Here is a 138,477-nt window from a genome sequence, read left to right as displayed (position 1 = left end):
GCAACAAATGAACAAGACAGACAAACAGACTCACGGACACAGACGACAATTTAGTGAATACCAGGGGGAAAGTGGGAAGGGGGTCAAATATAAGGTGACGGAAGGAAACTTAACTTTGGGTGGTGAACACACAATGCAATATACATGTAACATTTTTGAACTATGTACTTGAAACCTATAGAATTTTATTAACCAAAGTTACCACAATAAATTTAATTTAAAAAATAAAAGAAAAAATACTAATAAACATTTTTATAGCACTTACTATGTGTCACACACTTTCTAAGCATTTTACATATACAGGCATATTTCCTTTTATTGCACTTCACTTTATTGCCCTTCACAGATGTTGCATATTTTATATATTGAAGACAGAACCCTCCACCAGCAAAAGGATTATGGTTCACTTTATTGCGGTGGTCTGGAATTGAACCCTCAATATCTCCAAGGTATGCTTGTATTAACTTATTTACTCCTCATAACAACCTTATGAGGTGATGCTGTTATCTTTATTATATAGATCCAAGGTTAGCAACCTGTCAATCTTTTTTTGTATGACCCTTGAGCTAATAATAATTTTACATTTTTAAACGGTTATTTAAAAATAAAAAAAAGCAATAGATACTGTATTTGGCCCACAAGTCTGAAGTTATTTACTATGTGGTGTTTTACATAAAATCGTTGCCCACCCTTATTGTAGATGATGAAAGTGAGAAAAGGAAGGTTAAATAACTTCCATATGGTCATACTGCAAGTAAACAAAGGAGTCCAGGTAATCTGGCTCCAGAATCTTTTCTTAATCTCTAAATGCTTCTCAAAAACTTAAGACTACTCTAAAATGGAATAGAACAAATTGAAATCACTTCTTTCTTAAATACTTACATGAAAGATGAAACAATACATACAAATGGCTGAAATGTCGTGCTCTTTGAAATCTTTTTTTTTCCCCCAGTAAAAGTACTGTCTTGGCCTTCTGAAGTCTTTTTCCTACCTTTTCTTTAAATGAATGGCAACAGATGGGACAGATTCTGAAACATCAGACATGTTAATTTAAAATAAATCACCCACAGATTATCCCCAAGCATCTGGCTTGGGCTTCAGATTTAATGATTTTTATCAGTATTTTGAGGTAAATGATAACCATAGTGTTGATAGTCTTGAAATGTATGTGGTAAAATGTGGAAGCATCATTCAATTTGTGCATGTTCATTTTAACTTAAGTAACCACAATTAGCTAAAAATACCTTCTTAATTACAAACATTTTATGGTTATATCTTAATGTTCTAAATTTCTGCCATTTGACTGGAGGAATAGCATATATTCATAAAGGATTAGGCCCAGGAATCAATCAATCAATCACTCTTAGAAAAGTTTATAAGTTCAAATATTTCATAAAATATCAATGTTATAGTAAAATATTACTAAAGTAGATTTATTCTTCCTTCAGTTAACTGTAATCACTAGGGTTTGAGTTAAAACCCATTTCATATTCGAGCTCTGTCTTCTTAGGTGCAGTGCAGTGTGTGTATGTGATGGTGTCAGGATGCACCATCCTAAGGTCCTAAGAAGCTCACACTTCACTCACTTTAGTGATGACTAACTTTTCTCCCAGGGCTTTTATGGGCAGATTTATAGATATATCTTGCAAGTATGTTATTCTTAACTATATTTTAGGTTTTATTTTGTTCTTTGATTTGTAACTCTTAAATATGATACAGCAGTTCTTCATCAGCTTTTGCCCTTTCTGGGAACTTTATTCTCTATAGTTTTTAATGCATTTTTTTAGACCCTGTATTCTTAGTGTCTTAAGTACTGTCTGCTAACTAGTGAGTTTATTTTATAGTTTCACAAAATATTATCCCTTTTCACATTTTAAAACCACAATACTGTTAATGATTTCATTTTATTTATACATTGCAGGACAAGATTTTTAAAGAACAAATGAAAAGATTTCCAAGACCTTATAGCAGTACATATCTTATTAATGTTAAAATTTGTCCTTTCTAATATGACACATAAAAAGACACAGCAGTATTTTTTAAACATTAATTATGTTTGTTGATTAAAAGGGAATGTTGGTCTTTATATAGGCAAGAGGCAGTATTTTTCTGCTTATTATATCCCCAGACATAATGAGTATTCAGTACTTATCATAGAGCTCATCTATGTGGGAAATGGGAAGAAACTTGAGAAATAGACTACCGTTCTTTCTGGAAAGAGATCAGGAGGAGCCTGAGGTGTCCACTCCATACAAAATGGGTAGCACTTAGTCTTTTTATGGATAGACCTTGCCGTACAGTAGGATAGCATTCAAGCAGAAACTATGTTTGGAAGTCTACAATTATATTTCCTTTTAATATAACCTCAGAATTACTAGTACCACAGAGAAGATCTTATTTAGCTATAAAGCTTATACAGTACTCTGTATTTAACTTAATTAAATCCTCACTTTTCTGAGTTTTATTTATCTAATGCATTCTACCTCCCAGAAGCAAACTGTGAAAGGGTATCTACATCCTAGGTAACTTCATAGCAAAATGAACACCATAATACTGAGAGTGCTTATTCTAAGAAAACCTTGAAATTATTAACTCATTTTAAATTTTTTTAATCTTTTTTTCTTTAGCCCTACTTCAAAATGTTCTTCAAAGGGCCTAAATTAATATCAATATATATGCATGTATTAAGATAGTCCTCTAATCAACTACAATCAGAAAACAAGTTAATAGTGTAGCTACAATATAAACTCTAATTGTAAAGAAAGAACCTAAATCTTTGTCTTCTCTTCCTTCTTACAGAGAATAATCTGGAATGGGAGGGGGCAGGGCAGTGCTGCCCTAAATAAAACTCTAATATGAGCTAACTTTCAGAAAAATTATGACTTCAGATTGTTTCCAAGTCAGTGTAGCTATCGGTGAATAGATGGCTCTCTAATAGTACATTTGCTTATTCCAGTAAGCCTGGGGCACAGCTTAGAAGCCAAAAATGAACACATTAGAGAGCGACATAGTTTTGCATAATAATGTAATGTTCCCAGACTATATTATATATATAAAATGGTTTTGTTATCCTCAAAATTATTCTAGACTTTGACTCAGTATTTATTTTAGAGAGATGTACATGACCTTGGTTTGCAAAGGCAACAATTGTGTTCTGACTGTTTGAGTCCTTATTATAATTATTGAGGAAGCTGATTCATTTCATCTTCCTTTTTTGCCTAGTGATCCTAGTTACTCTTGCCTTGAATATCCATTCATCTAAGATATTGTTTTCTGCTATTTTCTATCTTAAGTGTTTTCTAAACAGGTATATTAGTTCCTAGGGTTCTTTATGGAAAGTCATAACATAATCTATTAAATTGAACCATATGACATTGCCATTTTGTAGCCCCAAAGTAGCTGAATGATAAATTATACTTTTACATGGTTCAGTTGAGATCACCTGAAAACTTCTGAATGGCTTAATTCTCAAGTAAGAGTCAAATTGATTGTGAATACCTAGTCAGCCAGAACCTAGCCGGCCCCTTCCTGGCCCCCCAAAAAACCTGTGGTGAAAAATACAGCCACAATACTTTGTAGCTCCATGCCTCAAATTTAGCCAGAAATCTGAAAACTTCTTAAATTTTTAAAATACTGGTTTAGACACATTTTATGAGGCATTTCAAATTCTCTCTAGCTCATCATCTCTTGTTTCTGTTGCCACTCCTTGTAGGCTTCAGCCAACTCTATGCAGGTACAACTCGATTGTTCCCCGCATCTCTCATTTCCTGTTCTAGAGCTTCCCTACTTTTGCTCTGTTACCCCCACCAATACCATTCTTACATAACCCAGCAGGGGAACCATTGATCAGTAAGAGACAGGAGCCAGTGAATAAGTGCTCTCATTTCTATTTTTTCCATCAATTGTGGACGGTCTTGAAACTCATTGTATGTATAGCTTCTGGGATGACACCTCTGAATCTAACAATTAGTCACACTTAGCAGTGGCCAGCTCAGTAACACATGCTCATATTTCCTCTCTCCTAACCTGCTTCATTCTCCTTTTCCATAATGTTACTCCTTAATAGATAGCGCAAAACCCATCTGCCTCAGCAATGCTTTCTGAGGAACCCAGGTTATATCCAATACTAGTTCTCAAATTTCCATCAGAATCGCTTGTAAATACATGCCCTAAAGTTTGGGAAGCATTCCCCTAGGACTTTTTCTTTTTTTTTCACTTTTAAAATAGACTTTACATTTAGAGAAGTTTTAAGTTCACAACAAAACCAAGCAGAAGATTCAGAGATTTCCCACAAACTTCTACCCCCACATACACACAGCCTTTCTCATTATCCACATCCTGATGGCCTAGGATTGAGAAGCACATAAACATCACCCTCAAGTAAGCATAGTGATAATCATTTGATCAAAAGCTACCTTAGAAGTTCTGGTTCTAGGTAATTTGGAAAAAGCACACTTCGCTCTATCTCCTCCACTGAATACAACTATATAACCTACACTGACCAGCTATATGAATGCATGGATCAGCTACTTGAGGATATTGAGAAGTAGAAGGCAGATTGAAGACCAGGAATTTAACATGCCATCAGACCAGCAGTGAGTTTGCCCATTTTTTTCCCCTTTGTTATCCCCTTCACCTGGGCTTAAGGCTGCTTAAAAGTCAGAACTGGACATCCATGCAGACAGAGCATCAGGAAAAGTTCTGTTATTCTGGCTCAAGAGTGGTCAAGCAGTCTCCTAATGATCAGTGAAAAATAAGCAAATAATGTTTTTCTTTTCTACATTTTCTTGTGCACCAGCTCCCAAGCAATCTTAGGGCAGCAGCAGTAGTCAGGAACCCACAGACAGCTAAAATTCTGAGGCAGGAGAACCTTCCTCTGTAATAAGAGGAGCTGTGGTCCCAAGAGGATGTAGTAAATCCTCATTGCTTTAGTTTTCTCTGTCTTCTCACTTGGTCCAGATGGGAATGCATACACTAGAAATGTATGGCAGAGTGGGGTACAAAAAGCCCCAGATTTCTAGATGTAGGATCAAAAAGAGGAGCGTAGAGAACTAGAAAGTAGAGAGAAATATTGGAGGAGGAGGAAATTGGCAAAGCAAGCCCATAGATCTATTTATGGATTCTTAGCCTTACCCTCAATGTGAGTCTAAGTCTAAATAGTGTAAACTTTGAAAACTCAACTATGAGGTAGACTATGACCCAAATCCAAAACTGGCACACACATGGGCCATATCTGAATAAAACTGAAAAGCTTTTTGAAAACAGAAGTGATATTGAAACTACAGCTCTGACAAGGTTGGTTGGAACTTTTGGCCTTAATCCAACCGGACTGAATGCCCGCTAAAACAAAATTATCAACATTCCACGGAATTTAAATCAGACCCAGACTTTCATAACATAATACTCAAATGCCCAAGATACAATCCAGAATTTCTACATATACAAAAAAAGAAAAAATAAAAAGAAAGAAAAAGAAAAACAAAGTAAAAAAGAAAAACTGGCATGGAAAAAGGAAAAGCAGTGGATGCCAATGCCAATGTAACATGTTAGAGTTGGCTAACAAAGACTTTAGACTAGCTATAACAAAAATGCTCAAAGCAAAGGTGACCACTCTTGAAACAAATGATGAGATACGTTTCAACAGAACTAGAAAATATAACAAATGAATGAAAAATTTAAAACTAAAAAGTACAATGACCAGAATAAAAATTCGATGGGTTCAATTACAGAATGAAAATAGCAAAGGAAAGACTCAGAACTTGAAGGTATGTTAGTAGAAATTATCCAGTCTGAATAATAGAAAAAAGTATTGAATAAAAAAATGAAGAGAACCTCAAGGGCCTGTGGGACAATATCAAAAAATCTATGTTCATGCAATCAATGTCACAGAAAGAGAGGAGAGAGTACAGCGTATAAAAAGTATTGGAAGTAATAATAGCTGAAAACTTCCCAAATTTGGTGCAGGGCATAGCCTATAGATGTCAGAAGCTCAGCCAGAGAAAATGACATATGACTTATTGGGAAACAATGATTCAAATGACTCCTGCTTTCTCATTAGAAATCATTACGGCTAGAAGGAAGTGGCACACGATTTTTAAAATGCTTTAAAAAAAGAACTGTCAACCCAGAATAATATATCCAGCACAAATATCATTCAAGAATGAAGGTGAAATAAAGACACTGTCAGAAAAGACAAACGAGCATTTATTGCACTAAACATGCTCTAAAAGAATTGCTAAAAGAAGTTCTTCAAACAAGGGGAATGATACCAGAAGGAAACTTAAAGAACATCTTGCATTCTTTAAGATGTGTTTGACAGTTGAAAATATTGTGTTATTTGGGTTTTAATATATGTAAACATAATATGTAAGACAACTATTAAATAAAGGGGGAGAACAAAGGGTCAAATATGGTGCTTTCTAATAAAACTCTTGAAATGGAAAATAGTTTTTAAGTAGACTATGAAAGTGTGTTTATTGTAATATCTAAAGAAGCCGCACACACAAAGAAAATTGGACAAAGCAATTAGAAACATAATAAGTTAAAATAGAATACTGAAATATGTTCAAATGACTCAAAAGAAGGCACAAAAGGAAAGTAGAGTAACAAAAAATTAAGGAAACAAACAAAATAGTAAAATGGTAGACCTAAATTTAAACTTATCAATAATTCATTCAATGTAAATGGCCTAAACATACCAATTAAATAAATTGAATGGATAAAAATATTATCAAACTATATACTCTCTACAAATAATGCACTTCAAATATAGTGATATAGGTAAGTTAAAGGTGGAAAAAGATTTACCGTGCAAACACTAATCAAAAACAAGCTGGAGTGGCTATATGAATATTAGATCGAGTAAATCAAAAATCAAAGAAATTTACCAGGAATAATGATGGCCATTATATAATAATAAAAGAGTCAGTTCATCAAGAAGACAACAATTTTAAATGTATGTTTACCTAAGAACATGAAAAATGGACAGAACTGAAATAAATAGATCTATGATTATAATCAGGTACTTCAATACTACTCTTTCAAAATTGGTAGAACCAGTAGACAGATGATTAGCAAGGATATAAAAGACCTGAAAGTATTACAAATCTGATAGATCTAAATGATATTATAGAACACTCAATCCAACAATAGAATAGTGCTTTTTGTCAAGTGTTTATGGAATATCATCACCAAGAGAGACCATGTCACAGATCATAAAACAAACCTTAATGGATTTAAGAGTTGAAGTCATACAAAGTATGTCCTCTAACCATGAAGGAATTAGACTAGAAATCAATAACACATCTAAAAATCTCCACTTAGAATTAAACAACACAGTTGTAGATAGTTTGTGAGTCAAAGAGGATGATTCAAGGAAAATTAGAAAATATTTTTAACTAATCAAAAATGAAAATACACCATACCAAAATTTATGAGGTACAGCAAATGGCACTCAAAGAGAAATATATAGCATTAAGTTAAAAAAAAAAAGATTTCAATAATATAGTCTATGTTAACAAAATAGAAAAAGCAGCAAATTAAACCTAAAGCAAGCGGATGGAAAGATGTAAAAATTAGAGCAGAAACCAATGAATGAAAACACAATTGAGAAAATTAATGAAACCAAAAGCTAGCTCTTTGAAAAAAAAATTACCATAACTTTGAAAGTTTTAGGACCTTGCTTCGATTCACCTATTCTCTTTTCTGATCCTGATTTCATTATTAGGTTAATTGTCACTGCAAGAAATAGAAGACACTCTATTTTTAAACCATGGGTATTTGAGGCAACTATTTGGGAGTTTAAGGGATATTTTTCTAGGGTCTTGACCAGCCATGGTAAAATGAACTGTTCAGAAATTAGATCTAAGAACTGGAGACTGATAATAAGCAGTGGCATTAAATTATTCTCCTACTGTTTTTGACAAGTTTGTAGAGTTACTAATGTAAATACATATGTATTTATATGTATCAAGACGGATTTAGAACTCTGAAAAAATAGGTGATATTTTAAAAAATTAATTTAAAATAATACTAGTATTTGTTTCTACTTAGAAAGTATGATTTATTAATAAAGTGATACCCTAAAGTTTTATCGGACATTCATTCTCTGAAAATACCAAAATAATATGATTTAAACTGTTAATGTTTCCAAAAATTTTTAAACTTTGTGCTTTCACATATGCACATTTGGGAAATCTTGGAGGACTATATTTTTACAGTGCTGATAATTTCATTTCCTGCTGTTAAATAAAGGTCAAGTGGCATTATGTTGTAACTCATCCTAGAATTTACAGTAGGTTATGTAAAGAAAAGTGGGAGAATTGAGTAATCACAGTGTTCACAGTTATACAAGCATGCCAAGACAAAAAAAAAAAAAAAAAAAAACATCCATTATAATCATTATATTCACTTTGCAAATAAATGTAAGAAGATTCTATCTTTTAATGTACCAACTTGCATTAGCTCATTTAGCCAATCAAAACAGGATCAGTGATTAAAAACAGGTTTACTGATAGTAAAGTAAAATAATGAAAATGACACTGAATGCAAGTTATAAAATATGAAGAAGACATATAATTTTTTACTCATGGCTTTCTTGCAATATATCAGCAAATCCTGCTTTTAAAAAATCCAGAATCTGGCCTAACACCCCTCCACTAGTATTTCTCTGGTCCAAACCACCATGGACTCCAGTCTGGACCTCTAACCTCACTTCCTAGTTTTAGTCTTTCTTCTTCCTTTCTACCTCAACAAGAATGTTCTCCCTACAAAGCAACCAGTATCATTAAAAAACAACAACAACATTTCACTCTTCTATTTTTAATCTTCCAGTAGTTTCCCTTAACATGTGGAATAAAATCCAATGGTCCCTATCTAACATGTTCTGCCTACATCTTAGGCTCCTTCCCTATAACTGCTATCCTCACTATACTCCAGTTTACTATTCCTCAAATGAGCTAATTGCTTTCTCATCTCAAGACCATTGCATTTGATCTTTCCTCTACCTAGAATGTCTTTCCCTGAATCCTTGCATGTCTCACTCCCTCATTTCACTCAAGGCACTTTCTCAGATAATTTCAGATAGTTGTCATCTCTGACTATCATATTCAAATCAGCAAATCCACCCTCTCCCCTATTCTCTCCTGCTATATTTTCCTTTCAGCATTTTATCACAACTTGATATTATTATATATATTTATGTATTTATAGTTGGTATTTCACTTTAGAATATAAACTTTATAAGTGTAGAGAAAGAATTCACACACTGAGTTCCAAGTGCCTGGGATACTTCATGGCACATAATATGCCCAAATATGTTGATAATTGCAGCCAGTATGGGAAATGTGAATATATTCTTATTATTTGAGTTACAGAATACTTGAACTTTGTAGATATAATATTATAAAATACAATACTGCTGCCAATTTTTAGAAAGAAAAAAAAAAACCTTAAACACTAATCATATAGATGGACCTGGTGACTTTCTGGATTTCACAGTACTAGTGATATCAACCTGACAACTTTTAGAGTGAATGCAAAGTAATAGCTGTGAGAAAGGCAATTTGTATAAGAATGCCAAACAGCTGTCAAACTGTTTGATTCTTGTATGTATTTGATTTTGGTCCTAAATTAGATATTTGTTTAATAGTAAGACTGCTTCAACCTGATTTACTGGTCCAACATGTCTCAGTCAATAATTAGCTGCTGTAAACTCAGATTATGGAGATTGCTTTAGGGTCAGCAGCAGTTTCTCTACCTGCATATTTCTCATATGTTATTATTATTATTATTCACTTCTTACTTATGCAATTATTTTAAAGAATGCAGCAGAGTTCACTTAAAGAAGTTTCATATTAACATACCAAAGCCCTTGAATATCCTTATATTACATATAGTATTTGATGATTCATAATGTAATAATACCCATTTACTGTAATATTTCCTTACCAGATCAAACAGAAAAGAAGTGTTAATTATATATCTACTGTTTGTCCAGTATTGTGTGTTCTCTTATTGGGCCTTGATACTGCTTTTTGACTAGTGTAATATTCCTAATATAAATCTGTTTCAATAGGTGTTTTAACTGGTTGTGGTTGTGGAACTTTCTGATCCATACTTCTAGATTTGTGATTTGTGAAATTTATCACTGACCCCACAATATATATTCTAATCACCAAATACAGGGCCTGGTATTATTCAATAAATGTATATCAAATGGATGAAAGGCTATAAAATAACCTTGTTGATGAAATATTGGTTTTTTGTTTGTTTGTTTGTTTGTTAGGTGTATATTTCTTCCACCGACTTTCCTAATCAAATTTGGAGCATCTAAAACTAGAGGAATAAATACTAGGTCAATGATATTTAAATTCTAGATCCTTATTTCAGAATTTTCCATTTTCTTTTTTTTTCCTGAAATGTAGATTAATAGACTTTTTAATTCTCTTCATGACCTACTAAGGAAGAATTTTGCCAATAGCTACTTGTTAAATTTTATTTGAAGGTAATGTTCTTTTCCTAAACTAGATTGTGTTTTATTTACGCCATAGAAACCAAATATACCTACAGAATGGTCTTAAGTGGTAGGAAGAACTAAAATGAAATGGCAAAATTTAAAATAAATAAGTTGATTTTTGTTTCCCTCAGACTGCAGTTGATAGTTTTATAAAGATAAATTCCGTCCTGTGGTATAGTCAGCTATTTCATTTGACGAGGTACATGACCGATCATTTGAAGTGGAGATCCTGTCAAACAAGATGGAAGTTGAATCATTTTTTTTTCAGTTCCTTAAAATTAATACCAACTGTGAGGTTCATAAAAACAATTGTCTTTAGACTTGAAAATTCAAAGTAGTAAGTCAATACGTTTACCTGTATGAGAAGTAAATGAAATGACATAATGGAAACTGACTACTTAGAAGAGCTTATTTGTGGAACTGAAAGAAAAATAGAAGGTAGAATAATAGAAATGAATGAAATTTAAAATGATTTTTAACATGAAATCAATTATGAGAATTATCTTTTAACTTCCATATTTAAGTCAAAATATTCCTATTGAATTTTTTATCTCCCGTTTTACCTCTTTTCGTAACTTTTTTTTCGTTGCCAATGAAAGTTGACCAGAAGAGATGAAGAAGGAATTCAGTTACTAGGATAGATTGATGGAAATATTTGATGAAGTGTACTTTTGTTCATTGTGTGCAAAACCAGTTAAATGATAGTTTGATGAATTTTTTAAAATCTTTCAAAACGAACATGGGGTCATTGAGAAATATACTTGCTGTATTTCTAAAAAATAAAAATTATGTCCTTTATAGTAACACTTAGTTTTATAAGGTCCATGTGGATTTTTTTGTTACTACATTTAGCAATATTTTAAAATGAATTTTTCTGAAAGTTTGTTAATGGCATAATTCCATGATGGAGTATATACAATTTCTATAGATAGGTATGTCAAGATTATATTCATCACCATATTTATTACTTCATCACCCCAGATTATAAGCAAAGTGAATAGACTTCTATTCCATTCTATACAAAGAAAACTCATGTAAGATAAACAATGCTAATCTCAATTTTAGATTAGGTAAAGTCCCCATGTGAAAACTGTGGTTCATCTTATATGACAGATTGTACCATTTCCAGCTGCTTTCTTTTCTCTCTCTAATCAAAACATTTGCTCCACAATAACAGCTGCCTCTATGCCTTGTTTCTAAGCCATTTGCAACAAATCAAACTGGGAACAACATGTCCATACTAAGAGAACTCAGGATTCTGGGACATGTATGTTCTAAAACGTCGAAACCAAAAAAAAGAAAGCGAATTCACAAGCCAATTATCTTTTTATTCTAAAGCCTTAATAAAATTTACAATCAACACTAATATAGTACATTCCAGAAATTTATAAATAATTGTTCTTTACAAAATAGATCCATTTAAAATCGTATATCAGATATGCACAATTCAGTATATAGCTTATGTACTCAGATGAAATATTTTGGGAAAACATAATAAAGGAACTGAACTCATTTAATAGTACATTATTATTCTATGCCATTATTTGTGTCATGCTTATGAAGCTGCATTAATAAAAGTTAATATCCTACAAGACTATAGACTATATTTTAGATAGCATTTGATTCAAACAAAAGATCACATTGAATTGGTGTAAATAACTATTTTGTAATACATCTTAATAATCTATATTTGCCAAAGAAATCCTCTTATTTATACCTTTTAGAATACGGTGGTTTGGTATTAGCAAATTTTTCACTGTTTGAGAAGTAAATATTTCATTGTTAATGTTATATTTTTGTAAAGAACTCAGTTCTCTTTGTATCATCATATAAAGGGAAGAAAGGAGTAATTTAGGTTGTACTAACACATCTTAATTAAAGCATTAAAAGTTCCGTGTTTGAAAGATCTCTATTTCCACATGTTCTGGAATAAAAACCAGACAAGCAACATAATAAAACTTCATGTGACCCGTAGAAGTCTGAATAACCAATTACTTAAAAATTTCACCATCTGCTCTCATTGAAGCAGCAAGACTGAGGCATTTTCCCGCATTACAAACCATAATAATCAGAATGTAACAGAATGGAAGCATCCTTTCCCCCACTTTCTTATTTGCTGTGGTGGTTCTTAATGAAAACTTGAGCTATACAAACAAAGGAAAGGGGAGGATACTCCTTGGCCCCATCTTCTAATTGAGCACTTGTATCCAGTAATAGCTTTTGCTGCCCTGGGCAGCATGACATTGCCTCATTTGGCCACACACAGCTATTATTCTAGGAGGCAGCTAGTGAAGTGTCCCAATCCATCTGCTTGCTTTTCATGGACTGGTGCTTTTCCTTGATGTTGGCAGCTGTCTTAATATTCCTGGGCCACCTGCCACATAGTAAATACTGTGCTCTAAGATATACACAAAACTTCGTCCCTCTGGTGGACTTCTCAGAACAAAAAGCTTAGCATTTCTAAACTACACTTGCATCTTTGTTTAAATGATTCAGGGATCAGCACTTTCTGTCTGTTCTCATACTTCTGAGGTGTATGGTGCTTATATGCTCTGGGAGTTACAGTGTGATAAACCAGATTTTTTCACATATCAAATAAACTATTGAATTGCAGAAGTCACGGTGGTCACAGAAGGTAGAGAGGAAGCGAGCATACTGACTGTTATTTCCTCTAGTAAGCCTTCCTGGGATCTTCTAGACTAAGTTGGGGGTCCGTCCTATATAACCGCTTAGAAAGCTATCTCCTGTCATACCCCCTTTGCTCAGGTTTCCTCCATAGATCTTGCTCCTCGAGGGAAAGCATTTGGCTTTTCTCATTGTATCTCTAAGAATGAGCATGTACCTGGAACATAGTTGACACTCAGGGACAGATCCAGGCTTTGTGGTATCTGAAGATTTTTAAAATTTGCAGGGGGTCCTCTTTAAAGAAAAATGATTTAAAATTAAAAATAAAACATACAAAAGTGAATGAAAAAATAAATCATGCAAATTACCAATTTAAAATGGTCGACTAATATTACAAATATCATAAAGTCTAGAAAAACAATATTTTTTCCATTAACTGCCTGATATACCTCTTTAACACTTTTTCATTTTTGGTAGCATACTTTTTGATAGACTTTCGTATGACAATGATTTTTGGTTATCATTTTCTATACATAGATTGGAAAGTATTCAGTCTTTCCTCAAGTATGGTTGAGTGTATTTATTGATAGAAGGTCTGTGAAAACATGTAACACATACACATTCACTGTTTGTGGTACTGCTACAGGAGTGCCTTCAAACAAGAATACTGATAAATTCTATTTTACTTGATTTTCATAAAAAAAGTTTGGTGTACTTACAATTATAAAAATTGTACACACTGCATTATTCAACACATGAGAGAAATCACGTCAATTAAAAGTCATTCTTCCTCTTTCGGTTTTGTCTTTTGATGCCTGGAATAATTTTCCATATGTCATCTTTTGCTACTGTACATTTCAAATCTTGTTTCACCTCTACTACCCCATATTTTTAGTGTTAGGGGACATCTGGTCCTACATCTTGGGTGGAATGTTCAGTGAGTTGCACAGTGGACAAATTGGTATGTATGCAACAACTTTGGAGAAGTTGACAGCCACCTAAACATATCCCACCAAATCCAAACTAAATGTATTCCCAACTCAAATTCCCCATCAGACCCCAAAATGCCCCCAATAACTCCAGTGCCAGCTGACTCTAGGAATAGTGTGATGGAAAATCCAGATAGAAAGAGATTGTGGCCTTAGTCAACTGTCGTTAAAACATTTACTTTTGTAAATTTCACAAAAACACAAGGACATGTGATCACATTCCTGAGTTCACACTGGAAGCTTTACTTTCAGCAGTTTCACAGTAAATATGTTTCTACTATTAACACTTACTAAATGTCTTCTCAACAACTGAGTGAATGAAGACACCATGCTAAATTAGCATATCTAAGATCCTCACAATTCTAAAATTCAGCAATTTTACAGACTTCCCAATGTGATCTTAGAACTTAGTATTCAGAAATGTGTTATTATGAGTTCATAGTGTGAGGATGTAAGACATCTAGGAACTGATAGATATTATAAAAGTAAATAAAAATTCAGGGGTCATTATTTTATGGCTTTAAGCTAATTTTTCATAGACAAAGTTTGCCTTAGTGGAGGCAGGGCACCATGTGTCATTACAATTCATTCAAGTGCTTTGTTCTACCACAGAGTGGAGATTAGAGTATCATTAGATATTCATTGTTTCCTTCATGAAGTAGTGGCTTTTGAGCAAAAAATAATATCATTAGTCTATATCGGCCCAACTATTTAGGGGCCTCTAATAACAGTTACATTATCTTATACCATTATCTACTGTCCATTAATAGAAGAGATTCTAGCTGGATGAACAATTATCATTATTTCTACTATTTGTGCTATCACCACCAACACTAGACAATTTCTCTATGAAAGACTTTACACGTCATGATTTTGATGCCTTCTGACTTAGCAAGGACACTGGCTATTGAAGAACTATGACTACGGCATTTTCCTTGAGAGCAACTTTTTAGAGAAGTTCTTATTCTTAGAGAAATGTTATTGTTAGTTAAAACAATAATTCAGTAGTAAGTCTTACTGGCTCCCACCCACTTTTATCCCCAGAAAGACTTCCTGAATAATCCACCCTCTGGGTAGGCGTTAAGGGTAGAGCCTGCTTTGGTCACAGTACAAGTGGGAGACACATCTGGTAGTTATTTAACATTCTTTTGGGGAGATACATTATTCTCTGAGCCTTCCTCTCTTTGCTTCTTTATTTTCTGGGTCTTCTGGTAAATGGGCTTTTAATGGAGATTCTCCCCTAAAATAATAAGGTTAGCACTGGGAACTTTACCTAATTCTAGTATATTATTCTAGCTTTTTCCTATTTTCTCAGACTCACAGAAAAGGAGGGGAGAGATTTGCAAAAGAGAAAACTGGTTAATCTTGAAGGATAGTCTGGGATGAACCCAGCTGAAGGAAACTGGGCTGATTTAACCCTGGTGGGTTAAATTGAACCACGATCAATTAGGATGAGTGCCTTGGGCTCTGCTGCGGCTAGAAAGAGCTGAAATACTCCTTGGAGGCAGCTGTGGTGTGGGCAAGGAGGCTCAATAGCCAGCAGCTGGTGCTGAAATGACCTGAGGCTTACAGACAACCAATCAACTCATAAACAAGCTCCTCCAGGATTCCAAAGTCAGAGGTAGGATGACCCCACGGTACATTGCTTTCCCTTGCCAAGTCAAGACTACCTTGGACATTTCATTTTGATCTCATTTATTTGCATACAATTTTTAGTGAACAAGCATGCCATATCACTTCTGTAGTTTCTACACCCTCTCAAGGAGAGCCAAAACAAAACACCTAGGGCGAATGGGCCTGTTTTCTGCACAAGCCACAAAAGGGCGCGCGCGTGCGCGTGCGCGCGTGCGTGTGTGTGTGTGTGTGTGTGTGTGTGTGTGTGTAAATCCATACTACCACATTAGTGAAATAATTCAGACAGAATAAATACGACTTGATGCCATTTATAAGGTGAACCTAAAATAGTCAAATTCATAGAAGCAGAGTGTAATGGTGGTTGCCAGGTGCTGGGGGAGAGGGAGAAGGAATTTTAGTCAAAGGGTATAACATTTCAGTTATGTGGGATGAGTAAGTCCTAGAGTTCTGTAGCACAGTCCCTAGTTAATAATACTGTATTGTTTGAAAATATGCTAAAAGGGCAAAGTTGTGTAAAGCATTCTTATCACAAAATTATGAGAGGAAGGAAACTTTTTGAGGTGACGGATAATTTTATGGCGTAGATTGTGATGGTTTCGCAGGTGTACATTTATTTCCAAACTCAAATTGTATACATTAGGTACAGCTTTTTGTATACATAAAAAATTTTTTTAATAAAAACTAAAAAAAAGTACTGTTTTAGCACTTACAAGTTTGAATCATACTTGTTTTTGATTACGTCGTTTTTGTAAGAGGGTTCGCAGAGTAGTTGTAACATGAAGTATGAGAAATTTAAAGGCTATCTGGGTTAGGAAATGTTACTCCACACGTCGGCCGGCCAAACAAGAAACGAGTTGTTGATAGACCTAGACAGGCACCTCCTCCACTTCTGAGGCTCGGCCCTTGGGTAACTTCATCTTTTGCAGCCCTGGTGGAGACTGTCTTCAAGCAGCTGCTTGTTTAGCTGCAGGGCCGCCCCGCCACCCTTCTAATGCAGTTTACCAGGTACTTTCACAAACTTTAGTTCGTAAACCTCTTCCAAAAGTCTGAAAGCTTTCCGTGCACTGACTGGAGGACAGAAAACAAATCACCCATATAAAGTCGGAATTGAGCGCAAAGCCAGATAGGATGCAGCCTGAACTGGCCTGGGGCGCGAAACCCTGAGCCAGCGTTGTGGGTGGCGAGTTCCTGGCTCCGGGTCCCAGGTCGGCACTTTCAGCGGCGACCCGGCCAGCCTGGGAGGACCGCGGCGAGGCCAGGACGGGCCGGGGCGGAGCCGTGGCCTCTGGCTCCTCCCCGGGGCGTCCAGCGGGGGCGGGAGGAGGAGCCGCGGCGCCGAGCAAGGGCAGCGAGTCCGGGAGCGCGTCGCGCCCGCCTCTCCGGCTGGGGATGGACTGAGCCACGCCGGCGTCCGGCGTCCAGTCGGTTCCCCCTGGGCTGGGCTCCGGACGCAGGACGCCGCCTCGCCAGCTCCCAGCAGACGGCCCTGGACGGGCAGCCGCGCCCGGGAGATGTCCGGCGGCCGGAGGAGGGGCGGCGGCCCCTGGCACAGCTTCTCCCGGTTCTTCGCTCCCCGAAGCCCTTCCCGGGACAAGGAAGAGGAAGACGAGGAGAGACCGGGGACGAGCCAGCCACCCGCTCCGGGCCTGGGCGCCGCCAGGTGGGAGCCGCGGGGGCCGTCGGGGGGGCGGTGCGGGATCCTGCGCGGACTCCGGGGACTGGGGCTCCTGGCCGGCTCGCCCGCTGCCAGGCGCTGTCGTGCCAGGTTCGCTCGGCTCGCCACTTTCTGTTCTCCTTCCTCCATTGCTAAAGTTTCCTCCTTCCCGCCCTGTGCCCGGGCCGCATCGCTCCCCACTCCCGGGTCGGTTAAATGTGAGTTGGTGGCTCGCCGCCGGGCGCGCCCCGGGCCCCGCGCAGCCCGCGCCCGTTCTCCCCGTGCGGGCCGCGGCGCAGGTTCCGCGCCCGCGTCTGCTCGCTGTCAAGCTCTGGGGCGGGAGCGAGTCCTGCGGCGTCCCGTCGGCGGCGGTGGGAAAAGGGCGAGCCGGCCGAGCCATCCGTCGGGCGGCGAGGGTGCGAGCCGGGCACCACCGGTGCGGGAAAGGTGAAGCTTTGGCGCGCCACCCCCCTCCCCCTCCGCTGGTATTTTGTCGTCTTATTTGAATTTTCGCAAAAAAAAATGATTGAAAAAAAATTGTGATCCTGAGTACCCAAGACTTCATCAAAATATAAAAGCCTCGGTAGTTTTATTTATCATTGTCCGAACGTTTAAGTGATGCCGCCCTCACCGCCCGCACCCCCCGCCCCCGTCTCTCTTTTTCGGAAAACATTTTCCTCAGGTTTCTACTGATTCCAGAAACCAAGGACTCCAGCTGTCTTGGTTTCAGTAATGAAAACGTGGGTCTTCTCTATAGTCTTTTCTCTTTCCTCCACCTGCTGTAAAATTGATGTTTGTTTTTTTAAAGGTGTTTCTCAATTAAAAAGCTTGTCTTTTCGGTTCGTCCTGAAGCAGGAAGAAGGATTTAAGTAAAAACAACTACCCGTTTTCAACTTTTGGTGAGGAAAGAGGATTAAACCCCTCCTCCCTCAGATTCCACTAGAAGAGTGTGTAACCTATGGGATTAGAAGGATGGGCTCCAGAAAGTTATGTTACTGCAGGTTTTAAAGACTTCCTGGAGGGCTTCAAAGAAAACTGGATAGGAGACAATTGTGACTGTGACTGAGCTAGTTCCATTAGTATTAAGGGTTTATGATTTGATTATAGCCGGTTATGTTCCTCAGTTTCCCTACTTGTGAAACATTTGCAATTATGACTATCTGTTAATAAAATCCCTCATCTTTCCAAGAAGGCTCCTTCTAAATAGGTAAATTTCTCCTGCGAAGTTTCAGCTCTTACTGCCCCGACTGTTCATGTAGATTTTAACATTCAGTTACCCAGTAGTTAAAAATAGTTTAGAAGTCTGACAGTGCTCAAGCAGAACGTCAGATCTGCTGGTGTGGGCAGACAGCCTGTGGTAATAACTGTAATAACATTAACAGTCTTGGATAATGTGGAAGTGGTGTTTAAAAGAAATCCCAAGTAGACTTAGCTAAAGTTGGAAACTCGAGTCTGTGTTAGAAAGGGATAGGTAGGCCAATTTCAGGTTCATAGCAGAATTATCCTGAAACCTTGCCTGCTTTCCTGTCTTTCCTATTTTGGCATTTACCAGTCTTTTGTCTAGTTACCACCTTATTCTCATTATTCCAAATAGGCACAGACTGTGGCGTTTTGACAATGAGAATTTGAATTCTGCTGACATGAACAGTAATTTTTTCATCTTTTTTAGAACATGCCAGATGTTAAGGGAATAGCAGATAATCCTTTGTGTGGGTGTTTTACCTTTTAAATGAGCTTAAATCTTTTTCAAGGATATAAACAAAGCCTTTATTGAAAGTTTAATGAAACAAATGGAAACACTTAGTAGTACCAAATGTCCTAGTAACACAACACCCTGGTGTTAAGATTGGAAACAGTTGAGATTTGTCACTGTGATCTTTCAAAACAGAAAGGGTATTTTGGCTGTTTCTCTTAGAGGCAGTTGAAAACTTAGTTTTAATGGAGCCAGGTTTACCTTCTGCACTGGTGATTTCATATGCATATGACTCGGTTCAGCAGACATGCAGTGGTTGGTGTGCTAGGAATGTAAAGCTTTTATGGTGTGCTAAAAGTTATTTGGGCTTCATTTGGTGTGAACACATGATTTGTGTGAGTTTGCTGCTGTTTTCATTAACTTTAAGCAATTAAAGAAGCTTGTTAATAGCATCAACGCTGTTGCATATGCAAATTTAGGTGTGGGTATTCAAGTTGCTTGCTAGCACTCATATTTTAGGTTGTTGACGATATCCAGGAAGTGCTTATATTAATTTATTTTAGATTATATAGAAATTAAAATTGAAATTGAAGTTCACAAAAAAACCTTGAGAACTCCAGTTCTGTGGCTCCCAGTTTAGAACCACTGTTAACAATGTTTAGCCCGGCTTTTGGCACACATTACTGACTCATTAGGGGTGATAGGAGAGAGCAGGGAGAGCTTCATGGTGGAGATGGTTTTAACTGGGCCTTCAAAGCATGAGCGGTGTTTCTGTAGGCAGAGCACTCACCCAGGAAGATAGAAATTGGAAACAAGTCTTCCAGGCTGAGCAAAGACCTGCGGGAGGTTATGATCTGTTAGGAGCCATGTAAATTAGTGGGACAGAATGAAAGAGACAGTAAGAAATGTTGAAGCTGGGTCATAAAGGTCTCTAGATGGAGTACTTGGCTCTCAATTTAAAGTTTAGAGAATTTTTGCAAACGTCTGCTAAACGGGCACTACTAAAATGTGATATTAATTTTCCCACTTTGAGAAAATGATTGCTCAACTTTGTTTCTTTGCTGTACCACACATGATGGGCCTGTTTCAAATGAGCTCTGTACATTTGTCACTTGGGAGGGGGATAGGAATGTAATAACAGCATTTATCAAGGCTGGCTGTGTACTTACTCTTGAGCTGGTATTTTTACTTGCAGCATCTCAAACCTCTACACTCAGCCTGAGAGGTTGGTACACTTACCATTGTCTTGACAATTGAGGAAACTAAGGGCAGGCGAGTTCTTATTGGTGGACACTGTTGGTGTCAGGTGCAGCAGTCTTTGTTGAACTGGGCTCTTCTGTCCTTGGCAGGACATTTGGCATTTGTGACACCGCCCACTAATTGCCAGTAGCATCCTCTAGTCATTAGGATAATCAAGAACACCTCCACCCAGGTGGGCTGGAGGGAGAGTGATACCTCTCCCAGTGGAGAATGATTTACTCCATATTATGAGGGGAAGAAGGTTCAAGGGGCGAGATTTGAACTTAGATTTCTCTGACTCCCAAAGTTCTGGTACTTTTTCTTATATCGTCTTGCCCACCACCCTTCTGAGCTGTGCTGCTTCAAACACATCTGACAATGTGAATCAATTGGACCTTTCATTTTTACCGGAATGGGTAGCTAAAGCAGAACGCTGGGGAGGTGTGATAGTAAGTGTGCCAGCAGGTGAGTGGAGGCTCTTTCCCTTCATCCCTCCTGCTCTTCTTTGACTCCGCAGGCTCAGCAGTTCCTGGATAGAGGCAGAAAAGGGCATCCTTTCAGGAATTAAGATTCCAAATGAGTGGAGATCCTTTTCACAAAATAGCTTGATGTTGATAGAGAAACAGATTGAAGTTTTGCAACCAGAAATAACTCATTTTTAACGTTTAGTTGGCAGTGCTACATGGTCAAGTAATGTTTAACCCCTGGGTGTATTTAATTGGAAGTATCCCAAAGCAATGAAACAGCTGTTTGCTTAGTTAGTGATTTTTTTTTTTTTTGCCTGACAGAGTAACTGATGACAAAGCTAAAGCACCCTTTATTGAAGCTTCTGTGCTTGGGCTTTGCTCCATTTTACAGATATGATTTAAGCATTGGACATGTCCAATAACTAATCAAAGGCCTCACAGCTTCTGTAGTAGAGTCAAAAGTCAGATTCTCCTTCCTGAATTCAGAGCTTACAGCATTATGTGACAGCTTCCTCTGTGTTAATGTGGGAAGACCCATAAAAGAAGCTGGCTTTAGAAAATGGTTTTGAATGGAAATAAAAGACAATGGCATGCAGCTGGATGTCTGCCCAGCTGACCTGGGTCAGTGCTCTGCACAATAAAGAATTTATAGTCCTAGCAATTGAGAGAGAGGAAAATAAAATGCACACATTTGTATAATTTATGTTTTTATATTTACATTAAAAGGGTCAATCTTCAAAAAAATACAAATTGAAACTATAGCAAAATACCATATCCTACCTATTTTGATAAGCAAAATGAGTTCGATGTGGGGAAACTGAGATTCTCATACACTGCTGAAGGGGATATAAATTGATATACCACTTGGGAGGGAAATTTGACAAGGTCTATCAATGTTATACATTCATGTACTCTGACTCAGCAGTTCCTCTCTAGGAATTCCATCAGACATTGACGATTTGCAAATAGGCCCAAAGTTGCCTGTACAAGTTCAGTCATTGCAATGTTGTTTTAATAAACAAAAGATAGAAATGTCAGGTCCCATCAATAGTGGACTAATTAATAAATCTTGGTACATCCATGCAATGGAATATTACACAGCTGTCAAAAAGAATGAGAAAGCTTTTTATCTACTGGTAAGGCAATATCTCCAAGATACAGTAAGTTAAAAAAAAGCAAAATGTAAACAATTGTGTATAATATGCTCCCATTTGTATAAAAAAAGTGACAGAGTATGAAATAAGTCTGTCAGTACTGTTGCGTTAACCATTTAGGGAGGATGGAAGACTGGGTTAAGGAATGAGCAGGAGGGAGACTTAATTTTATACCTTATACTTTTAAAAAATTATGTGAATTACCTAGTTCAGGGGAAAAAAAGACCAATTTAAGATCTAGTGAATATCTGTATATAAAAGAGGAAAAAAAGAGACTTTATGATCCAAAGTTGACAGAAATTCTCCAAAGAAAGAATAAGTTCCATTAATTTATTCAAGTGAGAAGTTATAATTAAGGCTATCGGTACATGGAGATTATATTTATAATGCAGAATAATTTGACATTGCCACTTTCTGTAAGTATGAGTTAGGCTTATATATATATTCCTTAGTGTGAAACTAGGTGGTGTTGCCAAAGCCTCAAAAATATCAACTCATTTTTTGTGAGACCACCTATCATCCACTTTGAGTAGCAGTGTGACTCTGGGCCAGTCATTAGCCCTCACAGTCTTTGGTTATAAAGTGAGGGAGGTGGTCCTCATCTCTAAGGTCTCTTCTAGTTCTGGCATATAAGCTAAAACTTCATAGCATACAAAATAAAGAAGTATGCCTTACAGATCAGGAAGGCGTTAGTTTTACTGGGAAAGTCACATATGAACATGGATTCGTTAATTCCTCTATGTGAGCCTATCATTTTGATCATTTGATTTGAAAACCTCACCAGTGTTTACCAAGAATTTATTTAGTACCACTTGTGCCAGGCATTGTGCTAGGCTCTCGGCACCCAGCTGTGAACACGATGCAGCATGATTTTTGGCTCGAAGCATACATGCAGTTTTGTGGGGAAAGCAGACATCACACAAATCAATCTACCCCTCTTAAAATAAGTACCAAGGTGACATGCAGGGGCTTGTGGAACATTTAACAGGTGAGGCCCCATTTTTGAGACTCTCTCCTAAGAGGAAACTTTTAATCTCATTTAAGCTGTTTCTTATATTTCTGTACATGTGTCTAAATAACAATTTACTATTCTTTCTTGATTTCTAAACTTCAGACAATTTACACTGACCTCTGGTGATGGTAGACAAGGACTGAGCTATTTTATACCTATTCCCACTTCCCTTTACTCATCCAGCCAAAATAATTGTTACAGTTTGGGGATTAAATAAAAAACCTTTAGATTTATGTAAAATACGGTTTTGGTTTTATTAGTGCAACATGCTTTTAAGGAACATGTCTTTATATGTTCCTTATGACCAGTAGCAAAAATAGCAGTGCCAGAAATGACATGAAAATGGTATTTGAGTGCCCTCACAAATACTAGTTTTATGTAATCGCTAGCTAACCAATATGTTAGAAATTTCTGCTTTACGCTTTATATTAAAATATATGCAAAACATGAATGCTACCTTATGGCAGATCATGTTTTTTTCTATAACTGCCATGTTTTTATGACAAGGAATGAAATATTTAAAATTTTACATTCTGATAACTGGTAGCAGGTCAGGTGAGATGTGAACCCTCAGCCTTTTATTGTCCTGGCTGGAGGGGCGCATTGTGTGATATTAGTCAAAACTGAAAATGTGTACTGTAATGCTTTTGATTTTCATGGTTCTGCATAGGCAGATTGAGATCTTGCTTAGCAATGCTATATATAGTATGATAACAAAGAAATTACTGTTATCTGTTTGTAGTCTTAGTATTTTGTTGTTTGCCAAGTCTAAATTTGTTGCTTGCATTTTTTTCACAAACTTGTTCATACTCTCTTTTTGAAATACTTTGTATTTTTTTGTCTTTTTAATAGTAATGTCTGCTTTTGTAAAACACGTATGAAATTATAAGAAAATAAAAAAAAAAAACAACCCACAATTTATAACCCTGCCTATGCAGAGACAAGTACCATTTTTCTAGACCATTTCCTGTGGGTATGTCTGTGTGTATATGTATTTTCACAAGAAGTTAAAGGTCTCTTTAGGATTTTTAACTTTGAATTTTTCACTTAACAATGGTGCTTTAACATTTTCTACAATAGTGCATATATTTATATAAATTATAGAAGTAATATTTAAACCATTTGAAAAATCTTAGCTATGTCATCACTTTTCACAATCTAGTTTGAATAGCTAAATGTGCCTATCCTTACATAGAATTTGTATTCTAGTAGGAGAAGACAGACAATAAGTTATAAAAATTAATGTATGATGTGCTTTGAAGTAAAATAAAGCAGGGTGAGAGAATGGGATGTGACGGAAGTAGTCTGGAGTAAGACGTGTAGATAAGATGGTCATGGAGGGCCTCCCTATCGGGTAACATCTGAGCAAAGACCTGGATGATATTTGGGAATAGAATATGGACAGATCTGAGGAAAGAACTTTCCCAGGCAGAGGCAACAGCTAGTTCCAAAGTCCTGAGGCAGGCTCATGTTGGCACAGATGCCAAAATGGGCATAGACAACAGAGCGGAAGGGAGAGTGGGTGTCCATGATGTGGGGAAGGCAGCCAGTGGTCAGATGAAGTAAGGAATAGAAATGATATTTACTTTTTGAAAGTATCATTTGGGCATGGCTGTGTGTGTGTGTGTGTGCGCGTGTGTATGTTTGTATATTTTCACATAGATTGTTGCTTTATCAGTGTCCGGAAGAATTTACAGAGGAGAAAGGATTTGAACTGGAGGATGGAGGTGAGGTCAGCCTTGGTCCCGCTCTTGGAGCTCTGAGAAGGCACAGTCTCAACTGCCATTGGATCTTCAGTGCCCTCTGTCAGGACAGTTTGCTGAGTGGGTCATGAATGAGTGACCCATTTTGGAAGGCACTTGGAATGCTGTTTGAGTTCACATCATGACAAGAGATTCAGACCATCACCTCTTATGAGGTGGGTCACAGATGTTCAGAATCTGAAGGGTATGAGGTTGAGGACTTGGGAGAATTTGAACAGTTACTATTGCTATGTATAGGTGGACAACTCAGGTACACATCACACATACCAAGATAGTCAATTTGTAGCCTGTGATCAAACTATAATTATGGGTCTTGATTTGGTGGTATGAGATGTGGGACTGGAAGTAAATTAGCTTCAAGGAGGACACCTAAATTATAGGAGAGCAGCCAACATTATGGAGAAAGGGCTGTCAGATGAGTTTTAAGATTGCAAAACAACAGAGCTTCATAATCATGGCTATTACCTTTCCTCCCTTCTGATTTTTCTCCAGAGTTTTGAAATTCCAATGCCAGATGTTGGAGCTAAAATATGTGCTATTCGATTGCACCTTTTAGTTACCTTTTAATTCGAAGCCCCAAAATAGTGCATAACCACCTGTTTTATATTCTGTTAATGGTTATTTTAAAAATAACTACTCTACTGTTGGCCGTCACTATTTATGAATGGACAGTTTTCCAGATAATTATAAAGATAACTGTAAATTGACAGTGTGGAACTCTATTTTTATCCTCATAGAAACAGGGTTGGAGATGCCGGATGGGGCTCCAGGTTAGTGCAGAAAAGCCAGTTTAGTCCATAATATACCCAGTATAGCATTGGACAAAGAGAACGCTAGGCTTATCATTTGAAGTTATGTTTATCAGAAAAATCCCCAAAGTAGTGTAGATGGTCACCAAGTCATGAGCAGACCCTTCTGGAAAGTGTGGGGATAAAATTCATACTGTATTTAAGCACCGAATTGGGAACTGAGAGGGTAGAGTCTAAGGGAATAGAGAACCGGACCAGAGGTTGCCTCAGTAATTTTAAAACAAACGACAGTAGAAGTTTCTGTCTCTTTGTTATAATGTCCTGGGATTAGCTTTGATTCTGAGTTGGTTTCTCTTCTTTCTTTATCACAAAAACCTCAAGCTTAGTCTTCCTATTTCTTAAACCACTCACCCTGCTGTTGGAGGATCATACGGGATTTTAGATCTGGCAGAGATTTTTTTTTCAATTTACATATTTGAAAAATCAGATCCAGAAAGGTACATTTGGTCTCTGAGATGTTGTGCCTAAAACAGACATGTGTCTATTTTGAATTTTTGCAAAGCATCTTGCTAGCGACAATGGGAAAGGGAGTAGGTAGGTAAAAGACCCCTTCTTATTCCATATTTTTAAAATTTAGTCCTTCAAGGTAAAGTTTCACTTGGAGGATTTTACGTCAGTATGATCTGATCGCATTTCAAGGGAAAGCCAGATTTTGGCTGCTTACAGAAGTTGTGTCTGGTGGGCTCAAGCTGAGAAGCAACATGCCAGGAAGGGAAGCCTAATGAAGTTGCTGTAGAGAGAGATGCTCCTTAGTGGCCCAGGCCTCTGGAAATAGCAGAGTTCTCTGTTAGTGGGGGAGAACATGATGGGGAGATTTGCCCTGATCCCCTTTCCTGTCTTCAACAATATTGCCAGTCCTTCTACTGCAGACCACACTTGTACAGTGGAAGGGAAAGTCTAGAGTAGGAAGATAATTTCAGGTAGCCTCAGGCTGAGTGCAATGGAGAGGAAGGAGAGAACTCCTCCAGAGAAGACCCTAGGAATGGTGGAAAGACCCTCTGGACAGTGGTCTGGGGGAGACCGTTTAGATGCCAGGATATTCCCAAAACAGGGACAGCCTTCTGTTAAGAGATGCCCAGATTACTGCCAGTGATGTTATCAGCATAAAAGATTGCTTCCTTTCTGGAAATGGCAAGAAATCAGACTCCGGTGTCCATAGAGAAGTGGGCAAGCATCCGGAAGGCAGTTACAGAATCTGTATCTTTAACATGTTCAGATTTTTCTGATGCAGCCACAGTAATGATGTGAGAGAGAAAAGGCAGGATAGGGGGCAGTGCCCAGAAGCTGTGTTCCAGGAGGGGGAGTAGTGAGGAGCTTTAGTTTTCCTCCCTGTGTTTCTAGCCCTGTCCTGTGAACACAGTATATGCACTGTTCCTACTTGTCTCTCATTGACCATGTAGGAACTGACTGTGGGAGCCCAGCAGCATTCCTATGCTTCAGTTTGTGGTAGGCACTGAAAGAAGGGGAGTTTTTCTTGTCGGTCCCACTCTGTATTTATAATGCTCAGTGTGCTCATTGGGGCAACAGTTCTTTGTCGGGGCCAGGAGCTCTGTCTGGCATGAGTGTTGGAAAATTGGTCATGTTCCACAGGAGTGAGTTTTCTAAATAATTGATATTTACAGAACTGTTTTTTTTTTTTTTTAATGCCTGCAGCACCTGGTCTTCTTAAGTGGTCTCCCATCCAAGCACTAATCAGGCTCAACCCTGCTTAGCTTCCAAGATCAAATGGGATCGGATGTGTTCAGGGTGGCATGGCTGTAGACTCTACAGAGCCTTTGAGTAGCAACACTTAATACATTGAAATATTAAGTGGAGAGCCTTCTGATCAGATCCTCCTTTTCTCTGTACAACTCTCAGTTGTCAGTTTCAGCTGAATATAGAGTCTCTTGGGCCAGATTATGAAGATTGTGATTTGCAGGCCACCTGCATCAGAGCAGTGTAGGGGAGGGAGAGTTAGTTGTGGAAAATGTAGATTCCTGGGCCTCACGCCAATTCCAGTCCTTGACCATTAGGCCCCAGAATCTGTTTCAGAAACACAATTGCCCAGGTGATTGTAGTGCATCTAGATAGGGGTTCTGAAGGTATAAGGGTGAGGAGCTTGTGTGGTATGTTCACTGCTCCTCCCCAGCACCAGGTATGCAGTGCATACCTGTTGAGTGACTGTGTACGTACTGGTGCTTTTTTTCTGCGGCTTATCTGCTTGAGTTGCGGAATCCTGTTAGAATTTAATAAAAACTAAGAGTATGTCTTAAGCAACAGGATAGGAACTCTCTTCTGTGTAAATTATTTGAACTCTAGAATGTTAATGTACTCTTTTTTTTTTTTTTTTAATGGCCCAGAGGTTTGTTTTGTGTCTGGCATAAAGTAAGTACATACTTTATGGCTATATGTTGGATTCGTGGTTTTCAGCTACAGTCTAAATATGGTTGCTTGAAAACTGAGGAGCTTTTGTATTACATTGACCTTGATATTTAGCTGGTCTATTTTGAAAGATTAATTTTCAAAGTTCTGTTAGCTAAATAGATGAGGGTATTTAGAAATGCAAAGTAGTCTTATTTGTGCTTAGCCCTTACTCCCTGCCATGAGCAAAATGTGTAACTTCTAAAAATACTGCTATTGAACTATTCCCAGGTCCCAAAGGGTGTTAAATTGTGAGAATTGGAACAGCTTGTCATCTTTCTTATGGTTTGAGATTGTCTGAATTTGAACGTGTTTCTCTTTCTCTTGTATTTTTCAGAGTAACACTCCAAACCTTTCGAGTCTCTTCTGATATATAAGAATTCATTGTATTTTGAGTATCTTTACTCCATTTTAATTTTTTGGTGTTTTTTTTTAAAAAATAAAATGACCTTATCCCTGTTGAGTACTTTTCTTCCCCCAGCCCCACTTCATCCTTAAAACTTTAGAGAAATAAGATGCAGAATGAAAATGAATGGTATATTCTTTCAAGAGACGTGTGTGTGTACGTGTGTGTACGACTTTGTTAAGAAAAAAAGAGTATTGTGTACCATTACGCTGTTCCCAATGAAATAGTGTTTTCTGTTTAAGGTAAGCAGGCACAAATGGAGAAACAGTTTAATACCAATTATATATTTATTCATTTAACAAATGACATTTGAGTACCTTCACAGTGCCAAGCACAGTGATGGGCTCTGGGATACAGACATGAATGATGTAGTTTCTGAATTTAATGGGTTCGAATTCTAGTTGGATAAATGGATAGTCAGCCATTGTGTTAAATGTATGAGACATACTGCTGGGTGCAGTGGGAGCACAAAATAATACAGGTTAAGGGTAGAACTAAATTGTTTAGGATTAAAAGTTGGACAGAATGGGGAAGGGTATTGCAGGCAGGAGAAGAAAGTGGTTTGCTGGCATGTGAACATGGCATATTCTGAGAATTGGAACTGGTTCTATGAGACAGGTATATGTAGGGCCAGGTCATGAATACCTTTTAATGTCTATACTAAAGAATCTTCATTTTATTCATCAACTGATAAGAGAATTCTGAAAGATTTCTTTCTAATAGGAGAATATCATGATCAGATTAATGGTAACTGACCAGGAAGACTAGGTTGAAGCAGAGCAATCCCGAAGATGCCAGAGACCAATTTAGAAGCGACTCTAGTAATCTAGAAAAGAAGTGGGGCAAGTTTTCATTAAAACAGTGATGTTTGTAGCTAAATCAAAATTTTCAAATGTGTCGTTTGCTTTAAAACTCAACACATTTTGAAATTTTTGTTTAGCATAAGATTCATGAAATTTAAACATAGCATATATGTTTCAGAAAGTTTTATGAAGTGTCAGGTATTATTTCTTGTGGTTTCAGCTTTAAATGTTTCAGTTTGCTCAATACAAAGTACTTATGTGCTGACTTACACAACAGTGTTTTTCTGGCATTTGATGTGTGTGTGTAGCGTGGAAGTAATTATAGCTACTTGAAAATACAGAGTTCTGCCTTAATGCAGAGCTACATTTTTTGCAGAGCTTTTATATTGGAAAAGAAACTTTTATCATTTTCATTAACAGTCTCACTAAGGCAGTAAGTTTATAGGAAGCTCTATAAATACTCTAAAACATAAAATTTTAGGAATCTTAAAGCAATAACTAGAAGACTAAAATGATTGTAGATAAATTTTAGGTAGGTCATTCAAATAGATTGTAGTTAGAGAATACACATAAAATCATCAAGGTTAGAATTCTTGATTATACCCCAAATCTTTATTACAGGCTTTTTTTGCATGTATTTTGCCTGGTCTCTTTTCTATGATTCAGATTAAGGAGACCACTGTCAGTTGACATTTAGTTAAACAAACTGAATTATAAACAACCTTGTAGCAAAAGATAAGGCTAGTAAAATAAGAAAAAGAGATAAGAATCCATTCACTTCAGAAATAACAACCATTTGAGACATTCTTCTTTTATAGCTATGCATATGTATATAGGTTACAATTCTGTATTGTACGATATTATTTTCAATTTTTGTCACTCATTTCTCCTTGTAGGATTTCCACGTGTTAAACACACTTAATATATTTATTCTGTTTGCATGCTTGCTTTTCTTACTAACATTTTAAAAGGCTTAAGAGCAAGGCTATATCTTGATGGTCTACCTATTTCTGTATAGAGTCTGAGACTTAATGAAATTTTAATCCACTTTATTTTCCAGATATTCATGATCTTTCTATCTTTGTCTTTTGATCATTGTCATTGGTTTCTTGGATTCTCTGCAGAATTGAACTGGATTTGATGAATGGAAAATCTAGCATAAATCACATCCATCCCATTTGCTTTGGGTGGCCTTTATCTGATCTGAGCTATTAACCATCTTCTTTCAATTCCCTCTGCCACCAACTTTCATGATTCCAGATGTTTTTCCCCCGCTTTGTCATCCTCCTACTTTATGCTTGTCCCTTGCCTAAATACTAGTAGGACAAAGATCAAATTCTATAACAGGCCAGACAGGTTCTTCATAGTCTGGCATCCACTAACCTCTGGTCTCATTCTCATCTTTAGCAGGATTACCTCTGCCTGTCACAAGTTTCTGAGCTCCAGTCTTATATTAAAAACAAAACATGATTTAATGAGGATGCCATATTCTGTATTACCCCCTGCCTTTGTACCTCCTCTGTGGGCACCTTGCTGAGCAGGCAGCATTGCCGTTCCTTGATTCCTCTGTGCTCCATAGCACTTTGTTCATTCAGCAGTTAAAACTTGTACTAAACTGAAGTATTTGTTTATATATCAGTCTTACCTACTAGGTTGAGTTTTACAAAGCCCCCGACCTACTAGTTCATAGATCCTCAAGGCCAGGCACAATCCCCATCATATCAAGACAGTCATGATACTTTTTAGAGTAGAGCTACTCAATTTAGGATTATGAAAGTATGAAAATAAGGTAACATGAATATAGAAATAAAATTTTTAGAGCTGAAATGTCTAATAGGCAAAGTAATTTATTATGCCATCTCATAGGGAGTCTGTGAAGGGAATCCAGACAAAATTAGAATTGACTCTCTGGGAAATTAGATTCTTAGGGTGCCATCTGGAACACACCTGGGGCTAGATAAGCCTGCATCTATTTTGAGTATTCCCCAAACTTGCTAGATGACCCTATATGCTTATAAAAATTTTTCCGAGTAGAAGTTACTCCAAATAATACTCAGCATAGGCATTAGAAAGATCAGGGTATGTAGAACCTCAATATAAAGAAAAGCTAGTACGTTCCCAGATTATAATAGTTGTACATCAGTGTGCCTTTGTTCAAGTACATCATTACTGTGATGCTGATTATCAACACAAAATATAACAGTGGACTCAACAAAAATTTCTGAAGCCTGGATGAGCATTTAAAAAAAATTTTCAGTTACAGTTGACGTACAAAATTATATTAGTTTCAGATGTACAACGTAGTGTTTAGACATTTACATAACTAACGAAGTCATCCCCCTGATAAGTCTAGTGTCCATCTGACACAGAATTATTGCAAAGTTATTGATTACATTTCCTATGCTGTACTTTACATGTTTGTGGCTTTTTTTTTATAACTGGCAATTTGTACATCTTAATCTCGTCTCCTTTTCTGGATGAACATTTTTTAATGTGTTTTTCAAGTCAGCATATTCTAACATTTTGTTTATTCATCTCTTAAGCATTGCAGATAAAGGACCTGCCAATTTTTGCTTTAAACACAAAAACTATGATTTTAATAATTCTATTTTCATTTCAAAAGAAACTGGTTTTTATTTTTCAGTGTTGAAAATGAGCCCTTGAGCACAAGTCAGAAAAAGGAAAATGTACTTTCATCAGAAGCAGTAAAGGTACAGTTTTAAATATTATTTTATATTAAGGAAATATTTTTCTTAATTTCTGCTCATTCTTTTAGAGTCTGTCATCTATTTTACATTCCAGAAAAAGCACCATACTATTACTTTATGTGGAAATCCAGATCAGCAATATCAGACATTTGCATCTTGAGTTTGGGGGGCGAGTGTGTGGAGGTGGGATGAGAAAGGCACTGAGGGAGGTGAGAGGGTGTGGTATTCTTATCCCAGCTTTGCCACTCACCAGCAGCTTGTCCTTTGTGTGGCCTTCAGTCGAGGCATTTAACTCCTTTGTGCCTTGGTTTTCTAATCTGTGAATTGGATTACCTGACCTCCACAGTCTCTTTTCCCCGGGAAGTTCTTTGATTTATGTAGACTTTTTCAAATGCTGCTGACAACTAATAGTGCCTGTAGGGGTAGAAGTTAATAACAGGTTCTTGCATGTCATTAGTATCCAATGACATGTTTGGTCAGCTCACATATGAATTGGCTTTCTTTGTATCTGCAGGACAAGCTACACACCTACCTAGTTACTAAGTGTGGTTAAAAACCCTTGAGAATCACTAAACCTTCTAACATTTCTTTTTACTCGTAAATGATTTCCTGTAAGTTAGATGTTTGTGTTGTTTGATGATATGAGGCCAGATATGTGTTCAAGTTTTGGTAGCTGTCCCACATTCATAAAGTTTGGTCTGAGTTCCTTTCTTTTAACATGATTTGTTACAAAGAGAGAGCTTATACCTTCCAGGAATTTCAGGATAAGTTAGCTTGGTCAGTGGAAGGATCAGAAAGTCATCTGAATTTGTCATTACTGATATGGGGCACTTTTAAATATTATATAAGGTTCAGAAGCATTAAATATGGTCAAGATAAAGCTGTTTTTATTTTTTAGTCCTGCCTCTCCTATCAGTGTAAATGATATAAATATTAGAAAATCAGGTCCTGAATTTTTAAAAAAAACTTTATCGAAAGAAAAAAAATCAGCATCTCCTTTTATCTTTCTTTATTCCTTTGTGAGTTTAGCTACAAAATCCTGCTCCCAGGTTTTATAACATCTTGAACCTACTCTTTTGCAGCCAGTTGTTAGCCAGCCTGCTGGTGTATCACTGCATGAGCTCTGTAGCTTGCTTCTTCTCCTTCAGTTTCTACATGTCTCCAGTTGCCTTACTTCAAGATTTTCACGTGTAATGCTATGCATACAGCCTTGCCCTTGAATTGCTTCACAGAAAGTATGTTACTTGTGAGATCTCAAACTTCGAAGTTTCTTTAGCTACCAGCTCCTGTCATTCCATTTCTTAATCTCTCATTGCCTATGTATCCACCCGTCACCTTTACTAAACCTTCTTTGTTCCTTTCTTCTCTTTTGGCCTACACTTGTTTCTCTACTTGGCTTGTAGCTGATAGTGTACTTCAGCCATAATCTCACTGTAAAAAACCTTCTAGTTTTCATATTTGTCCTTGAGACTTTAATTTCGGTAGTGTTACTTTCTACGTGCAGAGATTTCATCTAGAAAGTCTCATCTTTGTGGATTCAGTAAATATAAATGATGGACAAATATCATTTATATGTGGCTGGCTTGTCATGATTATCTTTTTCCATCCATTCTTAATATCTTGTTTCGAGTGTCCAGGATAATTTCAATTTGGGATCTAGGTCCCTAAAGTAATATGGCTCACAGTCATGAGACTATTTTTCTTATGATTTGAGGCCTATAGGATTAATTACATATGGGCAGTCCAGTTAGCTCGTAGAAAGGGCACCACGGCAGTCTAACTGGGGTAGCCTGAGCATTTTGGCCCATGTAACATTTTTTTTTTTTTATCTTTTGCAAACTACCAGTAGGATTTCTTCAGGGACCTTTTGCTGTCAGGCATCAAAAATAAATATTTAGAAAATACCAATAGTCAGCCCTGTATCTTGGGGATAGGGAGAAGGGGTTAGCAACAATATTTATGAGTTTATGTTTTAAATAGTCTCGATTTAAGTTTTTTACATTTAGCAGGTGTCATAAAACGTGCATTTGTTTTCTTTCTAATGAAGTTTTCTGAAACATAGCACTCTACTGTAATGTGTTATTTTTGCCATGCTTCCATCTTAATAACCCAAATTTGATAATAATGCTGTCTGTGATAAGAAAAATGTACAGTTTTTCTCTTCGTCTGAAAAGTAACAGACATATATAACAAATATTCTTATACATTTCTTTTTGCATTTGCCTTTGAGATACCAAATCAGGATGTTGAAGATTGGTTATGAGTTTAAGCTGCAAAAATTAATTATTTTTCAAACAACTAGAGAGTGTAGAAGCTTATAATATCTTTGACCGTCATTAGATACTTAGCTCTTAAAATATCTCTCTCTCTCTCTCTCTCTCTCTCACACACACACACACACACACACACACACACGTGCCACTTAACAGAGGATACATTCTGAGAAATGTGTCATTAGGTGATTTTTGTCATTTTCGAACATCAAACGTTGATGATATAGCCCTCTGCACACCTAGGCTGTATGGTGTGGCTTATTTCTTCTAGGCTGCAAGCCTGTATAGTATCTTACTGTACAAAACAATGTGAGATTAAATCAAACACAAAAGATGATGCAATCAGGAGACACAGTAAACGCCAGATGTATGAGGTTGCTGCTGGTATAATAACACGGTATACTGTTTTCAGCAACCTTTTTTTTTTTTTTTTATAAGTAGAAAGAGTACACTCTAACAATAAAAATGTAGTAAATACAAAAACTGATGATAGAGTCATTTACTATTAAGTATTACGTATTGTACATAATTATATGTGTTATGTGATTATATGACTGGCAACACAGTAGGTTTGTTTATACCAGCATCACCACAAACAGCTGAGCAGTGCCTTGCACCACAGCATTATGAGGGCTATGCCTCTAGGCGATAGGGACTTTTCAGCTCCATTATAATCTTACGGGACCACTGTCATACACATGGTCCATTGTTGACAAAAATGTTATGCAGCACATGACTACAAATTTTGTTGTTTTGCTAACATTGGTAGCTATTTCTAACACTTGCATCTACCATTTTACTCTAATGTATATATGTGTATATATACATATATATATATTTTTTTTTTTACATGCCTACAGCACCTGGTCTTCCTAGGTGGTCTCTCATCCAAGTACTAACCAGGCCCGACCCTGCTTACTTTCCAAAATCAGATGGGATCAGGCGTGTTCAGGGTGGCATGGCTGTAGACTCTGTAATATGTTTTTGTATTAATCTGTTTTTTATATCTAGCTGGCAAAACTTCCAGTCACTTAGTCCACATTTTACCTTTATTTTTCTGTGCAGTCTTCTGTTGTAGCCCTAGACTCTTGCTTCATTCATATCTATTGTTATTTAAAAGAGAGGAAGGCATGTTATAATGCCTTGCTCCCTTCTACCTACTTCAGAAGAATATTCACTCCTTCCTCTCTTTCAAGACTAAACTCCCTAAAGTCCCTGGCAAATGATATTTGTCTCTTACTACCTGCTTTTTCTTGGACCTTGCCTTGACTATGTTCATCCCTCCATTTCACTGGCTTGTTCTGTTTCTTTCTAAATACGTAAAGTTAAAACATAATTTGGTTTTTCTTTTGGTGGGTATTCCTTTCAGTCTGTCATTTCACTTCACTCCTACCTTTTACCCCAGAATTACTTAAGAAAGTCTGAATCACTGTTTAATTCTTAATGCTTTCTCATCTGACTCCTGTCTCTCTCCTAGTTCCCTCAGGCATGGGAAGCCTAATATTGTGCATGGAACGCATGTCAGAGAGACTCAGAATAGTTGTTAAATGAGTGAAGGTTGTTCCATGGAATGGGTGACTTTTTGCTAACCACGTTCAATGACTTTTTCTTAGTTCACTTGATTTTTTACGTCTTGTCTCCTTTCCAGAAATTTTCTTTTTTATCTTTGCTTCCTTGATATTGTACTTTCTTGTTTCAATTTTTGCCTCTGGCCATTTCTTCCTGTTTCCTTCTCTGATTCTCTTCTGGTTAAATTACTTTTCTTATAGATATTTCTCAAAGCCTTTAGCCCTTCTCAGCATCAGTCCTCCGAAGTAATGCTTTCGATCTTATTGCTTCATCTTTTGGCTCTTAGATCCTTACCTGTCATCCCTCTTGAGCTCTAGACTTGATTTTCAATGTTTAAGACATTTCCACATGGATGATTGTCTTTGTGACCTCACATTCAGTCTGTCCAAAATATCAATACCTTCGAGATGTTCTCTCCATATTTGGTTGGGAGGTGGAAGTGGTAGAAAGTTGGGAAGATCATTTAACTGCCTGGGATGGGGCTCAAGTACTCCATTTGGAGGGTTTTAACCATATTTGTCACTTTTAATCCCTTGTCTTACACTGCTAAGTGGTACCTAGGGTTCTCAGATCATGAGCTTTTTCAGGTTGTCCACGGGGTGGATCATTTGCCTTATGATCAGAGTTTCCCATTGCAGACACGTGAGTAGCAGCTTTCTCTGGTCAAATACTGTGCCTCCATCTGCCTTTGCCTTCTAAACCCTTCTGAAAATTCTTATCCTCTAATATGTACCCTCTTCCTCGCTTTGTATTTATAACTTAAGGGAAAAAAAAATCTCTTTAGTGTCATTTTAGAGCGTTTTATACAAGAGATGAAATCAATGTGTGTAGTTTATCTACAGTATGAATCAGAATTTTAGTCTCTTTTTATAGTTGAAGAAAGTGAATCTCAGAGATTGTCTCACTTGACAAAATTCACACTGTTAGTGAGAAGAGGCAAGAGAATTCATAACCAGTTCTATACCATAATGCTTCCCGTTTGTGAACTTAATTTGTAAAATGTATTCAGAAACTAAATTTACCAAAAAGAAATCCTATTAAATTAAAGGCACTATGGTAGTAAGTCTGTTTTCAGAATTGAGTCATGAGTTAAATAAAATGAATTAAATCTAGATCATAGGTTATAGAGTCTCCAACCCAGGTCTAAATAACGTAATGGTTATCAGGCTTGTTCTCAGTAGGTCAGCATCTGCTTTATCTAAAGTTTAACTCTTGTTCCATTTTAGAATTGTTCCCTATAACTAATGGTACAACTTTGATGAATGTTCTGGCATCTTATAAAAATTTAATTGTTCTTGGAACTTTGTGTATAAACAGAGTGAAGCAAAGCTGTCCTGTTGATGGCTGGAATGAATTGACTGGAGCCTCACAGTCAGCCACTGTTCTCTGTCTACCATGGCACCTTTTTGGAACAGTTGTAAAATTATATGTGCAATGATGGAAAGAACACTGTCTTTGGAATTAGACATATCCGGGCTTAAATCTCAGATCTCCATGTGGTAGCTTTGTAACCTTGGAAAATTTACTCAACCTTTCAGAACTTTGGTTTGTTGATTTGTAGTGGGACATGTCCAATCCTTATTGCACAGAAGTGTTTTTTGAATTAACTGAGGTAACATGTACAGCACTGCACTATGCCTGCACAGAGTAGGTAGGTAGGAAAAGTTGCCTTTTTGCCATATAAAGTCTAGCCGAAACTTAGAAATCTCTGCTTGAGAATGGGGCTGATTTTTTCTGGGTGAATAGTATAGAAATCAGATATTAGAAACATTGATTCTCTATAACATCTGAAAAGAAGACATACATGAAGGTATACATATTGAACTTTAACTAGAAGCCAAGAATTCCCACCCTTTGATCGCTTTCATAAACACTGAGAGCTATCATAGTGCCTGAAGTGGAGATTGCACTGTGTGTCACTATGCAGTCTAGATGATGAAGGAGACAGTCACGGATTAAGCCTATCAATCAGTGTGGCTAGTGCCAGTCTGGGGCCTTGATGTCTCAAGAGATCTTAGGTGTTGAATGTGTTCTATCTGGTTTGATTTTCAGCAACAGCAACCTATCACGGACCTAGAATGGTCTTACTTTGCGGTCAGTTGGAGTATTTTATCGAAACGGAAACTGAGTATAAAGGGTCATGTACATGCTCTCGATTTTTATGAGTAAATATTGCCTCCATGAGTGCAGTACTAATTTGAGAACATTAGAGGGAGCTCAGAAAGCTATCATAGAATTAAAAACATTTATTATTCTGGCCCAGCATTTTCATTAGAGAAGTCTTCATACCGTAACAGAAAGGAATGGCTTTTTATCTTAACTTCCCTTTTTTTTTTTCTCTGTGTTCCCTGTCCTGCTAAAATGCACCACAGGTTACTCAATCTTGACCTCTGGAAATGATTCTACCATTTCGTTTCCCTCTCCATTGTGCCACGGCCCATCAGCAGCCCTGTGCACACCCATTGCTACTATATAGCTCAGATTTTTCTTATTTAGATTAGCAATTTTTAACCATTTTTTTTCTCTGACACATGATAGATCACTGTCTTGAGTCACCTATGTGGTTAAAGGCACTTATTTAGTACACTATGTGTAACTACATCCCTTTTTCAGAAATTACATGAGAATGAAAAACAGTAACACCACAGACATATAACCTTGATTACATTCTTAGAGCACTTTCAAACAGTGAGATTTCAGCTTTTAACTAATTTTAGTAACAAGTTATCTAAGACATCTCAGAAACGATCACAGCACTGGTGTGTCATGAAATAAAAGTTGCAGGTAATTTTTTGTTATGTTAAAAAATGACTAGCTTAGGGTTGATGATCAACCTGCTTGCCTGCTCTAATTTTTTAATGGAAAAATAATTCCATGATAAAAATACAATGTTATCTTTCAAGCAGAATTACTTTAACAATAAGATAAATGGCCCATCTTTGCTCCTTAACATTAGTGGTAAAATTCATTTATTGAAAAATATTGTTGATGCTAATATATGTCATTAGTCTATATGGAGTTAGACAACCTACCACAAACTAAATCCATTATGGTAAAGGTAGATAGTGATTTTTATTTAAAATTTTAGCACCACTTATAGTTAACTCAAGATATCAGTGATAAACTAATAAGTGTTTTCCTCAAAATTGAGGCAATTTCAACTATTGGTAATGAAATTTCAAATACTGCCAAATTTGCCAAGTAATGTGTTGTGGCCTATTAAGATGACCTATTAAGCAGCTGGCTTTGTATATAAATGCTTGATTTTAGTAACTTAATAATTTTAGGTAATAGTCCTCATGATGAAAGCATATGAATTTGTTTGCCTTCACCTTGTAATGACAGGGAAAACAAAAGATGTTAGGGCTGTCCTTTGAAGAACATATATAGGCAGTTTCCATTCTGGAAAAAAGCTAGAGTTTTAGTTAAGAACTTCCCAGGCAATGAGGGCAAGAGACAGTGGTCTCAGCAGTGAGAATAACACCATGCAAAAGCATACTGTAGTCAGAGGAGTGAGGAGAGAAGGAAAGAATGAAAGAGAGTGCATATGATGACATTAGACATTGCAAGTACAGTGAGTGGCAGGAGGTGAAATTAGAGAAGGACACAGGAGCTAGATCCAGCAAGACCTTGACTCCCATGCTGAAGAGTTGGGATTTTATCCAGATGGCAGCTCATGGCCACTGGAGACCTTTAAGGATGATCAAATTTGAATGCTCAAAGCTTGCCTGGGCTTGGTCTGGAGAATAGATTTGGGGACAGTAGGGGTAGAATTAAGAAAATGGGTTAAGTCAGTGCTGACAGTACTCTGGGGAGAGGCCATGGTGTCCTAATGTTTTGTATGATTTTTTAAAATAATTGAGAATGTTATAGTTTACAGAAAGTGGAAGAATAGAGACATAACATGGTCAAGTTCCATTTGGGATGTACTAAGTTTGAGGTTCCAGGAAGCATCCAGATGGACATGGATGTCTGGTTGATAACTGGATGTACAATCTGAACTGAGAGTACAAATCTAGGAATCATCTGTGAGGAATAAGATCTCATAAGATTATGAAGGTAAATCAGGACTAGTCTGGAAATCAGAGAAACATGATATAAAAGGGATGGCTAGAAGAACGTGAACTTGGAGGTGGAGAGAGTATTCGAAGGAGAAGAAGGGAAACCTCAGAGTGATGTCATGTAAGTCAAAGGAAGACTGGTCTTCAGGAAGAAATTTTGTCTCACATTCTGCAGACACATTGTATAAGATCAGGACAGAAAAAATATACACTGAATCATCACGTGAGACAGTGTCTCTGAGAGATGTGGTTAGAGCATGATTGGGGAGGAAACCAGCTTGCAGAGACTTAAGGAGTGATCGGGAGGAAAGGGATATATGGTGAGAGTTGATAACTCCTGTTTAGGGAGGTTGATAGTGAAGAGAAAGGAGAAGGTTGTCTCTGGACATAACACTTTTGGATGGTGGCCTTACTGAGGGGCAGATGCAGAACTGAGGTTCTTAATAAGGCATCAAGGATTATCAGGTGACTCTAGTGGGGGAAAATTAGCCTTGGGGAAGGGATTCCTTCTCGCCTTAATGCGAGGGTAAGTGAAGAAAGTAGGACAGATGCAATTGTGAATTGTTGGGAGTCTGAGTCTGCACAGCTGTGCAGATCCCTGTGGGTTTTTAAAACAAGAAAACTGGAATTTTTCTGGGTGAGGATGACCAAGAAACAAGGTGATTTGTTTGAGGTGATTCACCTTATTTGATGGTTGAATAGAAAATATACGAACTTTGACAGGAACTGAAAAGGACAGAGTAAGAGAGGAGAGGAGCTGTGAAGAGGCAGAGCTCGTGTGCTGGGTGCACCTACGTGTGGCAGTGGGGTAAGAGAGCTGGAAAGATCAAATTGTGCGAATACTGAGGAATACCTGAATTTGAGATTCAGAGGCAGAGTGATTAGGTTAGAGACAGCGTTAGCCCAAGAGGTAGGCAGAGTGAAAGTGGAGGTGATTGGAGTTAAGGGTGCTAAGGAATTGGGGACGGGGCAGGGTTAGGGTGTTCTGAAGGATCATCTTTACTATGTGCAATGAAGGTGGAGCTTGAGATAAAAAGATGACCAAGCTGGGTGCTTGAGACAGTAAAGGAAGAGTCACCTGACCCTTCCCTATTTTCCACTCAATATATTTTTTTTTTTGACCACAGTCCTTACTCCGTGTTCTTCTTGACTTGCTCCCCTGTGCCAGTCACCATCTTGAGACAGCACCTGCCACCTGCTACAAGTGACTTGCATTGATGATAAGCTAATGCCGATTAGACCCACAGATCAGTTTTTAACATCACCAGAGTGTAGGCTCTGTGAAAGCAGGGCTTTGGGTGTATTTTTTCACTTTTGCATCTGAGCACCTAGTACCTTGCTGTTCATTGTTTATTGAATGAAAAAATGTTTTAAAGTTTACATTGACCCTAACTGCTACTTAGTACACCTTGTTTCAGCCTATTGCTGCATTTCCCAGAAACACTCTTCTGAGTCTGCTCTATTTAGAGAGCTCTAGTCTTACTGCCACCTCTGCATCCCTCCTTTAGCTTTGTCATCTCTGCTCTGACTTTACTGAGGTCAGGGCCACTTGTTGGACCTTGCTCCTTGTCCTCTCTGCTTGCGGAATCGCTTAAGTTTTACGCTCTTCCTTCCCGCCTTACTTGGAAGAGGAAATGTCCCTGCTTCTCTCAAGGCTCTAATTTTCCCTTTGTTAGAAGGACTAGAAACTACTGTGCTCTCTAGCTCATCACCTTCTGCTTTTCTTTCTGGAACCTGCCATTTTTCCCTCTCGTGCAGCCATCATTTCCTTTCCAGCAGGTACAAAGCTGATCCACAAAACAGGAAGAAAAAGCCAGTTTTTTCTGTCCTAGACCTTAAACTTTTGTCTTACATGGTTTTTTTCTAATTTAAAAATCTTTCAAAATGTTCCCTTCTGTTTGCGATTGTTCTTGTTTCCTTGCTATCATCTACTCATTGCTTAACAGCTTGAGTTTGGGGCTGTGTTCACAAATTCCTCAGCTGTTATGACAATCTCTCCTGCATTCCTAGGGCTTCGCTATACTCCTCATTTACTAATCCAAAAAATATTTGAGCATGTTTGGCTCTTATTGTCAGGCACACTTCAAGGTGCTAGAGATACTGCAATGATTAAAACAGACAAAAATCTTTGTCCTTGTGGCTTTTATTTTCTTGAAGAAGAAGCAGATACGAAATAATTTGAGCGTGTGTGCATATGTGTATGTCTTTGATACTGACAAGTACAAAGAAGAACAAGCAGAGAGGAATCGAGATAGATTCAGAGTGAAGTTTATTCTTTTAGATAGGGTGGCCGGGGATACTTCCAATGAAGAGACTTTTAAGTAAAGGTCTGAAGGAGGTGAGGGGCAGCAAGTCATATAGCTGTCTGGGGGAAGAACGTTCTAAGCTGAGAGAAGTGCCTGGGAGTGTGCCTGACATTTCAGAAGACCAGTGACAAGGATCTTCTTCACTTTTCCTGGCCTTGTAAGGGCATTTGGTATTTACTCCCTTTGTTTCTGGTGGGGGGCGGGGGGGGGGGTATAAAAAAAATTATTTTGGCCTTTTGACTTTGGAGACCAGTATTCTGGAGGGGGTGACCTGATCTGGTTTCAGCCTTCTCTGTCTCTGATTTCGTCTCTTCTTTGTGCCTGCCTTTTAATCTTTTTGCCCTAGGGCTCTTTGATTGGTCCCCCTTTTCCTCCGCACACACTGTGTATTGCCAGATTGCATTCTTAAATTATGCTTATGACTTCTTACCAGTCGTACATCACCAGGGAACCAAAATTGAACATGTTTGCTATCTAAATAGTTTGTTGCCCTCCCCCTCACCCCATCCCCACAAAGACCCTAATCTTATCTCCTCTTCTATTTCCCATATCCATTTTTGGCTTAACTACTCAAATAGTTGCCCAATTTAGAAATTTACTCTTGTATGACTTCGTTACCCCTCACCTGCCACTTCTGATTGGTCATCTTATCCGTTTCATTCTCTGTCATCTGTGCCCCAGTCTTCAGCCATACCCCTGCCATAATAAACAGTATTTCACACTGTTGTGTCTTTGTACGTGCTATTATTTGTGTCTAAAATGCTATTCTCACCCCTCGGGACCAGCTCAGTTGTTAACCTCTCTGTGGTAGATTCTCCCCATCCCAAGTCAAGTTCCCTGTGTCCTCCATTGTGCACATACCTCCTGTAAGCCCCACACAATGGTATAATGATGAGTATCTTACTGGACAGTGAACTCCTTGAAATCACAGCTTTCTTATTAGTATAGATGCTTTTCTGTATTTCCCTGTATTGGTCACAGAGCAAAGAGAACAACAGATAGATTGATGAATTTGAACATAAGGGTACTGCATAATATATTGAGTATGAAGGAAAAAAAATTAAATTCCTAAGATGTGTATGTCTCCATCAATAGCCTTTATGTTTTATTTGCAGAATTCCAACATCTTTGAGAACAACTGGAATCAATGTTTTGTCAGCATTTGCTTGAATCATGAGTACTTTCATTCTACTTGCTCGTTGGAACAATGGCAGATAGCCTGGTTGGCAAGCGACATTGGCCATGGTTTGCGACAGGCTGAACTTTATTGTTGTTTAAGCTGAGGGCAAAGAGCAGCCGTCTTAGCGCAAACTTAAAAGTCTTAATTATGTAAATATATAATTTATTGTGTTTACTTTGAATATCAATGTTCTTTTCTACTAGTTTTTGTTTCTAAATTTAGATACTTTTTTTCTGGTTGAAGGTATTTTAATTACTGATAAAAATTTCTCAGATTATAGGGAAAAATTAAAACATTTTAGGAAACTAAAAAAAACTCTGGTAAGCTGAAGATACAGGAATTCTGGAAAAGCAAAGAATCTGTAAGTTGAAGGGAAGGAGAAACCAGTGATTTTTTAAAAAAATTATATATATAACTCTAAAAAGATTAAACGTGAAGGCTTTTGTTAGTTTAGCAAAATGTATCTTGTTCAGAAACTAGTCTATTGTACTTTAAAGGGAACTGTCAAGTAAAAACAATTGAGACAGTAAAATAAATATTATTTTCAACAAATCATTTGTCTAGAGATTTTATTGATAGTTAAAAAATGTTAATTTCCTTGTTCTCTTAGTTTTCCCTTTTTAAATCTGTTGCCCTAATTTCATAAGACTCACAAGTTATGTTAAGATCTTAACACATAGAAAAATGTTATATGTTTACCCAGAAATACCCTCTGATACCTAAGGTGGGAACAAACTTAAAATATCATTTTCTTGAAATAAAATTTCTGGGATAATGAAGTCTAAACGTTTTCTCAGCCTTTCATATGCTAATTTTTTTGGGTTAGTGGAACAGGCCTTTAAACCATTTTGAATTTGGATTAAAACACTGAGCGAGGTGAACAAATGACACCATAATTAGAGTGCTCCTGCCTTTTCCAAGATCAACTTTTCACAGAACTTTGTCCTGTGAACCTGCAGTGCCCTAAGGTGCTTTTACCTTAGTGTCCTGCTTTTTCTGACTCATCTTTGAGCTTTCCTTTTATAAGCACTAGTGATCATAACATCTGACATGTTGTCAGGCACACATTCCTTTTACAAGTAGGTGAGTGAGCATGTTTGGAAGGCAGGGCGAGTTGGCACACTGGCCTAAAGCTAGTGAAGCCTTAGGGAAGAGTGTGAGGTGGAATACCAGCATGCTCTTTGCTATGGCAGCTCAGTCTTTCCTCACACAGAGTATACTTGAATAAGTGTGCTTTTTAAGTACTTGTTTACGAGCTGATAAAATGCACCTCTGGGAGTGTTTAACGTCTGCAAGAATTCCCAGCAGTGTCCACAGTTTGCATTAATGCACATATCAGAACTTTGTGTTTACTATGAGGAGGTCATAGTGGGCTTTCCTTCTGAACTGATGTACCACATTGCTATCTTTCATCTTCCTGAGGAACAGTTTTCCATAATGTGGCAGCTTCATGGGTTAACACAGTGCTGAAATGACGGTCGGTTTAGGTGTTATTTGTCTAATGTATTGAATATTTGAAAATACTGTTCATTAGCTCTATAATAAGTCCAAATTTAAATACAGATGAGGTTTGCCAAGATCTGTTCCTTATCTCTCCATATTTACTCTCACTCTTCTCATTTTGTAACCTAACCTCTCTAGTCATATTAAACTCCTTAGAAGCGGATACCTCACTAAACACAGAAGGGGAGAAGGGAAAAGGTGGAGCGGGGAGGGAGAGAGGGGACAGGGAGGAAAATACACAAGTATCCTCATACTCACTTTTTAGGTCTTCTTCAGAGGGTGCTTCCTCTGCTTTCTCTGCCACCAGATTTGGACTAGTTACTCCTGGTCTGAATTTCCATGTGTGCTGTACTTCTCCATTGGTGACATTTAATATATATCTTTGTGAAAGTTGTGCTGACTGTACCCGTCAATAGATTGCAAACTCACCAAGGGAATAGAAGCCATCAGTCTTATTCATAAATGTATCTTGGCGTCTAGCTCAGAGTGTCACGTAATAAATAGGTTATCAATCTGTGTTATTTTTTAAATGATGAGGCTTGTTCTCCATTTTGTTTTCAAAGATTCCCCAAAGTGAGGACAAAAGGAACCATGCTGAGAAGCTAATCACCCTTCCATTGCAGGAAGATTCCAAAAAGACAAATGACCTTTCCAGTTCCACTTCAGATAGCAAAATAGGAGAAAGCGATCGACAGCCAAAAGAAAGCTTTTTTCATTTTCTTGGTAACTTATTCAATATCTCAGGAAAATCATCTCTTGGTGAACCCAAGCAATCTTCTTTGAAAGATGACCATGACAAAACTGAGAAAGAGTTACGAAATCCCAGTGACTATCATGAGGAAAACATCAAAAAGGAGGGGGAGATTTTCAGTGTCCCCCTGGGACCCCAGGCATTTCCAGCAGAAGAACAAGAGTCTAACTCAACTGAATCCTCAGATGCCTTTTCTTTGGATACAACACAAGACAGTGAACAGGAAACCAGTGATTTGATAAAGTAAGTTTAAAATTTACTTGAGCCAAAAATTTGAGCTTTTGGACCTAGCTTTTGATCCTTAGTTCTACTTTTACTAATTTAAGGGACTGTAAAAGGTATTCTGGAATGTACTTGCTACTAGGTAAAAAAAAATTATATGATTCTGTGTAATCTAGGCTCTTGTGAGCCTCTTTTGGGCGCTAACTCTGTCATAGTACAAGATTTATTTCTAATTTAAGACTTCCCCAAATGGGTGTATTTTCTATTGTTTGAACCTTTTTTTTCCTGTATTAGGAAAGGCAATGTGTTCAGTGTGTTCATTCTGGGAACAGAAGTCCTAAGATTTGTATTCATTTTCTGTCAATATCTTTTCTTTGTGGAATATAATTATAGAGGTTAAGAAAAGAAATTAAATTGACTCTATTTGTAAAACTAGCCTTTTGGACCTTTTCTATAGGCTCTAAGAAACTGAACTCTTCCACGAATTTAAGGAGCATTTCACCACTCCTTTTTTCTTTGTTTGATTAAGCAGCAGGCACTAACTTGTTTTTCTTTTACTCAAATGAACTAGAGGAAATATTTTCTTTTTTTTTCCCCCTTTTCAGTTACAGTTGACATACGATAATAACTTCAAATGTACAGCATAGTGGTTATACATTTATTTTACTTACAAAGTGATCTCCCTGATAGGTCTAGTACCCTACACAGTTATTACAACATTGTTGACTATATTCCCTGTGGAGCCCACGATCACTTGGTTATACTGGGAAATTCCACAGGAAGAAATTCATCCACCACAGCTACTGCAATCTTTGGACCTGTTATTTTTTAGCTCTAAGAAAGGCGATTCTTAAGAAGAATGGAAAAGATCACGGGGACTCCCACTTTGACTGAGATAACAGGTTTCCTCCAGCTCAGCTCTAGAAATCCTACAGATTATCAAGTTTTAAATTACAATTTTAGTAATTTCCTGTTTAAGACTGTCAATTTGTTTAGGAATTTTCATAAAAAAGTCGAATACCATTTTGGTTAATTGTTTATTTTGATATGATTAAAAGCTGCTTGTAATTAACTTTAGATATTTAAATATATCTGGAGAAGACGACAATTTTGAGAATCTGAATTTTTAGTATTAAAGATGTTCCTTTCATTTTGTGATTTGAATTTATTGCCAGCAAGGATATATTTTAACATTGCGATGGCAGTATTTCAAATATAAAATGTTATTTAAAATTAAGAGTCTATACTTTCGAAATTATTTGATTTCAGTCTCACATAAAAATTTCAATTATTTTAAGAAAGTGAATTAACTGAAGGTTTTGTGTTGTCTTTCTCACATAAAAATGCCCTTTTTTTCTTGATATTTTTCATAATCAGAGTGTATTAACAAGGGTTAATAGTTTAATTTAGACAAGTTAAGAAAATATAATGCTGTCCGTTGCTATAGTAATAAACATTTTGATCACTATTAACACAATTTTCAAAATTTAGACAAGTTATTAGCTATATTTTGAAGTATATTTAAAAGAAATCTTCATCAAAAGGCATTGTTAATGATTTCATCTTCACTTAATTAAAAATAATAAATGGCTTTATAATTGTTTTTATAGTTGACTCTGCAAATTTTCTTTTTAATATCCATAAAGCCTTAAGTACACCAGTTGTGTAATGTTTTTTAGGTTTTTTTCCATACATCATTGCATGCTTCTTTGTAACTTATAAATTCTTTGAAGTTTTATAATTCTTATATTTCAACAGATTTTATCCATCATGAGAATCTCTACCATCAGAGCTTTATTGTGATTTGAAAAAAAAAAGAACATGCTGGTTTTGTAGCTTTTCTTTATATAGAAAACTTAAAAGCCTTCCCTATTATGAGATATACTCCACCACAGTTTGAGATTACTGTTAAGTGTTACTAATTATATTTCCAGATATTCTCATGCTGTTTCTTTTTACAGACAAATGGATGACAAACCAGAGAGGCCTTCAGTAACATATGCAACGTATCAAGGCCCCAGACAAATTAGGAAATATTTGAAGCAACAGACCGTGTTAGAAACTGCGACTCCCTTGGACAGAGAAAATGAGAGTTCTAACTCTAGTACAAGCACACATATAAGCCCTGGGAGTGAAAGTGAGGCTGGGATTCTGCCATCTTCGTCATCATCTAGCACAGATGTATCTCTGAAAGGACACATGCTTGGAGGCCTGTTAGAAGACTCTGATTGCAGCAGAATAAATCTCAACACAGAAAGCCATCTGACAAATGACCCCAAAGTGCCAAATATTGCTTATTCTAAGGATGTTTTAAATAAAAATGTTCCTGGGAGACCTGAGAGAAGTAGGTCATCCCCGTCTTCTGTGACTAACTCCAACTCCACTGTTGGAGAACCTGACTCACAGGATCATTTGGGTTGTGTACCAGTTCCCCAGACAGATCAAAATTTGGTATACTCCACACTGTTTACAGGAAGTAACTGTAGCATTGTTCCTTGTAGGCCAGACTTTCAGAGGATATCTACACCAGAAACTACAGTAAAAGAAAACTCTGTGGTGAGTGATCGGACACTAGTGCAAACAGAAGAGCAGGCTGAGCCTGAGAGTCCTGCTATTTCTGACTTTTCTTATAGTAACTCTCATGGCAGCGACACTACCAAACAGGAAAGTACAGATTTGTCAAGTCCAAATAAGTCAGTTAGGCATGAAGATCTGCAGTTGCCAGAGAGTAAGTGTTCTGACAAGCATATCATAGATAACTCATCAAAGCAGGCTGCCAATCACACCAGCACCATTGCTCTTCAGAGACATGCTGTGACAGACACAGAACTTGTAAATGAAGGAAATAGGTTGTCTGCCCAAGATTTACAGAAAAAATTGGCTGTTACAGAAGTCAGGCAAGAAACAGAAAGTGTCTCAGTCGGTGAACCCACAACTTCAGGTCATGTAAAGCCTTCAGGAGATGGAATTGATTCATTACCCACAGGTACTGACCAGTTATTTATAACAGAAGCCAAAAAGCTTGATTTTGGTTCACATGGCAAAATGCCTCACAATCTCAGAATTAATCAAAAGGACTCTGCCGCTGTAAAATGTATCAGTGATTCAACAGTTGTAGCATGCGTAGAAAACAAAATAACCCCTGAAATGACTTTTGAACTTCATAGAAGTCACGTTTCAGAATCTCTTCTTGACTCGGAGAGTCTGCAACCAGCTGAAATACCACCTGATGCCAGAACATCTCTTAACGTTGACTACACAAAATCAAATTTCAATGCTTCATCTCCTACCTGTGTTTCTGGAGTTGGCATGCTGAGCAGGTTGGATATTCCTGTTTTAAAGAATGAGAGAGCTTCCATGTTCATTGAAACCGGGGATGTCAACATTGTTGGAATTTCCAGTCAGCCCATTAAGTGTCAAGAAGAAAATGTGGTGAATCATGTTGAGGCTATAGACAGGAAGAGTCTTCCAGCTTGCCTTCACCTTGATCATGCATCTGCAACTCTTGAATCCAGGGAAGCTCTTCATAGTGAAAAATGCCGGGTTCCACTAGATCTTCAAGCCAGTGATGCTCACTTAACTGGAGCAGACTCAAAATTTGAGTCTGAAAGCCTTTCTGAGGAACACAGTTCCGTATCATCTCAAAACCCTAATAAAGCAGAGTTAATGCTTTCAAATGCTAAAGCAAGGAAGAACACTATAGAGAAATCTGATTCTCTTTCCTTGGAAACCAAAATTGATAATGTTGCTAAAGTTTTATCAAAAGCCAAAGTTGGTGATCAGAACACTGTTCCTTTTGAGTCACAATCTGGAAGAGGAAAAACCGTAGCCCTCTGCAAGTTGTCTGTTTCCCAAACAGAGCCTAGAGACATTTCTCAGGATAAAATTTCTTCTCCATTCAAAATTACAGATGTGCCAGCAAAGCCTATTTTATCAGAATTAACTTCCCTAGAGGTTGAACAGGGCAGCGGTTTTAAATTGATGGATCATGATAAGAGTAAAGAGAAATATTCAGATGCTGTACTTCAAGAGAATTGCCAAGCTGAGGTTTCTCCTCCTGTGTCCAAATATCAAGGTATACAGGAAACAGAAGTGGAAGCCTTAGGTTATCCTTCTGGTTTTCCCAAAAGTAATACATCTGGGATTTTATCTCCTGTTAATGACGAAAAGGTCACCAGGCAAATGGCACAGAATTGTGAAGAAAACAGTGGTGTGATTTATCAACCTTCAGATATTTGTGGGACTAAAAAGATTTCTGGTTTCTCAGAAATGACAGAATTCAGCTTAACTATTGCTTGCCCAAAATTCCAAAAAACTGATAGCACAAAAGGAAGTTTGCCTTTTTCAGATTTTGATATCAATTTGGAAAAAAATGCTTTTGCATCTGAGAATTCAAGCTTTCTTAATGTTCCTTCTATGCTGAGATCAGAAAAGAAAGCTTCATCTCACAGAAAGAAAGAGGACAGTCCTTTCCTAAGTGATGTTATTCATAGTGTATCTTCCTCTATTAGCATTGAAGAAGTCAGCATGGTTACAAGTTCACATAATCTCCCAAATAATTTTGGTTCTGTAAAAGTTGCCAGAGATGTCACACATGAAGGGGCCTCCTTAACTGATCCTAATAGCTCTTATTTGGAATTTGCAACATCTGTCCCAACAGGAGAGGAAGTGACCCCATTTCAGGAACATTTTGAGATTTCTACTGGGAAGGCATCCCTTGACTCCCCAACTGCTGCCCAGTTTGACAATCCCATAGAAGCAGAGACTGGAGCAGTTGCAGGGGCTCCAGCGTCAGTTAACAGCTCAAGCCAGCAGTGTTCTGAAGCATCTGCTGAGCATATAGAAGCAAGGAAGAGAGCACATGACCCACTTTTGGACCTCAAAAGTGGTTTACTTAAAAAGGCTGATGCATTGATTGGTGAGATTTTTGATTCTGTCAGGGAAGAACTAAAATCCAGACACACAGTTGATACCTGCCAGGAGTGTATAGCTGTAGATGGCATAATGAATCCTGGTACCCTGAAAGAAGACGTCTCTGGAAAAAAACCACCAGAAGTGACACTGACAGGGATCCAACTGACAGAGCATTTGGAAGAGCAGGTCATGGAAAGCATGTCAGGAGCCCAAGGGGAGGACGAGGCCTGTGCTTCACCTACAGCTGGTGAGAAGAGTGTCCTTTTTGATTCTGATAGAGTGGATATATCTTGTTTGTTAGAAGATCAAGCTAGGGAATTAGTTAATGAGACTATTAAATCAGCTCGAGAAAGTGTAACAAATGATGCTCTTGAAGATACTGAGGGTACCTGGGATTCTGACCTTCAGGCTAATACTTCAGAAATTCTGAACAGTGGTAGTGTTAAGCCTCGTGACATAGGAAGGGAGTTCTCGGAGTCAGAACAGGCAGTAAATCAAAGCACATGTGAAATTAGCGAAAATAAAGAATTAAGTGGATTCTTATCTGTAAGTAACTTAATTAGTGACACAGAGTCAATTAAAGGAAGAGAAATTGTTCCCTACCAAAAACTCCCATTTTCTGGAAATACAGCTGAACAGTCTGATGATATAAACTTGCAAGAATCAGATACTATTTTATTAGCTGAAGACACATCCCATAAAGGATTAGATGATAGGGTAAAAACATATTTATTTCTCAAAGAGGACTCTAAACAGAAAGTGGAAATAGAATGTGTGGATAATCACAAAACTGGGACAGAGGATACCAGAACTCTTGTATTAAATTTCGGTTGGCCTCCATCTGCGAACGATGACATCCATGTACCTGGAACATCCAAAAGCAGTTTGTCCGATAGTCTTGTGTGTGTATCTGAGAAAGGCTTGCCAGGGCACAGTAGTAGAAGCACACCCCTTGCAATGTCAGAAGTAGGGAAAGTACACAAAAAGGATACTGAAGTAAATATAGGAAAAATTGAACTTATACCTTCCATGTTAGAAATGGGAAAAACAAACAAAAAGCATGCTCAATTTAATATTATGAAAAATGAGGCAGTCCTTCCTGTGTCAGAAATGGGAGGAATACATAAAAAGGATGATAAATTGACTATCACAAAAACTGAGCTAACAGCTGACGATTTTAAAATGCGAGAAGTATACCAAATGGATGCTGAGAGCTATATCGAAAAAACTGAGGGATTGCCTGCCATTTTAGGAATGGAAAAGGCTTATAAGATGGGGGATACTGAAAGGGATGTTGGCAAAACAGACACGGTATCTGTTATGTCAGAAGTGAAAACTATCTACCGAAAAGATGCTGAGGGAGTTACTGGAAAGACTGAAATGATAGCCACTACATTAGAAATGGAAAATATTTACCAAAAGCATGCTGAAGGTGATGTTGGTAAGGCCGGGATGACATCAATCATGTCAGAAATGGAAAATATCTACCAAAAAGATGTTGAGGGGATTACTGAAAAGGCTGAAGTGATACCTGCTGTGGTAGAAAAAGAAGGTGTTTCCCAGAAGGATGCTGAAGGAGATACGGACAAAACTGAGGTGATGCCCATTATTTTAGAAGTGGTAAACACCTACCATAAAGATGCTGAGGGGGTCACTGAAAAGACTGAGAGACCTATGTTGGAAATGGAAAACACTTACCAAACAGATGACGAGGGAGTTATTAGAAAAACTGAAATGATACCTTTTGCATTGGACGTGAAAGAAACACACAAGAAGGCAGCCCCTGCCTGCTCAGAAATGGAAAAGGCATGCAAGAGGGACACGAAAGAGATGATTGGAATGACTGTGTCCATGCCCTCTATGATAGAAATGGAAAGAACATTCCCAGAAGATTCTGATGGAACTGTCAGGAAACACCAAGTGTCACCTGTGGTGGTAAATGTGGGGAAAACATACGGAACAGGACTGGAATTGCCCATATCACAGGCAGAGGCCATGCCTCCTGTATTTGAAACTGAAAAAGCACCCCAAGAATATGCCGCTGAAGGGAGTATTGGAGAAATGGAGGAAGAACCCACTGAAATAAAAGAAGATTTGATAGCACGTGACAGTAGACTAGCTTCATATTTCAGGGGATATGAATCACCTACGTTAAGTAAGGATTATGAAGGATACCCAGCCTTAGCAATGCCATATTTTCAGCCTGCAGATACCATAGGAAAGCTAGACAAAAGACCATCTGTTACTGCAGTAGGTAACAAAATAAGAGATCTAGGCGATTATAGCAATGAAAAAGAATCTAAATTGGCCTTCCTTTCTCAGGATGAACAAGAACATTCTTCTTTTACTATATTATATGAAGAACCCCTTCAAGATGAAGATAGGTATGCTACTGCAGAAGTAAGAAGAACACATTCTCTTTTGTTTACTGATACATCCACCAACAGCATGCCTGTTGTCGCCTGTGAAAGGTCTGAGAGTAGAACTGACCTGGTCCATCATTTTGAAAAGGAGACCAAATTAGGTGAGACGGTTGATAGTGATAGTTCAGAAATGTTCTTATCAGTGGAGGCCAAAAGGTACAAAATTTATCCTTTAGCTTTGTCTCCCATTTATGAAGATGATAGCTCTCAGGAGGATGTTCTGTCCAGCGAAGTCTCACCTGGTCATCATGGCTCCACAAAATCCAGAGAGAGTACACACCAGCCGTCTTCTGTTTTATCACTTCTCCAGTCAGTATCAGAGCGTTTAAAGATGAATTTTGGTGAAGACAACAGGAAGGAGTTAGGGGAAGAGGAGGAAGAGGAGGAGGAGGAAGAAGAGGAGGAGGAGGAGGAGGAAGAAGAAGGATCTTTGCATAAAGGAAGTCTGAGAGCTAGGAGGAGGGAAACTGTTACTTTCAAGCTGCCAGATCCATCTATCATGTTTTACCCAGATGATGAGCAGGAAAGGACTGGAATTTCTAAGAATGTATATGTAAAGTCAAATGAACCTACTACCTCCAATCTGCAAATTGGTCTGTGGACAGAAAAGACTTCATTTCTACAAAAATCTGACCTTACTTCTAAACTACATTCTTCTTTAAAGAGTGCTTATCATCAATATGTGCAGACTTCCAAAACCCGTTCCTCAGAAAAAGGAGCCAGATTTGGTGGCACTTTGCAGGAACCAGTGTCAAAATATTTCCGTGCTCAAGACCACTCAGGCAGATTAAGCTTCTTCACAGAGGTAAGTTATTTTGATTATTAACTAGTGAAGTAGTTCTTTGGATCACAAAATGATCTAAAAGCTTATTAAGAAAATAGTTCGAGGTCGTGTAAAGACTTTTAAAAAGTATCAGAGGTTACTTTATTCTTTGGTTGAAGTGTATTATAATTCGTGTATTTTGCCTGAACTGTTAATTGAGAAAAAATTAAGTAAAAATTTAAAGGCAGAAAGGAAATTATGTTCCAGTTCTTCGCTTTATTTAGTTTTCAAACCGAAGTGACAACATTCTTAATCTCTCGGGGCACTGTGCGTGAGAAAATTGATACTTTGAGCTTATGTGTCTCATGAAAGTAATTTAAATTTTTAAAAATATTTTAAGTGTTTGCTTGACAACAACCTCTCACTGTAGTTGCTCATGTCGTGCATGCAGAGCAGGACAATAAACAGCCTAATTCAAAGAAAAAGCTGAAAACATTATAGTTGGAAAATGTTTTGAAATTCAGTTACATTTTAATTTGACTTTGAAATGTATAACTGTCTAATGTATAATATCCACTGAATGTGGGCCCTTTCCTTTCTGGCATTCTCAAGATTATGGAACTTTAAGATCCCCAAAGGCCTGCATCTTTGCCTGGATTAGCCTGAGGAACAAATAGTGATACTTGGTTACCAACCAATAGCTTGTAAGGCTAAGTCATTTAAAAGAAATGATGAGATTTGAAGAAATGTATTTTTAATGGTTTCTCATTGCCTACCAAATCAAGTGAAACCTCTTCACCCTGTGTCACACGGCCCTCCAGTGCTCTTTGTCCAGCTTTGCCACCTCATGCTCTGGTCACATACCCTGTGTTTCCTACCACCATACTTTTTCTCGAGATGGTTCCCTTCTGGGAATTTCTTTCCTTATTACCACCACCCCAGCCTGCCACAGTTTTCGCTTATGGAAATCCTGGTTTTCAAGGTCTTCTCCGTACCACTTCTTCAGACGAGCCTCTCACGAATCTCTCTCTACCATTACCTCACCTCCATGCTGGTGCCATTTCCCTTAATTTCCATAACCTGGCATTTTGTTTGTATTTTTTCCTGTGGGTTCAACTAGTCCCCCACTTAGAAGAGCCATGTGTATGCGATCATTCGTTTCTGCCTTCTAAGCTATAACATTCTTGAGAGCAGAGACAACACATTATTTTACTTTATATTGACCTTTGTATTCATTGTGGTACTTAGAGGTACACCTTGCACATATGTGATATATTGCCTCTGTGACTGCGAAAGAAGTTAACTGTATGTCTTTCAGTTGATGTTTCTTACAGCTTGCTGCTTCTTCTATTATTATTTCAGAGTATCGATAGACAAACTCTGAAGCATAACCCGAGACCTGGGAAGGTAAGCGTAAATTTTTTACGTAGACTAAGCTACGGTACGAAACGGATGGTTACTTTCAGGTTTGGGGAGTGTAAATACTTTTAACTGACTTAGAAAAGGATAATTTTACTCAAAGATCTAACATCTAAAGTAATGTTTACTTTTCAATATATAGGAGATTTTATTTTCTATATTCTAGGACTTTTTAGACTTTTAAATGCATTCTTAAAATTAGTTATTGTGCCTACTTTATGTTGCAGATGGTTATCTATGATCTCCATAGAAGTAAATATAAGCAAGAGGTCTACTGTAATGTTCGTGATGCTACATCATGGTCCTTTCCGAATGGGGTCCTGGTAAAAGTTGTGAGGGGCTGGTAAGAGAGCTCTTAAAATTTTATAGCACTTTTTCTTCCAAATTAAATGTGTTTTCTTGCTGCTTATGCTTTTGTATTTTTTTATTAAAGTCACATTCCCTTTCCTCTAGTTTTTTACAGAATATCTTGCAACATTATTAGTGTTTTATGATTTGTCCCTTTTATTTACTGTGGCAGAAAATATAGGCTTTTTTTTTTTTTTTTATAGTTCTTAAAGCCAGAGGTAAGTAGCAAGACCTAATATATACAATATATACAACCAATACTATTGTGTAATTGCATTATTAGAAGGACGAATTTGGCAAGTTGAGCTGAAGGCTTCACTTGAATGAAGCATAGCTTTGGAAATGAGTTCAAAATTTGTGAGATGCTAAGGAATGTGAAGGCCACATACTTAAAAGTTATTTGTTTAGCTGATATGCTCAAGAAGTAAAGGATTCTTTGATGTAAAAATGGGGGAAAACCTCATTTGTTCTTATGGACCATGTCCATGGACATGCTGGAGGCAGAATTTCTTTGCCCAATATTTTGGTTACACACTGGTCAGTATTCATATCATAACCAGTATGGTGTAGTGCTGTCTTCATGTAATAAAATGGGACACGTGTGCTCTATTATCCAGTGACAGGAAAATTAGGGTGGAAGTTGAATTCATAATTGTTAAGCTATTTTTAAATAAATGTATAACTTTATACAATATCTATAAAGTGCATGTCTACATAGAGGTACAGGCATAGCCATAGATGGAAAGTTGTGTGCACTTTTATTCTCTCTTATACTATTTGTCTATACTGAAATTAGGATACATCATCATTTCAAAAATAGGATTATATGCTAATAGTGGAAAATAGCCCAGATTTTAAAATGTAAATAGGTAAAATGACTTACTATCATTTGTTTTATGCCTCATTTCTTAGATAATTAATTAAAACTGGTTATGCTTTTATGTTTGTTCAGCTGGATTTTATATGAGAAACCACATTTCCAAGGTCAGAAATGTGTGTTGGAAGAAGGGGAAAAAGTGTTAAGTTGTGACTGGGTCCTTCAGAAGAGAAAGCATCCACAAAGAAACTTTGTGTTGGGTTCTATCAGAAGAGTCTTAAAGGTAACAGAACTGTTGCTTTTTTCTATTTTTTATTTTGTTTTGGCATGTAAAGCTATACTTTGGCCTAGTAGTGTTTATAAATAGTTGCTAATATTTGTGCTAATTTTATTAATCTTCATTTCATGTTAATGATAATCTTACCTTATACATATAAAGTATTAAATGAATGTTAATTTAAAATATTAACTGTAATAATCTGGCCCATAAAATGATGTCATTTATGTGTAGTTTTTGTTGTTTTTTTAAATAGTAGGAGTATGCCATCCAGGCATCTTTAGGAAAATAGTAAATGTTTCCAAATATATATTTTTCTAGTGTAGATTTGTACTCCTTAGTGAAGGCTGTGTGTGAAAGAGAGACAGAAAGAGGGAGAGAGGGAGAGATAGGTATAAGTGTTAGGAGAAATTAGAGAAGGAAGGATGGGAGGAGGAATGGAAGGTACATTGCTTTTTTTAATTTTCCGTTTAGAAAATATTTACTAACAAATGAGGACAGTCTTTCATTCTTAAAAACTATTTTGTGGAAAGTATTGTGATGGTTTAGAAGAGGGGTAAATTAGCGATAAGGACAGATGTCAGGTAAGGAGAGAATTCTCTCACGTATTAAGAGTTCCTTCAGCAGTAACATAGTACATAATTTATGCAGTTACTTTGTGACAGTCATGGATATATTTTTTCAATTATGAGATTTCATTTATTTGCTTAAAACATGAAAATTGGGGTAGATCCTATCATGAGTTGGATTGATATTTTTAAACTTTGATAGTCATAGATAGTATACAGAAAAATTAAAGATACCATACAGAAAGACTCATAAAAGAATGTCTACATGTATTTTATGTGAATTAATACTTACTGTAAAACTGTAACAAACCTGTCTAATATCTGTGTCCACTTTGGACCCAATTCTGTGATAGGCACTGGGAATAGAAATATTAGCTGGAGTGGGCTTCTTACTTCAGATTGCTTAAAGTCTAGGGGACAGACAGCTGTGTCACATGACCACATGATGTGAGAAGTGCTTTGCTTGGCCCTAAGTGTGCACAGAAAAGAGGTGCCTCACCTGGAGGAGGTGGTATCTGATTGGAATCTTGAAAGAGGAAACAGGAGGTGAATATTGGTGGCACTACAATGAGATTGTTGGCCACGTTGTAGAGGGCCATGTTCCTTTACAGTACTCCCTTATTAGCTAACACTAGAAATTGCTTGAAGTGAATAATTAGTTTGTAGGTGGAATCATCTAAGATTTAAATAACTTATGGTTTTGTGCCTTCCTTGTGAATGTGCGGCACCACGCCAGGCCTAGGGAGGAAGTACGATAAATAAGATACTGTGAAGAGCAGCCACCTCACCACCCAGCCTTGAGATCAAAACACAGTAAAATCAGGCAGAAAAACTCAATCTGTTGAGCATGGGTATATAAATGGATGTTTGCACATCTGCCATTTGCTTAGAATATATTACAAGAAATAATAAACCATGTTTGCATTTTTTCCTCTTTCATTGTTTGTTTTGGGAGTTGTTTTTTAAATTGCCGTGTTAGTACTCACATATCTTAAGCAGCGAGCAACTTATAGTGAGGAAGGAAAATAAAACTATTGAGCATTGAATGGAAAAGGCATTAGCATTGTTCTGATATTTTACAAAGTAAGAATCAAGCATCACACTACTTCCTTTCTGCAACCTTGTCAAAATCTGGCTATTGATAGCTTTACTTTCTTGACGCCCATTCCAAATTCACCTAGGCCTACAATTTATCTTGTTTTATCTTTTAGTTGCTCTAGTCTGACTAGTCAAAACTTTAATGTTCTTTTCAAGATAATACTTATATTATGTCTTCATTTTACTGTGACTGGATACAGAAGATCCCATCAGTTATCAGCACTTGTGGATTGTGCTGTAGGGTCATCTTTGCCTCCGTGGAAATAATTGGAGGGCGCCTTCTTTTCTCAGATCAAACAAACAAATGTTGCAAATTACTGTGTTTACTATGCATTTAATATTGTTTTAAAGGAATGATATTTTTCTTGTGGTCAGAGTTTACTTAGGTTTGTGACCTCAATGAGCTGAAAAGAGAGAGATCCGTTGTTAGATCAGTGACTGAAGTTATTTTATGTAAGGTGGAGACAAATAGATTTTCTTATTGTTTTTGTTAACTATAATTCCTTCCCACCCTGTTTCTCTCGTGTATCTTTGCCTCCCTTTCTACTAATTGCTTTAATAGTCTAAGCTTGCAAATTTTACCACGATATGTTTGTAAAATATATCATGGCTAGAAAAGTTTTGGAGGAAGCCATATAAACTTTTCTTTACTAAGAGTAAACTGTTTATTGTTGCTAGGCTACTGTAAAGCTCCCTTCAGTTGCTAGTGTTTACTGCCTTGGACATACAAGTATTATGAAACACATTATTTCTGTGAGTAGCCACCATGAAGAAGCTAGAACTTATCAGTGAAATCCTTTTCAGTCAACTAGAGGAAGAAAAATGGTCCTCTAAGAAAGGTATTTGAGAACATAAGCATTCTTATTTTTGTTTATTTCCCATTTTTTAGACATTGTCATGCTTTTTCCATTACACTATTTTCTTCTGTGTTGTAGTAGACTCCAATGCCTCTTAGCTTTTTCCCTTTTAAAGTACACCACCCAAACATTGTTTGTATAACACAATGCAGAGGAAACTTCTTTGTGTGAGACACTTAGTTATGTATTCTGTTACAGTACCTCAGATCCCTGGGGGGACATGAATATGGCAGCATTTTAAATAGTGTTACTAGAACTATTATTAATAACAAAAAAAAAGAGCCTTGAAGATTGACAGATGACTGTTATGGACATTTCTGGTTATTTTTGAAATGAAACTTTAGAAAGAGATACATTTTCATACCTTAAAGAATATTTTAGGTTATGCCTCTTAACTGCATTTTAGATCTAACTTTCTGAAAATAAGGTGCATCGATTTACTTGACTTTACATATTAATAAGAATGTTTAATGACTAGTAGTAAGAACTCAGTTTGGAGATGTGTTTAAAAAATCAGAAAATTTCAGTTTTAAAATCGCAAAACTAATTATAAAAAAATACAGTTCTTTAGTCCAGTAAGCAGTAAGTGCCACCTCTAATTGTTATTGCATTTACCTGTTTCATTAAAGCAAAATTATTTGAATTTCACAATGTCCCAGATAGGAATTACATTACTAAAACTTAAGTCGTATAATTAACATGCATGATTACTGAGACAGATTGTGTTCAGACAGGAAGCCCACCAGTAATTTCAGAGAAGGAAAAAATAATTGTGGTTTTGATTCTCTAATAAAAGATGAGGTCATTATTGAGTTAGAACTTGACTATTAAAAGATTTTCAAAATAAGAACACAGAAAATTATCTCTTTAATTGGATTAAGGGAAACCATTCACGAAGCTTACAGAGGCCAGAGCAGGAGTGCAGATAGCATGGAGACCAGTATGACTTAAGTGTTGTGGAGAATTCGTGTAGATCACTAGGTCGGTGCCATTTTGTAGGAAGGAAAATAAATATAAATTTGATGTACTTGGGTCTTGAGCCAAGGAGTGTAATGAAGAAAGTGGTTTCCTAACAAGCCCAGCTATATAGAGTGTAGCTAGTACTTGACTGGTGGTATAGTCCCATAATCAAAGTCTCGGCCTTGATAATGGGAATGCATAAGAGATGTACACAGGTGAAATTTAAAGGACATGGTGACTGGATGTGTGACAGTGTAGGGTCAAATTTCACAATGCCTTTTTCCTTCAAACCAACTCATACTAAAGAAAATAAATAGAATACCATAAGTAGGAAAACAGATTTCCTTTCCCCTCACCTTTAATTCCTACTTCTTTTGTCAATGTAAATTAGATTACACGCTGAGGGTGTAGTGCCTCTCTGTTATTTAATTTTTATGTCCCCCATGGGATCAGCTCTTACGTAACTCCCTTCCTCCCTATGGCTTTGTTGTGCTGCTAAGAAGGAAGGATTGCAGACTTTTGGCATTCAGATAGTTTGGTAGCTCTGAGCATTGCTTAATGGAACAAGACTTTTAAAAACAGCAGGAAAAAAAATGGTGTAATAACTTTTTCAATCAATAGTACTTGTACCTTTTATGTTACCAAAGTAACTCCTTAGAAAAATTTATTTTTAAAAAAACTGGTATGGAGAACAATATTTCCTTTATGTTGTTCTTGTGAAGAAATTCAACTGAACAATGAGAGTAATTGAAACTGTTTTTCCAGGGTGTTGAGAATACTGGACTGCGTGCATCTCTAGATGATTTCAAAGCCATTTTTTTCCCCCTAGGATTGCAGTATTCCAGAGATAGAACTTTGCCCACAGTCTAACCCAACATGTCCCATCTACATACAGCGAGCAATCCCCAGTTTGGAAGAACTGAATATCCCCAAATCTGTGTCCTTCACTGTGAAGTCAGGAGTGTAAGTACCAGTTTATCTTCATGACAGTGATTGATGGCTGCCAAAGTTAACTTTTTCTTCCATATTTCAGTAGGTGACATACATATTTCTGAAGCTTTAGTTTCATTTATACTCCTGGATATCCAAGAAAGGCTATTGCAAGGATTAAATAGATTCTGTCTTTGGATCCAATTAAGTCTTTGATAATGATTCACAGGAGCAGGTGTAGATTCTCGATGAGTGCATCTATTGTCTTTTCATCTGCCAAATTTTAGGACAGATAAATGAAAATATGTCCCTGCCCTAAAATTCTGGAGCCTGAACTATATTATTAGAGTGTCTCGGTGCTAATAGTTACTGAGGGCCTCTGCAGTGCCAGGCACGTGGTGTCTTTTTGTTCATTACTTCTCTATTCCTGCAAGGCAGGTGGAGCTACTTTCACATTATACATGAGGAAGTTAAGTGGTTTATCTCAGGCTATGCCTTTGTGATTCCAGAGGTATGTTTAGCGCTATGAGTCTGAGGTCAGTCTTAATTCCATCCCAGATTGGCTCGAATCACAAATTCTGATTGAACCATCCTTGATTCAACACGGATCCCTCTTCTCTCATTCACTCTCGTTTTCATCTGCCCTGAATATGGAGGTGTGGAATTTGGGGGTCACTGTAGAACATCTGTCTTCCCCAATCATGGATTAGAACTCTTGGATAGACATAGTAATTGACCTTATCCATGAGAAATATCTGTAGTTATCAAATTTGGATGGAAGCTGGGTGGGTGTTCTGGGAATCTTACTTCAAATACTGTTCCTGAGGCAGCCAACAGAACTGATGATTCTAAAAATGTAGAACAAAGATGTAAAGTGCCTGGTAATCCCTACCTCTGATCACTGCTTTAAAAAGAATGGAATTTAGTGAAATTGTATTGATACTTCAGTTATAGTCTGCTTAAAGAGCTTACACTTTTTAAATATTGGAAAATTTTAAGAAAGTAATGCCTAGTGCTTGGAAAACAGAATAGACTTATAGGATAAGTAGCGTTTGAATGTAAGCACTTAATAACATGTTAACTTGTTATGTGCTGTCTGGCAAAGTCACTTCGAGTATGTTTTACTAGTGTGATTCTGTATGAGCTTTTGGTTTTGTTTGTAGCCCTTTTAACTTTTAGAGAAGCAGACTCAGGTATTCTTACTATTCTTTAACCAACCGTTCATTTCTTATTTAGTTGGCTTGCCTACCCAGATATTAATTTTAAGGGGCAAGCTATAGTTCTGGAGGAAGACCATGGACTCTTTGAACTTTCTGCAGCAGAAATGAAATCATTGCATCCACTTCAAATGGTAAGCAAATTAAAAAAACAAAAAACAACAAAAAAACTTTTTTCAAGTACCCATGAATCCAAAATTAAATAGCTGTGATGATTGCTCATGCCTCTCAATCTTGAGAAACAAATATGAACATGACTGAATTATCAAACTCTTAATACATTGTTTTTCTTTCCCCGTTTCTTTACATTGTAGAGAATATCTCAGTGAAAATATTTAAATTTTTTCCTGGAAGAAAAATGTCTGAATTTATTTGGTGTTAAGTTTATCACAATACATGCAATTTCCTTGCTGTGAATTTTGAATATTTATTAAAGTTCTGAATTTGTTTTTTTTTGATGCTTATTAAAAATTACTTATAGATTATACTCTTACATTGTAGTAATGAATGATACACTCAGCATTAATAATAAATGGGCAGTTCTGTCAGCAATTGCTTTCTTAAAGATAAGTGGTTGCAGCGTTTATTTTCTTGTCAACATTTTTATTTGAGGGACAAACTGTTAATGAAATGTTAACCTATGTGATAAACCATTTTTGGTTGTTTTATGCATTTTAAAAAATTAAAAACAAGACAAATAAGAAATATTAAGAAATATAATGTAGGGTAGCATTAGAAAGAAGGACCTTATAGAATTAGAGTTTTCGTGAGGAGGGAAGTACCTTTTATATTCTACAACCTTGAGGTCACAATGACATTAAATGTGATAAAAAATATTGACAGAACTTGGAAGAGGAAGTGCTCTACGTTAGAAAGCAGTCATAAAGGAGACTTTTAGTATTAAGTCATTTAGAAATCACCTCCCCCAAATGAGATTTTTAAATCTACTAGCAACTCCACTGTTCTTTTTTAGACACTGTGTAGTGGGATTAAATCTTTAATTCCTTACATGTATGTAAGGACTAAAGCTCAGTTGTCTTCTTTATAGTTATTGTAATCAGGAAAGTACCTTTTTTTAATATTTCTTGCCCTTTGATGTAGAACAGTCTGACTATATTTTAACTATACTATAGGGTTCTATACCTAAAATTTTAAATTTACTACAACTTGATTGATATGTAATCTTCACTAATCAGATTTTTATATAAGCTGTATTCACATGTAGTTACTTTCAAATATTTTAAGTATTCTACATCTAATGTTAAAATTTTTTGTCATCTTAAGGGTGGATTGAAAGTGGAAATGCCTATGAACTTAAAGGTAAGTCTTTAATAGGTTTCATAGTAGGCTAAGAAGTTCGAATATTAATCATTATGTATTTTGAACTATTAGAAAACAGTTAACTGAACATATGCTGATAATACCTAGCTCATGGATATTGGGATGGTGGGAAGCAACTGTACAAAATGGTTGCTGAGGGCCCAGGCTGTGAATTGGGAGTGGGGTAAGAATGCAGAGATGGAGGGCTCTACGGATAAGCTGGTCAAACCCAGTGAGCACCTACTAATAAGGTAGAAAGGTGATAGGTTTGATTTTGGGGGGAGAGGGGTGGAGTTGAGGTGGCAGCTAGACATTCAAGTGAAGATAGCTAGCAGGCTTTTGGGAGTGATGATCAAGAAGGAGATCAAGGATGATCAGGAGGTGGTGATAGCTCTTGTCAGATAGATGTCAGTTTTTTTGATGAGTATTTGAAGGGAAGGGTAGAGGCAATGAAAACTGGAGTGGTTGTGGTGCCAAGATTAAGCACATTTTGGGAAAGAAAGGAGGAAATAGAATTATAAAATGTGTGTAAAGAGAGATTGGAAGAAAAGCAGTGCTGTGACCAATGATGAAAACAGACCTCTTTTTCATTAGGTCGCAGCACCTCCAGGGGAAGGTATGGAGAGGGGTTCGTTCATTCTTTTCCTTTCCTCCAAAACAAAGCACAGCTTCTCCAATCCTCCCATTTTTGGGCTTCCTAATTTATGGAACTGACTACGATTCTCTCAGTCATATAGATGGAGTGTTTTGGAACTTAATAGTTGAATGTATCTATTATATCTTGGCTGTATGATAGACTCATACATATCCGAGTTTTTTAAAAAAGTACTGATGCCTGAGTTCCACTCACAGAGATAACCATTTTGGTCTTGAATGCAGTCAAAAATTTTCAGAACTCCGTGGTGATTTTTAACATGTAAAATCCAAAATTTTGAATCTGTGATCTAATAGATGCAGAATTAGCTGTGACACTCCTTGAGTGACTCCTGTCTCAGTCTCCCCGTCTGCTGAATCAAAACTTCAGTGTTACAGGCTGGGTCTTCCTTGGACATTTGCAGTTTGACAGGCTGTAGAGGTTTAGGAATGGATGGCTATCATAGACAGTCAAAATTTCCAAGTTGTTAAACGTTAGTTTATGCCATACTCATCAAAAAATTACTTCTTACTTGAATATGTTCAGCATACGTAGTATGTATTAAACCCAAGTAAAACTTCATCACTTCCAATACAGCACCCAGTAAAAATTTAATAGGAAGAAAACAGCAGGAGTAGTGCTACATATTTTTTCAGTCTGTACAGTTTTATCTGTTTTTATAAATAAGAGAGCTATAACTTGCTGGGTTCAGTGTGTTTTAGCATGAGATCTTATTTGCCAAGGTCATGGGTTGCCGGTTGTGCACAAATTATGCCATTAGCCATAAATAGAACCAGGTGATAGAGTATGGCTAGCGCTGTTATCACTGTTTTCATTTCTACATACTAAGAGCAGCTCATCCTTGCGAAGAGCATCAGAATGGTAGAAGAGAAATACTTGTACCAGTCCAAATTTGAAGTGAATGAAATGCTGGAAATTTATTTCTTGCTACTCTAATGTCCCTGCCCCCAATTTAAACCAAATATGGAATAAAAATACTATAATAACTTTTTCAATCACTTCTTATTTTTAGAAAGTTGTATACTTAAATTCAAGAATTTGCATGTCCGTTTATTCTCATTGAACAGTAATGACCATAGAAGCAATGAGTGTTATAAGAAACAGCATGTTTTCTCAAGTCAGTAGATAATTTATCGTTATGCCCTAGAACCTCTAGAGAGTTTTTAATTTTTTATGGGGGAAGTTCAATAAATATAAGGCAGGACTGTATTAAATTCTAAACACAGGGATAAACTTAGATAATTCAAGAACCAGTTATAAGACAGTTTATCCTATCTGATGGCCCCAGAACAATGTAATTATACTTGCATATTTGAGAAAAGTATACTCTTAATATCTTTTGCCTTTATGATGATACTCACTTATTGCTTATGAATATCAGACACTGCTATGTTGTGCATTAATGACAAAAACAGACAGTTGTACCTGTGCCTGTTGTCTTTAGTGCCACTTCAGTAAATTACTGTGTGTGTACGTGCACGCTAAAATATGGGTGTGTTAAATAATTTTCTTTCATGTTTTTCAGGTTATTATTTATGAAAAACCTCAGTTCCATGGACAGACCAGAGAGTTTAGTGAACATATAGATTCTGTCCCTAACTTTTTGAAAAATGATGGGGACTTTCATGGAATTGGATCAATTCGTGTCATTGGTGGAGTGTGAGTATCTTATTTTCAGTAGTTGATTTAGTGGTCTGTTTCTGAAGCTCACAAAAAAATATGCTAAGCAGCTCAAAAGCAAGCTGCCATGGTCTAAAGATATACATTCCATTTACATTTATAATATGGGAAATAAATATTAGTTACTAATAGCTTTTTGTGAACTCCTGGTATTAGAGATTTTGAGATGGGTTAAATGTAGAAAATAGTTTCTTAAACTTCACCATTTAGTATTTATAAGCAAAGTTATTATCACTGATAGCATTTCCCATGGTAAATACCTACAGATGCTGTATAGATGTGGGCTACCAGGGCTAATACCAATTTAGTTACATTTCCCAATGCCTCTTTGCTAAACCCACCTGTAATGTGTTTTAGATCTGAAACCTGGTGAGAGGTTCCTTTAACTTAAACCCTAAATAAACATTAAGTAATCATTCTGTGATCCCAGAAGGCCTTAATCAGTAAAACAAGGAGGATTATCTTTGAATCTCTGTGTGGATTTATAACTTTTCTCTACCTATTTGTGCTTTCCATAATTTTTTAGTTGGAAAACTAGTCTCCAACCATTTTGAGATGTAGTATTAGGTCACAGCATAAACATTTAATGAACATCGCTTTGTTGGAATTCTACAATAGTTACCTTTTTGTTGGGAAAAGCCTCCAAGCTATAAAAAGTATTGACCTGTGAAGTATATACCATTTGTCTGTCTTTTTAAATGGCAACAAAGGGGAAAGGTAGGTGGTGTTTCAGCAAACAAACATGTTGCTTTTTAAAATATGGTGATGTGCAACTAGGTGCTTTAGCATGATTTTTTTTTTCCTCTTTTTTTTCTTGGCTACAGTTTTCTTAATGGCTCATTGGTGTCCTTTGTATTTCTAGGTGGGTTGCCTATGAAAAAGAACATTTTAAAGGCCAGCAATTCTTGCTTGAAGAAGGAGATTTTGAAGACAGAAGTGCCACTGGGGCATTGAGTGGCCCCATCTTGTCTTTCCGGTACTTACAAGCTGTGAGTTAGCTTCCGAATTCTTAATTTCTATCTGTATTATCTTTCCATAAAAACCGGCATGACCTCTGATAGAGCATGAGGTTATAAAATGTTTCTGAAACTTGAGAGCATTAAACCGAACTGTTGTGTCCCTTGCCTGCCTTTCTTAATTGCCGCGATTATTCTAGAATACTTATGCTTGCTTTTCATTCACTGATTCCATAGTCATTTTTTGAACGCCTGCTTTGGTAGCTGTATTGTGCCAGGTGCTAGAGATAAGTGGCCAGAGACTTAGCCCCTGCATTCACAGAGAAGGCAGTCTGGTAGTGAAGACAACACTTTTATAAATATTTGATATAGTTTGACTCTGGTTGGATTAAACATAAAGGGCTCAGGGTACCCAGAAAAAGGTCAGTTACTCTTACTTGGAAGAAAACAGAAGTTAAGATGACAGGTGAGCTAAAATTTCAAGTTCAGGAGTTAGCCAAGTGAAGAAATTCAGGACAGGGTGAAGGGGAAAGGTAGGTGGTGTTTCAGCAAGAGATTAACATATATAAAGGCAAAGATGTAAGCCAGTGATTCTCAGCTCGGGTGATTTTTACCCTCTAGGGAACATTTGTCAGTGTTTAGAGACATTATGGATTGTCATGACTTTGGGGGGCCAAGGATACTGCTTTATCCCTACGATTCACCAGATGGCCTTCCCTACAACAAAGAACAAATCATCTATCCCAAAATGTTGGCAGTGCTGAAGTGAAAAATTGGTCATGCGAGTGAAAGGGGGTGTGTTAAGCCAGGATGTTAGGGAGAACTTTGGGAAGATGGTGAAAGGTCATATATGCCATGTTGAGGAGTTCATATATATATATATTTTTTTTTGACTTGACCATGAGCCACTGATAGATTATGGACCTATTGAGTATGATTAGATAAGTTGTTCAAACCGATCTTTTTGGTGACCATATCAAGAAATGGCATGGGGTGAAGGAAGGAAGTGTGGAGAAAAGACTAGAATGTGACAGAACACCTGGTGGAAGTAGATGAAAGCACAGAGGAGGAGGAGATAGATGTTAGAGGGCTCTGTAGAATATCGGTGCTTATCAGATGTTGTTCATGTCTCTGACCAGCTCTGGAGACTTTAATATATTCAGGGAGGCATGTTTTCTTATGATTGAGGACTTACCACTACAGTCTCTTTGCAAAATAATCTTTACCCATATAAACTGTAATCTACCTGGCATAGCCTTTAAAACCCTCTTTGAAAGAATTATAACGAAGTGAAGGGTAGTTACTGGGCCCACGTGGACTTTGGGTGAACACAGGGGTTGTATACTCTGGCCTCTTAGGTTTCTATCTGTTGGGGCCAGCAACAGTTCTATTGCAACCCCTCACCTGGTCAGACAAGAGGAGCCAGAATAGGAGAAGAAGCACAGGGAACAAAGGAGCTTTTTGGTTTTTTTCCCCCAGAATGATTCTTGTCAGTAATAAAGTGATTTGGAAACCATTTCTAACTGAAAGAAATACAGGGCAGCCCACTGAAGAGTGGGCACTGAGTTGGCTGGAGCGATGGGTGAATAACTTTTGAAGTATTTAGTCCACAGTATACAAGGACCACAGGTTTTCTCTAGCTACTTTTTACTTGACAGGACAAAACAAGATAGAGCCTTTGTTTTTGTTTTTGTTTTTGTTTTTAAGTCATTTCAACCACATGCATTGAGGAAACTATAGGTCATGTTTCAAAGCATTTTCTAATAGCATTAAACAGTTTCCTTCCCTCCGTATTTCAAAAAGAGAGTTGAAGGGAAGCATCACTTATCCTAGAAATGTTTAGCAATGAATGTGATGGTATCTTCCAAAGATGACTAAAACAACCAAACAAAAAACAAAACCCCAAGTCACTCGTTGAAATGTCCCAATAGTAGAAAATGGGAAAAGATATGAATACTGTAACTATATAATTAAGAAATATTTGATATAGTCTATAATAATATACATTGGAAAAAATGGGCATAAATTAGCATGGTAATTAGTGCTACACGTAAAAGTTTGGGGCATTCACAAAGATGACGATACAGTTTTTGTATAAAGAAGTAAAAATGCCCTTCAAAGAATATCTTCTATTCTCTTTAAATTAGATTTTCTTTTTAATTAAAAGATTAGTTGTTAGCTTACAGTTAAAGATGTTTTCATAATCATCATAAAGCTAACATTTGTCAAGGACTTGCTAATGGCTTTACAAGCATACTTAAACTTAATCTCACAACTACGATGAGCTAGATAGAGACTCTTAACCATTTCCATCTTAAAAATAGAGAAGCTGGGGCTCTAAGAGGTTAGGCACTGTGCCTGAGTATAAAACCGTGATTTGAGGGCAAGTCTGCCTTACTCAGGAACCCAGGCCATATAATCCATTTTCTTCTATTACAGGATGGATAGACTAAAAAAACACCTTAATAGTGGAAAACTGGGTTTCATCCAACCAAAATTTTATTAGCATTTCATTCGTAGCTGTAAATTTATGGTCATTACAGACCAGTACGCACATATAAATAATAAATATTTACATGGACTTTCAGACAGCTTGCTTATAATTTAAATTTATGCTCACTGAGATATTTTCAGATGAAATATACTGAAGAATCTATACATATTTAGAAAATTTAGAATTTACATATTATGAAATTGCTTTTTAAAATTGCTTATCAAGTTGGAAAACTTTTATATTTCTTATAGACAACTTATAATTGAGGCGCTCTCTTTTTTAAAAACCATTTTATTGAGGTATGATTGAAATGTAAAAAGCTGTACTTATTAATGTATACAACTTGATAAGTTTGGGGATAAGTTATGTCTATAGAACCGTCACCACCATCCAGGCCATAGACATATTCATAATCTCCCCAAATTTCTTCCTTCCCTTTATTATTATTTTTGTATGTATGATAAGAAAACATAAGATCTACTCTCTTTGGAAAATGTAAGTGGATAGTACAGTACTGTGAGCTGTAGGGTTTAAAGGTCTGGGGTTGTCAGAGCCATACATAAGTTAGCAAGTACAATCAATGAAAGACATCTTTTCCCCACATAGACTCTCCCATGCATCCAACCTTGGAAAAAGCAAAGTGCTACACTTAAGAGCTAAGCTGAAGTAATTTAAACAAGAGGATAATAGAAAAGCTACATAATACAATGCAGTCTTCTAATTTCCTGGCTCCAGTGTGTGGAGCACTCTAGATCTAGTAAGGTCAAATCCTGGATGTATTCCTCAGGGATAATGTGATCTGTGTCCCAGAGTGCTTTGGAGAGCACAACCAGAAATGTGTTCCTAATTCCAGATGAGTCAGGCAGACGTAGTGACTTGGAGTTGATGATATTTTAAAGAAGAAGAACAGAAGGAATATAGTAGGATTTAGACTTCCGGAATTAAAGAAGGAATTTTTATTCCTTGGCTTTCTTGATGAAAGTTCCTTGATGTGCTTGTTTTTCCTCGGTTTCTACTAAGTTTTGGATTTGCTTTTATTATGATTTTCAGACTTTAGATCTCTCTTCAGATCTCTGAAACCAGGTGGAATGCAGCAGAGACCAATATTTCTCCCAAATTAGTGGATACACCAGATCTCTGATGGTGTCTTGTGTTACCTTGCCCACCAGCGGCTGTAATGCAATAGCCCCTGGGCTCGACCCACTGGGGGATTTTATGGAATTTAAAAATAATAAAATTACTGATCTTTAAGACTTCTCTTTGGTCATGCAGCACTACTCATTACTTTTCTCTAGCAGCAGGAGTACTGTAGCTGAGCTATATTAAACTATCCAGATTTTTCAATGGATTTAGGTGCTTTAAAAATAAAAAATGGATGATTATAGCCACTAATTGGATGAAAATTTTTGAAAAGCTTTTCAGATGGTCAACAGTTTCAGCAAAAAAAAAAAGAAAAAAAAATTGTGTGATTGCGTAATAAAATGGAATACATATTTGAGGTCATTCCATTATTATTCTTGTCAAGCAACAGCACTTAAATAAATCTCTTTGGTGAAGTTATTTAATTACACCTAGTAAGGTGTGGGTAGTAGTGACCTAGGGCTTACTCTGAATATGACTCTCATTGAGTGCCTGTTGTAGTCACCTGAACAAGACGGTTACAAGTATTTTTTGTTTATTTTTTTAATGTTTTGTACCATGCTTTGTATACGTGACACTGGAGGTTTAGCTGCAGGTGATTGGAGTTGGCTTAGAGTTATAACTCTTACCTGGAGGCACCATATTGATGGCAGCTACTTAACTAGATCAAATACTGTGTATTTGGTAGGTCTGAGTGAAAAATTCAGAGAGTCAAAACTAGGAGAGTGGTCTTTGGGTACTTAGAAAAAGATGAGAGGCAAAAGCTGTAAGAAACAAAAAGCCAAGAATAAACAAAAGCGGAGCATGGAGAGAAGAGAAGGGCGGCACTTGGGAGACTCCTGTGGCCCTTAGTCAAGCCTCTGGATATGGTAGACAGAGTAGGAAGGACAAAAACTCAAGCCATGCAAGTAAGTTCGTGAACTCACACTGTCAGCACTTCTCCTTGGCAGTGGACCTTGTGACAGTGGATTCCTCCTCCTGTCCTCAGCTCTGGGCCGCAGTGTTGCCAAGTAGCCTGTGTCTCCAGCCTGCTGCCCAGCTCACCCTCCTCACTGCTGTCACTCCCACACAATATGATTTGTGGAAATCGTTGCTCAAGTAAAATACATCACATTATAGCACAAGTTAGTTTTAATGAAAGCACACAAACACAACACACATATACATACTTATATTTATTTTTTTGTCTTTGTTCTATTTGACTCCAACATAACACAGTGACCCATGATATATTTTGGCTTATCCCTGCTCCCCCATTCCTACATCCTAATGGTATGGAGAATCAGAAGCTGTGGAGGCAGAAATAGAGGCAGTGATGGAACGTTCTGGAGTCCTCACAGTGTGAGAAGAGGGATCTGTATGATTGAGAGCTGCTGAAGACCATTTCATTACGACCAGCCCTGACTTGGTTGGTGGCTATTGATACTGGTTCCTAACCAGGACCCAGATTGGGCCCCCTTCAGCTGTCATCACATTGTATGCTCACAGCCGCCTTGAGCTAATTACACATTTTCAGGTTGCAGGAGACAGAGGCATGTTCAGTTTCCTCGGGTGATGAAAGTTTATGTTGTCAGTACAACCAGGTTTGTTGATGTGGCTCCCAGGCTGTAAATATCATACTTCAGTTGGGAGGCTTGTTCTGGGGACTTTAAGGCAAATCACTTACAGGCGGTTGAAGCCTTGATTGCCTCATCCGTAAAGTGGCATATACGTGTGTGTATATGTAAGCGTATGTGTATACGTACATATATATGCATATATATACACCTACATAGATTAATTGTGTTATGTCAATATTTATTTTACACAAAATAATTATATATTACTCAATTTTCTTAGCTGTAAAGTGGGAATGAAAGTAATATAATGTGTGGTGGGTTGTTCTTTTGGAAATAATATTCATAAAGCTCTGGCCAGTACTAAGTATAGATTATATTTAACTGTTAGCTTGTTAAAAGCTCAATTATGTTTTGTCAGGTGGTGGATGCATAAAGGTTTATCTTTATACATCTTTTGGATATTTACCTTGTTTACAGCTTTCACTATGACAAATATTGCTTCTTTGCATATAAATTGCCCACTATTTAGTTTCTTTAAGCTTTTCCCAGAAAAAAAGGAATTTTAGACTCAAAGAATATGAACAATTCCAGTCTTTTAAATATATCTGTAAGTTGTTTTCTAAAATAGCTGTCTAATTTATATTTTACTAGCAGTATACCTTGACAAAACTAAATTTTTAGACCCTTCTTAACCTAATTTAAAAAGTGAACGTTATATCAGTTGTTGTCATTTGAATTTTTTTGTTTTTACTAGCAAAATTAGTCGCTTTTTTATAAAATTTTTTGCTGGTTTATCAATTTGGAGTCTTGTATTTTCATTTCTGATATAGATAATGTCTGACTAAAAGTTGTTTAAATTTCCTATCGTTTTGATTTTTTAATAAAATTTATTTTGCCAAGCAAACTTTTTTCCTAATTTAAGCTAATAAAATTCTTTCCCACATTGCCCACAGTATGATGTATATTTACTTTTGTTTCATGTAGCTTTTGCTTTTTAGACACAAGTTAGGCATTAGTTTCCTTTATGATTAAAGTTAAATATGGTAGCTTGTAAGTCCCAGCAATTTACCAGCTGTTGACTATTTTCATTTAAATAAAAACATTATACTTCTCTGATTAATGTAAAAATTCAAGTTTATTTTTTTCTTTGCTACTTAGGAGTAATGACTATTATCATTGTTTCTAGTGCCATTTAAATTCTTCCGAGTAATTTGTGTGAAAATTATCCCACAAGTATGTGAACATTGTGAAAAGACTTGGCAATCTATTAAATAAAATGCATATATTTTCCCAAACTTTCTTCTTTTTAGAATTTTATAGAATCTTCCATCACACTATTTGAATCTGACCTGGAAAGTGGGAAGTTTATTGACATTACAAATCAGGAAATTTCTGACTTAGAAGAAATTGGCTTTGGCAGCGAAACAAGATCCATTCACGTTAAAAGTGGAGTGTAAGTTGTCTCCTGCTCTGAGAACTTTGAAAGGGTCTGGTGTTTAAAATTGTTGGTTGCTCGATTCTATATCAGCTCTGTTGTTTTTCCTTTTTTTCCCTATTAGATGGGTTGCCTACCAGCAGAAGTTCTTCTGTGGACAACAGTACATTTTAGAGAAAGGGAAATATAAGTGCTTTTTTGACTGGGGAGGATCAAATAACATAATCATGTCAATACGACCTATCCAACTGGTGAGTTAACTGTGAACATAACCAGTGCCAGTGGCCTGTAATGACATACAATTTCAATATGTGGAACAAGTTTTTTTTTTTTTAAGTGGAATTATTGAATTCTGTTATATGTATATGTAGAGGGATTTCTATATTGCATACGAATTTCTATAGACCCATGGAAAGCGGTATGTGGTAGCAGATCAGTGAAGTGGCTGTGTAATTTGATGAGTTTAGACATTTCAGCAGCATTTATTTAGTGGCTCTGATACGCCAGATACTATACTGATTCACTGGAGATAAAAGATGGGTCTCTGTCTCTCTGGGGAGATGTATGAACAGTTAATTATAGAATGATTAGTGAGAAAATAAAGTATGTATGTGGTGTTAGGGGAGCAGAGATAGGAAGCACTCAGAGCCTGGGGACCTGGCTACCATGCCATAGAAGAGGATCCATTGAGTGATATCTTAAGAGAGAAAAGTAATTTTCCCAGGCAGAGAAGTGGGGAAGAAAGGGCATTCCACAAAGAGGGAATAATCTTGTGTGGAAAGTCATGAAGCTGTGAAAGAGTGTGGCCAGCTTGGGTGATAACAGACACTGCAGATCAGCGTGGGTTCCCATGAAATAGTTGTAGGAGATGGAATGGTCAGAAGTTCTAATGGATGTTGGGCACATTTTTCCTCCAACTACAGTATTACTCAAAATGAATTGATAATAAATACTAAAACTATTATAAGAGAATTCAGTAGGTTGAGAAGCGTAGCCAGTTCAAGGAATCTAGTAAATTGGCTAGACTTTTTTTTTTTCACCTTTCAAAGGATATTTTCAAAACTTTCAAAAAGACAACCAAGATTATGATTACAGTTAACTGTTTTAATGTTTTTCAGGAACCACTTGGGATAAATGAGCCTCCACATTTGGTATGTTTCAAAATTGCCTTACCTTGGAATTGTTCAATTGTTTACTGAAAGCATTTATGCCCTTTCTTCCAAATCTTTCTCTTGCCCTCAAATAGCTTTCACGTGTCTGTATGGCAGGGCATTTTATACTGGGCTCGGTACATACGAACAGAAGGGCCCATCTTTGTTAGTGGTGGTTCTGGCGTGGATTTGTTACAGTTGCTTTTGTTTTTGCCTGACACATCTCCAGCCCTGGCAACTTTGTGGTCATTTTGCGCCTCTGCCACTCTTTCTTTCCTATTGACCATCTGCTCTTCATTTTTTATTCTTATTCAGCACTGTTCAGTATGTCTTTGGAGGAGCAAGTGTACCATGGAAAAATGACTGTCTTGGCATGCTTATTATGTAAATGTATTTCTAATACCTAAATCAAATATTCCTTAAAAGCTCTAGTAAAATTGCAACCCTACTTTATTTCTAGCAGGTTAATCGTTTGAAGGATTGGGCCATATTCTGGAGCCTAACACTTGTTTATTGTCCATCGAGCACTAGAAATCATGCTTATTTAGTGTTTTCGATAACTGTGAGGTCAGGATTAATCCCGTTTGGTGAGAAGCAAACTGAGATTTAGAATTTGTGTCATTTAACACAGCTGGAAGTAGCAAAATAGGTATTTTCTGGTATGTGACTCCACTTAACTAAACATTTTCAGGATTTTACATCAAAGAAAGACATCATGATATGAGCGATACAACCATACTAGGAAGAGGGGATGAAAGACATTGATTCCTGTCTCATGTTAAATGGTAAATTTGGGAAAATTTCTGTCAGAAAACCTAATGTAGTGATTAATTTTAATTATTTGACATTTGCTAGCTCTACATAATGCTGAATCTTTCTGAGTATGTGTTTTTCATGTTCATGTCAGTGTTTATATATTTCACATCCGCTTAGTTTAACCATGTTTCTGTTCACAATGCTTCAGGTTTTATTATTTTCTGATTAGCTCAGGCCTATTGGGGAACACTTCCTTTCTGAATATAATTGAGCTGTTGTATTTAGAGACACTTCCTGCCAGACCTTTATTTTGAATCTTTCAAAACTCCAACTGTGGACTTTTAAAAACACTTTTTAAATGCGAATCAACATAACATAAATAGTTTGAGTTAAACATTTTCTGCACATTTTCTGAGTTTTAAGTGCCAATAAAAAGTCACATTCTTTTAAGCTCTGTGTTTTTCGCTCCCACATCCTTGTTCTATTTTATCTACTTTCTTGTTTGGGACAGATTACCAGGAGGATTTTCTTCATAGTATTTCCAGAACAATTTGAAGAGAAGGGAAGTAGCAGCAAATGCCCAGTGAAATTGGCCCCCTTCATTTCTCTGGATGTGACTCAGCTATTGCCTTGTGAAATAAACATTTCTGATAGATTATAGCTGGGTATTTGGTAACATGCAGACAAAGCCTCCTTAGTTTACCCAGTATCAAAGCTCTTCTATTTCAGTTGGACCACATTTTCAGAACATTTTGCTTGTTTTTACTTACACAAATAAAAACAAAAGATCTTGGATGACACTCTGGTTCCATTCAGGAACTAGAAAGTATTTTTTTCTTTACAAGTAGCTGTAATAGTCAGATTGACAATTCAGATGCTGTTTTCAGATGAGGTAATTTTCTCTGCAGAATAAGGAGGAAGTTATATTTCAGAGTTCAAATCAGAGACAGAATGTTTTAAGCTGAAGATTTGAAAGGGAATTTCAAACATCCTAAGAAAGGAAAAACCAGAAATGGTATGTCCATAGAAGTTACTATACATCATTAGAGTCATGCTAAAAAAAAAAAAAAAATTGCTAATGTGTAAGCATTTTAGGATGAGGATGAGATATTGGTGTACAGAACACACCCTTTTACTGAGATTTTTTTCCTGTGACTAAAGTCTAATTGCCAACTGAGAATATACAAGATCATGATAACGTTCTTCATAATTAGCAGGTGGCATTTAACGTTTTTTTCATCTTTTTTTTTTTAAGTTTATTTGGGTAACATTGGTTAACACAATTGTATAAGTTTCAGGCATACATTATCATTTGACATCGATATATTCTACTCTGTGTTTATCATCCAAAATTCATTTTCCTTCAGCTACCATATATTTGACCCCTTTTACCCACTTCACCATCCTCCTTACCCCTTATATTTGACCCCCTTTATCCCGTCTACCTCCCCCAACCCACTAGTAACCAACTACTCTCTAATCCTCTGGTAACCAGTAGTCTATAGTCCATATGCATGAGTCTCTGTTTGTTTGTTCTGCTCATTTGTTGCTTTTAGGTTTATATCCCACATATAAGTGATATCATGTGATTTTCAACTCTATCTGGCTTATTTCGCTTAGCATGATAATCTCAAGGTCCATCCATGTTGTCGCAAATGACAGGACTTCATCTCTTATGGCTGAATAATATTCCATTGTATATATGTACCACCACTTCTTTAGCCAGTCCTCTATCGTAGGACATTTTGGTTGCTTCTGTGTCCTGGCCACTGTGAATAATGCTGTTATGAACATCGGTGTGCAAATATCTTTTCAGATATGGATTTTCAAGTCTTTGGGGTAAATACTCAGTAGAGGGATTGCTGGATCATACGGTAGATCAATTCTCAGTTTTTTGAGAAACCTCCATACTGTTTTCCATAGTGGCTGTACCAATTTGCAGACCCACCAGCAGTAGATGAGGGTTCCTTTTTCTCCACATCCTCTCCAACATTTGTTATTACTTGTCCTGTTGAGTATAGCTGTTCTAACAGGTGTGAGATGGTATCTCATTGTGAGTTTGGTTTGCATTTCCCAAATAGCTAGCGACATTGAGCATCTTTTCATATATTTGTAGGCCATTTGTATGTCCTCTAGAGAGAAGTGTCTGTTCAGGTCCTCTGCCCAATTTTTGATTGGATCGTTTGGTTTTTTGTTGTTATTGAGTTGTATGTGAGTTCTTGGTATATTTTGGATATTAGGCCCTTATTGGAGGCATTGCTTGCAAATATATTTTACCATTCGGATGGTTACCTCTTTACCTTGTTGACAATTTCATTTGCTGAGCAAAAGCTTTTTAGTTTGATGTAGTCCCAATCATTTATTTTAGCTTTTACTTCCCTTGCTTTTGAGGTCAAATTCATAAAATCCTCTTTAAGTCCAAGGTCCTTGAGTTTAGTTCCTATGTTTTCTTCTATGCATTTTATTGTTTCTGGTCTTATATTTAGGTCCTTAATCCATTTTGACTTAATTTTGATGTGTGGTGATAGACAGTAGTCTAGTTTCATTGTTTTGCAGGTGGCTTTCCAGTTCTCCCAGCACCATTTATTGAAGAGGCTTTCCTTTCCCAACTATAGGTTTTTGGCTTTTTTGTCAAAAATTATTTCCCCTTGTTAATATGGGTTTACTTCTGGATTCTTGATTCTGTTCCACTGGTCCATGTGTCTGTTTTGCTGCAATACCATGCTGTTTTGATTACTGTCACTTTGTAGTATAATTTGAAGTGGAGTAGAGTGATGCTTCCAGCCTTGTTTTTTTCTCAGGATGGCTTTGGCAGTTCAGGGTCTTTTGTGCTTCCATATAAATCTGATGATTGCTTGTCCTATTTCTTTAAAAAATGCCGATGAGATCTTGATGGGGATTGCATGAAATCCGTATAATGATTTAAGTAATATGGTCATTTTAACTATGTTTATTCTTCCAATTCAAGAACATGAAATATCTTGCTATTTCTTTGTATCTTTGATTTCTTTTAATAGGGTCTTATAGTTTTCATTATATAGGTCGTTCACATGTTTCATTAGATTCGTTCCTAGGTATTTTATTCTTTTTGTTCCAAGTGTAAAAGGAATTATTTTTTCCACTTCCTTTTCTGACATTTCATTATTAGAGTATAGGAACACTGGATTTTCGAACGTTGATTTTGTATCTAGGGGCTTTACTCTATTTTCTTATTGTTTCTAGTAGTGTTCTTGTGGAGTCTTTATGGTTTTCTATATAGAGAATCCTGTCATTCACAAATAGTGACAGTTTGACTTCTTAGTTTTCTATTTGCATGCCTTTTATATCTTTCTCTTGTCTGATTACACTCGCTAGGACTTCCAATGTTATATTGAATAACAGTGGTGATAGTGGACAGCCTTGCCTTGTTCCTGATTTTAGAGGGAAGGTTTCAAGTTTTTCACCATTAAGAATAATGTTGGCTGCAGGTTTGTCATATATGGCCTTTATTAAACTAAGGTATTTTTCTTCCATACCAATTTTGTAGCCATCTGGAAAAATAAAGTTGGATCCATATTTCACTTCTTATACCAAGATAAATTCCAAATGGATGAAAATTTGAATGTACAAATTATATTTTTTTTCTTTCCAACTATTTTATTTTCTTAATTAAGTTTATTGGAGTAACATTGGTTAATACAATTATATAATTTTCAAGTGTGCATTTTAATTTGACATCTATATATTCGATTGTGTAATTACAACCCAAAGTCCAGTTTCCTTCAGCTACCATATATATGATCCCCTTTACCCACTTCACACTGCCCCTACCCCTCTATATTTGACTCATTTTACCTCATCTATCTCTTCCCTTCTCCCCCACCTCCTACCCTCTGGTAACCACTAATCTATTGTCCGTGTCCATGAGTCTTTGTTTGTCCTGTTCATTTGTTGCTTTTAGGTTTATATCCCACATATAAGTGACATCATGTGATTTTCAACTCTTTCTATCTGGCTTATTTCGCTTAGCATGATTATCTCCAGGTCCATCCATATTGTCACAAATGACAGTATTTCATCTCTTCTTATGGCTGAGTAATATTCCATCATATATATGTACCACATCTTCCAAACAAAGCAAAAAAAAAACAAACAAAATGTGACAATTGTCATCCTCATCATCCTCCCTACCCCCTTCTCAGAGCAAATCCAAACAGAAATTTCACAAGATTAAATCTTCTGAACGCACGTTTAATTTTCAAAAAAGGTTCTAGTCAGGTGCGGTTCTCTGGAAATTCTAACCAGTTTTCCCCTTTGACTAACCAAGAACTTGGCTTTCCTAGAATCTTTTTTAACTCTATTTGCAAATATAATTAGAAGTTTGGATTTCTTTAAATATTGAGCCCCAGTTCCATTTTGTGCGTGATTCTGGCTGAGAAAAATCAACTGGGTATTTTCTTGATTTGGATAATTGGGCTGCAGTGAATTTTAGAGTGATCACAGGATCTTTAATAGTCATGGTTATTTGTATCATCGAGGGGGGATAGGAGAATAACAGTATTAGTCAAATATCAATAAGATTTAAGAGCAGTAGAGGAAAACACGCCTTCGTGGTACTATAACCAGATTATTTTTATAGCCAGAAATAGGAAGTTCTACTTCTCTAAGTAAAGAAAACTCTTCTATGAGTATTCAGGAAAGTACAATTATCGTAGGATATGTAACTGATGGGAGAAGTATGTAATGCTACAATATGCGGTAGTATGATATAACAGAAGGTTGGAAACAAGACGGTTCTTTGTTTAACAATCAATGTGTTTGTATGATGGGGGTGTTGGGGAAGGGGGCTCCAAAGGGCGCCAGAAGGTCTTCTCTACACAGGATAGACTTTCTCATAGAAATCATTTTAGCATTCAAATAAGTAAAATTACATTTAAAATTATTCTGATATATGGAATAAATTAAGTGAACACAACTGTGTTTGGTTGATATATAAGTTCTTGAATTTCTACTTTGTCAGATTAAATACCTGTTATATTCGTAAATGAAAAGTACATAGTAAAAAGCATTTCTGCAAAATCTTCATAAAGTGGTGATAATTTTTGCCTCAAATGATAATTCTGAAGAAAAAACAAGAATATATGTGAAAAGGGACCACTGGTACACTGTACTGTCTTTTTCTGCTTCTATATAGTTCCATTCTGGGATCTGGTAGGGACTGAGCCATTCCAGAAGGCGTGGAGAGATGGCTGTGGTTTGAAATAAACCCATCTTTTTTAAGTTCTCTTTTTTTATTTTTACTTACAGAGTGATCCCCAATAAGTCTAGTACCCACCGAGCAGCATACACAGTTACAATATTATTGACTCTATTCCCTGTGCTGTACTTTAAATCCCTGTGACTGTTTTGTAATTGCCATTTTGTACTTCTTAATCTTTTCACTTTTTCACCCAATTCCAAACCCCACCCTCATTTGGCAACCATCACTTTGTTCTCTGCATTGGTCTCTTTCTGTTTTATTTGTTTATTGTTTTTTAGATTCCACATATAAACAAAATCATATGGTATTTGTCTTTGTCTGACTTATTTCACTTAGTGTAATACCCTCGAGGTCCATCCATGTTATTGCAAATGGTAAGGTTTTTTTATGGCTGAGTAACATTCTACCATATATACGTACCAACTTTTCTTTATTTGATTATCTGTTGGTGGGCACTTAAGATGCTTCCATATCTTGGCTGTCATAAATAGAGCTTTAGTGAATATAGGGATGCACATATCTTTACAAATTAGTGTTTTGCTTTTCTTTGGATAAATACCCAGAATTGGAATTGCAGGGTCATAGGTAGGTCTCTTTTTAATTTTTTGAGGAACAGCCACACTGTTTTCCATAGTGAGTGCACCAATTTGCAGTCTAAGCAACAGTGTGTGAGGGTTCCATTTTCTCCACATCTTCACCAGTACTTGCTTATTGATTTATTTATGATAGCTGTTCTGACAGGTGTGAGGCAATATCTCATTGTAGTTTTAACTTGCATTTCTCTGATGATGGTGACGTTGAGTATCTTACATCCATTATCCATCTGTATGTCCTCTTTTGAGAAATGTCTTTTCAGGCCCTCTGCCCATTTTTTAATGAATTATTTTTTCGGTATTGTTGTATGAGTTTTTGTTTTTTTTTAATTTTGGATATTAACCTCTTATTGGATGTATTATTGGTAAATATATATCCCACCTTCTCCCATTTGGTAAGTTATCTTTTTATTGGTGGTTTCCTTTGCTGCGTAAAAACTTTTCAGTTTAATGTAGTCCCATTTGTTTATTTTTTGTTTCCCTTGCCTGAAGCCACGTATCAGAAAAAAAATATTACTAAGAGCAGTGCCAGGGAGTTTACACTGCCTGTGTTTTCTACTAGGAGTTTTACGGTTTCGGGCCTTACAGTTAAACTTTAATCCATTTTAAGCTTGTTTGTAAGTGATGTAAGAAAGCAGTCTAGTTTCTTTTTTTCTTTTTTTTTTTGTTTGCAGATATCTGTCCAGTTTTCCCAGTACCATTTATGGAAGAGACAGTCGTTACCCAATTGTATAGTCTTGCCTCCTTTGTCTTGGATTAAATGCCCATATAGTTGTGGATTTATTTCTGGGCTCTCTCTTATGTTCCATTGATTCATGTGTTTTTGTGTCATTACTATGCTACTTTGATTACTACAGGCTTGTAGTATAGTTTGATATCAGGTAGCATGATACCTCCAGCTTTGTTCTTTCCCAAGACTGCTATGGCTATTTAGGGTCATTTGTGGCTCCATAGAAATTTTAGGAGTATTCTAGTTCTATGAAAAATGCCATTGGTGTTTTGATAGGGATTGCGTTGAATCTATAGATTGCTTCAGGTAGTATAGCCATTTTAACCATGTTAATTATTCTTATACATGAGCATGGTATGTGTTTCCATTTATTTGTATCTTCATTTTCTTTCTTCAGTGACTTGTAATTTACCAAGTACAAGTCTTCTATCTCCTTGGTTAAATTTATTCGTAGGTATTTTTTTAATGCAATTATTAAAGGATCGCTTTCTTAATTTATCTTTCTGATATTCTGTTATTGGTATATTAAAATGTAACTGATTTCTAAATATTAATTTTATATGCTACTATTTTACCAAATTCATTTATCAGTGTCAACAGTTTTTTTGGTGGAATCTTTAGGGTTTTCTATGTATAGTATCATGTCATCTGCAAATGACGACAGTTATACTTCTTTCTTTCCAATTCAGATGCCTTTTATTTCTTGTCTGATTGATGAGACAAAGACTTCCAAAACTATGTTAAATAAAAGTGGTGAAAATGGGCAACCTTGTCTTGTTCCTCAGCTTTTCCCCATTGAGTATGATGTTAGCTATGGGTTTGTCATTTATGACCTTTATTATGTTGAGGTATGTTCCATCTATTCCCACTTTGCTGAGAGTTTTTATCATAAATGGATGCTATATTTTGTAAGATACTTTTCTGCATCTACTAACAATATGATTTTTAGCCTTCGTTTTGTTTATGTGGTGTATCATGTTAATTGATTTGTGGATATTGAACCAACCTTGCATCCTCGGGAAGAAATCCCACTTGATCATGGTGTTATGAACCTTTGAATGTGTTGCTAAATTCTGTTTACTACTATTTTGTTAAGAATTTTTGCATTTATATTCATCAGGGATATTGGCCTGTAATTCTCTTTGTCTGGTTTGCAATCAGAGTAATAGCGGCCTCTTAAATGAGCTTGGGAGTCTCCCCTCCTTTTGAATATTTTGCAATAGTTTGAGAAGGACAGGTGTTAATTCTTCTTTGAATGTTTGGTAAATTTCACCTATGAAGCCATCGGTCCAAGACTTTTGTTTGTAGATTACTGGTCTGATCTCATTAGTAGTTATTGATCTGTTCAGATTTTCTGTTTCTTGTTGACTCAGTCTTGGAAGATTTTGTGTTTCTAGGAATGTATTTGTTCCAGATTGTCCAATTTGTTGGCACATAATTTTGTTCATAGTATTTTCCTATAATCTTTTGTATTTCCGTGTCGTCAGTGTCACTTCTCTTTTTTGTGATTTTAATTGGGGAAAAAAAGCTCATCTTTTGTTCACGTGACTCCTTGCCTGTGTTCTAAACAACCTGTGTGAGTGATTTTGTACATTCTACATTAATCTAGAAAGGAAACCAAAGTAGTTATCCAGCTAGCTTTTCACAGGACTTAATTTTAGTAAATCACTGTCACTTAATTTTACCAAGAGTGGAAACCACAGTTTAATTATTATAATTAAGTGCAGGGTTAGTGTCTGTATGTACTGTCCTCAGGATATTATTATGAGAATTGTTCTGTTCTATTTGTAAGGTAGTCAGAATGAGGTGTTAACTTTTCTGGGGTTGGTCAAATTTTGGATGAACCGTATCTTATGTGGGGAGTGAAAATAATATATACTTAGATCAGCCTTAAGCCCAGTTTTATAGTGTGGATAGAGAATATTTTAACTCAAATCAAAAAAAATAATTTATGGCAGATTTCGTAGTGTTTGTGTGTATTTTAATTAATGCTTCTGGGCATGAAGACAGAAGTAGAGATGGCTACTATATATGTGATTTGAAATACGCTTAACTTACATTGTCATTTGTCTAGGATTTGATATTTCATGGCTTCATGGCGAAATATTGAAGTACAAATTGTAAGCTCAACAATATTCCTCAACAAACTGGGAATACAAGTAGTGAATGAGAGTGGTGTGATCTCTATTCTCATGTGGTTTTTCAGATTCTCATTGTGAATTAAGATAATATTTGCATGTAGGAGAAATTCTTCTACAGTTTTGGAAGTTAAATGTGTGTCACATTTAGACTCATGTATTATAAACTTTTAAGTTACAAAACATAGCCTACAAAACCACTAACAAAAATATATACTCTTTTCAAGGAATTTAGGGGCAGTTTCCCTGGACATATAGAATTGTTCTTATACAGGGAGCTGTTCCAGAGTCCTGTCTCTTTGTGGACTTCCTCTTTGCCGCTGTCTTCTGTCTCCATCAGAAGGACAGAGATAGAAACTTGCTGGGTCATGCCGCCTTAGGTCAGGGAGTCCCTTGGTGTTTTAATGCTCCAAATACAGCCTGGCTGTATTTGCAAGGCACAGTTGGTCAGGGAGAATTGATTCTCTCACCTCCCTGGTTTTGGCTGATCTTTGATATCAAGCTAAGCAAGGTCAGAGCAGAATGAGATAGTCAAGAAATAATTCCTCATTACTCAGAGACCATCATCCTGTTAAAGGGCCCTTGGGAAGAAGAAGGAGTCAAACATCAGCTGCTCAGAGAAGCCTTATTCTCTGACAGCATGAGCAGAAGAAATGGTGACGTTATGATGCATTAACTACAGTGCAGGCCTGTCAGTGCAGGGTGAGCCTGCGGGCCATGTTATTTCAAGGTCTCGGTGTATTATGAAATATTTATAGGGCTCATTAATTTTTTCTTACCTATTATAGATACAAGGTCACTAGAATTGCAGATTACTGTATCTCTAGAGGTCTGAAGAGGAATTATAGTTGAGATTTCATGGATTTTTCTTGACAAAAAGGACTGAGTAGAAATGTAGTTGTATGTAAGTGTAAGCTGTCCATTTAAGGTGTTCTTACCAGCAAACTGAAGCCTGTAAGCTGAAAGGCATGACATAGATGTCTTTCTTTATTATAAATCTTCTACTAATCCCATCTTTATTATCTCCTCCACCATCTGTTCCTGTGCTCTCACAGGCACTCTGATGCTCACTTATGGGCGTGTGCTCATGCTTTTCTCCTCCTCCCTTTTATTAACTGTAGATCAGAAAGACTTGGAGAGAGAAGGAACATACCACCTCTCACATTAATCCAGACTTGCTTTGTTTTTAGTACTAAATTGCTGCTTGTTTTATACCTGTAGTCTCACCACAGGGCATAGTAATTGTTTGATACAATGGACAAGGACCGCGTTTTAGTAGAAGAGGGATTCCGATTTACTTTTATAGGTAGAATTATTTTATAGGCTTCTCTGCCCAGAATCTGGTGCAAGAGATAGATGAAAATGGTAAATAGATGATGATATTTCTGAAAACAGGTTAAGGGGAAAAAAATGTGAGTTTAAGGAAAATGTCATCCTTAACATGGATTCATTGATAATAGATAAAATATGAATCTTTAATATTTTTCTGAATTTTTTAGGACACGAAACTTAAGGTTTTCTTTTGCTTTTGTCATGATGTCAATTTGTTTCTGTTTGTTGTGTTGTTTTTGTAGCTCAAAGCATTCAGTAAACCAGGGTTCCAAGGTGAATGTGTAGATTTTACAAAAGAAATTTCTGATTTGACTTCATTCACTCCGTGTTCTTTTAAAGTTGTTCGGGGTTGGTAAGTAGGCTTATTGAGTATTTCCTACTGTTGCTTAATAACTAAATTTCTTATAAAATCACAAAGATTTTATCTGTTTTATTTTTTTGCATTCACAGTGAAATAAAAACAATTTTTTAATCATTGGTTAACTGTTAATTATCCCATGTTAACTTTGCCCGACTCATATCATGAGTCATTGTATAATAGCAACAAAATGCTGATAGCCAACTTTGGGAGCATTTTGGTGATTTATTTTTTACTGCTACATTGTTTTCTAAATATTTGGAACGTTTATATTGTATGTTAATTATATAGCATAGCAGAATGCTAAAAATTAGTGGTTTTGTTCAAATAAGACATTCTTACTAAATTAAAACAAAACTTTTTGTTTAAAGTGTTTATCATGCCCATTGCACAGATGAAGATCCCTGATTCAGAGTTAGGGTTTCCCCAAGATCACACAGTAAATGTCAGACCCGGGATTGCTTCAGTCATTTTTTATTAAAGCCTGTGTTCTTCCAACTGCAGCAACATACTGGATCTTTTGTACATGTATATGAACTATATATGATTAAGGCTAATATATAAATTCTGTATTGACTTTTTATTGTAGTAAAATATACATAACAAAATATACCATTTTAACTATTTGAAGTTCAGTGGCATCTCTGTGTATGAAATACCTACCTAATAACTCATCAAAGTCTCTATTTGTTCTTTAAGATTCCTTGAAGTAATCACTTTTCCTTTCTCTCTTGAACCACTAGAGACTAGGATCTCCTAGTTTCCATCTGAGGAACTTCAGTCTCCTAACTAACCCTGCTCCAGCATTGTTTTATATCCATTGTTTACCACAAACCAATCATAGCCTGCTTATTTGTCCAAAAATCCAGTTTAATATTTTTACTACCCTCCTTTCAATCTCACAGTCATTCTCTCATAGCTGTTCAAACTCTTCAGAATTTACCATCTGCTAGTCTCATTTTCTCTATCTACTCTCTGGCCATGCTTATACTGTTCACCCACCGTCTCCTTCCAGCATTTACTCAGCCATTTATTTTCCCCCTAGAATAGTGGGTGTCAGCACACTTTTTCTATAAAGAACCAGGTAGTAAATATTTTCACCTTTGCGGGCCATACAGGCTCTGTGCCAGCCACTCAGCACCACCACTGTAGTCAAAAGCAGTCATAGACGGTACATAAATGGATGGGTATGGCTCTGTCCAATGAAGCTATTTAGGGACATTAAAAATCTGAATTATATATAATATTCACATATATGAAATTGCCTTTTAATTTTTTAAAACCATTTAAACATGCAAAAATCGATGTTAGCTTGCAAGATAGGCAGTGGGGGTGATTTTGGCCCATGGGCAATGGTTCACTAACCCTGCTCTACATTAGAGGTTGTAGGTTTCAGGTACATCTAGCCAACAGATGTTATTTTTTTTTGGCCTACACATTGTTTTTTTTTTTTTTTTAAAAAAAAAACTTTATCAATACTTAAGTTTAGGATATTTTTCAGAAGAACCTATTTTCTACCTTCTCTTTGAAAGTTAGAAGATTTGAAAACTCTGGCAAAGCGTTTGCCTTTGGCATTGATTAGCTTGAGTAGATTGTTTACGTACTCCAAATGTATCAAGAGGATATGTTCCCTTTTTTTTGTTTGTTTAAAGCTGGTATACTACTCACATTTCCTGCCTGGTCTCCTGCAATTATGTGAGTTCATGACCCCTGCCTACTTCTTATCAGAATATATCTTGAAGCTTCAGACTGTCCTCATTCCCTTTGCTAACCTTCTTGATGAATGCTAATTCAAACAGTCTTTCCCCTCTCAGATAATCTATAGGTCTTCGTACTTGAACCTATCAGTGTGTGTTACTGATTTTATACTTACTTCCAAAAAGGATATGAGAATTTTTACAATATTAAAACACATAAAATTGGACACCATAAGTTAGATTATCCTCAACTCTTTAACAAGAGAGACAGATATACCAAAGACCTGAAATAATTTCATTACTAGTATTTGGCTCTGAGTTTCTTCTCCATTAAGATCAAAGAAAATATTTTGATAGATATGTTTTTATTTTCTGATAAAAGGAAGCACTAACATTTTTCTGGAGGAAATGTTTTTTTTCTAACACTGAAGTCTAGGAAAAATTAGTCACATGTGTCACTTCATATGGGAAATATACATTTTATTTGTATATAAATTTTATATATGAAATATAATTTAAAATATATTTTATATTTATAATATGCATCATTTTATATGTACTTATATTTATGTGTAATTTGTTAAACTACAGTTTAATAAAAGAATAGAAGAACCATGGCAATTGCTTCAGTACCTACAATGCTTGAAAGATCTGGATTTGAGCCCAGTTCTATCACTTCCTGGTCACGTAACCTTAAACATATTGAATCATCTCAGTGAACCTTAGTTACCTCATCTGTAAAGGAGGGATAATAATAGTACCTACCTCAAAGGATTAAATTAACAATACACATGGAGGGCTTAAGTCCATGCCTGACATATTGAAAGCCTTTGATAATTGTTGGCCATAAAATGCTTATTACATAGAAGACATGACTGTAAATTACAATGTCACAGAGCATTTCTATAGTTTTCCAAAGTTAACTTGGTCTCGCTAGAGTACAGTTCTGGTAATCTTCAAATACAGGTCCAGACCTTAAATACACCAAAAATGAAGACGTTAACAGCCAATTCATTTCTTCCTTGGGCTCCTTCTTTTCAAAAGGGTATGTCTTAACCAAGCTTTTGATGAGTGCCATATGGAAAATAATTCAGTATCGAAGACTATGAAGGGCTTATTTCTTTTTTAAAATCTCCAGTAGGTGACAGGTTTTATATACTTTATGTGCTTTTAGGACTCTAGCTTTTAACTCAGACTGAGGAAAACTCATTATTTTAAAAAATACAAATTTTTATTCCCATCCCCCCTAAATAAAACTTCTAATCTGTTCAAGAACTTAATGATCACTATAATTTGATCCCACAGTTTTGTACTTGAAGGCACTGAATGAAGCTAATGTCTTTAGCTTAAAGTAAGTGTCATCTTATTTCATATTTCAGCTCTATCATTTAATAGTTGAGACCTTGGGAAAATCATCTTACCTTTCTAAGCCTTCATTGTATTGCCTATAAAAATAAGGATATATTTTTATTTCATAGAATTTTTGAGGCTTCAGTGAAATAACATATGTAAAGTACTTAGCCTATGTCTGGCACATGATAATCAGTCAAAACATGATAGTGATAGCTGGTTTTTTTGTTTTGTTTTGTTTTGGTTTTGGTTTTTGGTTTGTTTTAACGGGTGGCCGCTATTCACTGCTGGTCCAGCACCATGACTCATGTTATACTCCAGCCCTAGTTCCCATAGCATGACGATGAGCCTGCACAGTCAGCTGATGCAGCTTGGCTGAATGTCTCACTTCTTATCTTTTTAGCTGGCTCCTCTATTACCAAGAAGACATTTCTAATAACCAGTGTGTGTTAGAAGAAGGCCTATATGCTGACCTCACTTCCTGTGGCTGTCCAACATCTAAAGTCAAATCCCTCAAGCCCATTGACTATGTAAGTACTTTGCTGAATGCATAAGGCTTTTTTCTTTTTCAGTTTAATTACCTAGGAATTAAACAAGAATGTGAAGTTGGAGGAAAACAAATATGGGCAAATGTAAAAATCTGGATAATTTACTTATGGATTGTAAAATGGAGATTCACTCATGAAATCTAACCAAAATGTGACATTGATATTTTCCTTTTTGTTTTTGTTTAAAGCGGGAATGCTAATAAACTTAGGAACTAGAGTAATATAGGCCTAGACTTAAATCCCATTTTGATACCTTAATCAGTTTGGATGATACTGGCAAAGTTCTTTGTTTCCTCATCTAGAAAATGGCACTTTATAAGGGCACTGGGATGTTACAGAAAATGATGCTTGAAAATGCCCAACACATGGTGAGCACCTCATTAGTGTTAGCTATCCTATCATGGATATAATTGTTATAGCTGCTTAATAAAAGTAATCTGATTGTTTTATTATTAGATAAATCTAATAGCAGTTGCTACACAGGTTTACAATGTTACTTTAAGGCCCGGACCACCACTGGTATTGATTTCAAACCTTGTTTGGGTGGAGGAGCAGGGGGACTAGGGCTTTTCTGCATGTCATGTGCAGAATTGTCTGGGTCACCTTGGAGGCCACATTTATAGAGTAAGTGGTTTTTCCTTTCTGTCATATTTCCTCAGAATTTTAAACATGAGGAAAACAGAATCACTCCTCTGGGGCGTCAGTTCTCGGCGCCTATTGAATAGGTCTGTGCAGAGCAGGCAGCAGGGGTTTGGGATATTTTCAAGATATCTAGTTATGACTCCTAGGAGGGTTTGGTTAAAGTTGAGATTTACACCAAGGTGGTTTGAAGCACTACATTGTGGTCAAAGTGACTCATACCTGTCAGCCACAGCCAGCTTCGAGAATGATGGCCATACTCAGGATCTTTGATCACAACCCAAAGTAGTGTAGTCTTATTTCACAAGGCATTCCTGGATAGAGTATTCTTGGTATCAAGCTAAGAATAGATCCTTGGCTGAGGAACAAGAATAGGAATAGAATCTTTGGTCTACCCCAGTGGACCCTTAGACACCAACTTGGAAAGCCTAAGTGGCTCCTGACGCTTCCTGTCTATGGGAGGAAAACTGGCAGAAAAAGAGAATGTGGTCCAGTCAGTCTTCCCAAGTATTGACGAGGCTATAAAGGGCATTCCAAGGTAGTCCACACTATGGGAAAGGAATTTTCTTTGGAATTTTTTGTGGTCAAGCTAGCAGGCAAATACTTATGTGGTATTAACTGTAAAAGCAAAATATGTAGTTCTAAATATGGACGTTCCATCTTGAAAGGATTTACAGGACTAATAATTCAGTGAGCTAATAAACTAAATTTCTAAGGAAGGTGTTGTAGAAATAGTGACAATTAATGAGTATTACTGTTTTTCTTTGAAGAGTTACAATTCTTTTACATCCAGAAAGTCAAAAGTGAATAATTAAAATTAGTAAAACTAGAAATGTTTTTATGTAAGTTGTGTGATTGCATGTCCCTTTTTGGGCCTCATGAAATCCAGGCAGTATCGGTGAAGGTGCCCTTTGGGAAACATTTGAGAACTAGATAGCCTTTTCACTCCAAGAACTAATTAACATGTATATTTGGCTTATGTAAGGACAGCACATTTAACTTTTTTAATGCCTTTGCATGGTAATAAGTCTTTGAAAAGTGTTGTCGAAGACATGTTTAGACAGTTGTTTCGGTGTAGAAATGGAAAGAGTGTGAGGTGAGGTTGGGCATCCCAGCAAAGATCTCCAGATTGTCCCTGAAGAGGCCTTAACAGGTAGCATTTACTTGATGAAGCCAACCATGTTTCACCCACCCCACGTCCCCCATCCCCCAGACCCTGCCCTGGCCCCAGCCTTGAAGCCCCGAGCTGATCAGATCTAGGACACTGATATGTAAACCAGACGGTCAGCTCAGTAATATGTACAAGGTTGGTGACCACCTGTACTAGTGACAGGAACACTTGAGAATTCTGTCCTGGGTCTTTTTCTGCCTCTGGAAGAACACAGGAAACTGATTTAGTCATCAGAAGGGTATTTATTGAGCATAGATTTGGATAAAATAAGGTATCTTGAGATTAACTGACATTCCCCACAAAAAAGACTTCTCCCACTCACTCCCCCAGGATTCAGTTGCTCATTTTCTCCAGAGTCTGTGCCGTCTGTCCCTGGAAAATGCTAGGCCCATTCTATCCTGCAGCTCCCATTCCTTCTGCATCTCCTCCCCCTGCTGCGTTCTTTCTTAGGGAGTGATACACTTTTTTTTCCTATAGATTTGTTAATATCACTCTCTATGCCAAAATCTAGTGTGATTCGCAATTCATTCTAGGAAATGTTTCAGTCCAGTTGAGTTGACTTTACATGTCTGTGAGCTCATCCTTTTATGAAAACTAGAATTCTGAGGGTAGTTGGCATTCCCAGATGTGCTTAGTGACTTAATGCTAAAGTGGTATAATATTGAGGAGTCTTAAGACTCTATCTTCATATGAGATCAGTATGTTTTGCAATGACAGTTTGCTCCAGGCTGATTTCTATTTGTGCAGATATGTTACATTCCACAGGCCCATGGATACATAATTTGTAGTCATTTTACAGTGAAAAAATCTGGGAGCATAGTTGATAGTTTTGCTTCTCACTAATGTGACCTTGGGCGAGTCAATTTATTTGGACTCAGTTAACTCATGTAAATAAACTGTTAGAACAAGTATTTTCAAATCTTTGACAGCCTCCAGCTCTTTTGGAAATAACTATCCTGAGAATATTTTGAATTGTAAATGAAAAACAATGTATCCAACCTTTAGTACACACATGGCCTGAGGGAATAAGATAGTGTATTAGCTTTCAGTAAGGTTATACCATACGACAGTCCCCAAAAGCATTAGAAGCTGGAGATGAGTGGGAAACCTAAATAAAATGTTTTAAGCACGGGGCTAGTGGTGTTTAGGGTAACCGGCTTTTATCATGTTTCTATGGGGGTAGCAGTCCATGCAGTGCTTCTTTAGTGTCTCCATGGTGGTTTGGCATGGAAATTGGCATCCTTTGAAGTAATAATCCAATCCTGGCAGCTACAATCAGGCAAAGCAAAAGAAACGTAACAAGAGGCTGTAGAAAAACTTCAAATGATTTTATGATAGTGATGACATAAATGATCTTAAGAGGTATATTAAGAATTGGCAATTCATTCTGTGCAAGAAGACTGAGTAAGGTGCACAGCTATAAATGGAAGGAGACTGTAAATCCTGCCACAGAATGAAAGGAAGCAATGAGTTTATAAAGTATGGAAGAGTCTGGTTACTCTTAAGTTTTCAGCCAAACCCACATAGATTTAATCGTAATAACTCTTGTGTACATTTTAAAAGTGAAGGCCAATAGAAGCCTACAGTAAACATGAACTTCCCTGTCAGACATCTGAAGCATTTCCCTTGCAATCAAGGCAGAAGACATAGATCTATCACCGTTTCTATTCAATAATATTCTGGAGTCCCAGCCACTTGAATAAGATTAAAACAAACAAACAAAAAGTATAAAGGAGGAAACAAAATTCTCAAGAGTATCTGCAAATGAGTTATTAGGGTTACTATGAGTTTTTTTAAAGTTGCAGAATACAGGAAAAATAGCAAACCATGGGGTCTTTGGAGTAAATCTAACACAAGGCAAGTATGTTCTGAATGGGGAAAACTATAAAAACTTTCTTGAAGATCAATATAAAATATGGAGAGAGAGAAAGTTTTATACATGAAAAGGCTCAATATTGTAGTCTTCCCCAAACTAATACAATTTGAGGCAGATGCTTATAGACTCTTTCACTCTTTCATCCTTTTTTAGGGTGTGGGATGGGGTAGGGTGGTGAAACATTACAAGCTTATCGTAAAATTATTTTGAAAGAAATAGGGGTTCAAAATAGCCAAGATATTTTTAAGAAAAATGGGCAGTATTGCTTGTCCTACCAAATATATATTTCATCGTAGAGCAATAATAATTAAGATATTAAGCATTGGTACAAAGAGACACAAAGCAGTGGAACCAGGACAGCATAGAAAAAACTGACCTACTTAAATAACGGAATTTGGAATGTGACAAAAATAGCATTACAGTGGGCTGTTATGAACTGTTAAATGGTGTTGAGACAATTGGCCCTTTACATGGAAAAAGATAGTTAGAATGTTGTTTTACTCCAAACACAAAAATAAGTTCCAGATGGATTATCGCCAACCTAAATGTGAAAAACAAACTTTAAAACTTAGAAGTAAATATGGGAAAACTGTTCTAATGATACTGGAGTAGGATGGTTTTAATCACAAAACATATAAGTAAGAGAAGGGTAAAAGGCAAGTGTATGCATTTCCTACTACTGCTGAAATAAATGATCACAAACTTAATGGTTTAACAACAAATTATCTTATAGTTCTGGTGTTTAGAACTCTAAAAAAAAAAAAAAAAAGGTCTTCCTGAGGTAAAATTGAGGTGCTGGCAGCACCACATTCCTTCTGGAAGATGCTAGGGGAGAATCTGTTTCCTGACCTTTTCTAGTTTCCAGAGGTCCCCAGCATTCCTTGGCACATGGCCTACTTCCTTCTTCAAAGTTCGTCACTAACTTCTGCTCTTAATCTTCTATCTCTGACCCTTCTGCCTCCCTCTTATGTAGACCCTTATGATTATATTAGGCCTGTCAGGATAATCCAGACTGATATCTCTATGTGAAGATTCTTAACTCTTAATCAAATCAGCAACATCCCTTTGACCGTGTCGAGTAACATATTTACAGGGTGTAGAGATGAGGATGTGGACATTCTTAGGGGGTAGGGATCGAAGTGGGAGATTATTAATTATTCAGCCTACCACAGCAAGCCACAGCCCAGGAAAATATATTTGCAGCCCTTAAAACCTGCAGAGTTTAGTATACAAAATATAAAATGGATTCTTTCAAAGCAGTTGAGAAAAAAATAAACCTATTTCCAAAATTGGCAGAGGATAGGAATAGGCAGTTCATAGAAGAGAGAAAATATGGCTAAGGACATTCAAAGCATGATGTTAAACCTCACTAGTGATTAATGCAAAGTGAAACAATAATTAAGTAACATTACCTTACTTTAGATACAAATATTTGTAAATCTGACAAAACCAAAGTATAGTTTAGTAGCAGAGAAATGGGATTATTCATACAGCTAGTAGAAGGAGTGTCAGTTAAGTTGGGGGGAGGAAAAATGAGGATGTTTGTTACAGGATTGATGGATGAAAGAGACTAGCACATATATAAAGATATGCAATACAGTTGTTACGGGTGAGAGTGAGCTACCTGTATTACTAAAGGATGTTACAGTATGGTAAATGTATACAGTAAGATTTCAGTGAAATTTCAGAATAAGATGTAAACCATTAGCAAAGTATAAAACTATGAGCTGGAAAGATTCACAGCTTCAGCATGGTGGTTACCTCTGGTGGGGGTTGGAATTAAAACTCAGCTATACCTGTTATGTTTTACTTATTTATACAACTTGATACAGCTAGGCTAAAATTAAAATGTATTTGGGGTATTGGGTACCTGGTCATCCATATATTATTTATTCTTTTTGAAATGTATTACAACTTTTTTTAAAAGAGAAAAAAAGGGAAGAACAATTAGAAAGATCTATAATGAAACTGATTTTCTAAGCCAAATGAAAGAGGCCCTGTGAGAAGGATTATAGTTCATTGGTGAAGAGTTTGGTTTGGAAATCTGACAGACTTGCTGTTAGCCAAGTGACCTGGGCATGTGTCTGACCACTCTAAGCCTCAATTTTCTCTCCTAATTAAATATGAGAATTAAATGAGCCATTGCATGTTAAGCCTTTAGCACATGATAAGCACTCAATATCATAATTGCTCATAGACGGTAGTTAACATTTGTTGTGCACCATCAAGACTTGACAGGCTGAAGGTATTTATATGATTTTGTTTTAAATAGGCCAAATTTAGATCCCATATTAGAGTCTAATTAGAGATGTATGAGCCTTCTATTAAATTTTCAGCACATATTAAGTGACACGTACATTAAATCATTACTATTATTGTCATTTAAAATATTTTAGCTTAGTTTATAGGATGAGGAGTAGTGATGAGTGTTTTAATTCTTTTTTCTTATTGAAAGTTCATTCGCACAATTTGTTCAAGTCTTTTTTTCTTAACCACAAACTCCTTTTAGAAACTTTATCGTCTTTGCATAGCTTAGACATGACCCAGCAGGGATGTCCTGTTACTGCTGACACCTAAGGAGAGCCTGTGGCCCCAAATGTTGGCTGTCTTCTAAGTTAACATGGACCGAGGCCAAGAGATTTGTAGAGCTCAAATTGCAATTAAATTCTGGTGATTTCTATTATCCTTGAAAAGTTTAGATTACTCTGGCATCTTCAGATTTGAAGACTATTAATAGCTTATATCAGTTCCTACTTTTGTGTTTGAAAATCTGTCAGAAAAGTATGGTTTAAAAATAGTTATTCAGTGCGCTCTGTTTCTGAATGATTACCTGTTAACCACTCCCATCATCCTGCCCTCATTAGCATTTATATGTGGACCTTCAATCTACCTAACCTTTAAGTACATTTATACGTTGAGTACATTTATAAATTTAAGTATATCTATCAATTAAGAATATCAAATCAAAAACAATTTAAATAGATAAAAAACAAGTTAAATATATATCAGACCTCTGTGGGGAGGAAATGACTTTAAGCTTAGAAACAGTAGATTTTCTCAAGTGAAAAGTTTGGAAGGTGGGAGCAGCTGATATCTCCTTGCTGTTGCTAACATTGGCGGGCAGGGTATTTGTCTACATTAGTCATATTTTTTCCTTGATTAATGCTGTTGGTTTATGTTCTGTGCCCATTGACATGGTGGGTCCCTTAGAGCGCCCTGAGTGATTCATATAAACATAAAAATATCTCATATTTTACAGTTCTTTCTCACACTCCTTGCATCATCATTTTTCAACATTTTTTTTTTTTTGTGATCCCCTCTATCAAATTTTTCATAGTGTTCCCTAAAGTAAATTCCTAGTTGTCCAATTTCTAAATCATCTATGAATTTGGGAGTGAATTCGAGGGAATTTGAGGGATAATGGCAGCCTTTTTTAAAATGTCTTTGTGGGCATTCTACAAAAGGAAGAAGAAAATGTGTACAAGTACTATTTTTCTCAGGATAATGCTTAGCATTTAAATTACATTTTCATAATAAGCTTTTAATTTTTTCCCCACTGGGATTTAAAACAGTTACATATGTCAGCATTAAATGCCTTTAACATAGGTGTCTGTCACTCTTACCACACACAGCAAACTCTACTAGGGCGAGTGAGTGTTGCTGATGGTTGATTTTGAGCCCTTTCCAGGCCCCCTGCTTGTCTGCCCTTCCTTACAAATCAGTAACTCATCAAGTAGTAAAGAGTGTGAGGAGGTAAGCCGAAATGCTTTTTTTTAAAAGCTCGGGGGTGAAGATGTTGGAAAAAGTCCAACAGTAAAGTCAGTGGCTTACCCATAGAGAATGATTGTCCATTTTCAGTCACTAGTTTCAGTGGGTAATTTAGAGTCTGTGATTGCCTGGCTGCATTTCTAACCTGCTGTTCTGGACTCCTAGAAGTACCCTTATTCCATAAACCATTGGGATGCTTCCAGTTTGTTATTTTGCACATAGCAGAAGAGATACCTAATCTTGCCTGCAGTTACTCAGTAACTCTGCAATTAGAGATGGGTGTGTGTTTCTGGCCCAGCTGATGGCCTTTACTGAAGGAAAATCAGTGCTCCTGGGCAGGTAGCCTCCCCCCCCCCCCCCCTCCCCGGCTTGCCATTTCACTGTGCACAGTGGTGCTTCCGTTCTTTGTCAGTATCCTAATCCCTTGCACTGGCCACATGGGGTTAACTTTAAATAAATGAAAATTAAATAAAACAAATTCAATTTCTTGGTCTCACAAACCACATTTCAAATGCTTGATGGCCACATGTGGCTAGTGGCTACAAATGGAGGAGTGCAGGTATACAAGATTCCTATCACCGCAGAAAGTTCTCTTGGGCAGTGTTTCAGACCTTGCCTGATCAGCAGGCAACATTTGCCACATAATGAAGTGTAAAGACAGAATTACACAATTATCTATTTTAAAAACCTGGAAATTTCTCAGCATTCTTTTTCTATGATTTTATTCATGGACTGATTCTAGTCAGAGATTCTGGACTGATGGATTGGACCTCTCACTCCTTCCTAGAACCTTCCCTCTTGTCTTGCATCATTCCCCTTCTTTCTCTTGTGTTATCACCTTCCACCGTGATCACAGCATGCCATAGGCTACTAACCCACTTCGTTCCTCTTCGCCAAACTCTTCTAACAGCTTGTCCTCTGCCCTTAAAACCTAGGTTCCACTCGTCATCTCCTACAAGCCACTCCAACAGTTGTCTTATTGGTTACCAGCTGCCTCCCGATTGCCAAACCCAAACAACTGTCTCTCAGGCACCCTCTTCCTCAACATCTCTGCAGTGCTTGATACTTACTTTCTTTCCCCTTTACTTCGCACATGATGTTTTCTCTTCTGACTCGCCTCTCCTAGTCGGTGTGTCCCATCATCTCCACAGGCCCATCTCATCACCACCTATCTTTGTAGGTCAGCACAGTTCTGTCCTCCTTCCATTTCCCTTTTCTCACCCATAATGCAGAAATCACCCCTGTCTCTGCGCATTCTAGCTTATTGTTGTTAAAAGTAAAAATGTCTTTTTCTTCCCTCCTAGGAATGTTTTTAAGAGCCTAGAGCCATAAAATCAGCATTCTCAGTGACTCCTCCTGTGGCCTCCTGGGAAACGAGGGTGCCATTCCATTCTTTGTCCATTCTGTTGCCAGCTTAAAAGCATTAGCAGGATCAAAATGTGGTCTGTGTTACCGGCACAGCCAGCCCTTAATATGTGATTGGAACCAGGTGCCCATTTTTATTACGAGATTAAGATTGTTTTCCTGAAATTTACCAAAAACTGAATAAAAATGAATAGAACCTAATCCCACCAGTGCAGTTTTGGCTATAACATCTTTAGAGGGTAGAATAGAAAACACTATGCATTTGAGAATACAGTGGATCCAGGGTACCACCTACATTCTGCCTGGGATGTCACTGATGTGTGGCCACCTCTTTTGGTGATGCTTTTTCTTTTTTGTGCTGTTAGATTTTTGAAGAACCCTCCATCAGCCTTTTTGCTCTGGAACATTGCGAGGGAAGAGAATTACATCTGGAAGAGGCTGTGAACTCTGTTCTAAACAAGGACCTACACTTCTACACTCAGTCCGTGTGGGTAAAAAGTGGACTGTAAGTATGGGAGGAAGGCCTGGCCTGGTCGAGTCACTATTTGAGGACAGTTTTGCAAAGTTGCTCTTTATTCCCCTATTGCTGCTTTTTTTTTTTTTCCCGGTCTGATGGTGCCCTTACTCCTTTTATCTCTCAATGTAATAATAGTAGTTTCTGTTTAAATAAGAAGACTGCGGACCATGTCTGTATTTGGAAGTATGCAGCGGTCTGGTCTGGGGAAGAGCCCTTTGGTTTGGGAGAGGACAGCTGCCATGTGTTCAGAGCTTGTGTTGAGAGTAGGTTGACCAGAAGACCATAACCAGTTGAGCCCACTTTCAGGGAAAACCTAGTTAAGTCAGCAGCTTTGGTTGAGACCATTGTCTGCTTAAGACCAGTGACTATTTGTAAGATAGATAGTGTTTTTACTGTACTTCGGTGTGACATCTTGTTTGTTCTAGAGCTGTTTGCTCCAGGGTACTCATTTTCATGCTGTATTCTGGTTCGACCTCACCTGCCTATACCAGTGTTGCTGTTCATTCAGGTTGTCAGTCAGTCAGGGTGGATCCAGGTTGTGCGGAGCCTGTACTTCTTTTTATAAGCTGGGAGACTACTTTAAGAAAAGAAATGAATAAACTAAGGATACCTAAATTAGGTATGAACTTTACATTTTTATTTAGAACAAAAATGTTAAGAGGCTTTGCAAACCTTGCAGATGAGGGGCTGTGAAGCTGAGGTTCAATTTGCTTCCTAGAAAGTCTGCCTCTTGGACTATTTCTGAAGAGCGGCATGTAAGCCTGTGTCACCTCCTGCACTACCATGTTCTGGTACCAAAAGTCAACTAAAAACACACACAACTCTCGATGATTAATTTAAAGAGGACTGCTTCTATTTCTTACAACTCTTAAATTGTATGATAATCAACTGCATGTTTATCTGGGGATGATGAAAGAGAAAGCCAAGAATATAAATTGATTTGAAAATTAACTATTTTAATAAATGGTTTTTGTATTATTCACATGTATAGCAGTCTAAATTTCCTGTAAAGCATTTCATATGCTTTGTTGTTTATTAAACTAATTTTGTATTCTCTGAGTATAGCAATCCCTATGCTATATTCCAGTATATTATTTACCACGTAACTCTGTTTGAACTGAATTTCATCTCCCTGCAAAGACTTGAACAGCATTCGTATACATTTCATTTCTTAGGTACATTTCACGTACCTAAGTGGAACCAATATTTATTGACTCATCTCTGTAAATTCACCATCTTATCTCACACTTTTGTAGAAAATTGGTGCCATTTTACCTTGACTTTCTTCGTTTTCTTTAAATTATCTGCTTACTCTCATTGTTCTGGATTCTCTATAAGAGAATTGGTACATAGAGTAAGGATTAGTGAAGGCTATCTGAAGGTTTTTTAGGCAACAGACGGTTTATAGAATACCATTTTAATTCACAGCTAGCTAGCTACACATGGTGAAAAGTTTAGTTTAATTCCCGTATCATTCCATATCTGATCTGTGATGGTAATGAAAGTCATGCTTTAGTGCACCGTCCTACACAGCTTTTCAACTGTGCAATTCATTTAGATTAATATATAATGAGGTACGGTTTTATTAAAATCTTGCTCAGGTTTTATAATTGAAACTTCTCTGCCTATTTAAAGAATCTGCAAAGCTGGAGAGATGGATAGATAAGCCTCTTCATAGTCACGTATAATTTGGCCAAGCCTGATCTCAGTTGTGGGGAACGCGGTGCTTTGTGTGAGCCAAGCAAAGCGGCCACCTCGTCCTCCACATACTTTCTGAAAGTACTGTTTAAGGTGACCCTGAGCCCTGCTCAGAGTTTCAGATCCTCTTGGCAATCCCTGTTTCTGAGGCATCCAGCTTGATAACCACCTAAAGCAGGGCTTGCCAAACTTTTTCTATAAAGGGCCATGGCCTTTTCAGTTTGTGGGTCATCTCTGTCACAACTATTCAACTTGTCATGGTGATGGAAAAGCAGCCAGTGTTATTCCATAAAGGACCAGGCATGATGTGTTCCACGTATTGAGACTCCAGACACCTTGAAGCCCTGTACACTTTTACACACTTTAACTTGACCTGAGTTGAAGGCCCCCAGGGTACTGAGAGGATCTGCAAAGGAGCCGGGTCTTGATGGAAGAGTAAGACAGAATTTCTGTGGATAATTTTAAGTAGTCTTCGGTGGCCTTGGAGAAGCTGTGGAAGGTGTATCTGCAGGGGTCACTGGAGCCACCTGGAGAGGTCCTGAAGGACATGATATAAGCCTTCAAGTGGGAGAGTATATTATTGTTTTTTTCACTAATAGTGAGGGGTTATAGCTTATCTTTGAATATTAAGTGTAAGAAAAATGACTCAGTATTATCAAACAAACACAGAATTTTAGAGCTGGAGGGAACCTTGTTTCGAAAGGAAACCAGAATCCTAACTGGAATTCATGTCATCTATCACCAGTCCAATGAGATTTCTCCTAGACATCCCTGCTTTTTCTGTTAAAAAATAGAATTACATACTTTTTTTCTTAAAAAAAAAAATCTACAAACCTAGATGTTTTAAAGAATGAACCCTATATGGTATAATATAGGGATTGCCTATTGTTTAGAGTATCCCTACTTTTTTTCTTTCCTGCTCCCATATAGGTGGATAGCTTATGAAGGTTCCAATTTCTTGGGCAGACAAATCCTACTTGAGCCTAATGAGATCCCAACCTGGACAGCATTCAGTAGATGGAAAACAATTGGTTCCCTTCGTCCTATGAAGCAGGTAAGGAGAAAAGAACCATAGGATCCAAAATAGCTTGATTTTTCTAGTACAAATTTCATAAATTACAGCATGTGAAATAATGATCATTTAGTTTGCCATTTATGTAGCAGGAGGAGTGGATTAGGATGGGAAATACCGTAGATTTTAAACAATTCATAAAATTGTATTGAAGGTCAATGTTGGATTTTAGCTTTGAGCCTAGAGTCATATTTGATCGTGTTCACTTTCCATGGAAAATTAAGTTATGAGCTCTGTGGCAAGCAAGAGAAACAAGAATGGACCCTTGAGACTGATGCTAGCTTTACTTTCTAAGTATTTAGATTTTTTCCCTCCTGCTTACATAATGCTCAGGACAGATCCTGGCACTTTAGTTAAAATCGTATTTATTGCACACATACTGCTTGTCAGCCTTCTGTTTAAAAGCGTCCCACTGCACGTAAGATGCAGTCTAAACCCTTCAGCATGGCCCATGGGACGTGGCTCCCTGCTGCTGCAGCAGGCTCCTCTCTCACTGGTTTCCTCACTCACGTGGCTGAGACACGTGCAGAGTGCTTTCCCACTCAGGCTCTTGACACAGGCGGTTCTTTGTAGAAGGTTCTTTCCTCATTCTGTGCCTGGCTAATTCTTATACATCTTTAAATTTAGCTTACATGTCAGGTCCTCAAGGATGCTCCTTTCACAGTCTCTCCCAATCTAAATTAGATCCTAAAAGACTGGGTTCTTTTTCTGCAAGACACTGCATGTGGTTTATTTATAACCTTATAGTCATGGTTGGAGTTGGTACTTTCTCACTCTGTTGCAAGCCCCGTAAAGGCAAGGCTGTGCATGTTTTGCTTGTTGCTCTACTCCTAGTGCCTGTCACAATGTCCGGCACATTGTAGGAGCTCAAGGACTATTCGTTTAATGAAGGAATGAAAATAAAAATAGATGAATGTCTGATATTATGCCAAGAATTATGAAAGCTATAGGACAGACATCACTTCTGCCTTACTGGAACATACTTTTGGCGTGGCGGGGGGTAAGGGGGCAGGTAAAACATCCAACTCAAAACTAACATAAAATGAAAAACTGTAATCATCAAAAAGCCACAGACAATGTGCCTAGTTTAGAAAAGGGAAGTATGAACATGTGGGGGTGGTGGGAGGTTTCACGGAGGGTGGGAAACCCAAGCTAGGCTGCCAGGGGGGTAATGCAGTGGTCAGTGGATATGTCATTTGTACTTCTAATCCCTTTAGAAACCTTTTCTCACTTGATTCCAAGAGTAGTCCTTCAAGATAGGAGTTGTTACTCCATTTTCTAGATGAAGAGTAGGCTCAGACAGGTAAAGCACACTGTCAAAAGCCATCCAACTGCCAGAGCTAGAATTTGAACCCAAATCTATTATGCTCTAAAATCTGTGTTCTTAAGCAACCACACCCTGCTTTCCCCTAAAGTAAGATCAACTAAATATTTTAGAGTGCCACCATATATCCCAGGCACTGAGTTCAGTGTAGCGTAGTTGAGATATAAGTACTAAGGCTCTGATGTTCTCATCTGACATAGTGAATGTTAAGTAGATGACAGCCAATAAAAAGTTAACCTAATTGGTCATGCTGCCTCCCTCCCCACCTTTCCCTCTATCACACACACATTCTTTCTCTCCTTCTCCCCTCATTCCCACTACTGTTCGGTTGGTTCAAATCCTAGTTCTCCCACTTGTAAACAGTGTGACTTTGGGTGAATCACATCATTTCTTGGCACCTCAGAATCATTACTGGTGAAAAGTGTTTGCTTACCTCTCAGAATTATTGTGAGGATTAAATAGGGTCATGTATGTAAAGAGCCTGACACATCTGGCTCATATTACTATGGTAACATTTATTTTGAAAGTTTACTATTCATAGTGTCCCTGGAGAGAATCAGAGATGCTCTTCTGAGGGATACTAAACAGTGGGCTTTCCTGACAGACTGTGGTACAGGATTTCATGACCTTCATATCTTGCTTATTCCTCACTCTTGTCACATGGATGATGGGGAATCCCATTTGAAAAGCCATGGGAAAAAAACAAGGTAGAAGTAGCAATTTTGGTTTTACCGTGTAGCTTTTACCAACTATATAGTAATGCTTAATCCTGTGTGAGAAACTTCAGAAGCCAAGTAGGACCCAGAGAATATTCCTCTCACTTTTGAAAGGGGTTCCTTGCTGGGGAAGGATGTCCCTGCCCAGTGTTCAGGGTCCTGAGAATAAAAGATAGCTAGAACAAGAGCCTCTAATTTCACATAGTTTTTTGACAATTAACATTATATGTGGTGTTGTTCTTGCATTATGCTTTAGGAACTACCCAATTCCTATTCTGGTTAAAAATTTAATTACAAATTAGTTTTTTAACAGGGATTGTTTTCCCTGTTGTCTGTTTAGACCACAGCTTTGAAACCCAGCAAAGGAAGGCCAGGTTTCTAAAACAGTATTATAGGTCATAATTTCTTTTTGTTAAGTCTGTTGGTACTGCTTTAGTTCATATTCTTATCTAGAAATTCATTTAAATAAAATGTAATTCTCTCTGAGGCTGGGAATTAGGAAGCCGCTAAGGTACTTAGGCATATCAGTGTTTTAAAGTATAATTACAGAGGAGTTCAGACTACAAGTGTGTAATAAGGGTAATTCGTACCTTGCTTGAATTAATTAAAACCGATGTTTGTTCCTAACGTTGGAACTCTGTCCTCCGAAGGTCACGTCTGTTTCCTAATATGTAAAAGGTAAGGAAACTGTAATAAAGATATACTAAAGCCTCAATAATTTTTTATTTTTTTAATATATATACATCTTTTTAGGCGAGACAACTCTTGGTTGACCTCACAGATTCCAAGGACCTTGTCAGCTTACAGTTCTTTATTTTTTTATTTTTTACACCCTACAGCAACTTGGTCTTCCTAGGTGGTCTCTCATCCAAGTATTGACCAGGCCCAACCCTGCTTAGCTTCCAAGATCAGACAGGCAGGATCGGGCTTGTTCAGGGTAGCATGACTGTAGACTGAGGCCTCGTGGGAGACCAGGCCGAGTTACAGAAGTTTAAGTACATTATTGTTACATTATGAATGCAGAAGTTGTAATTTGAAACATTTAAAACATTTGCCTGCTTTCAGTAACTCCATAAAAATTTGTCCATTGTTTATTTCATTAGGAAGCCTAAACATGGCAGCAGTTTACCAAAGTTCAGCTGGCCTCATGGTGATATGTTTAAAAATTATAGAATAGTCATTGTTGTTCTTACCATGATACCTCGTTGCATTTACTTAGCACTTAAGTTTCTCTGAGTGAAGTACTCCCTTATTAAATAACACACCATTTGTTGGTAAACAAGGTTCTAATTGGGATGTCGACACCTGACCCAAGGTGGGGGTTTCAGGTGTCCTATATTTTACTATCTTAGGACTTGAGTCCCAAATGACAGGACTGAAAGAACAGTTTCTGTGGGGCTTGAATCAGTGTTGTCCTTTCATTATCTTAATTCACATTGGCACCTTTGGAATTGGTTTGTCATTCCCTGTGTCTAAGAGTAACTAGTGCATTCAGCACAGACCTTAGAGCTTTTCCTGGTTAAGAGGGAGGGTTTGGGTGAACACAGACCTTGTTTCTCCAAATGTGTTAAATAACCTTATTTATAAAATTCGAGTCATAATTGTACGTTCTTAAAGAGTTGGTCTGGTTATTCTGACAGGTAATACAGTGGCCCAGGAAGCATTTTTACAGTGTTTGACATATACTGAGCTTTCGATAAATATTAATATTTAGAGGCAGGTCCTAGATTTTAATATTTTAAAACTTCCTGTATATATTTCAAGTCCGGTGGGGAAGTCCTTTATTGCCCAAACTTTGAATACCAAAGTAGCGAAGAATAAATATGGAAGGTCATTTTTTGAAGTATAAAGGTCAACAAAGTGTAAGTCACCACCACAGCTACTGGGGTCCTCAGCAACCTCCCGTCAGTCATTTGGCAATCATAGCTCAAGACAGTCTCATTACTGTACTGTCTTTGCTAAGTTGCTGTTGGTAGTGCCTTGCCCTATTCCTACTCTCCTGCCTCCCAAAGCATAGCTAGGGCACAGTAGTTACTGAATTAAACTCATCAAGTCCCTAATTCTTCACTGCCCTGTACCACATGGGAGTTCTAGTGAAAGTGTTCCCTTTACTCTTCCAAAGGGCCTTTTTCAGAAAAGTATAATAGAGACTATACAATCTAAGCTTTGTGTTCAGCGGTCTAAGGATCTGTCAATAGAAAATTTATACATATTTTCTAAAGGGAATAAGAGGGAAAGTGATAAAAAAATAAATTCTGCCATGTCAGGTCTCACTTCCCCTCTAAGTTTCCCCTTTTGGACGGACTGATACCCAGATTAAAAAGATTTTTTCTTCTAAATTCCTTTGTTTCTCCCTATCATAGCCTGCAGTGTACATTAGAATAAAGAACCGAGCCCAGAATGAATATCTTACAGTCACTGGAAATGTCGCTGACACGAGGGCAACCTCTGTGTGCATTTCTCCCTACAGTGGAAAGAATACCCAGATCTGGCACTACTGTCGAGGACTCTTCAAGTCCAAGGTAACCAACCTGACACTTGACCCCACTTTTTGGGTTTTGGCTTTTTCTTTTGTAAACCAGAATCCTGTGAAATCAAATGGCATGAGAAAGTAATGCAACTTGCCTAGAAAGTTTACTGCATGATTATATAAATATTGGTGTGTGTATTACTAAAGCATTTAAGTGAACTACACTTTAGAGAATTTTTCATTCCAGAAAATCCACTTTATTTTATAGTAAAAACTAAGATGATGACATATTGTGGATATGCCTAAATGATTTTTTAGAACCAATGATAAAAACTGGATCCAGACTGGACAATGTTTTCTCTTGGTGAGAAATTCCTTTCCGGTCCAGATAAAATCAGCTGTCTTTTGTGACTCTAAACATGGTGAAAACTTCTAATTTTCAAAATACACAATGAAGCAGTAGAAGAAGGAAGCTATATTGGAGAAAACCTAGAAAATAAAATGTAGTTTCTGTGACCTCTGTTACGTTTCACACTATGGAGACTAGAACACCAGCTTGAAAACACTGCAGCTGTGCTTTACTGTCTCACCAGTGGATCACCTGCTTTTTTTCTCCTGCTTCAACAAAATTATTGTCGGATATCTAGTACATCACCCAATGTTTTTATAAGAATACTAAGTTCAACCTAACACATTTAAGCTAACAGGGACTTAACATTTAATTCCAATTCAAGAAACCTTACTGAATGTCTGTTTTCAGATATGTGTCTTTTAAAAACAAGTATCTCTATTTTAGGTTTATTTCTGTACCATTTTCTCTCAACTATTTAAAAAAAAAAAAGCTTACTGAAATTATTATTATACTGTACAGTATTCTGTTTAGATAAGGCATAATGATTTCATTTCTATGATTTGTTCCCATCAAAGAAAAGGGACCCAATTCATTTTAGCAAACACAGTACTACCAATGTATTTCTTAATCCTCGTAGGCCAGTGATACATGTCTCGATGTAATTGGAGGCCGGGACGTGCCCGGAGCTAAAGTAGCCCTATGGACCGAACATGGACAATTCAGGCAGAAGTGGAGACTGAACAGAAATGGAACCATCAGCTCCTATCTCAGTGACCAACTTGTTCTTGATGTTACAGGTGAGCCTGTGATGAAACCCAAAATGTGTTTCTAAATACCATTTTGAAACCTCTCCTTCTGGATAAAAGAAATCCTTACGTATAAAAAAATATTATGTCATGTTTAATTATGCTTGAAAAAAGTTACGCTATTTAATAAAACAATTATCTATGGGGGTCAAGCAGAAAAGGCCTTAGGAAAAAATCTAAGATTTTTGTTCATTAGTACAGTTGTAAAATTATTTGCTACATGAACTTTGAGAACAATTTTAAATTAACATGAACCCATAAAGTGTTTTTGAGAAAGATCTTTTTGTCATTAATTGCTGTAGTCCTTCAAAGCCCTCAGTTAAAACTTCTGGTAGGTATTTAACCTTGTTTTTGAATGCAGCAAGGTCAGGGCCAATATTATTCAGGGCTTTTGCTTTCATTGGGTTAGTCATAGCCACTGTTGGTGTAGAAACGAAAAAACAGTACCTGACTTCAGCCAGAGCTCTCAGAGCACTTTGTTCTTAAGACTTGCATTGTTAGGGCACAGTGCCTATACAATCATCTAGTTGTTCAGTTTGAGTCATAAGGTCTGATGTGAGGTGAATAGCAGCTAAGCCTGTTTAAACTCAGTTTCCCATTTCAGACTACTCTGTAAATGACATACTAATCTACCCAAACAGTGGGCCGAACAAAAGCTTATGGAAACTTAAGCACCTGTGTTACCAAATCTTTTGTCTTGGAATTTCTATTTTAGGAGGAAATTATTATGACAAGACTCATGTAATTGTAAATCATCCCCTGGAGGGAGAGGAAACACAGAAATGGGACATTGAGATATTGTGAGAGAATCTACAGGATCCTTAGGAAGAGCAAAGGAAGAAGGAACCTCATGTCCCACGGAAAGGAAGCTATTTTCCTCATGCACCTGGATCACTGAGAATGAACAATTTTTTTTCAAAAAGTTCCAAGACAAGACTATTGCTGTTAACCATGGGAAAAGCTCAAAATATTCCTGCCAATTATTCAGTGTTCCTGTCATAAATATGTCTTGACTTCTAGGAAAGATTCTACTCCTGCCTGACCTTCAGTTTTGGTGAGCAAGTTTACTGAAGTCTTTCTCTCCTGTGTCCCAAATATGAATCCTATTCCTGATAGCCATTATATATAGGACACTGGTGGTGCTATCCTCCTCTATTAGTTATTAATATACTAGTAGATGCACATATGAGTGTAACGCACAGGGAAATGAATTTCTATAGGTCAACTCATACTTTTGCAAAAAGATGAATCTTTTAGCAACATTTGGAGACAGATTTAATAAACCTTCCTCTTTAAGAGTTTTCTAACTGAAGCACTGTGAGCATTCATACTTGTAACTGACTACGGGAAGAGACCTCAGCTTTATTAGGAGAAGGCTCAAGTGCAGGAGTATTTTCTGTAGCTATTCTTTGCTCAGCCTTTCAAAGTAAAAAAGCACAAATAACCTGTGGCCATCCTTGCACTCTTATCAGAGACCCGCTTCTGGGTGACTGGACTCTAACCAGTGTTTAAGCTATCCCTGTGCTGAGACTTCACCCTAGATTTTGCCTGATCTGCCCTCAAGAAGTGCTTATAAAGACTCTGCCACCTGCATATTAGACAAACTTTTCTTTGCTTGAAGGGCAATTGCAAATGTTCAGATTAAAACCACATAGTATTTGAGCCTTGACTATATACCATTTCACTTTTAAAGTGGAGTTGATTTCTCTCTGAAATGACAGAAAACTCATTTATTTACTATTTTAAATAGCTTCCATTTAAGCAAAATCAGGTAGTTTCAGGTAATCATTAACTGTGCAATTCACAAGCACTGTTCCCTCCTGAATTGGTTTTAAACACATTGAGGAAACTCTTCCCCTCAACTTTTGCTGGAAAGAAAAATGTTTATTTTTATAAAGTTCTCTAGGGGTATTTTTAAAAATATCAACCTATATGCACTTTAAGCTCAAAGACCAGCTATTTTGAGTTTTTATAGAGACTTGAGTCTTTCCATGTAAATATTAGGGTTTTTTTTCCCTTCAATCTCAGGCTCTTATCTTTCAAGCAGCATCTGCAAAATTCTCTTGTCCATAGATGTGAGTGCCTCTCATTAGTGTGGCAGTATTATTTAATGAGACTTAGTATTTTAAGGGGGGGGGGTGTATACACAAAAGTATGTATATTTTCTTTATTAAAAAAAAAGTTAATTTTTTTCTTCATGTTAATTGTTGAAAATTTTTCTAGAGCCAGTGAGGCTCTTTAAAGCAGTTTCTTCCAAAGACAAAGCCAGGTAATGACACTGACATTTAAATTTATTGTAGTTGTGCCTTTTCTACCACACTGGATTAAATAAACTTGTCCAAAATATGGCTGTGACATTGATTTGCCATTCTTCCTACCCAGTCTATGTGCTGGGGCTCCCTAGCACATAAATCTTCTCTTGTCACATGTGTATATAAAGTAGTAGACACTTGATTCTGTAAATGCACTAGACTACCTGGATTAAACATTCTGTCCAAAGGGATAACACCAGGCTTTCCTTTTCCTCATCTGTAGTAAGTCTCAGGTCCTTGACAGAAATAGCTGAACTGTTCCAAATCTGCTTCAGTGCATCAACATGAGATAAAGGAAAGCGAAGTCCATGAGACTGAAAAAGGAAAAACTCGTCAGATAAAAGTCTCTTAAGTGGCATTTTTATATAAACTTCCAAAATTCTCAATATATCATTAATTTTGATACCTTTCTACATATGAAACTTGTTTCAGATAACTTACAGAATTTGCCAATTCCCATATGAAAACATAAATATCACGAAAGGCATCCTGGTTTAAATGATTCTCATTACATCTTTCCTACAAGGCTACACGTCTCAGCTACTATCTTTTAAAGCTGGTCTGTGTGTGTCTATCAATCATCCTGGTGCAGGAGCTCTGTCAGTTATATGAAATGTTAAGCCCATACTGCACTCATAAAAAGCACACAGATCAACGGTAAAAGAATGCTTCCTAGCCACCACCAAATCACAGGAAAAACATTTTAGGTTGGCACAAACCTCTGTTTCCTCATTTCCCATCATGTGTGTCTCTCTCCTATTCTTTAAAGAATGGTAGATGTAAACCATCTTTTCCTGAGTTTCATCCTTTGAAAAAAAACATTAAGGCATCAACAAAATATCAAGAGCTTCATTACAGTCCTCACAGATTACTATTGGTATGTAACAAATAATCACCTTCAGTCACTTTTTTAAAGATAAACCAGTATAACCTGCATCAGAATCTTCAAAAACTTGCTTTAATGAAAAGCAACAATTCGTGTATCAACTTAACACTCAAGTCTTCATTTAATCACACCTGTACTTTGCATCAAAATCTGAGATTCCTAGGTATAAATTAACAATTTATGAATACCATGGAGTGAATGTTACCTCAAGAAATACCGCTGTGATCTACAAAAATTTTCACTCCGATAACAGTTGCCTCCCAAAGGGCCTCTAGTTCCCTTCCCTCTCCACCCTACATTAAATACTACCATTAAATAAGTTTGCCTCTTCTAGAAGTGTTATTCATTCCCTGTCACTTCTTAACAAGACTCAAACACCTTGGTTTGATGCAGTATATTCTAAAACTGATTAGTTATCAGAGTAACTAGGATTTCTTTTAATGGAGATAAGTACTTTTGAGGTTTGTATATATTGCAAACCAGTTCTCGACAGGTCTGGCCCTAATGGCTGGAACAATCTGGTTATAAAAGCATCCTGGTGTTCTCACCTGCGTCCCCTCCAGTGATGCATGGGGTACCTCCCCAAGAAAGCTGATGAAGAGGAACAGGGTAAAGCCACAGGGCACGGGATAGTTCCCGAGGTCCTTTAGGATGGTACAGGGAGCTTTTAATAATAAAGGCAGAGGCTTCAAAACAGACCAGATGAAACCCAGAAATTTATATCTTTAAAATTTTCCAGCTGATTCTACAGTCAGCCACTTTTAGGAACTACTGGGTTAGGTGGCAGTGTTATGGAATTTAGACCACCTTCCTACAGGATAGAGATTTTTAAAGAAGAAACATCAATAAAACCATATGTAAAGACACATCTACACACTGTACAGGGTGGGAGAGGGACTGAGAGAGATGTAGGAACAGGGTGTGTGCAGTTGTCTGAGCAATGTGGGCCTGAATTAGAATGGGAGGCAAAGAGCAAACAATCACTGCGTGAGGGAAATGAAAAGCGATTCTGCACTGGATGAGGGCAAGCCCTCAAGTGCCCACAGGCAGGGAAATCTGCAACTGGAACAGTGAGATTTGGGCATTATCTGCTCTAATGTGATGGCATTAAGCTGTAAGAATAGATGGATTCCCAAAGGAGAAGGGCAGGGGCCACCCGTTAGTCGGATAACCTGTGATGGAAGTACCCTGAGGGGAGAGGAACCCTCTTTCCTCTGCATACTCACAGATCGATCCTGATCTGGCCCCACTGTGAGGACGATGTGGTCTTTAAACTGCAGCCTCACTGTGCTGTCCAACCTTGGTAACTGTCCACCTAGAAAACCCAGAGAGAAAGCCAGTGTTCAAAAGTGGAAACCAGCAGGCTCTAACTGGTTTGCAGGTGTTAACTATTTAAGAAACACATTTACTAACAATTTGTTGTGAATCTAAACATGAGGCACCCTCTCCAACTCAAGTTTACCTTGACTTGTTTACCTTGACATTTATAGTGACAATAAAGTATAGTTTACATCCTTATGGAGCCCATTCTCATAGCAAAGACATATACCATTAGATAAATAACAAAAGGAGTTGGTAAGTACATTAAATAGACATAAATACCTTTGAAATGCGGGTACCTATCAAAATAGGGGCAGGGCTCCTGTCCTGCATAGAGCACTCCTATCTCCAGGTTCTAGCCTCTTGCTTCTCGCTCTACACATACTCTGGAAAGAATACCTGAGTTCAAACTGCACCACCCTACCAACGACTAATGGTGTGACCATGGAAAATCATTCAATCTATGTAGGTCAAGCATAGTGTCATGTAAGAGACACCTAGTAAAGTTCATAGGGGAAAAAGAAAAAACTTCACTGGAAACAGTACAAACAGACCAGCCTTACAGGGTCATCTGGTTGAAAAAGTCTTGACAGATCATAGCTTTATTGACTAAAACAAGGAAAACCTGAGATAAATATTCTGGGCCATTAGTTGATACTCCAAAAATTATTCTGTTAAAGATTAAAATATGTGCTGATAGAACATTTGCTATTTCGAATAGATGCAGTCAAAAACAAATCCTCAGCTTCCCCCAAAGAATAAAAATATGAATAGAATCCATGTTAGAAAGGATTCGGTGGTTCTCAACCGGTGATAAGGCTTTCTCAACCCTACTGAGAAAGAAAGCTGGCCTGGCACTCATAGCTATGTCTCGGTGATCTCCTATGGAACATGAGACAATTCCATAGAATGCCAATATTAAACAAAGCCACACTATGACTGAGATTAAGACAAAAACCAGACCACTCCGTAACCATGTCAGAACTCAAGTAAAAGAACATTACCCAAAGTGACTTAATAGCCCCCACCCTGGCTAAACCTGAGTGACTGCTGCTGCATTACCAGCTATAAATTCAGCCTCATTCCACCCCTCCTGCTACAAGATAAGATGTACAAGAGATCCAGTCACAGAATCCCTGCTTTCTGACAGCATCCAACCCACAGCAAAGCCCTGCTTCCTTGAATCCTCCAGAAAATCACCTAACTCAAGCCCAGATCCTATTGATCCTTTCCAACACCCTTTTACTGAGATTCCCCACAGTTCCCAGCGGTGTGCACTTACAGGAGTGTGGTGTTGCTGGTCTTTGCTATAGGACATCAAAATCACCATCTCCCCAGAAGTATTTTATGTCATCTGCAGCCTGAACCTGTCAAAATAGTCGCCTGAGACTTGGGGGAGGTTTGTGATAACTTTGGGCAGTCCTGTGTATCACCTGCTGATGGCAATACTTTACCCATCCCTGAGTTAATTCCAATGAGATGATTTTAGTGTTCAAGTTCCTAAAACTTCCATAAGACTATGAATACCACAGTACCTACAAATACACAATTTTCTCACTCAAAATCACAGGACTTTCATTCCCATCGGGATCCTAAAGTTGTGTGCAGTGCGCATTGTCCATCCACAACACACTAGAGACAGTTCCAGCTCCATGTTAATTCTAAAACGCCTCAATGTTCCATCTGCTCAAAGAAGTGGCCACCTGGGAAAGCCTCCAAATATCCCAATTAGCCCCTAACCACCTAGAAGAAGACGGCAAGCTCCACCTGGTGTTGAAAGCTCTGCTCCGTCTCCCACACAGTATGGTGGGAGTCTATTCGTAACAAAATCCTTCTTCATGTCTGCTGAAAGCAGCTCACTGGTGCCTTCCAACCGGTCTGCGAGCTTCCTCAGAAAAGCACTTAATCTTCTTGTTGCAACAGCTGTAGTTTCCACCTGCTAGAAACACAGAGGTAAGTTCTGGCGCAGACTCCAGCAGAACTTACTGTCTAGGTCCCAGTCTCCAGAGTAGTCTGCTGAGCACAACCACACAGTGTAGAGATCCAAGTCACTCCCAGGAGGTGGGGTTCGAGGGGGCTTAAAAACATCCCATTATTTCTTTGTAACTTCTGTATATCCTAAGCTGCCTATTGTTTGTCCAAAAAAAAAAAAAAAAAAAAATCGATTTTCAGGATTATGCCTGGAAAGGGATCCCTGGAAATGTACAGTCTCGGCTCTTGCCTTTTGAAAGCAAGTCATCGACCTAAGGTGACTGCTTCGACAGTGACAGCAACCTTGTTCAACTCAGCTCTAATTCATTCATCTTCTCAAATCTAGCCACACAGTGCTGTTGTTTCAAATGTAAAACCAGGACAGACAAGAAAGCCAGGGAATATGCCATGATCAGGATCTCCAGTGTGCCTTTCCTAACTAGTAATCTCACGTGATGAATCTACAGTTCTCCCAGCCACATTATTTATCCAACCATTCATTCAGCCAACATTCCTACAGTGCCTGCTACTGCCACCATGAGATACAGAAAGACAACCGTTTGCACCACACCCTCAGTTTTCTGGGTTGCACATAACATGCTGGACTCCATTCATTCTGCAAGCCATCAACTCAGTTGGTGAACACAGGAGGAGAGAAGATAGGAAGGACCCTGGGGTCCCTAGGATGCAGACCACAGCTTCAAGCTGGCCCAGGTTACAGGTCCTACTCTTTCCCACCTGTCTTTACTCCTTACCAGGAGAAGCTGCCGGGGGATGCCGGCTCGGAACGCCAAGTCTTCCTTTGCAGTATCAAACACAAGCCCCGAAATGGTGTCCAAAAGGAAATCTCCCCATGAACTGGAACACACACCAAGGAAAAAAACATAGTGAACGCATACAAAATATACAGAAAACACTGAGTACCAGTAAAACTGACTGCTATGAACAGACGCTTCCATAGCATTCCAACTCCCCTGCCCATGTATTTTGAATTCAATTAGTTTGACATTACTCAGCACAAAAATGTAAGAGCTTAATCAATCATAGTGCTTCCTTCCCTCCCCACCTGCAGACACTCACATGGAAAGTTAAAACTGGGAAGCAAGGCTTTATTCATGGTTTCTCTTAAAGACAGCACAGAATTAATCACATACTCTCATTAAGCAGGAAGGTTAAGGGACCAATTTTTAAAAAGGTTTTCAACTGTAATACAGTATTTATGAGGAGAGCTTTGTAGAAAATCTTAACTCAATAATTATAGGACCAAAAAATAAATTTTATGTGCAAAAAATACAAAAGCAATATATTTAGGGTAACAGCAAGATCCTTGGACTGTGTAATTATCTGAACAGATATACATAATAAAGGTACATATAAGAGGACATTCTCCCTCAGTAAAATATCCATCAACATCAATTTCAAAACAATTGATCTTGCAATTTGTTAAACTCTAATGATTGTTTTACTGGGGTAGAAGGTAGAAGCCAGCAGCCAAAGATAACATGTAGGGATGTGCATTGCTGTTCAATTACCTTTGCTTTTTGGGGGGCATTTAGAATTGGCTCACTCCTAAATACGTGCCAATGTGTGAAACACTGTGGGGTTTCTCTCTTTAAACATTTCTTAGCTATTTAAAATTTTCCTGTGTCACCAGTGGATTTCAAATTGCCAGCTATGTGCAAAACAGAAATTCACAGCATGATTTTTACCCTTCTCAAATCAGTAAGCAAAATTAACACTTTCATGCTTCCCTCTCTGGAAAGTGGTAAAGGAGGACAAAAGTCACATGAGGGTACTTCCCCCAAGACATCCACTACCACCTGGTGGCCTTACCACTCTGTGACTTAAGTGTTACACCTAACCTCACACCTCTGGTTGAACTTCAACCTGGAAGACACATGCACATCTCTCAGCAGCCTTTCTCCAGTTCCTCCAACCCATGCCCTCAATTGCCCCTGCTCTTCCTGAGGTGGGCCTCAGTGACTTTACATTCCTCACTATGCACGGAACCCAAACATGGCAACAAGGGCATTTTTCATAAAGGAAGCCTAATACAATCACTGGCCTTCTACTTGTGCGTGTGGACAAAGACAACCCCAACTTCAAGGCGGGCTCCAGCTAGTTCCTTCAGTCTCTTAAACACTGGTTAACTTCAGACTGAAAAGCCAGATGAGGAAGCAGAGGTATGTTTACAAACTTGCTATGACTTTGAAGGTAGGAGACTCGCTGTCCCTCGGGCCCGGAATATCCTCTTCCACTCTGATCCTCTGACCCACCTTCTACTCTGCCCTTCTTACTCGTCATTTAACTCTCACAGAGCTGGGGTGTCATTTCTGAGGCCTTCCCTGATGTCCCAGCTTTGCTAAGTGCATTCCTCTATGCTCCAAGAGTCTCATCTGAGAATCCACAACTGAATTTGTCAGAGTTTGGTAACTACTTGCACACCTATCTCCCTCCTACTACTTCCAGAGTGCAAGTTCTCTCAAAGCCCCTTAGCATCCAGAAATTGGCACGGGATCTAGTGCCTACATGCTGAGTAAGTGAATGGCTGGTGCTTTTAAAGAAATCTGAACTGCAAAGTCACTGCTATTAGGAAATCACAATCTGCTACTGCCCAGTTCCTATCATGTGACGAGGCTCTTGCCAAAATGGAACATGGTTTTCACTGTTTTCAGCACATGTACTTAGGTCTGACTGTCCCAGACTGCCTTGCCTTCTTTACTTTCATGAACTGTAGAAACACGGAAACCTTAAGATAGACAGAGTTTCAACAGTTACAGACTTTGTTTAGGGTGATGAAAATGTTTCAGAAACAGTGATGATGGTTGCTTAACAGCATGAATGTAATTAATGTCACTGAATTATACACTTAAAAACAGTTAAAATAGCATATTCTATCCTATATATTATCCTATATATATAAAATATATTATCCTATATATATATATTATCCTATATATATAAAATATATAGGATAGAATATGCTATTTTAACTGTTTTTAAGTGTATAATTCAGTGGCATTTAGACCGAGACATGCACTATAAGCCCGGCCTGGCCTCACTAGCACTGCCACACCTGCAGCTATGGTTCCTTCCTCGCAAACTCTGGGAGCAAACTCAGGTTCATGACATTCCCAGGAGAAAGCCCAGATGGACCAATGGTACAGAAAGGACACTAAAGGAATATGAAGCCTGCAAGGAGCCTGAAACCCCTGGAGGTTGGTTAAGTGGAAGGATAATGGCCAACTCACTCATGTCTCTCCTGAATGCAGCTGCTGTGGGTCACAGCACAGAGCCGTCCTAGGACACCAGGCTGGCTGGCAAAGAGCTTACTTGTTCTGGTAGGTGCTGATGGTCACGTGTGTAGAGTGGGCCAGCCCCGGAGGAGTGTCTGCTTGATGGATGGTCCCTCTGGGGAAGTATAGCAAATCGCCTGGCTAAAGGAAAGAAAAGAGGAAAGAGTTAATAAGGATATCTTCTCAGTTTTGTATGTTTTATGGAGACAAATATAGCATTTGAGTTTCAGTTCTCCATTCTAGAAACCTATTTAATGATTTAAGAGGCAGTCTGTACGCAGGGCTCCTGTGGGGTCCTGCTAGTTCGCCTCACTGTGCCTATGACTATGAACCCTAAATCCTGGAGAGGCTGGCTTTCAGCGCCTGAAGTCACTTTTTTTATTCACAAACTGAGACCAGATACTCTTAAAACCATTCCACTCACACCCAGGGATCAGGGAGGTGACACCCTGGGCCTGAGAAGCCTGCACCCTGCAATGGTGAAGACTTGGAGCTTTGCATATACTGTGCTCATGAGAAGGAAGAATCAACATCATTAAAATGGCCATAATTGCCAAAGCAATCTATAGATTCAATGCAATCCCTATCAAAATACCAATGGTATTTTTCGGAGAACCAGAACAAATTATCCTAAAATTTATATGGGGCCATAAAAAAAAAAAAAAAAAACAAATAACCATAGCAATCTTGAGAAAGAAAAACAAAGTTGGAGGTATCACACTACCTGATATACTATACAACAAGACTACAATAATCAAAATAGCATGGTACTGGCATAAAAACAGATACATTGATCAATGGAACAGACTAGAGAACCCAGAAATAAATTCACATCTATACACTAATTTAATATATGGCAAAAGAGACAAGAATATACAATGGGGTAAAGACAGTCTCTTCAGTAAGTCGTATTGGGAAAATTGGATAGATACATGCAAAAAAAAAATGAAAGAGGACTACCTTCTTACACCATATACATGAAAAGATGCAAAATGGATTAAAGTCTTAAATGTAAGACCTGAACCATAAAACTTCTAGAAGAAAACTTAGGCAGTAAACTCTCTGATATTGCTACTAGTAATTTCTTTTCAGATATATCTCCTCAAGCAAGGGATACAAAGAAAAAATAAATGGGACTACATCAAGCTATAAAGTTTTTGCACAGCAAAGGAAACCTTTAAGAAAACAAAAAGACAACCTATTGAATGGGAGATGGTAATCACTTATGATACATTTGATAAAGAGTTAATATCTAAAATATATAAAGAACTCATACAACTCAACAATAAATCAATCCAATTAAAAAATGGGCAGAAGACCTGAATAAATATTTCTCTAAAGAATACAGATGGCCAATAAGACATATGAAAACATGCTCAAGGTTGCTAATCATCAGAGAAATACAAATTAAAACCACAATAAGCTATCACCACACACCTGTCAGAATGACTATCATCAATAAATTAAAAAATAACAAGTGTTGGCGAGGATGTGGAGAAAAGGGAACTCTCATACACTATTGGTGGGATTGCAAATTGGTACAGCCACTACGGAAAACAGTCTGCAGGTTCCTCAAAAAATTAAAAGTAGATCTACCTTTTGACTCAAGAACTGCACTTCTGGGTATTTATCCAAAAAAATCCAAAACCATAATTGTAAAAGATCTATGCATCCCTATGTTCATAGCAGCACTATTTGCAATAGCCAAAACATGGAAGCAATCAAAATGCCCATTAACAGACAATTGGATAAAGAAGTTATGGTTCATATATACAATGGAATATTACTCAGCATGAAATCTTACCATTTGCTATGACATGGATGGACCTAGAGGTTACTATGCTGAGTCAAATAAGTCAGACAAAGATAAATACCATATGATTTGACTTATATGCAGAACCTAAGGAACGAAAAGAATAAACTAACTGAAAACAGACTCACAAATATAGAGGACAATCTGGTGATAGCAGGGTGGGGGGCGGGTGCGGGGGGAGGAGGCTAGAAAAAAGGGGTAATCAACAAATTAGTAGTTGACAGATGGTCACGGGGATGAGGAGCATGGCATAGGGAATGCAGACGGCAGTCATGTAATGACTAGATGGAGAGGCAGAGGGAAGACTCAGTCAGGGGAGATCATTTCTGGGAGAAATGTCTAACCAAGGTACTACATACTTGAAATAACAAAATAAAATGCTATTTTAAAAAGAATGGTAGCTTTAGAGTCATACAGACTCTGCCACTTACTTGCTGGTAACCCCGGCAAATTACAGAACTTCCTGAAGCCTGTTTATCTGTAAAATGGAGGCAATAGCTCCAAATCTCACAGAACTATTTTGAGAATTAAAGGATACTCCATAACCAAAGCTGTTAGGACAACGATGAGCATGAGGCTATTTGATAATTACTGTCTTACCAACCAGTCCCTGACAGTTTGTGAGCTCTTCCGGGCAAGGTCTATATCCATTTTGTATTCCCATAGCCTAAACTACCAAAGCACACAACAGAGGCTCAAGAAATGTCTGGATGAAAGGATGAAAAACCATATAATCCTTCACTTAAACCTAAAAACTAGACATAACTAAAGACCAGGCAATTTCTTGAGCAGATGAGCCTCCTATGCCCTCTCCTAATTCCCTCCCAAACCAGTGGATAGAAATATTCTCCCCAAATCAGTCTTGCCCTGAGCCACCTCCTCCATAATCCCACCCAGATGAATAACATTCTGTATAGAAGATGCCCAGGGATTGGTGAGAGAATCTTGAGAGCCACTTATCTCCCCTCTGCAACGGTCTGGCTCACTGGTTAAGAGCATGGGCCCTGGCCTAGAGGGAGAGTTCAAGACATATCAGATTAAAAACACTTTTTAAAAAACATTAAGATTTGCTTTAAAGCAAGAAACTATATATAATTATAAATATTCAAAGAGCTATCTTGGTGGTTTGCCATGAATCAAACTGACAGGGAAATTAGTACTCAAGTAAATAAATGCTTTACTCATAATTATACCTATCATTTGCTGAGTACCTCTGTCATCCCTCTAAATGAGGCCCTCACATATATATCCCATTCATTCACTCATCTCACAAACATTTGATTAAAGCTGCTCTGCTCTCCCCGCCCATGCCAGACCCCATGCTAGGCACCAGGGACAGAGCACTGAACAAAATACAGACCTGCCCTTATGTAGCACATTGCAGAAGAAAAGATACATTTGAGAAGAGAAGAGAAAAAATAAATACAATGACACAGTAGTGGGGCCAGAGAGGTCAAATAAAGTAGCAAATAAATAATGTCAAGTGGTGGTGCATGCCATGCAGACAAAATGAGCAGAAGAAGGGGAAGGATGCTGACAGAAGTTGGGGGTGGGGTGTGCCTAGGGTAAGAGGTGCTATTTTACCCAGGATGGTCAGTGAAACCTCACTCTGGTAGAGTGATATTTCAGTAGAGACTTTAGGAAATGAACAAGCCAGCCATGACTACCTGGGGAGAAAAGATTTTAGGAAAAGGGACAAGTACAAACGTTGTGAGACTGGAACGTGTTTGATACGTTTGCAGAGTATCAGGTGGGCCAGTGTCGCTCAAGGGTAGTGAGTAAAGGTGGAGATGATGAGAGGTGAGGTAAGAAGGAAACAGGCCAGATTACAGGGTCTTTGGGACTGTTTTTAAGGATTTTGGCTTTTATTCTGAGTTTAATAGGAAGCCACAGGAAGTCTGGACAAATCATTCACTGGATTTCAAAAGGATCATTATGGTTATTATGTTAGAAAAATCTGCAAAAAGGACAACGGATAGGAGATGTTTGCATAAATCCATGCCCATTTGGTCCTGAACAAAAACAAGAATGGTGACACACTTACAGAGAGGAGGAGGCTGGGGACAGGCTGGGACATAAAATTTTGATTTGGGGAATATTAAATTTGCTTTACCTTTTACCTTTCTAATGGAAACATTAAGTAGGCAGCTAGATGAGAGTCTAAAGTTTAGACATGTGGGCTAGAGATATAACACAACATTTAAAATACATCAGTGTAGAGGGTATTAAAAACCTTGGGAGTGGATGTGGATTAAGATGAGGTACAGGAAATGAGCCCTGACACCCTAACCTGCAGAGGTGAGTAGATTGATAAACAAAGGATGGCTAGGAATAGTCAACAAGTGGAAAAAGAACCAAGAGAGGGCACATCCCAGAAGCCCAGTGAAGAAGGCAGTGACCCAGCATCAAATGGCACTGACAGGCAGACAAAGATGGAGACTAAGAGCTGACCACTGTCCTTGACAACATGGAGGTCACTGGTAACCTTGAGGAGGGTGATTCTGGAAGAATGGTGGGGAGGAAAAAATACAAGGAGGGGCTCCTGAAAGGAGAAGAAATGAAGACAAAGCATTGTGGCAGAGTCCCCGAAGATATTATGTGCTAAGGCCTGGCACCTATGAATATTTAGGTTACATGGACAAGGTGAACTAAGGTTGCAAATGGAATTAGGGCTGCTAAAGGGGAGATTATTCTGGGCTATCCAGGGAGTTCCAATGTAATCAAAAGGATCTTTACAAGTGGAAGAGGATATCAAAAGCAAACCAGAGAAATGGAAGTGTGGGAAACACTAGGCTCCATGTTGCTGGCTTTGAAGATGGAGGAAGGGGCCATGAACCAACGAATGTAAGAGTCTTCTAGAATCTGGAAAAGGCAAGGAGACAGATTCTCTCCTAGAATCTCAAGAGAGAATGCAGCCCTCCTGACAACCTTGATTTCAGCCGAGTGAGACCCCTTCTGGATTTCTGACCTGCAGAACTATAAGCAACTAAATGTCCATTGTTTTAAGCCCCACTTGTGGTAATCTGATAAGAAGCAATATATTAACATATAGCCACTTCTTGCAAGGAATTTCATTTTAAGGGAGGCATCAAAGTAATACTGTTCAATCCTTACAACCTACACAGTAAACATTAAGATGTCCATTTTAATTAAGAAGAAACTAAGACTTGGATAAATAACTTGCCCAAAGACACAGATCCCCAAGCCATAGAAAAGTGTTTCCATTACAGGGGTGGTATTCATCCCAAGGTTCTGAATTGGGCAGAGGTACCACAAAGGATGTCACTTAAGTAGGGAGAAAGAGGGCTGAGAAGGGCTCCAGGCCTCTCATCGTAGCCCTAACGCTCACTGCCAAACAGAGCAACTCAGCTTTTCCATTTATACTGGGCATTTATGCAAGATTTCATTTGAAGAGCATCACTAATTAAAAACTCACGTTTGTAAATATACAACTTGAACGACCCTGCAGTACATGATGCAATCATTCTTTCAGGACACTCGGGGCTTCTCAATGAACTGTGATTGGATGGGTGTGATTAAAGGACAGTGCTCCATCTCCTCAATGTCCCACACTGTCTGCCTTTGAAGATCACTATGGAGCCTGACCTCGGGCAAGGCGCAGCCAGTCATCAGTCTGGGTAACTCAGCCCTGACCTTAGAGGCCATGATGGCTTAGTCTTTGGCCTAAAAATAATCAAGTAACAGCCTAAATAAACATGATTTCCCAAGAGCTGGGGTTGCCCAGCTTTTTCTATAAAGGACCAGATAATAAATATTTCTGATTTGTAGGCTATGTTGTCTCTGTGGCAACTAGACCACTCTGCAGTATAAGGTGAAGGCAGCCCTAGACTGTACATAAGGCATGAGTGTGGCTGTGTTCCAATAAGCTTTATTTATGAAAACAGTCATCAGGCTGTACTTTTGACCCATGGGCCATAATTTGCTGACTGCTGACCAAGAACATAAAAAGTGTAAGGTACTTTTATCATTGTAGTTATTTAAGTCTCCTACAATACAGGCAACCATCTGAAAAAAGGGAGATTGTTTCCTCCAGTTACTAGTAGGCAGGTAAAGTTTTTAAAATCAAGTAAGGCATTAAGAATTGACACTGATTCTAACTTCAAGACACAAGAAATAAAAAAAAAACAACAACAACCAATAACTACGTACAAGGATATCAGGTAGGCAGAATTTTTGGAATTGTCTGAATTAACTGTATCTTACTGCCACTGAAAGAAATAAAATTTATGTTTTGTAGAAAAAGATATACAATTTAATCATCGAGCTATTCTTATCTAAGATTTTTTTCCTCAATAACTTCACCTGTTGGGGTGACTGGCTATGATCCTGTCCAAGCTAACTACTCAGAAACAGACTTTCTCAGCAGCAAGATGCCAACAAACAAGCCCATGATCAAGCCACCTGGCTTCCTAGAGGAGGGCTCCTCAAGAGCTTTCATAATTACACTTACAGTGACTATATGCAGGGGTAAGGGCAGTGAGTACAGAGAGCATCAGCAGCACAACCAAGAGGAAAATGGGTCATAATGGAACTTTACTAACAAAAAAACTGAGAGTCCCTCACTGAGCTCTGCCTGTCAGCAACCTACGGCCCGGCTGCCCAAGGCCAAACCTTGCACTTTTACTCAAGAGAAGCCAGAGGACACTGAATTCATAATTCATTCCTGTTGTACATGGATTATGTTTGGAGACAGGCTATATGGAAAATGAACTTAGTACTTTCTCATTCAGTTCTACAAGTACGAGTAAAGGCTATCTTTTGAACGTTGTATATACCGGCTGACTGGAATGAGATCCACTGTGCCCTGAAACTCTTTGATACAGTCTCACTGGGACCATTATACAAACACTAAAACTCAAACCCGAACTTATCTCACAAGAGGCATCCACATAGCAGGCGCGTACCTTCAACGTGAACTCGTGTGCTGGCCTCCCAATCCTGTCCTCGGCCTCCACGCTGTACTCCCGCGCCAAGGGCACAGTGGGGTGGTAGAGGCGCCAGTGCTTTTCTCCCTCCAGCTGCAGGATGAAAACCTACAAAGAGTCACAGCACCAGGGCGTCAGAGAGCTTCCGGGCAAGGCAAAGTGATTCTGGAATATTAGCCCTCCGAGGGCTTACATGAATTATAAAAGTCGCAGGTAAATAACAAAAATGAAAGATTAGATACATTTCACTCCATACTTAAAAGCTGCCACTACTGGTTTTCACTTTAAAACCAGGTAATCATGAACCCTGATATAGGACAGTCATTCTTTTCACGTTCATGAAACCTCACTGAGTTCCTTATATCCCACTATATACCCACTACCTCATTCCTTTAAATCTTCTATCGGACAGCTGAAAGCCTATAAGCTCTGATGGAAAAGGCAAGCTCGGCCAAGACTGAATGTCTGAAATCCTTGGCAGGTAGGAAAGCTTCAAGTTTTTTATTCTTCATTCAGCCAAAGATATTTTAATGTTCTGTTAAAAAGTATTTAAAAAAAAAAAAAAAAACATGAATTCTTGGGAAAATGTATTGATATCAAATTGCTCTCAAAAGGGAAAAAAGAATTTTTTACTCGGTGTGTTCACACCTTGTAGTAATACAAGATAAAACTACAAAATACCTAAGCCAAAGAGTTAACTTTTTTTTGGCAGCCACAGAGAGTGAAAGTAACACTTGTTGAGGTGCCAGTGCTTAAGTGAAATGATGACCTTCATTCAAGCGGCCCCAAGATTTTCACAAGTGGAAAAAATATATACTTTTGGCAGCTACAGAAAAGGGACAGCATGAAAGTAGATGTAAGGATTGCTTGTGATCGCATCTTATTAAAGAACACACATTGTGAAATTAAAGAAAAAGACAATTATGCTTTTCTGTAAACTCAATAAATACCCATTTAAGAGTGTGGCTCTTTATATTAATCGGGTTAGAAACAATCTTTCCCCCTGGAGAAGGAGCAGGAAACCAGTTTGATGGGATTAATTTTGACCCAACATCTAGGGAAGGTCAAGATCTCCAGTGACCACACAGGCAGTGTGGACAGAGACCTGGCCCAAGAGCTGAACTGAACTCTGACAACTACCCTAACACGGACTCACAGCAAGTCCTTCCCCAAGCTGAGCAATCTCCCTCCTCTTACCTCGACATCATCATAATGGGGTGGCAGGCCCTGAGATCCAGCAGGTGTTATGTACACATTCGAGCCAACCAAGGAGCCAAAGTAGCATTCCAGCTTCTCCTGGATCCTCCAAAGCTCATCCTAAAAAATAAAAGTGAAAATAAAAAGAGAGAGAGTGAAAGAGAGAAAGGACAGAGAAAGAAGGAAGGAGGGGAGGGGAAAAATATATTAGCAATAAGAGAAGTAACATGTTCTTATTTGCTAAGCAAGTCTTTACTGCATGGCTAGTACGTTGCAGATACTGAGGGTTAAAGAATGAAGGAACCACCACCTCTGCCTCAAGCATTTGGTCTCTTGTAGATGCCACAGAAAAGATGTGAGCACATAAACAAGACTGGCAAAGTTGGCAATCTGGTGTGGAATCATGCAGGATTTTAAGCAGGAAAATGACATGAATCAATTTACATTTTTAAAAGCTCACTCTGACTCCTGTGTAGAGAATGAAATGTAGAAAAGCAAGAGAGGTAAGTCGGGAAGCTACTAAGGCAGTAGCCCGCCCTGGCAAGAAATGAGCAGGTGGTAGGAGGGGAGAGGGAAGTAGAAAGGTCAAGATGTACTGCGGTAGTAGCACTGACAGGACTTGCTGACGGACTAAATACAAAGGGGTAAGGGAATGAGAAGAGTAAAAAAAATACTCCTGGGATTTTGACTTGGACAATTAGCTCCCAATTCCATTTACTGAAATGGGAAAGACTTGCTAAAGAACAAGTTTTTAGAGGATAAAACAAGTGTCCTATATTAGAAATATTAAGTTTGAGCTGCTAAGACTCACATGTGGTGATGTTTTTAAGTAAGCTTCTGGCTAAGTGAAGTTCTGGCAAGAAGTGAGGGCTAGAGATTTACATTTGGGAATTCTCTGCACAAAACTAGTAGTTAAAAGCAATGAGAGCAGACATGATAACACAAGAAGAGGGTATAGACACAAAAGAAAAAGGGTAGAGATAAGGTCCCTCTCCCCAGTCACTCATCAGCTCTTCAGGGTATAAGTCAGATTGAGGAGCCTAGAGAGGAGCCATACGTTCTTGCAAGAGAGAAAGAAACCTGATTTTCCCACCATGGATATGAGGAAGGGAGGTAGCAATTACACCACATGGATATCATCAGCACTTCTTACGTGCCAGGAAGTTTCTAAGTGCTTAACGTATATTAATTATATAACCCTCCCAACAACTCTGTCTCATCATAACGGTGAGTGCTATGATCTCCAGTTTACAGATGAGGAAGGAAACCAAGGTTACATTTATATGATGACTGGAACCACTAGAAAACGAGTGCTTCACTCTTCTCTGTGGCCCGAGAGGTTATCTCAGGACAAAATGGGTGACAGCTTAGGGCTTTCGACTCAAGCATCTGGGTCTGTAATTGATAGGCATATTTATCTTTTCTTCTTAAATGATACCAAAAACCCTATCAAATGTACAATTGTCCCACCTCTCCTGGATTTAGCTTCTGAATCTGCCAAGTGCGGTCTATTACAAAGAGATCTGGAGTCAAACCATCTCAGTCCAAGTTATAGTTACAAGCTAGGTGACTTCAGCTTCTTTATTTGTAAAATGAAGATTCCCACCCTAAGATTGTGGGGAACAGCATAAAATAACATCTCCCATCCTATTTAAATTTCAGAGCAATACATAAGTGTTACTGCTTCACCGATGCTGACTTAGGCACAATTAAGGCTCCTGAAAACTGTATTCTTCTTTAACCTATGACACCCAACTATGTCCAGAGATGCCAAGGCAGACCCCAGAGGACCCGAGAACAATGAAAAAGGGGAAATAGAAGGTTCTCTCCTAGTTGGTCACACTCTCTTCTCTCCACTGACCTACCCACAGAATCAAAACCAAATGCCATAGTTAAGACCACAGCCCATGTATATGCCTAAAGGCAGGCAAAAATAAACATGCCGAAAGTCCTCCCTTTCAACTAACATCTTTAATAACAGGAAAATGCCTTAAATGTGGAGTCAGAAGTCCTCACTTAGTAGTTACAGAAAAGTCACATCTGTAAACTTGTTTTTTCACAGTTAGAGACCATAATGACTGCTCTATTTCAAATGTCTTTTGGAAGGTTCAAAAGTTACCACATGTGTAAGTATTTGGTAAGCTCACCCAAGACATTATATGGATTACACAAAGCAGGTAAAGGACAACATGTAGAGTCCTGGTTAACTCATTTCTAGATTAAATAGAATAAGCTGTGCATATCGTGAGGCCCACTAATATTTAGAACCCAGATTCTAGCGTAAGAGGGTAAGTTCCTACAGCTCAAAGGTCTTTCAATACTGGCCATGGAAAGACCTAACAAAACAAAACAAATAAACAAAAACAGAGTGCATCCTAGTCTAGCCTGGGGCCTAACTTTAGATGGAGAAAGCTCATCCTTCCTGCTTTAATATGGTCAAAGAGCTGAGTCCACAGGGCAAAAGAAATACATTCTCAATTACCTGGAATCGGGGAAGAGAAATGTGCAGGGCTTAAGTAGATAAGCAGAGAAAAGTTCAAGATGATTCTAAAGTACAGAAAGTAAAGACAGTCACAGAGGACATCACATATATGCCAAATAATTACTTTCTACTGGTCTATAATCAAATTACATGTTATTTACTTCACTTACCTATTCTGTTTATAGTTCTTAGGTGTCTAAAAAGTTCTGCTTCTGGCCGGGTAAAGAGTCAAGGACTGACTCAGACAGAAGCACCATGGTGTCCATATTTTCTGAATTGAAATCATGTCTTAGTCTGGCAAGTGATTTATAAATTCCTTTTGGGGGCCTAGGCCAAAAGGCTAGCATTCCATGGACATTTCAACTTCACATGATTGCTTGAGATGAAGTATCTGAAATCAGGACTTGTACTGAAAAATCTAAGACTACTTAAACTTTATCCAGAGTACAAATAGGTTCAGGGTCCTTTAGACTAGAAAGGGAATCATTTACCAGACCAGATTATTCATCAGATGAGGCAAAACGGGATCTAACAAAGCAACTCTTGAGTTTAGTCATGAGATATATTACTGGTAACTGATGACAAAGTCCCAGGAGCCACCAACATAGTCAGAATCTACCCCCTCTAATATGGAACCTCATGAACTGCTCCCCTTCTCCCATGCTGCCATGTTGATTCAACTCTGGGTCACAGAAGGAGAATTCTAAATGAGGATAAAACCAAACTCAGAACAGGCTGTCAATTGTTTTGGGCTACTTGTCATGTAAAGATCTCAGACTTCATCAAAAGTAGATTAGTTTTCTTGACCTTGCATTTTATAAATGTAAAAACTGATCACAGAGGAGGCAAATTATCAAGTATTTAATGATGTAGGAAAATAAAAAGTCAGTCTTCTCGACTTGCAAATCAAAGCTACCCTACACGTATGACTACTAATCCAGGAGCAATTGTAGGGCCAGACCCTCAGAGCCACATGGGTGGGCTGCTGTTGATAAGGGTGAAATCTTTTTCTTGAACATACATCTGGTATGTGATCCAATCATGGCTCTGAAGCTTCTACTTAGGTAGACGCAGGCAATAAAGGGAGGCAACCTCAAGAAAATAACCACCTTGATGCTATCATGCCTTAACTTATAATGACGGGGCAAACAGAAATGTCTACCATATACCAAAATATAAATCAGCCCTCAAAACATACCTCCGGAAGTATATTGTTACTTTAATAAACTTTATAAACTAGCAGTATAATTTAGTTTTTGCGGCTCAATGACACCCATGTCCACCCTGAATGTTGGACATTTTCTAATAATTTAGCCAAAGGATGACACAGAATCTCCTAGTTTGGAATGCATTTAAAGACCAAACAGATGCTACTTCACAAGCTGGCAGGAGGCAAATCATTATCAAACCCCAGGTTCATCCCTGAGTCGATCTATGACCAAATGTTAGCACTTTAATACATACAAGGATGCTGCAATGGGGAGAACCTGTTACCTTAAATCTCTGAGGCTGGTGAAACTGAATCGTTGCCCTTTTCTGATCAAAATCTTTTCTCAGCTGAAGAAAGTGCACTTTGCCATCTTTATTTAAAACCTTCTTCTTCCCATTGACACACCGGCAGACATTTATGTCTCTTCCATAGTACATACCGCGGCTGCACAGACTCTTCAGATCTAATAGCTTGAACAGGGACTGGTAATATGTGGCCAGTGCAGGGTCATCTCTCTGAATAAGAAGGGGCTTCTGCTCCCAGAATTCCTTGAAAAAAGTCTCTGTCTTAATAGGTGAGATTAAACTTTCAAAGAGGCCACTGGGGCTGTCAAAGTTTAAAGTGGAGGGTCCCCCAGCTACCTCCACCTTCAGCTGTTTACAGGGACCAGGCCCCTCTTCCTTCCCAGTCCCTGCAGGCTTTGCTTTCTTTGGCATCGTTCTGTCTTCAAGACAAAGCAGCAAGGAAATGCAAACCTACCAAAGAACAAAGAACATGTGTTGGTGTTAATAGGTCATCTGTGTGCGCGCACGCGCGCGCGCGCACACACACACACACACACACACACACACACACACACAAACTGCATCACTATTACACCTTCGTGAGAACTCTTCATAAGTCAATGCCTTTTCCTCCAGGACATGATGCAGCCTTAAGCCAACACCATTTCTTCCAAAACATGACTCAGCCCCATAAAATATTCATCATAAGGGAAGCATATTTCCTTTTACAAGAACACAAAAGTTGTGGAATTCGCTGTTTGTTAGTAAGTATAATTATCTAAAATCAAAGAATTCAACTATCTAAGCAGTTCCAAGTCACAGTTTTAGCCTGTGGTCATTAACATAGCAAAGTCAAAAATCTTTAATTTGGCTTCAATCGACACCAGGTCCCAAATCCAATTAGACTGTACTCTGAGTTACAGACTTGCCTCTAGAATTATCAATAGCTAGCTGCCCAGTGCCAGGGGCTCCTTATCACAGCCACACCCAACATGCCCTGGGCCATGGTGTCACCTGGTGGGGGGAGCAAGAAGCTGCCTACTCCCAAGTCTCTTCCTCAACCACCTGAATGAACCTCCTCACTTCCAAATCACAGCTTATTCCTGAAAATTACTTTATCTGAAATCCCTCTTCCATTAAAAAACCAAACTAATTTGAGGCTGGCAAGTGAAGGGTAAAGATAATTCTATCACAAGTCTTTAAAATGCTATAACTTTCAAACTATAATAAGACATAATAATAAAATACCTCTACATCATTAACCTCTAATACAGCATTCCTCCATCTTGAATGTGCACACACGTCACCTGGGCATCCAGATCTGCGGTAGGGCTGAGATTGAGATTCTGCATTTCTAACAAGCTCCCAGGCAATATTGCTGCTGCTGGTCCACAAACACCTGAGTAGCAGGAAGAACAACACTCCCAAGCACTTTTAAGCCTTCTCAGAACTGCCCCTAAGCCTCAACTACTTATAATACAGGTGGCGCTCATCTGGGATTCAAGAATGGTAATTCGAATTATGTGAACTTCACGAAACTACAAATTTCTATGTTAAAATATATTGGGGGAGGTGGAGACAATTGCTTTCACCAGATTCTTAAAGAAGTCTCTGGAAAGCCTCCTCAATAAATGAAGCTGGGAATATGGGAAAGCCACATACAAACAATAAAGCTAGATGGCTATCATCACACACCAAAATTAACTTAAAACGGATCAAGGACCTGAAGAGAAGACCTGAAACAATTAACTGCACAGAAGAAAACAGGTACTAAACTCATGGACCTTGGAGTTAGAGAGGATTTTATGAATTTGACTTCAAAGGCAAGGCAAGTAAAGCAAAAATAAATGAATGAGACTATATCAAACTAAAAAGATTGAACGAAAGAAACCAACAAGGCAAAGAGGCAACCATCCAAATAGGAGAAGATATTTGTAAACAATGGCTCCGATAAGGGCCTACTATTCAAAAATATATAAAGAGCTCATACAACTCAACAATAATAAAACAAAAAATGGGCAGGAGACCCAAAGAGACACTTCTCCCAAGAAGACATACAAATGGCCAACAGACATGAAAAGATGCTCGACCTCACTAGCTATTAGGGAAATGCAAATCAAAACCACAATGAGATACCACAAGATAGCTATCATCAACAGGACAAGTAATAACAAGTGTTGGAGAAATTGTGGGAGGAAAAGGTACCCTCTTGCACTGCTGATGAGAATGTAAATTAGGACAGCACTATGGAAAACATGATGGAGGTTCCTCAAAATACTAAGAATTGAATTACTGTATGACCGAGCAATCCCTTTTCTAGGTATTTACCCCCAAAACTTGAAAACGTTTATCCGCAAACACATATGCACCCTGATGTTCACAGCAGCATTATTCACAGTGGCCAGGACATGGAAGAATCAAAGTGCCTATGATAGATCACAGGATAAGCAGATGTAGTACATATATACATCAGAATATTACTCAGCCTTAAGAAAAGATGAAATAATGCAATTTGCCACATGCATGGATCTTGAGATAATCATGCAAAGCAAAATAAGTCAGACAGAAAAAGTTGAGAACCATATGATTTCACTCATATGTGGGATATAAAACTAAAAGCAACAAACAAACATGACAAACAGACTCAGACATGGACAGATTAGTGGTTACCAGAGGGAAGAAGGGAGAGGTAGATAGAGATAAAGGGGGTCAAATACACAGTGATGGAAGGAAATTTAACTTTGGGTGGTAAACATAATGCAAAATACATAAGACATATTGTTGAATTGTACACTTGAAACTTATTTAACTAATGTCACCCCAACAATTTTAATAAAAAGCAAAAAACTATACTTATAAAGATCATTTTTTTCCAGAGACCAGTAACTTATTTACAGGTGTTATGGTTTCCTATTTTGTTGGGCTATCGGAATTTCAAGAATACTGCTTTCTGCCCCTTTGTCATTATAACTAAGCTGTATTTCAACTACACCATGGACTAAGTAGAATTAGTGATATAACCTGGAAAGTAAGCACCCTGGAACATATTACAACAAATTTATAAATGAACATTTAGAATATAATCCAAATATAAATTGAATAAATTAGTAAGTGGAAACATCAAAAAATAAAACTCCCTAGTGGCCACATTTTACCTTCTAAATTTGTATCCACAAATAGCTCTGATCAAGTGCTTTTGGCAGGAAAACACAAGACCATGGTGGAAAACTAATAAAAATCAATACTAAAAGCTTGTGTTGGTGGGGTAAGGGCTTAAGCTTAGAAAAAAATAAACTTTAGTGTTTTAGGATGTCATCAATAAGACACAAATTTTCTGAAAATGTTTCACATTCCTTTTAAGTTTACAGACCATTTTCATTTGTCACCTTAAGAATCATGGCTTCAGAGAGACAAAGTACTGTTAGTATTTGGAACCCAGATATGAAAGGAGATTAGCAAAGAGCACTGCTTGTGCATAAGTTACCTGCTATCCGCTGAAAGGCCAGCTTATGGCTGACATCTGGCAACTTCGATTTTTGGAGCATTCCCACCATTATTAAATAAGAGTGACTCATCATACATAAGCTATGAAAGCAATGTAGTTTATACTGAACATCCAATTTCCTTCTGGGAGTCTTGAATTTTGGTAGTGCCAAGCAGAGGGTGTCTACGTGACCAACCCCTGATTAAAACAAACAAAAAACACCTGGGCATTGAGTATCTAATGAACTTCCCCTGTTGGTGCCTGTGTAGTTGCTGCAGCAATGAAACAGCTGGTCTCCTTCTGCTGTAATCAATCAGCCGAGTCTCAGCAAATCACTGAACGTAGGGATGGTTTTAGGAACTCTGACACTTCGCTCACATTTAATTTTTAAAAGCACAGACTAGTTCAGAAGGCTTGTATCATTAAACGTACTCTATGATGAAAAAATAATTTCATATTCAGCCGCACATCTCTATCCCTCATAATTGGTCAGTTTAAAATTTAAGGGATGGGAGCAGCAGGAGTAAGCAAGTGAAAGGTTTGTTTTAAGCACAATATACAAATACAGTACATTAAATACATTCGTGGAAAGTATGGTTAAAGTGCACAGAATACTTAGGCCAAAAATAAAATCACTTAAAGCATTCTTCCTATCTATAATCACTAAAAAATAAACCCCAACACTGCGTAACAAATGCTTTTGTTAGAATGTCCTCTTCGCTACTTAATACCACCAAAAGTTATGTCATTTATTGTTTTTCTATATTCACATTGAAATGATCTGAGATTCAGTTAATTGGAAGCTAGCTTAGAGGTTACTGGGAAAATATACTATTTCTCTGATTCTCACACTACCCACATTGTAAGATGATTCTTTTTAACAGCTTTTCGGGGGTAGAGGGAAGAACGAATGACGTATCGTACTAAATTGAACATACAAAAATCTTCAGATGCATCACAATTTCAGAAACAGTAAAAAAGCATGTCTCAGAATCTAAGAAATATAATTAAACAAGAGAATGTTGTCTAGAGAAGTAGTCAACAAAAGCCTGTCTATAAACCACACAGACCACCCAAACAGAAAGTAAATATTTTTATAAAACTACAGAGAAAAAAAAGGCAAGCTTTTAAGAAGCAATTGTTACCATTTCACGATATGTACAAATACTGAATCATTATGTTGTGCACCTTACACTAACAATGTTATACGTCAATTGTATTTCAATTAGTAAAAGTAAAAAAGCAATCGTCCAATTTGAGGTGACTATAAGCATTAAAATGTAAAATAATTAAGTCCAAAGAAAAGAATCATGGCTCATATTTTACTGTCCACGGATAAAAAAAAAAATCAACTAACAACTTTGAAGGATTAAAACTACAAGAAAATCAATATTGATACCCATTCCACCGCCAACAAATATAAACAGAGCCCTTATATTAAGTGTCCTAAGCTTTTCTATGGTGATATTCACTGATAAGTCATAATAGGTTAAGGGAAGAGATGGTTATATGTGCATTTCACAGAGCCAGAGTGTGGCACATAAGAGGTCCCTCCAAGAAATGTTTGCTGAATGATTTTTTTCCCCTTTTTCATCTTTTATAATTTTAGAGAAAAGTCTCAAAAGCCTTGCGCAAAAACAAAGTTGGGTAACAGATGTTTTATTCAGTAAGATTATTCTGATGTCAGTTGAACCTTGGGTATTCAACAGTATAGTCAGAACTGAAAGGCACAACTATCAGTCGTTATTACCTAAGGGGAGGGAGATGTGTCTTCATAATCTCCAGAACAATGTTTTATAGTGCAGTGCAGTCGCCAGGAAGGCTTGTAAACATGACACAAACTTCTGAGCCCCAGATCTAGCCTACTGGATTAGCACTTCTGGTATATAGCACGTTCTCCACATAAATTTTAGATGAATTAACGCAAAGCACCATAGTCAAATTCAGCTCAATTAAATACATACACACCCCTATCTGAAATGACACTGCCTGTAACGAGTTTGCCTAGGCTAACCTAAAAGTTTTCCGCCCACACAAATGTTTTATCAATTCAGAAAAGAAAAACGGGTCTCCTATTGACCTAAAACTGTGACTGGCAGTTATCTTTTTAGTGCTATTTTAGAGGGGGGAAAAAAATTGATTGTACCTTATTAATGTATTTTAGTAATCGTAACATTACAAAAAAATGAGGCCAAAGAAGCTAAAACCATCCAAGAGATAGTGGAAGAAGCTTGGTAAATCAGCTCCTCCACTTAAACACGAACCCAGTGAAACCTAGGCCTGGCACCTAATATAGAGCTAATTAGTGGAGTAATTAAGATCCTGTGATTCCCAGGACTATACCGCCTGAAAACACAGTGAAAACCTGGTCTTATTAACCTATTGGACAACCCAGCTGTCAAGCAGCCATTCTAGAAATACCTTGTGACAAATGAATAGGAAAGGTAGGCTGTAATGTTAAAGTCAGGGTGCGACGAGAGAGGCGCTGCTCCCCACGCCTTGGCCTCAGATTTCCCAGATGTAAAGCCTGTCTCTTAGGCCCGACGTGACTCCCGAGAGCAGAGCCCACGTGGTGGCGGCGCTCCCGGGCAGCCTGGCCTCCAAATTTTCCGTACTCTCGTCCGCAGTCTGGGGACCACCGACCGAGCAAGTGAGCTACGCTCGGTGCCCAGGCCACTCGCGAGCCGACTCCTGGAGCCAGGCAGCCTCAGGACCAGCGTGTCCACACTGCCCTGGTGCCCAGAATCCTGCGACGAGTCGGGGCGCGTGCCCAGCTCCTACACTACCCGCGCCCGCTGGCCCAGGCCCTGCCGCACTCGAGCTCCCTGGCCCAGTGCGCACCACCCGCACCGGAGGTCGGACGCACGGAGGACGCGCTCGACCCCTGCCTGCCACGGCGATGGAGTGCGGGCCGCGACCACTCCACTCACCAGTGTTGGCCTGGTTGCACGTGCCCACAAGCCCACTGGGCGGTGCCGGCTGGGGGCGGGGCGGCGTCAGCGGGGGCGGGGTGGCGACGTCTGGGGGCGGGGCGGTGTCGGCTGGGGGCGGGGCGGCGTCGGCTGGGGGCGGGGCGGTGTCGGCTGGGGCGGGGCGGGGCGTGCACGGCTCCCCACCCCAACCAAGCCCTGTCCGGGTGAGTGTTTCCGTGCCTAGTATCGGGGAGTATTCAGTATTCATACCTGCAGGTTTCTTTGGTGTTAAAGAAAAGAATTGATTGCCTTGTCTTTTGAGTTAGGGGTCAGACGAGACTCTGGGTTTGAGGATGTGTTCTAGGACACCCTATTCCTTCATGAATGGGGAAACGGAAGCCCGGAGAGGGGCAAAGAGCTGCCCAAGTTTAGGTGTAATGGCTGAAAAGTGACTGCTAGAAATTTATTACTTGCAGGAAGATTACTGCTTGGCTATGTCCATGGGAACATGGCTATGTCCATGGGAACATAGGCTGTTACCCATAGGAACATAACATTCTAACAATAAGCTTTCTGCGTCTGTAACCCTGCTTACTCACCTGACCTGTGAGTTGACAGGTAGTGAATAGAAGAAAGATAGCCCTTTGTGTTTAGACAGAATGAAAAATAGGATTTGGGGCTTAAAAACCCTGTACGTCTACATTTCTGGGCTGCTTAATTTGGGCTCTGCGTACCCCTGGCAGACCCAGCTGTCTGAATAAAGAGTGTGTTTCCTATAACTCACTGAGTTCTGGTGGTCCGTGTGTCTTTCAGGGCCTGGCGGCTACAACATAGAGAGCTGGTGGTCCATCGCATTCTTTTGGGCAATCTTTGCTACTCTGTACTGTAATAAGTCAACTGTAATTTATGTCATTTTGCTCCCAGGGAGAGAGAATCCTGGTTTAAATGGCTCTTGGAAATTCTTTGTTACTGTGGCTGTATAGGCAAAGAACAAAAACAGTTATATTTAAGTAATTTAGGCCTAAGGCTTTACTTTTGACTCTAATTTGAATTGGGGAGGCTGAGAGTGGGCACGGGAATCACATCTCTGTTCTCATCATTATAATTCAGATTTCTCAGCATGGCAAGCAAAAAAGTCTGTTAATTACTTCTTCAGACAAACACAGTTCCTGTCATGCCTGTAAAGAAGAGGTGGGAAAGTGAGGAAGAGGGGCTCTGAGTGAGCATAGCCCATTATTTTGCCCAAGAGGCTTCGAGAATCTACGGCATTCCTAATTTACTGCTTAAGGTATTTTATTTTTTCATCTTTTGCTTTTAGTCCATTGAGTTTAGAAACTCTTCCAGAGGACAAGAAGCAAACTCTCTCCAGTCCCCAACTTATTTACTCCAAAGAGCTATTAAAAGTCAGTCATTTTGTTTCTGTTATTCATTTTACCCAACCCACAGCTGAATGGCAAACCTTAGCAGATTGCAACTTTCCAACCAGGGTGTCCTCATCACACACAGCCTCACTTTTGGAGTTTAGTGTGTGTGTTTCGAAATTCTTAATGAAATCTTTTAATTTGTAAGTGAAGTCTGTTGGAACAAGGGAGCATGTACTGGGACTTAGAACGTACAGGTCTGTCTGCCTTCTGCCTGTAGGATGGGTTCTTTCCCATACTTCTCTCCCACCCACTCCCCAAGCTCACGGCTCCCCTTAGCCCCTGGCAGAGGGCTTGTATGCAGATGCAGAGAGGGTTTAGATGGGGTGCATACCCCACACTGTGTACTTCTCCACACTGGACTTGCAATATCTTGACGTGTTTGGAGTGGGACTGAGCTGGAGCAAGCCTCCTTTCACACTGATTTGTCATTTAATTTAAATATGATCTCACCCAAGATACAACCTAATTAATAAAACAACTTAAATTATTTTTGGCTGGTGTGATTGCTCTAAAAAATTATTTCATGCGTGGGTTTGTGTTTATAACACTTTTTAAAAGTGCAAAACACTTGAAACACTGGCATTAATGTTCTCTGAAGAGAAGAAATGAATGCGGGTGCAAGCACTTCCTTTCTTAGGATGCCTTATTTAGTCTAGTCTTGGAAAGATTAGAACCTATATGTCACTTTTAAAGGACCCAGGCTTGAATACTGAACTTTAGAAAGTCTTATTGCTTCACAATAGGAAATATGTTTGAAAAGAGTTGCTAAAGACATTACAACTTCATCTACTTTTACTTGGCTAAGGCAAAGAGTAATCAACTACACAATTTTCTAGGAAGCCTTTGAAGCACTGTTGTAGAAAATAAATTTCTATAGTGCATTGATTCAGGATTAAAAGTAGTATCTCACCCTTCAAACAAACTGATTGATCATGAAAGGCAGTTCAATGTTTCTTACAACAAATTAAGTATCAATGTTTTGAAAATAAAAGTATTATTTTTCTCAGTGACTGTGAAATCTCTCTTTCACATTTGGCCCCATTGTGGAAGAAAAAGCATTACGAGCTAACCGATTGAAGTGGAAAAACAAGTGACAATGTTGAACTTTAACTGAGACCCTGTGTTCCTGGAAAGCAGCAAGAATGGAGAAATCTCCCCACTATTTTGTCTTGAGAAATGACCACCCTCTTCTCATATATTCTGATAAGACCCACCTCTTCCTTTCTTCAGTGAATATGACTCCCTTGCTTACCTGCCTCGTTGGATTTCTCCCTTTATTTTGAGAAGTTCCTCATTAATGAATGTCCTCCTTATTGCAATAGCCTGGTAAAATCATCTCCTTAATTACTCACTGCTTTTTTTCTTTTACGGTTTCTTTAAAAGAGGGGGGAAAAAGTTCAAGTTTTTTATTAAATCTGGGGAAGTCAAATTGCTGTTGGAAAGCTATATGACTTTGAAAATAAGCAGGGCTTTGCAGTTTCATTGTTTTAAAGCATAAATGGAGCAGTGAAGTCTATGTAACATAGACTGCTTTGTAGAAGGCCCTGCCAGGAAATAGCAGTAGCACTGGTTACAGAATTGTAGTTGAAATAGCAATTTCCTTACCACCTCTTTCTATCACTTGAGGGTGTTGTTTAATTTTATTGGAATTTTGACTCTAATGATGATTATAGAATTGCATATAATTCCTTTCCTCATTAATCTA

The 138,477-nt window shown here is 37.8% G+C and overlaps 2 protein-coding genes and 2 pseudogenes across 11 annotated transcripts; 1 reads left to right on the top strand and 3 right to left on the bottom strand.

Moving 5' to 3' along the window:
- Positions 1-17,117: 17,117 nt before the first annotated feature.
- On the top strand, positions 17,118-109,583 carry CRYBG3 (crystallin beta-gamma domain containing 3). 2 transcript variants are annotated; one of them, XM_016156487.2, is made up of 22 exons: positions 17,119-17,425; positions 31,810-31,876; positions 45,329-45,759; positions 47,700-53,880; positions 55,201-55,245; positions 55,485-55,600; positions 56,558-56,705; positions 61,013-61,146; positions 62,350-62,464; positions 63,615-63,650; positions 65,831-65,964; positions 66,848-66,974; positions 73,445-73,587; positions 73,694-73,820; positions 74,688-74,720; positions 85,751-85,860; positions 89,317-89,443; positions 98,646-98,785; positions 101,426-101,549; positions 105,971-106,129; positions 107,067-107,226; positions 107,951-109,583. In XM_016156487.2, the coding sequence occupies exons 1-22, from the start codon at positions 17,277-17,279 to the stop codon at positions 108,037-108,039; spliced, it is 8,895 nt and encodes a 2,964-aa protein (XP_016011973.2). In that variant the 5' UTR covers positions 17,119-17,276; the 3' UTR covers positions 108,040-109,583. The 2 variants fall into 2 exon arrangements, with proteins under 2 accessions (XP_016011974.2, XP_016011973.2); XM_016156488.2 differs by lacking the exons at positions 61,013-61,146; positions 62,350-62,464; positions 63,615-63,650; ... (10 more) ...; positions 107,067-107,226; positions 107,951-109,583 and adding an exon at positions 59,045-59,786 and having other exon boundaries at positions 17,118-17,425.
- Positions 27,201-27,319, bottom strand: LOC118602254 (annotated as a pseudogene).
- On the bottom strand, positions 34,998-35,116 carry LOC118602259 (annotated as a pseudogene).
- Positions 106,312-135,432, bottom strand: RIOX2 (ribosomal oxygenase 2). 9 transcript variants are annotated; one of them, XM_036220059.1, is made up of 11 exons: positions 135,367-135,432; positions 128,953-129,423; positions 124,977-125,096; positions 123,759-123,887; positions 117,058-117,161; positions 114,480-114,582; positions 113,497-113,692; positions 111,660-111,748; positions 110,267-110,353; positions 109,712-109,861; positions 106,312-106,566 (listed from the first exon to the last, which is right to left on the bottom strand). In XM_036220059.1, the coding sequence occupies exons 2-11, from the start codon at positions 129,382-129,384 to the stop codon at positions 106,510-106,512; spliced, it is 1,467 nt and encodes a 488-aa protein (XP_036075952.1). In that variant the 5' UTR covers positions 129,385-129,423; positions 135,367-135,432; the 3' UTR covers positions 106,312-106,509. The 9 variants fall into 9 exon arrangements, with proteins under 9 accessions (XP_036075952.1, XP_016011975.2, XP_036075955.1 ...); XM_016156489.2 differs by having other exon boundaries at positions 113,521-113,692; XM_036220062.1 differs by having other exon boundaries at positions 113,497-113,689.
- Between the last annotated feature and the right edge of the window lie 3,045 nt (positions 135,433-138,477).

Source organism: Rousettus aegyptiacus, unplaced genomic scaffold, assembly GCF_014176215.1.
Source record: "Rousettus aegyptiacus isolate mRouAeg1 unplaced genomic scaffold, mRouAeg1.p scaffold_m13_p_4, whole genome shotgun sequence".
NCBI lineage: Eukaryota > Metazoa > Chordata > Mammalia > Chiroptera > Pteropodidae > Rousettus > Rousettus aegyptiacus.
This window is presented reverse-complemented; position numbering and strand designations above follow the sequence as displayed.

Bases quoted from the DNA above. Each gene is read 5' to 3' on its own strand.
- CRYBG3 (XM_016156487.2), top strand. From the start codon at position 17,277: ATGTCCGGCGGCCGGAGGAGGGGCGGCGGCCCCTGGCACAGCTTCTCC. The intron at 55,601-56,557 runs GTAAGAGAGCTC...ATGTTTGTTCAG, and splicing joins GTAAAAGTTGTGAGGGGCTG to CTGGATTTTATATGAGAAAC. The intron at 89,444-98,645 runs GTAAGTACTTTG...TTGTGCTGTTAG, and splicing joins CCCTCAAGCCCATTGACTAT to ATTTTTGAAGAACCCTCCAT.
- RIOX2 (XM_036220059.1), bottom strand. From the start codon at position 129,384: ATGCCAAAGAAAGCAAAGCCTGCAGGGACTGGGAAGGAAGAGGGGCCT. The intron at 123,888-124,976 runs GTAAGAGGAGGG...GACTCTTTGTAG, and splicing joins CCCATTATGATGATGTCGAG to GTTTTCATCCTGCAGCTGGA. The intron at 109,862-110,266 runs GTTTGTGCCAAC...TTCCTTTTTCAG, and splicing joins TGGGAAATGAGGAAACAGAG to TCTCATGGACTTCGCTTTCC.